The sequence below is a fragment of the Cololabis saira genome, chromosome 17, assembly GCF_033807715.1.
Source record: "Cololabis saira isolate AMF1-May2022 chromosome 17, fColSai1.1, whole genome shotgun sequence".
Taxonomy (NCBI): Eukaryota; Metazoa; Chordata; class Actinopteri; order Beloniformes; family Belonidae; genus Cololabis; species Cololabis saira.
The window spans coordinates 7,670,492-7,814,670 of record NC_084603.1 but is presented as its reverse complement, the minus strand read 5'-3'; the positions used below and the strand labels follow the sequence as shown (position 1 = coordinate 7,814,670).

General features: G+C 41.4%; 3 protein-coding genes across 8 annotated transcripts; 1 reads left to right on the top strand and 2 right to left on the bottom strand.

The window, feature by feature from the left end:
• Positions 1–1,269: 1,269 nt before the first annotated feature.
• On the top strand, positions 1,270–49,897 carry oit3 (oncoprotein induced transcript 3). 2 transcript variants are annotated; one of them, XM_061745455.1, is made up of 9 exons: positions 1,270–1,374; positions 5,224–5,598; positions 6,254–6,364; positions 8,496–8,618; positions 44,022–44,144; positions 45,550–45,710; positions 46,530–46,942; positions 48,419–48,518; positions 48,682–49,897. In XM_061745455.1, exons 1-9 carry the CDS (start codon positions 1,317–1,319, stop codon positions 48,832–48,834), a joined length of 1,617 nt encoding a protein of 538 aa, XP_061601439.1. In that variant the 5' UTR covers positions 1,270–1,316; the 3' UTR covers positions 48,835–49,897. The 2 variants fall into 2 exon arrangements, with proteins under 2 accessions (XP_061601439.1, XP_061601440.1); XM_061745456.1 differs by lacking the exon at positions 8,496–8,618.
• On the bottom strand, positions 48,911–51,737 carry pla2g12b (phospholipase A2, group XIIB). The gene is made up of 4 exons (XM_061745457.1): positions 51,098–51,737; positions 50,554–50,630; positions 50,298–50,463; positions 48,911–50,156 (listed from the first exon to the last, which is right to left on the bottom strand). Exons 1-4 carry the CDS (start codon positions 51,576–51,578, stop codon positions 50,038–50,040), a joined length of 843 nt encoding a protein of 280 aa, XP_061601441.1. The 5' UTR covers positions 51,579–51,737; the 3' UTR covers positions 48,911–50,037.
• An 11,532-nt stretch (positions 51,738–63,269) lies between these two features.
• pde10a (phosphodiesterase 10A) lies at positions 63,270–140,338 on the bottom strand. 5 transcript variants are annotated; one of them, XM_061746003.1, is made up of 22 exons: positions 139,597–140,329; positions 96,559–96,690; positions 84,862–84,890; positions 83,489–83,612; positions 82,450–82,499; positions 82,218–82,358; positions 80,866–81,021; positions 80,126–80,176; positions 79,541–79,599; positions 79,263–79,314; positions 78,572–78,714; positions 78,217–78,309; positions 77,459–77,645; positions 75,846–75,988; positions 75,616–75,699; positions 75,382–75,532; positions 75,146–75,301; positions 74,062–74,234; positions 73,855–73,966; positions 73,561–73,641; positions 71,718–71,806; positions 63,270–65,493 (listed from the first exon to the last, which is right to left on the bottom strand). In XM_061746003.1, the coding sequence occupies exons 1-22, from the start codon at positions 139,670–139,672 to the stop codon at positions 65,394–65,396; spliced, it is 2,382 nt and encodes a 793-aa protein (XP_061601987.1). In that variant the 5' UTR covers positions 139,673–140,329; the 3' UTR covers positions 63,270–65,393. The 5 variants fall into 5 exon arrangements, 4 of the variants coding, with proteins under 4 accessions (XP_061601987.1, XP_061601988.1, XP_061601989.1 ...); XM_061746004.1 differs by having other exon boundaries at positions 83,489–83,609; positions 139,597–140,327; XM_061746005.1 differs by lacking the exon at positions 139,597–140,329 and adding an exon at positions 115,542–115,949.
• Positions 140,339–144,179: the final 3,841 nt, after the last annotated feature.

Here is a 144,179-nt window from a genome sequence, read left to right as displayed (position 1 = left end):
TTTTAAATAAGGCTTTAATCTTTACTATAAAAGATCATCTTTGGTCCCTAAAATACTTGCCCCTGGGAGGAGGGAGGAGCGGCCAGGAGAAGCAAGGGAAAGGGATAAAAATGATGAAGAGAGAATTCGGGAGATTTAGATGTGGGAGGGCCACTGAGGGACGAACAGAGCAGCAACAAAGTGAGGAAGAAGAGGAGCAAGACAGCAGTGTGAGGGATGAAGACGAGAGGGTATCAGGTTCAGAAAAAGGGACAGATACTGACGAGGTAAGTGATGAAGATGAGGATGGCAGGGAGTCAGAGGAACAACCCTCAGTTTCAGCTGAACAAATTGATGTGTCTCTTATTCGAAATTCCAGTGTAGCAACATAAGATCACACTCAATAAAATAACGTGCTTTAAAAAGAATCCTCTGTTTTGAGATTAAAGTCCGAATTCTGACTTTTTTTCCCTCAGAATTGCATTTATTTTTCTTCAGTGGTCCTGATACTTTTCCATAGGGATGTCCCAGTACAACCTAATTTAAAGACGTTCCCCAAAACCCTCCAAGGAGCAACAAAAAGAGGTTATCATAGACATTGGAATTTCTTTATATTGCACTGATGTTGTCCCACGCCACCCTGTCTAGACCTCGTGCCACCCCTTTGCCCCCCCCCATGTAAAATAGTCTAGATCCGCCACTGCAGTCTAAAAAGAAGGTAGCAGAAAAGAGAAATTAGTTCAAGACAAGCAAAAACAAAAAATAAATGTATACCATTCATTCTGAATATGCTTCTGCAGGGGAGTAATGAAGTGCTGATCCAGCCTCTCTGCAGGGCCTTGCAGCTGAGACGGCTGCAAATGTCTCGTTTCCAGAAATAATCTCACCTGTTCTGACTCATTTCCTCCAACTACTTTTGTAAATGAACGTCCCAGTAGTCTTAAACACACAGCAAAATAAAAACAGCAGAGGTGATATTTATTTCTAAATCACCTAAATGAAAAAGAGCCGTGCCACACAGTCGTTTACTAAAGTAATGAAAGCTGAGAAAGATGGGGAAATGTTGACTGCTAGAACAGTACAGTCCTCAGCATGGGCCCCATCTCACTCCAGAGTGAACTGATAAAAGATACAAATGTGAGGGGTACTTCCCACGCGTGGGTGGGGCGGTGGGCTGGAGGAGCAGAGGGTCAGTGGTTCAAGGTGAGAAACAGACGTGACAATATGACACAGATAAGAAACGCCTAATAAAGACGAGCAGGAGGTTCAGCTTTCATACACGTAAGGCCGTGGGCTCGGATTATTCTCTTCTTTAGTCAAGAGTGAAACAATACAGCATGATTATTTTGGTAACTGTTACTCTGCTGCACGAGGTTTTAGCAGCTGCAGGTGTAGGTGAGTGTATAAATTGTTATATTTACACACCAAACAAAGTATACAGTTTTGTATTCATGTTGCTGATTTGCAGTCCTTCCTAGATGTGTTTGTGATCACTCTCCTCTGCAGATTTTATGTTCAGGATCTATTCCAACACTGTTTTCCTCAATCTCCCAATCTTTTACAATCAATGTGACATCGAGTTGCAGCTCTATTTTTTATTTTGTAGTGAAGTGAAGTTGTATATCTTCAATAATGAGTCACAAATATGTTTCCATTAAAGAAAAGTTTTGGTAATTTCCATCAATTCTTTATGTTGCACTGAGTTGACTCCAATAAAGGGTTAAAAGTGTTTCTTTGGACTATTTTCGGCGCTGAATTAGCATACAATTGGTTTAAGAGTCTGAGTATTTCTGCTCTGTGTGGGGGATTGACCAAAAATAGAATAATGTGCTTGTGTTGTGGTAAATGAATGAGTTCAAGTGTGTGGCTCATCTGTTTGTTTTTAACACTTTTTGTTTTTAGGGTTTAAGGCAAGAAGACAAATCATCCTTTTTTTCAGAGCAGCTGTTTGTAGGATCACATTACTGTTGGTTTTGAGAATAAAAACAGAAAAAAGAAAATAGCTCGGGCTTTATCATTTAACAAAAAGTAAAATCAACACCCAGATGGCGCCGCATGTGCCATCCAAATGGTATTGTTGTGTGGTTTTTGGCCTAATTTGCTCTTGATTGATGCCATGTTAGAATAATTTCCTAAATTTGACCACATATCCATCAAACATGGCCCAAATGTTACATTTTATTTGGGCTTTAGGGCCGTTTTTTGGCCCTCACAACCCTTGCCACAGTCAGCTAACAGCAAAGTGTGATTACTGGCTTACGGCATGGGTCACATCTGGCCCACACAACATATGCCAGCATCCAAGTTTGGCCCAGTGCATGATGTTTGAGGCAAGTTTGGTCTACATAAAACTTCCCTGCATCGTAGCTGACCCATAGGAGCCAAATCTAGCCCAGAAGAGGCTCAAATGTGTCCGCGGTCGGGATAATACGCACTCTGTGGCTCTTCATGTTCATCCGCACAGATACGTTTACCAAGGGTGGCTCCTCATTCTCCTCAACAGGCAAATAAAGTTATTCAGGCCCCATCTGAAAGATTTAAATCTCCTATTAGCACACGGCCACATGAGTCAGCTCCATCCTCTGCCCCATCTGTGCTGCTGGATGGGAGCACTGTGCGTGCTGTACGTCTTTCAAAGTGGTTGTTAATGTTGTCAGGGAGCCCAGGCTGTATGGATTCATCAGACTGATTTAATTGCGATGGCATCGTGACAGGATGGACCGTCCAGCAGTGGCTGAAGTTTAGAAACTGCTGTGTGTGTGCGTTTTATGGTCACAGAGCGCCGTCCGTCACACTTTAACATTTGAACAGAATACAACATGTATATTTCTATGTTTCTATGTTCTTCTTAGCAGAGGTGGGTAGTAATGAGTTACATTTACTCCGTTACATTTACTTGAGTAAGTTTTGGGAAATTTTGTACTTTTAGGAGTAGTTTTGAATCACTATACTTTTTACTTTTACTTGAGTAGATTTGTGAAGGAGTTCAACTGTACTCTTACTCCGCTACATTAGGCTATGTTGAGCTTGTTACTTTTCTTTTATCCCTTTTATCCGCGTACGGGTCTATCTCATGACATCACTGGGTGATTCTTTGGGAAAGATGTTTGTTTTTGCATGTTTTGTCACATTTACACAGACTCAAACACACACAGAGTTTCTATGAGTTCATGGGCTTGTTCTAGTTCTGCCTGGTTAAAAAAGAAAAGTACAAAGGCTTGACATTTTATGCTACTTGTGCTTAATTAATTTTTTTATTCTGTTATTATTTTATTAATTTTTTTATTCTGTTATTATTTTATTTATTTTATTATTTATTAAAGTACTTGAATTCACTTTAAGATTATTTTAATATAAGCTATTTTTTATTTTTTATTCATTTTAATTTATTTTATTGATTTAATTTGCCTGAAGATGATTATTTTGTACTTTTGTCTGTTTGAATGGTTGTGTTAAAAAATAAATCAGCCGTTACTCAACAGTTACTCAGTACTTGAGTAGTTTTTTCACAAAGTACTTTTTAACTTTTACTCAAGTAATTATTTGGATGACTACTTTTTACTTCTACTTGAGTCATATTATTCTGAAGTAACAGTACTTTTACTTGAGTACAATTTTTGGCTACTCTACCCAGCTCTGCTTCTTAGGATGGTGCATCATTGTTGTTACTGTAAACCTCTGGTCACCCGTGGCTAACCCCACCCCCCCCATTATGTACAATTTACTAAACAGTCTTGATGGGTGCTCCAGTAAAGTGTCAGGAGGTGGTTTTCTCCTCCTGGCTGATCACAGCGTGTTGGGAGAAGATCTGCCTCCTCCTGCTGTTTCTTCTAGACACATTAACGCTCTCATTCCTGCCCGGCTTTCATTTTGTTTTACGCCTGCTTCTTAATTACCCTGTTGAGAGGGGATGAAGAGCAGAGACACTATTGATTGTTCTATTGCACTTTGTTTACTCTTGTGTTCAGTTGTTTCCCTGATGCTGCACAGCCAGCTGTGGTGAAAGGAGTTGTCACTGACAGGGCTTATTGGATAAAGAGCCCTTTGTAGAAAGCTTGTTGGCGGATACTTCAGTAAACCCTTTGGTCTGACTACATTGCTCTGAGCAAACTCCATCTGCACAACTTTACTCATCTAACAGCATGGAAATATTTATTGTGAATTGGAATTGATTATATTCAGTCTTGTTAATAACTTTCCCTATCTATAGCTTGCAGGGCATCCTAGTTTGCAACCTGAAAGCTTGTTTTATGGCCTATTTCACCCGAAACAATCTCTCTGAGGCTTGAAACGTCAACGTCTGACTTGAATTGTATTTTTTTTTCTTCTTTGCAGAGTTGCCTCTAATGTATAATGTCCTTCAATGTAAATCGAATTTTCAGTTTCTGCTGGATGTTTTGGAGAAATCACAAATGACACCAGTTTTCAGAAATGAACATCCAGTACTACTTGAGTTGGCAGCATATTAATAGACTTAAAAAACAAACGCCTCCACACATCCAGATAAATAACGTTTCATAGTGTTTTGTTTTTGGTCTCAGGGGAATATTAAACTATGTTTAATTGTTCCCATCAACTGTAATGGAGTGCATGTTCAGTATTTCACACACAAGTTCTTAGAAAATCAAAGTAATTACAGATGATGGCGGTGGTTTAATGTTTAGAAGATCAATCGTTCAATCCTGTCCTCTTTTCAACTATCACATTAATCTTGGTCATAAACATCAAGTTGAGTTGTCACCTTCATGACAACTTTATCACTAACAAAATTAAAGATCAGGGATGGTTTGATGAACTGGAGTACAAGGTCTTTATGTGTGTTGTCTGCATTCTTAAAGGAGAATTAGTTTGAAAAAAAATATATTATAGATATTTTTGTGCTTGAAAGCATATATATATTTGTACATGTACTGTATATCTATACGTATATGTATATGTATATGTGTGTGTACAGTATATGTGTGTATATGTCTATGTGTGAGTGAACAGATCTAAATAGATGCGATTGAAAAGGTAGCTATTCTCCTGTAAATCTCTAAACCTCAGCTTTTTTAAAAGGTCTATTAATCTTAGAATTTGCTGTAACAAAGCTATGGGATAAATGAAGTGGAAAATCTAAATTGTACATTTTTTTTTAAAGTAATACCATATTTAGTTGGAGTCTTGTTACTTTTCACTGCTTGCATTCTTTTATGACCTCCCGGTCCACTTATTCCTAACTCGTGTGCTTCACCACCCCCTCAGCCCTGGACCCATGCTCGGCCTACATCAGCCTGAATGAACCCTGGAGGAACACGGACTACCACGTCAACCAGTCCTCTGGTGTGCCCCTGTGCGATAGCCACGTGTCTGGGGAATGGTACCGCTTCACGGGCATGGCTGGAGATGCCATGCCCACCTTCTGCATCCCCGAGAATCACTGCAGCACACACGCCCCCATTTGGCTGAACGGCAACCACCCGGCGCCCCACGAAGGCGTGGTCACCCTCCCCGCCTGCGCCAGCTTCAACGGCAACTGCTGCCACTGGAACACCAGTGTGGAGGTGAAGGCCTGTCCCAGAGGATACTTTGTGTATCGCCTGCCCAGGCCCTCCGTCTGCTTCCACGTGTACTGTGGTTGTGAGTGAGCAACGTCACATACATCAAAAACTATTCATTTCATTCTTGAGCAGTTTAGCACCCTATAATGTAATAATTTCCTGAAAATCTAATAACGCCTGAAAATGTAATAAAATGTGCACTTAACTCAATCGAAAATGTAATAAAACCCAATAATGTAATAACATATCCTGACGGATATTGTAATAACATTTTTACCAATAATGTAATACCTTATTACGTTATTAGGAATTTATTACATGGTACTCAAAGTCTGCAATTTAACCCAATAGTCATTCTGGTGTTTCAAATCCAGTGTCTATAACATTCTTAGATACTTAAAACACAAAATGTAGAACTTTGGACTGAAAATGAACATATATATTACATTATTTGTCAAGTTACATTACATTATCAGTTTTGGAAAAGAAAAAAAAGACCCACCTGAAAATGTAATAAATTCCCAATAATGTAATAAGGTATTACATTATCGGTAAAAATGTTATTACAATATCAGTCAGGATATTTTATTACATTATTGGTGATGTTATTACATTATTGGATTGTATTACATTTTTGATTGAGTTAAGTGCAAATTGTATTACATTTTCAGGAAATTATTACATTATAGGGTGCTACAAGCAGTTTTAACCTGTTTTGTGTATACGTTGCACAGACTTCTATGATATCTGCGACGAGGTGGAATGTGCAGGGCCCAGATGTCCGGAGACTAACTGTCGCTGCGCGCCTGGAACCGTCCTGGGTCCGGACGGACAAACCTGTCTGGGTGAGATGCCTGCGAGGGAGGAAGAGCAGGGACAGATAAGCTGTGCAAGAGACAAAGATATACAAGGGAACGTGGAAGACAGATAGGCTGGAAATGGGTTTTGGAAAAACAATAACATGAAAAATCAATCCAAATGAATTTGCAGTCGTTTCCTCCAACTGTTTTGACGACAAAACATTCATAACGATGAATTATCAGCTTGTATTTTATTCTTGCACAGATATCAATGCTAATTTGATTTCATCAAATGTGGAGCAGAAATATTAGTTGTTGTATATCTTTTTTCATGAGAAAAATGTTTACAACACTTAATATTTCTTCCAACTGTGGGTAGCCATAATTATAAAAAACATGATCTGCATCATAAAAGTTGAAGATGGCCCACCATTCTTCTGTACTCTTGGAGCTGCCTTGAATTTTCCTCTTCTCTGATTTCTATGCTCAGATTTTAGTTTATGTTTGCATAAAGTCCTATTTTAAATGCATCACCCCACTGTATTTCTTTCCATAAGTCATCAGATGTCTTTATTTCTTAAAGTACAAACATCTGATGCTAAGTTTTGTGGTGCAAATGCAGGAAAGGTTTCCTTCTCATAAATCTTCCTTGACGTTCAGATTTGTCGGAGTAGAATAGTGCACCACCACTTGAGTGTCTGATCAATCATCGTAAAAGTCTTTTTCTGTGAATCAGAGGTTCGAATTTGCCTTTTGAGCAGCCCTGCACTAAGAATACAGAACTCTCATATCCTCTCACATCCGTCTCCTGCTTCGCGGGTGTGTAAAGTTATATTTTTCAGCATTTTCTGCAGCTTTGAGGAGCCTCCAGCTGCCGATTGTGGTGACAGGATTTGATTTGCACGAAGACAGTGAAGAAGCTACAGCTCTGTCAAGCTAATGAAAGTCTGACACTATTCTCACTTGAAATTGAAGAATGTTTCAGATTAACTTTCAGCATTTTTGGAAATAATATTTTCATACATTTTATTTACAAAGAAATTCAATCAAATTTATAGGTAAAAGAAATCAGAGTAAAGGTGTCAAACCTATGCTTCTCACAATATATATGTGGAGGTTCTCTGTTTACTAAAATATGTCCTCACACTCTTTTAGTTGTTTATTCATCATGGCATAACCGTCCTGAGTATTTATTCTGTTGGCTAAATTGAGTTGTTCTGTTCATCAAATACAATAACCTATTTTAACTTCCCCTTAACTGATGTTGATTCTTATAACTAACCCAATATGTCATACTTTTTTAAAAATTAAATCCAATTAGCTCCGCAGTTTGATAACTTCTGACATTCTTCACAAGGTACCAGCACAATCATTTTGGATTACAAAACACCTCTTATCTTTCATCTCTTTTCATCTCTTTCATCAAGACTGTATTCTGGGTACCACAGACTTGGTCTGCGGTTCCAGTTTGAAAACACAACACATTATATCCAGTTTTATGTCCAACCATGACCCTTGAAGCAATGACAGAGATTGAAGAAGTCAGATTTTGCTCAGTGCTTGTTGTCTCCATGTCCACACGTATGTCCTGTTTGATGATGGAAATCAGTTTACAAAAACACTTCATTGAGACAATGTAAGTTTTCAAAATGTTAGTGGACATATCTCGTGATGAAAACGATTTTTTTCACGTTTGGTAAAGGTTAGATTGAGTCAGTAGGGAAAAACCTCTATGTCTTATCTGAAGGTGTGTGTGTGTGTGTGTGTGTGTGGCACACTGGCACATGATGATGGGTGACGGGTACGCAGGGGAGATCAGCCAGCCTGAAAACGACCATTATCTCCTCATTCACCTGTCACCCAAATCTGCCTCTCTCTGTCTCACAAACGATTTTCTTATTCCCCCATTCTCACCCACCATCTTCCCCCTCTTGGCTGCAGTTTTACTTTTGTCCCCACTTTCATTTCATCCATCATTATTTCTTTAGCAGCCCTTTCAGTATTCTAAACTCCATTTTAAAGTTGTTTAGAGTCGATCAATCATCCCCCACTGTGGAAAAAAACGAATAATCTGCCTGGAGGTGATAAACTCCACCCGTCTGGTACTCAGAGGATTAAAACAAGACTCGTATGATGAAAATGTCTGATAAGATGTTTTCGTGTGCCTTCTGATCAGACGTCAATGAATGTGAAAAGGGCAACGGTGGCTGTGCAGAGCTGTGTGTGAACACCAAAGGCTCCAGGCGCTGTGAGTGTGGGCGGGGTCGGGTGCTGGACGAGGATGGACACAACTGTAAAGGTACAGTGTATGAAACACTGCTCTGTGCTGTACAGATGGATTCAAACTATTTCATTTTTCATTTCATTTTATTCTTTATTTCATTCAAAAAACAAAACAAATTAAAGCTGCAAGCAGCGATGAACGGGCCCTCGTACTCACGGCCGCCGCCCCCCATAAGCATATCAGAAACGACACCACCCACGACTTCCTATGTCAAACCATTCAAAAGTTATAGCAGAAAAAAGGGACAACCAATCACAAGAAGGGGCGGGGCTAATTCAGGCCAATGAAGGTCAAGGACTCCATACAGAGTCTGATGACACCACCCACGACTCTCCATGTCAAACCATTCAAAAGTTATAGCAGGAAATAGGGACAACCAATCAAAAGAAGGGGCGGGGCTAATTTTCACCAATTATGGTCAAGGACTCAATACCGAGTCCCATGACACCACCCATGACTCTTTATGTCAAACCATTCAAAAGTTATGGCAGAGAAAAGTTTTCCGGGGGGTGCTGTTGAGCCATTTTGCCACGCCCATTAATGCAAACCATGAAATATCAAATTTATCACCAGGCCTGGCTTGCATGCAAAATTTGGTGACTTTTGGAGAACTATCAAATATGGACCAATCAGATTAAGGGGGCACGCTTTTTGGCGTCTAGCATCGCCACGGTAACACTTTTGAAAGAGAAAAGTAATGCGCGTAGTCGCAAGATGGAGACGCACATTTTGAGGTATAAGTCACCTGGATGCACGTTACGGTTCGGGCCGTATTAATTGCCGAAGGAATGGCATTAATTGCGCCAAAATTACACAATTAATTCAAAATGGCCGACTTCCTGTTCAATTTCGGCCATGGCGCCAAGAGACTTTTCTTTAAGTTGCGACATGATACAGGTGTGTACCGATTTTCGTTCATGTACGTCAAACCGTATTATGGGGCTTCAGGCTCAAAGTTTTTTCCCTCTGAACCAATCAGATGAAGGGTGGGCGCACTTTTTGGTGTCTAGCGTTGCCGCGGTAACGCTTTTAAATGAGAAAAGTAATGTGCGTCGTTGCAGGACAGGGACGCACATATTGATGTAGAAAAAAAAAATTGCTGACAAAAAAGTCTGGATACTGCGGGAATCGAACTCTGATCTCTGACTCCAAAGACGGGAACGCTCTGGCTGAGCTAAGACTCAGCTTCTCATTTCTATTTGACCTACTGAATTAGGAGAGACCAACATATCGATATTTAGTAATGTAAGTCTGGAGCTGTTTTTTCTAATTTTTTTAAATATTTGTAAGTTATAAATATTAGTAAAACCCTACTATTTTAATTATTACTTTTTCTGTAACCATTCTGCCAAGGTTGTAACCGGGCTGAGCTGGGAATATTTCTGACGTCACCACATTACAGGGAGCTGATTGGTCGGGGGGCGGGGCCGTCATCACCCTACTCGCCACTGATTGGTCGGGGGGCGGGGCCGTCATCACCCTACTCGCCACCGATTGGTCGGGGGGCGGGGCCGTCATCACCCTCCGCGCCACTGATTGGTCGGGAGGCGGGGCCGTCATCACCCTACTCGCCACCGATTGGTCGGGGGGCGGGGCCGGCAGACGTTTGAATCAGGAAGCGGGAGTCAGCGCGAGAGCGACTGGCGGCTCGTGGCGATTTTATTATAAAAAAGGGACAACCAATCAGAAGAAGGGGCGGGGCTAATTCAGGCCAAAGAAGCTCAAGGACTCATTGCAGAGTCCCTTGACACCACCTACGACTTCCTATGTCAAACCATTCAAAGTTTATAGCAGAAAAAAGGGACAACCAATCACAAGAAGGGGCGGGGCTAATTCAGGCCAATGAAGGTCAAGGACTCCATACAGAATCTGATGACACCACCCACGACTCTCTATGTCAAACCATTCAAAAGTTATGGCAGAGAAAAGTATTCAAGGTGGCGCTGTTGAGCCGTTAGGCCACGCCCATTAATGCAAACCATGAAATATAAAATTTATCACCAGGCCTGGCTTGCATGCAAAATTTGGTGACTTTTGGAGAACTATCAAATATGGACGAATCACATGAAGGGGGGGCGCGCCTTTTGGCGTCTAGCGTCGCCACGGTAACACTTTTGAAAGAGAAAAGTAATGCGTGTAGTCGCAGGATGTAGACGCACATTTTGATGTATAACACACCTGGGTGCACGTTACGGTTCGGGCTGAATTAACTGCCGAAGGAATGGCATAAATTTCGCCAAAATGACACAATTTATTCAAAATGGCCGACATCCTGTTCGGTTTCGGCCATGGCTCCAAGAGACTTTTCTTTAAGTTGTGCCATGATACAGGTGTGTAGCGATTTTCGTGCATGTACGTCAAACCGTATTGTGGGGCTTGAGGCACAAAGTTTTCCGGGGGGCGCTGTTGAGCCATTTTGCCACGCCCATTAAAGCAAACCATGAAATATCAAATTTATCGCCAGGCCTGGCTTGCACGCCAAATTTGGTGCCTTTTGGGGAACTATCAAATATGGACCAATCAGATGAAGGGGGGGTGCGCTTGTTGGCTTCTAGCGTCGCCACGGTAACACTTTTGAAAGAGAAAAGTAATGCGTGTAGTCGCAGGAGGGAGACGCACATTTTGATGTATAACACATCTGGGTTCACGATACGGTTCGGGCTGAATTAACTCTCGAAGGAATGGCATATATTGCTCCAAAATTACGCAATTAATTCAGAATGTTCAAAATGGCCGACTTCCTGTTCGGTTTCGGCCATGGCGCCAAGAGACTTTTCTTTTAGTTGCGACATGATACAGGTGTGTACCGATTTTCGTTCATGTACGTCAAACCGTATTATGGGGCTTGAGGCGCAAAGTTTTTTCTGTCTGAACCAACCAGATGAAGGGTGGGCGCGCTTTTTGGCGTCTAGCATCGCCACGGTAACGCTTTTGAGAGAGAAAAGTAATGCGTGTGGTCGCAGGATGGAGACGCACATTTTGATGTATAACACACCTGGGTGCACGTTACGGTTCGGGCTGAATTAACTGCCGAAGGAATGGCATAAATTGCGCCAAAGTGACACGATTAATTCAAAATGGCCAACTTCCTGTTCGGTTTCGGGCATGACGGCAAGAGACTTTTCTTTAAGTTGTCCCATGATACAGGTGTGTACCGATTTTCGTGCATGTACGTCAAACCGTATCGTGGGGCTTGAGGCACAAAGTTTTCTAGGGGGCGCTGTTGAGCCATTTTGCCACGCCCATTAATGCAAACCATTAAATATCAAATTTTTCGCCAGGCCTGACTTGCATGCAAAATTTGGTGACTTTTTGGGCATGTTAAGGGGGGCAAAAAGGCCATCACTTTGTCAGAAGAAAAATAATAATAATAATTAAAGCTGCAAGCAGCGATGAACGGGCCCTCGCACTCACGGCCACCGCCCCCCATAAGCATATCAGAAATGACACCACCCACGACTTCCTATGTCAAACCATTCAAAAGTTATAGCAGAAAAAAGGGACAACCAATCAGAAGAAGGGGCGGGGTTAATTTAGGCCAATGATTTTCAAGGACTCCATACAGAATCTGATGCCACCACCCACGACTCTCTATGTCAAACCATTCCAAAGTTATAGCAGAAAATCGGGACAACCAATCAGAAGAAGGGGCGGGGCTAATTAAGGCCAACGAAGCTTAAGGATTCATTACAGAGTCCCATGACACCACCCACGACTTCCTATGTCAAACCATTAAAAAGTTATAGCAGAAAAAAGGGACAACCAATCAGAAGAAGGGGCGGGGCTAATTAAGGCCAACGAAGCTCAAGGACTCCATAACGAATCTGAAGACACCATCCACGACTCTCTATGTCAAACCATTCAAAAGTTATGGCAGATAAAAGTATTCTAGGGGGCGCTGTTGAGCCGTTAGGCCACGCCCATTAATGCAAACCATGAAATATCAAATTTATCGCCAACTCTGGCTTCCATGCAAAATTTGGTGACTTTTGGAGAACTATCAAATATGGACCAATCACATGAAGGGGGGGCGTGCCTTTTGGCGTCTAGCGTCGCCACGGTAACACTTTTGAAAGAGAAAAGTAATGCGTGTAGTTGCAGGATGGAGACGCACATTTTGATGTATAACACACCTGGGTGCACGTTACGGTTCGGGCTGAATTAACTGCCGAAGGAATGGCATAAATTTCGCCAAAATGACACAATTTATTCAAAATGGCCGACTTCCTGTTCGGTTTCGGGCATGACGCCAAGAGACTTTTCTTTAAGTTGCCCCATGATACAGGTGTGCACCGATTTTCGTGCATGTACGTCAAACCGTATTGTGGGGCTTGAGGCACAAAGTTTTCAAGGGGGCGCTGTTGAGCCATTTTGCCACGCCCATTAATGCAAACCATGAAATATCAAATTTATCGCCAGGCCTGGCTTGCATGCCAAATTTGGTGCCTTTTGGGGAACTATCAAATATGGACCAATCAGATGAAGGGGGGGTGCGCTTGTTGGCGTCTAGCATCGCCACGGTAACACTTTTGAAAGAGAAAAGTAATGCGTGTAGTCGCAGGATGGAGACGCACATTTTGATGTATAACACACCTGGGTTCACGATACAGTTCGGGCTGAATTAACTCTCGAAGGAATGGCATAAATTGCGCCAAAGTGACACGATTAATTCAAAATGGCCGACTTCCTGTTCGTTTTCGGGCATGACGCCAAGAGACTTTTCTTTAAGTTGTCGCATGATACAGGTGTGTACCGATTTTCGTGCATGTACGTCAAACCGTATCGTGGGGCTTGAGGCACAAAGTTTTCAAGGGGGCGCTGTTGAGCCATTTTGCCACGCCCATTAATGCAAACCATTAAATATCAAATTTTTCGCCAGGCCTGACTTGGGTGCAAAATTTGGTGACTTTTTGGGCATGTTAAGGGGGGCAAAAAGGCCGTCACTTTGTCAGAAGAAAAATAATAATAATAAAAATTCCTGCAAATACAATAGGGCCTTCGCACTGCAAGTGCTCGGGCCCTAATTAAAGCTGCAAGCAGCGATGAACGGGCCCTCGCACTCACGGCCACCGCCCCCCATAAGCATATCAGACCTGACAGCACCCACGACTTCCTATGTCAAACCATTCAAAAGTTATAGCAGAAAAAAGGGACAACCAATCAGAAGTAGGGGCGGGGCTAATTTAAGCCAATGAAGGTCAAGGACTCCATACAGAGTCTGATGACACCACCCACGACTCTCTATGTCAAACCATTCAAAAGTTATAGCAGGAAATAGGGACAACCAATCAAAAGAAGGGGCGGGGCTAATTTTCACTAATTATGGTCAAGGACTCTATACCGAGTCCCATGACACCACCCACGACTCTTTATGTCAAACCATTCAAAAGTTATGGCACAGAGAAGTATTCTAGGGGGCGCTGTTGAGCCGTTAGGCCACGCCCATTAATGCAAACCATGAAATATCAAATTTATCACTAGGCCTGGCTTGCATGCAAAATTTGATGACTTTTGGAGAACTATCAAATATGGACCAATCAGATGAAGGGGGGGGGGCGCGCTTTTTGGCGTCTAGCGTCGCCACGGTAACACTTTTGAAAGAGAAAAGTAATGCGTGTAGTCGCAGGGTGAAGACGCACATTTTGATGTATAACACACCTGGGTGCACGTTACGGTTCGGGCTGAATTAACTGCCGAAGGAATGGCATAAATTTCGCCAAAATGACACGATTAATTCAAAATGGCCGACATCCTGTTCGGTTTCGGGCATGACACCAAGAGACTTTTCTTTAAGTTGTGACATGATACAGGTGTGTACCGATTTTCGTGCATGTACGTCAAACCGTATCGTGGGGCTTGAGGCACAAAGTTTTCAAGGGGGCGCTGTTGAGCCATTTTGCCACGCCCATTAATGCAAACCATTAAATATCAAATTTTTCGCCAGGCCTGGCTTGGGTGCAAAATTTGGTGACTTTTTGGGCACGTTTAGGGGGGCAAAAAGGCCTTCCTTTTGTCAGGAAAATAATAATAATAATTAAAGCTGCAAGCAGCAATGAACGGGCCCTCGCACTCACGTCAACCGCCCCCCATAAGCATATCAGAAATGACACCACCCACGACTTCCTATGTCAAACCCTTCAAAAGTTATAGCAGAAAAAAGGGACGACCAGTCAGAAGAAGGGGCGGGGCTAATTCAGGGCAAAGAAGATCAAGGACTCATTACAGAGTCCCATGACACCACCCACGACTCTCTATGTCAAAACATTCAAAAGTTATAGCAGGAAATAGGGACAACCAATCAGAAAAAGGGACTGGGCTAATTGTCACCAATTATGGTCAAGGACTCAATGCCGAGTCCCATGACACCACCCACGACTCTCTATGTCAAACCTTTCAAAAGTTATGGCAGAAAAAAGTATTCTAGGGGGCGCTGTTGAGCCGTGAGGACACGCCCATTAATGCAAACCATGAAAAAAAAAATCTGATCACTCAAATGAACGACGATCATACAGTACAGCTGTATCTCATGGTCCAGAATGTATGATATTATATTAATCTATTATACCATATTATATTACATGTTGTTATTTCATATTAGCGTACCCAGTAATATAGCATATTGTATTATTGCATTGTATGTTGCTTCATTTCATATATTTTTGACTGTATTATATTGTAAAATTATATATCATAGCGATTGCATTATTATATAATTTCAATTTATAACACTAATATACAATTCCTCACACACACACTCCTTCCAAATGTTTCTTTTTTTTCTCCATTATGACAATTGTATGCTGTCATCCGTTATGTTTTTTGTTTTTAAGCTTGTTATGTCTGTAATTCAAATATATTAATACATTCATTAATATGCTATACTGTATTTTGTATATTGTATGTGTGTGTGTGTGTGTGTGTGTGTGTGTGTGTGTGTGTGTGTGTATATATATATATATATATGTGTGTGTGTGTGTGTGTGTGTATACCTGAAGTGTGACTACCTGCAGAACGTATTTTAGCATGAAAGCTTGCATATTTAACGTACATCAAGCATCCTGTATCATAGCTACATGTCTGCCGTTTGTAACAAAGCGAACCGCGTGAAAATCGGTTGAAAATCAAGTGAGTTATAGTTATTTTACTTATGCAGACACCTCCTTCCACAATAGAAGTGAACGCTCTAGAGTTAAAGCGATACCGATCCAAGATGGCGGCCACGCCCGACGTTCTCAGGCAGTCAATGCGGCGCCTCGACCAAGATGGCGGCCGCGCTGAACATCAGCCCCTCCCCCCGCGGGAGCTGCGCGCGCAAACTCCACTCAAATTCAAAAGTTATGGCAGAAAATCGGGACAACCAATCAGAAGAAGGGGAAAGAGAAAAGAAATGTGCGTCGTCACAGGACAGAGACGAACATTTTGATGTAAAAAAAACACAAAAATTGCTGACAAAAATTTTGGCATATCAAGCCAGGCTTGAACTCTCGACGTCTGGCAGCAAAGACCGCAATAATCTGGCTGAGCTAAGTCTCAGCTATTCCTTTTATTTGACCTACTGGCTTAGGACAGACCAACATAGCGATAAAATGTCTGGAACTTTTTTTTTCCTAATTTTTTAAATATTTGTAAGTTATAAATATTAGTAAAACCCTACTATTTAAATTATTACTTTTTCTGTAACCATTCTGCCAAGGTTGTAACCGGGCTGAGCCGGGAATATTTCTGAAGTCACCACATTACAGGGAGCTGATTGGTCGGGGGGCGGGGCCGTCATCACCCTACTCGCCACTGATTGGTCGGGGGGCGGCGCCGTCATCACCCTACTCGCCACTGATTGGTCGGGGGGCGGGGCCGCCATCACCCTACTCGCCACTGATTGGTCAGGGGGCGGGGCCGGAAGACGTTTGAATCAGGAAGCGGGAGTCAGCGCGAGAGCGACTGGCGGCTCGCGGCAATTTTATTATAAAAAAAGGACAACCAATCAGAAGAAGGGGCGGGGCTAATTCAGGCTAATGAAGGTCAAGGACTCCATAAAGAATCTGATGACACCACCCACGACTCTCTATGTCAAACCATTCAAAAGTTATAGCAGAAAATCGGGACAACCAATCAGAAGAAGGGGCGGGGCTAATTAAGGCCAACGAAGCTTAAGGACTCATTACAGAGACCCACGACTCTCTATGTGAAACCATTCAAAAGTTATGGCAGAGAAAAGTATTCTAGGGGGCGCTGTTGAGCCGTTAGGCCACGCCCATTAATGGAAACCATGAAATATCACATTTATCGCCAGGCCTGGCTTGCATGCAAATTTTGGTGACTTTTGGAGAACTATCAAATATGGACCAATCAGATGAAGGGTGGGTGCGCTTTTTCGCGTCTAGCGTTGCCACGGTAACACTTTTGAAAGAGAAAAGTAATGCGTGGTGTCGCACGATGGAGACGCACATTTTGGTGTATAACACACCTGGGTGCACGTTACGGTTCGGGCTGAATTAACTGCCGAAGGAATGGCATAAATTGCGCCAAAATTACACAATTAATTCAAAATGGCTGACTTCCTGTTCGGTTTCGGCCATGGCTCCAAGAGACTTTTCTTTAAGTTGCGACATGATACAGGTGTGTATCGATTTTCGTGCATGTACGTCAAACCGTATTGTGGGGCTTGAGGCACAAAGTTTTTTCTGTTGAACCAATCAGATGAAGGGTGGGCGCGCTTTTTGGCGTCTAGCGCCGCCACGGTAACGCTTTTGAAAGAGAAAAGTAATGCGTGTTGTCGCAGGATGGAGACGCACATTTTGATGTATAACACACTTGGGGGCACGTTACGGTTCGGGCTGAATTAACTTTCGAAGGAATGGCATAAATTTCGCCAAAATGACACGACTAATTCAAAATGGCCGACATCCTGTTCGGTTTCGGGCATGACTCCAAGAGACTTTTGTTTAAGTTGTCCCATGATACAGGTGTGTACTGATTTTCGTGCATGTACGTCAAATCGTATCGTGGGGCTTGAGGCACAAAGTTTTCTGGGGGGCGCTGTTGAGCCATTTTGCCACGCCCATTAATGCAAACCTTTAAATATCAAATTTTTCGCCAGGCCTGACTAGGGTGCAAAATTTGGTGACTTTTTGGGCATGTTAAGGGGGGCAAAAAGGCCTTCACTTTGTCAGGAAAATAATAATAATAATTAAAGCTGCAAGCAGCAATGAACGGGCCCTCGCGACTCACGTCAACCGCCCCCCATAAGCATATCAGAAATGACACCACCCACGACTTCCTATGTCAAACCCTTCAAAAGTTATAGCAGAAAAAAGGGACGACCAGTCAGAAGAAGGGGCGGGGCTAATTCAGGGCAAAGAAGATCAAGGACTCATTACAGAGTCCCATGACACCACCCACGACTCTCTATGTCAAAACATTCAAAAGTTATAGCAGAAAATAGGGACAACCAATCAGAAAAAGGGACTGGGCTTATTGTCACCAATTATGGTCAAGGACTCAATGCCGAGTCCCATGACACCACCCACGACTCTCTATGTCAAACCTTTCAAAAGTTATGGCAGAAAAAAGTATTCTAGGGGGCGCTGTTGAGCCGTGAGGACACGCCCATTAATGCAAACCATGAAAAAAAAAATCAGATCACTCAAATGAACGACGATCATACAGTACAGCTGTATCTCATGGTCCAGAATGTATGATATTATATTAATCTATTATACCATATTATATTACATGTTGTTATTTCATATTAGCGTACCCAGTAATATAGCATATTGTATTATTGCATTGTATGTTGCTTCATTTCATATATTTTTGACTGTATTATATTGTAAAATTTTATATCATAGCGATTGCATTATTATATAATTTCAATTTATAACACTAATATACAATTCCTCACACACACACTCCTTCCAAATGTTTCTTTTTTTTCTCCATTATGACAATTGTATGCTGTCATCCGTTATGTTTTTTGTTTTTAAGCTTGTTATGTCTGTTATTCAAATATATTAATACATTCATTAATATGCTATACTGTATTTTGTATTGTGTGTGTGTGTGTGTGTGTATATATATATATATATATATATATATATATATATATATATATATATATATATATATATATATATATGTGTGTGTGTGTGTGTATACCTGAAGTGTGACTACCTGCAGAACGTATTTTAGCATGAAAGCTTGCATATTTAACGTACATCAAGCATCCTGTATCATAGCTACATGTCTGCCGTTTGTAACAAAGCAAACCGCGTGAAAATCGGTTGAAAATCAAGTGAGTTATAGTTATTTTACTTATGCAGACACCTCCTTCCACAATAGAAGTGAACGCTCTAGAGTTAAAGCGATACCGATCCAAGATGGCGGCCACGCCCGACGTTCTCAGGCAGTCAATGCGGCGCCTCGACCAAGATGGCGGCCGCGCTGAACATCAGCCCCTCCCCCCGCGGGAGCTGCGCGCGCAAACTCCACTCAAATTCAAAAGTTATGGCAGAAAATCGGGACAACCAATCAGAAGAAGGGGAAAGAGAAAAGTAATGTGCGTCGTCACAGGACAGAGACGAACATTTTGATGTAAAAAAAACACAAAAATTGCTGACAAAAATTTTGGCATATCAAGCCAGGCTTGAACTCTCGACCTCTGGCAGCAAAGACCGCAATAATCTGGCTGAGCTAAGTCTCAGCTATTCCTTTTATTTGACCTACTGGCTTAGGACAGACCAACATAGCGATAAAATGTCTGGAACTTTTTTTTCCTAATTTTTTAAATATTTGTAAGTTATAAATATTAGTAAAACCCTACTAATTAAATTATTACTTTTTCTGTAACCATTCTGCCAAGGTTGTAACCGGGCTGAGCCGGGAATATTTCTGAAGTCACCACATTACAGGGAGCTGATTGGTCGGGGGGCGGGGCCGTCATCACCCTACTCGCCACTGATTGGTCGGGGGGCGGGGCCGTCATCACCCTACTCGCCACTGATTGGTTGGGGGGCGGGGCCGTCATCACCCTACTCGCCACTGATTGGTCTGGGGGCGGGCCGCCATCACCCTACTCGCCACTGATTGGTCGGGGGGCGGGGCCAGCAGACGTTTGAATCAGGAAGCGGGACTCTCTATGTCAAACCATTCCAAAGTTATAGCAGAAAATCGGGACAACCAATCAGAAGAAGGGGCGGGGCTAATTAAGGCCAACTAAGCTTAAGGACTCATTACAGAATCCCATGACACCACCCACGACTTCCTATGTCAAACCATTCAAAAGTTATGGCAGATAAAAGTATTCTAGGGGGGGCTGTTGAGCCGTTAGGCCACGCCCATTAATGCAAACCAAGAAATATCAAATTTATCGCCAAGTCTGTCTTGCATGCAAAATTTGGTGACTTTTGGAGAACTATCAAATATGGACCAATCACATGAAGGGGGGGGCGCGCCTTTTGGCGTCTAGCGTCGCCACGGTAACACTTTTGAAAGAGAAAAGTAATGCGTGGTGTCGCAGGATGTAGACGCACATTTTGATGTATAACACACCTGGGTGCACGTTACGGTTCGGGCTGAATTAACTGCCGAAGGAATGGCATAAATTTCGCCAAAATTACACAATTTATTCAAAATGGCCGACATCCTGTTCGGTTTCGGCCATGGCTCCAAGAGACTTTTCTTTAAGTTGTGCCATGATACAGGTGTGTAGCGATTCTCGTGCATGTACGTCAAACCGTATTGTGGGGCTTGAGGCACAAAGTTTTCCGGGGGGCGCTGTTGAGCCATTTTGCCACGCCCATTAATGCAAACCATGAAATATCAAATTTATCTCCAGGCCTGGCTTGCGTGCCAAATTTGGTGCCTTTTGGGGAACTATCAAATATGGACCAATCAGGTGAAGGGGGGGTGCGCTTGTTGGTGTCTAGCGTCGCCACGGTAACACTTTTCAAAGAGAAAAGTAATGCGTGTAGTCGCAGGATGGAGACGCACATTTTGATGTATAACACATCTGGGTTCACGATAAGGTTCGGGCTGAATTAACCCTCGAAGGAATGGCATATATTGCTCCAAAATTACGCAATTAATTCAGAATGTTCAAAATGGCCGACTTCCTATTCGGTTTCGGCCATGGCGCCAAGAGACTTTTCTTTTAGTTGCGACATAATACAGGAGTGTACCGATTTTCGTTCATGTACGTCAAACCGTATTATGGGGCTTGAGGCACAAAGTTTTTTCTGTCGAACCAATCAAATGAAGTGTGGGCGCGCTTTTTGGCGTCTAGCGCCGCCACGGTAACGCTTTTGAAAGAGAAAAGTAATGCGTGTTGTCGCAGGATGGAGACGCACATTTTTATGTATAACACACTTGGGGGCACGTTACGGTTCGGGCTGAATTAACTTTCGAAGGAATGGCATAAATTTCGCCAAAATGACACGACTAATTCAAAATGGCCGACTTCCTGTTCGGTTTCGGGCATGACGCCAAGAGACTTTTCTTTCAGTTGCGCCATGATACAGGTGTGTACCGATTTTCGTGCATGTACGTCAAACCGTATCGTGGGGCTTGAGGCACAAAGTTTTCAAGGGGGCGCTGTTGAGCCATTTTGCCACGCCCATTAATGCAAACCAATAAATATCAAATTTTTCACCAGGCCTGACTAGGGTGCAAAATTTGGTGACTTTTTGGGCATGTTAAGGGGGGCAAAAAGGCCTTCACTTTGTCAGGAAAATAATAATAATAATTAAAGCTGCAAGCAGCAATGAACGGGCCCTCGCACTCACGGCCACCGCCCCCCATAAGTATCAGAAATGACACCACCTACGACTTCCTATGTCAAACCATTGAAAAGTTATAGCAGAAAAAAGGGACAACCAATCAGAAGAAGGGGCGGGGCTAATTCAGGCCAATGAAGGTCAAGGACTCCATACAGAATCTGATGACACCACCCACGACTCTCTATGTCAAACCATTCCAAAGTTATAGCAGAAAATCGGGACAACCAATCAGAAGAAGGGGCGGGGATAATTAAGGCCAACGAAGCTTAAGGAGTCATTACAGAGTCCAATGACACCACCCACGACTTCCTATGTCAAACCATTCAAAAGTTATAGCAGAAAAAAGGGACAACCAATCAGAAGAAGGGGCGGGGCTAATTTAAGCCAATGAAGGTCAAGGGCTCCATAAAGAATCTGATGACACCACCCACGACTCTCTATGTCAAACCATTCCAAAGTTATAGCAGAAAATCGGGACAACCAATCAGAAGAAGGGGCGGGGCTAATTAAGGCTAACGAAGCTTAAGGACTCATTACAGAGTCCCATGACACCACCCACGACTTCCTATGTCAAACCATTCAAAAGTTATAGCAGAAAAAAGGGACAACCAATCAGAAGAAGGGGCGGGGCTAATTAAGGCCAACGAAGCTTGAGGACTCATTACAGAGTCCCATGACACCACCCACGAGTTCCTATGTCAAACAATTAAAATGTTATAGCAGAAAAAAGGGACAACCAATGACAAGAAGGGGCGGGGCTAATTCAGGCCAATGAAGGTCAAGGACTCCATAAAGAATCTTATGACACCACCCAGGACTCTCTATGTCAAACCATTCCAAAGTTATAGCAGAAAATCGGGACAACAAATCAGAAGAAGGGGCGGGGCTAATTAAGGCCAACGAAGCTTAAGAACTCATTACAGAGTCCCATGATACCACCCATGACTTCCTAAGTCAAACCATTCAAAAGTTATAGCAGAAAAAAGGGACAAACTATCAGAAGAAGGGGCGGGGCTAATTAAGGCCAACGAAGCTTAAGGACTCATTACAGAGTCCCATGACACCACCCACGACTCTCTATGTGAAACCATTCAAAAGTTATGGCAGAGAAAAGTATTCTAGGGGGCGCTGTTGAGCCGTTAGGCCACGCCCATTAATGCAAACCATGAAATATCAAATGTATCTCCAGGCCTGGCTTGCATGCCAAATTTGGTGACTTTTGGAGAACTATCAAATATGGACCAATCAGATGAAGGGGGGGTGCGCTTTTTCGCGTCTAGCATCGCCACAGTAACACTTTTGAAAGAGAAAAGTAATGCGTGTAGTCGCACGATGGAGACGCACATTTTGGTGTATAACACACCTGGGTGCACGTTACGGTTCGGGCTGAATTAACTGCCGAAGGAATGGCATAAATTGCGCCAAAATTACACAATTAATTCAAAATGGCTGACTTCCTGTTCGGTTTCGGCCATGGCTCCAAGAGACTTTTCTTTAAGTTGCGACATGATACAGGTGTGTACCGATTTTCGTGCATGTACGTCAAACCGTATTGTGGGGCTTGAGGCACAAAGTTTTCCGGGGGGCGCTGTTGAACCATTTTGCCACGCCCATTAATGCAAACCATGAAATATCAAATTTATCGCCAGGCCTGGCTTGCATGCCAAATTTGGTGCCTTTTGGGGAACTATCAAATATGGACCAATCAGATGAAGGGGGGGTGCGCTTGTTGGTGTCTAGCGTCGCCACGGTAACACTTTTGAAAGAGAAAAGTAATGCGTGTAGTCGCAGGATGGAGACGCACATTTTGATGTATAACACATCTGGGTTCACGATACGGTTCGGGCTGAATTAACTCTCGAAAGAATGGCATATATTGCTCCAAAATTACGCAATTAATTCAGAATGTTCAAAATGGCCGACTTCCTGTTCGGTTTCGGCCATGGCGCCAAGAAACTTTTCTTTTAGTTGCGACATGATAAAGGTGTGTACCGATTTTCGTTCAAGTACGTCAAACCGTATTATGGGGCTTGAGGCACAAAGTTTTTTCTGTTGAACCAGTCAGATGAAGGGTGGGCGCGTTCTTTGGCGTCTAGCGCCGCCACGGTAACACTTTTGAAAGAGAAAAGTAATGCGTGTTGTCGCAGGATGGAGACGCACATTTTGATGTATAACACACTTGGGGGCACGTTACGGTTCGGGCTGAATTAACTTTCGAAGGAATGGCATAAATTTCGCCAAAATGACACGACTAATTCAAAATGGCCGACATCCTGTTCGGTTTCGGGCATGACCCCAAGAGACTTTTGTTTAAGTTGTCCCATGATACAGGTGTGTACCGATTTTCGTGCATGTACGTCAAACCGTATCGTGGGGCTTGAGGCACAAAGTTTTCAAGGGGGCGCTGTTGAGCCATTTTGCCACGCCCATTAATGCAAACCTTTAAATATCAAATTTTTCGCCAGGCCTGACTAGGGTGCAAAATTTGGTGACTTTTTGGGCATGTTAAGGGGGGCAAAAAGGCCTTCACTTTGTCAGGAAAATAATAATAATAATAATTAAAGCTGCAAGCAGCAATGAACGGGCCCTCGCACTCACGGCCACCGCCCCCCATAAGTATCAGAAATGACACCACCTACGACTTCCTATGTCAAACCATTGAAAAGTTATAGCAGAAAAAAGGGACAACCAATCAGAAGAAGGGGCGGGGCTAATTCAGGCCAATGAAGGTCAAGGACTCCATACAGAATCTGATGACACCACCCACGACTCTCTATGTCAAACCATTCCAAAGTTATAGCAGAAAATCGGGACAACCAATCAGAAGAAGGGGCGGGGATAATTAAGGCCAACGAAGCTTAAGGAGTCATTACAGAGTCCAATGACACCACCCACGACTTCCTATGTCAAACCATTCAAAAGTTATAGCAGAAAAAAGGGACAACCAATCAGAAGAAGGGGCGGGGCTAATTTAAGCCAATGAAGGTCAAGGGCTCCATAAAGAATCTGATGACACCACCCACGACTCTCTATGTCAAACCATTCCAAAGTTATAGCAGAAAATCGGGACAACCAATCAGAAGAAGGGGCGGGGCTAATTAAGGCTAACGAAGCTTAAGGACTCATTACAGAGTCCCATGACACCACCCACGACTTCCTATGTCAAACCATTCAAAAGTTATAGCAGAAAAAAGGGACAACCAATCAGAAGAAGGGGCGGGGCTAATTAAGGCCAACGAAGCTTGAGGACTCATTACAGAGTCCCATGACACCACCCACGAGTTCCTATGTCAAACAATTAAAATGTTATAGCAGAAAAAAGGGACAACCAATGACAAGAAGGGGCGGGGCTAATTCAGGCCAATGAAGGTCAAGGACTCCATAAAGAATCTTATGACACCACCCAGGACTCTCTATGTCAAACCATTCCAAAGTTATAGCAGAAAATCGGGACAACAAATCAGAAGAAGGGGCGGGGCTAATTAAGGCCAACGAAGCTTAAGAACTCATTACAGAGTCCCATGATACCACCCATGACTTCCTAAGTCAAACCATTCAAAAGTTATAGCAGAAAAAAGGGACAAACTATCAGAAGAAGGGGCGGGGCTAATTAAGGCCAACGAAGCTTAAGGACTCATTACAGAGTCCCATGACACCACCCACGACTCTCTATGTGAAACCATTCAAAAGTTATGGCAGAGAAAAGTATTCTAGGGGGCGCTGTTGAGCCGTTAGGCCACGCCCATTAATGCAAACCATGAAATATCAAATGTATCTCCAGGCCTGGCTTGCATGCCAAATTTGGTGACTTTTGGAGAACTATCAAATATGGACCAATCAGATGAAGGGGGGGTGCGCTTTTTCGCGTCTAGCATCGCCACAGTAACACTTTTGAAAGAGAAAAGTAATGCGTGTAGTCGCACGATGGAGACGCACATTTTGGTGTATAACACACCTGGGTGCACGTTACGGTTCGGGCTGAATTAACTGCCGAAGGAATGGCATAAATTGCGCCAAAATTACACAATTAATTCAAAATGGCTGACTTCCTGTTCGGTTTCGGCCATGGCTCCAAGAGACTTTTCTTTAAGTTGCGACATGATACAGGTGTGTACCGATTTTCGTGCATGTACGTCAAACCGTATTGTGGGGCTTGAGGCACAAAGTTTTCCGGGGGGCGCTGTTGAGCCATTTTACCACGCCCATTAATGCAAACCATTAAATATCAAATTTTTCGCCAGGCCTGACTTGGGTGCAAAATTTGGTGACTTTTTGGGCATGTTAAGGGGGGCAAAAAGGCCATCACTTTGTCAGAAGAAAAAAAAAAATAATAATAATAATAATAATAAAAATTCCTGCAAATACAATAGGGCCTTCGCACTGCAAGTGCTCGGGCCCTAATAATAATAATAATAAAAATTCCTGCAAATACAATAGGGCCTTCGCACTGCAAGTGCTCGGGCCCTAATAATAATAATAAAAATTCCTGCAAATACAATAGGGCCTTCGCACTGAAGGTGCTCGGGCCCTAATTAAAGCTGCAAGCAGCGATGAACGGGCCCTCGCACTCACGGCCGCCGCCCCCCATAAGCATATCAGAAATGACACCACCCACGACTTCCTATGTCAAACCATTCAAAAGTTATAGCAGAAAAAAGGGACAACCAATCACAAGAAGGGGCGGGGCTAATTCAGGCCAATGAAGGTCAAGGACTCCATACAGAGTCTGATGACACCACCCACGATTCTCCATGTCAAACCATTCAAAAGTTATAGCAGGAAACAGGGACAACCAATCAAAAGAAGGGGCGGGGCTAATTTTCACCAATTATGGTCAAGGACTCAATACCGAGTCCCATGACACCACCCATGACTCTTTATGTCAAACCATTCAAAAGTTATGGCAGAGAAAAGTTTTCCGGGGGGTGCTGTTGAGCCATTTTGCCACGCCCATTAATGCAAACCATGAAATATCTAATTTATCACCAGGCCTGGCTTGCATGCAAAATTTGGTGACTTTTGGAGAACTATCAAATATGGACCAATCAGATTAAGGGGGCACGCTTTTCTGCGTCTAGCATCGCCACGGTAACACTTTTGAAAGAGAAAAGTAATGCGCGTAGTCGCAAGATGGAGACGCACATTTTGAGGTATAAGTCACCTGGATGCACGTTACGGTTCGGGCCGTATTAATTGCCGAAGGAATGGCATTAATTGCGCCAAAATTACACAATTAATTCAAAATGGCCGACTTCCTGTTCAATTTCGGCCATGGCGCCATGAGACTTTTCTTTAAGTTGCGACATGATACAGGTGTGTACCGATTTTCGTTCATGTACGTCAAACCGTATTATGGGGCTTGAGGCTCAAAGTTTTTTCCCTCTGAACCAATCAGATGAAGGGTGGGCGCACTTTTTGGTGTCTAGCGTTGCCGCGGTAACGCTTTTAAATGAGAAAAGTAATGTGCGTCGTTGCAGGACAGGGACGCACATATTGATGTAGAAAAAAAAAATTGCTGACAAAAAAGTCTGGGTACTGCGGGAATCGAACTCTGATCTCTGACTCCAAAGACGGGAACGCTCTGGCTGAGCTAAGACTCAGCTTGTCATTTCTATTTGACCTACTGACTTAGCAGAGACCAACATATCGATATTTAGTAATGTAAGTCTGGAGCTGTTTTTTCTAATTTTTTTAAATATTTGTAAGTTATAAATATTAGTAAAACCCTACTATTTTAATTATTACTTTTTCTGTAACCATTCTGCCAAGGTTGTAACCGGGCTGAGCTGGGAATATTTCTGACGTCACCACATTACAGGGAGCTGATTGGTCGGGGGGCGGGGCCGTCATCACCCTACTCGCCACCGATTGGTCGGGGGGCGGGGCCGTCATCACCATCCGCGCCACTGATTGGTCGGGAGGCGGGGCCGTCATCACCCTACTCGCCACCGATTGGTCGGGGGGCGGGGCCGGCAGACGTTTGAATCAGGAAGCGGGAGTCAGCGCGAGAGCGACTGGCGGCTCGTGGCGATTTTATTATAAAAAAGGGACAACCAATCAGAAGAAGGGGCGGGGCTAATTCAGGCCAAAGAAGCTCAAGGACTCATTGCAGAGTCCCTTGACACCACCTACGACTTCCTATGTCAAACCATTCAAAGTTTATAGCAGAAAAAAGGGACAACCAATCAGAAGAAGGGGCGGGGCTAATTCAGGCCAATGAAGGTCAAGGACTCCATACAGAATCTGATGACACCACCCACGACTCTCTATGTCAAACCATTCAAAAGTTATGGCAGAGAAAAGTATTCAAGGTGGCGCTGTTGAGCCGTTAGGCCACGCCCATTAATGCAAACCATGAAATATAAAATTTATCACCAGGCCTGGCTTGCATGCAAAATTTGGTGACTTTTGGAGAACTATCAAATATGGACCAATCACACGAAGGGGGGGCGCGCCTTTTGGCGTCTAGCGTCGCCACGGTAACACTTTCGAAAGAGAAAAGTAATGCGTGTAGTCGCAGGATGGAGACACATATTTTGATGTATAACACATCTGTGTTCACGTTACGGTTCGGGCTGAATTAATTCTCGAAGGAATGGCATAAATTTCGCCAAAATGACACAATTTATTCAAAATGGCCGACATCCTGTTCGGTTTCGGCCATGGCTCCAAGAGACTTTTCTTTAAGTTGTGCCATGATACAGGTGTGTACCGATTTCCGTGCATGTACGTCAAACCGTATTGTGGGGCTTGAGGCACAAACTTTTCCGGGGGGCGCTGTTGAGCCATTTTGCCACGCCCATTAATGCAAACCATGAAATATCAAATTTATCGCCAGGCATGGCTTGCATGCCAAATTTGGTGCCTTTTGGGGAACTATCAAATATGGACCAATCAGATGAAGGGGGGATGCGCTTGTTGGCGTCTAGCGTCGCCACGGTAACACTTTCGAAAAAGAAAAGTAATGCGTGTAGTCGCAGGATGGAGACGCACATTTGGATGTATAACACATCTGGGTTCACGATACGGTTCGGGCTGAATTAACTCTCGAAGGAATGACATATATTGCTCCAAAATTACGCAATTAATTCAGAATGTTCAAAATGGCCGACTTCCTGTTCGGTTTCGGCCATGGCGCCAAGAGACTTTTCTTTTAGTTGCGACATGATACAGGTGTGTACCGATTTTCGTTCATGTACGTCAAACCGTATTATGGGGCTTGAGGCACAAAGTTTTTTCTGTCGAACCAATCAGATGAAGGGTGGGCGCGCTTTTTGGCGTCTAGCGCGGCCACGGTAACGCTTTTGAAAGAGAAAAGTGATGCGTGTTGTCGCAGGATGGAGACGCACATTTTGATGTATAACACACTTGGGGGCACGTTACGGTTCGGGCTGAATTAACTTTCGAAGGAATGGCATAAATTTCGCCAAAATGACACGACTAATTCAAAATGGCCGACATCCTGTTCGGTTTCGGGCATGACCCCAAGAGACTTTTGTTTAAGTTGTCCCATGATACAGGTGTGTACCGATTTTCGTGCATGTACGTCAAACCGTATCGCGGGGCTTGAGGCACAAAGTTTTCAAGGGGGCGCTGTTGAGCCATTTTGCCACGCCCATTAATGCAAACCTTTAAATATCAAATTTTTCGCCAGGCCTGACTAGGGTGCAAAATTTGGTGACTTTTTGGGCATGTTAAGGGGGGCAAAAAGGCCTTCACTTTGTCAGGAAAATAATAATAATAATTAAAGCTGCAAGCAGCAATGAACGGGCCCTCGCGACTCACGTCAACCGCCCCCCATAAGCATATCAGAAATGACACCACCCACGACTTCCTATGTCAAACCCTTCAAAAGTTATAGCAGAAAAAAGGGACGACCAGTCAGAAGAAGGGGCGGGGCTAATTCAGGGCAAAGAAGATCAAGGACTCATTACAGAGTCCCATGACACCACCCACGACTCTCTATGTCAAAACATTCAAAAGTTATAGCAGAAAATAGGGACAACCAATCAGAAAAAGGGACTGGGCTTATTGTCACCAATTATGGTCAAGGACTCAATGCCGAGTCCCATGACACCACCCACGACTCTCTATGTCAAACCTTTCAAAAGTTATGGCAGAAAAAAGTATTCTAGGGGGCGCTGTTGAGCCGTGAGGACACGCCCATTAATGCAAACCATGAAAAAAAAAATCAGATCACTCAAATGAACGACGATCATACAGTACAGCTGTATCTCATGGTCCAGAATGTATGATATTATATTAATCTATTATACCATATTATATTACATGTTGTTATTTCATATTAGCGTACCCAGTAATATAGCATATTGTATTATTGCATTGTATGTTGCTTCATTTCATATATTTTTGACTGTATTATATTGTAAAATTTTATATCATAGCGATTGCATTATTATATAATTTCAATTTATAACACTAATATACAATTCCTCACACACACACTCCTTCCAAATGTTTCTTTTTTTTCTCCATTATGACAATTGTATGCTGTCATCCGTTATGTTTTTTGTTTTTAAGCTTGTTATGTCTGTTATTCAAATATATTAATACATTCATTAATATGCTATACTGTATTTTGTATTGTGTGTGTGTGTGTGTGTGTATATATATATATATATATATATATATATATATATATATATATATATATATATATATATATATATATGTGTGTGTGTGTGTGTATACCTGAAGTGTGACTACCTGCAGAACGTATTTTAGCATGAAAGCTTGCATATTTAACGTACATCAAGCATCCTGTATCATAGCTACATGTCTGCCGTTTGTAACAAAGCAAACCGCGTGAAAATCGGTTGAAAATCAAGTGAGTTATAGTTATTTTACTTATGCAGACACCTCCTTCCACAATAGAAGTGAACGCTCTAGAGTTAAAGCGATACCGATCCAAGATGGCGGCCACGCCCGACGTTCTCAGGCAGTCAATGCGGCGCCTCGACCAAGATGGCGGCCGCGCTGAACATCAGCCCCTCCCCCCGCGGGAGCTGCGCGCGCAAACTCCACTCAAATTCAAAAGTTATGGCAGAAAATCGGGACAACCAATCAGAAGAAGGGGAAAGAGAAAAGTAATGTGCGTCGTCACAGGACAGAGACGAACATTTTGATGTAAAAAAAACACAAAAATTGCTGACAAAAATTTTGGCATATCAAGCCAGGCTTGAACTCTCGACCTCTGGCAGCAAAGACCGCAATAATCTGGCTGAGCTAAGTCTCAGCTATTCCTTTTATTTGACCTACTGGCTTAGGACAGACCAACATAGCGATAAAATGTCTGGAACTTTTTTTTCCTAATTTTTTAAATATTTGTAAGTTATAAATATTAGTAAAACCCTACTAATTAAATTATTACTTTTTCTGTAACCATTCTGCCAAGGTTGTAACCGGGCTGAGCCGGGAATATTTCTGAAGTCACCACATTACAGGGAGCTGATTGGTCGGGGGGCGGGGCCGTCATCACCCTACTCGCCACTGATTGGTCGGGGGGCGGGGCCGTCATCACCCTACTCGCCACTGATTGGTTGGGGGGCGGGGCCGTCATCACCCTACTCGCCACTGATTGGTCTGGGGGCGGGCCGCCATCACCCTACTCGCCACTGATTGGTCGGGGGGCGGGGCCAGCAGACGTTTGAATCAGGAAGCGGGACTCTCTATGTCAAACCATTCCAAAGTTATAGCAGAAAATCGGGACAACCAATCAGAAGAAGGGGCGGGGCTAATTAAGGCCAACTAAGCTTAAGGACTCATTACAGAATCCCATGACACCACCCACGACTTCCTATGTCAAACCATTCAAAAGTTATGGCAGATAAAAGTATTCTAGGGGGGGCTGTTGAGCCGTTAGGCCACGCCCATTAATGCAAACCAAGAAATATCAAATTTATCGCCAAGTCTGTCTTGCATGCAAAATTTGGTGACTTTTGGAGAACTATCAAATATGGACCAATCACATGAAGGGGGGGGCGCGCCTTTTGGCGTCTAGCGTCGCCACGGTAACACTTTTGAAAGAGAAAAGTAATGCGTGGTGTCGCAGGATGTAGACGCACATTTTGATGTATAACACACCTGGGTGCACGTTACGGTTCGGGCTGAATTAACTGCCGAAGGAATGGCATAAATTTCGCCAAAATTACACAATTTATTCAAAATGGCCGACATCCTGTTCGGTTTCGGCCATGGCTCCAAGAGACTTTTCTTTAAGTTGTGCCATGATACAGGTGTGTAGCGATTCTCGTGCATGTACGTCAAACCGTATTGTGGGGCTTGAGGCACAAAGTTTTCCGGGGGGCGCTGTTGAGCCATTTTGCCACGCCCATTAATGCAAACCATGAAATATCAAATTTATCTCCAGGCCTGGCTTGCGTGCCAAATTTGGTGCCTTTTGGGGAACTATCAAATATGGACCAATCAGGTGAAGGGGGGGTGCGCTTGTTGGTGTCTAGCGTCGCCACGGTAACACTTTTCAAAGAGAAAAGTAATGCGTGTAGTCGCAGGATGGAGACGCACATTTTGATGTATAACACATCTGGGTTCACGATAAGGTTCGGGCTGAATTAACCCTCGAAGGAATGGCATATATTGCTCCAAAATTACGCAATTAATTCAGAATGTTCAAAATGGCCGACTTCCTATTCGGTTTCGGCCATGGCGCCAAGAGACTTTTCTTTTAGTTGCGACATAATACAGGAGTGTACCGATTTTCGTTCATGTACGTCAAACCGTATTATGGGGCTTGAGGCACAAAGTTTTTTCTGTCGAACCAATCAAATGAAGTGTGGGCGCGCTTTTTGGCGTCTAGCGCCGCCACGGTAACGCTTTTGAAAGAGAAAAGTAATGCGTGTTGTCGCAGGATGGAGACGCACATTTTTATGTATAACACACTTGGGGGCACGTTACGGTTCGGGCTGAATTAACTTTCGAAGGAATGGCATAAATTTCGCCAAAATGACACGACTAATTCAAAATGGCCGACTTCCTGTTCGGTTTCGGGCATGACGCCAAGAGACTTTTCTTTCAGTTGCGCCATGATACAGGTGTGTACCGATTTTCGTGCATGTACGTCAAACCGTATCGTGGGGCTTGAGGCACAAAGTTTTCAAGGGGGCGCTGTTGAGCCATTTTGCCACGCCCATTAATGCAAACCAATAAATATCAAATTTTTCACCAGGCCTGACTAGGGTGCAAAATTTGGTGACTTTTTGGGCATGTTAAGGGGGGCAAAAAGGCCTTCACTTTGTCAGGAAAATAATAATAATAATTAAAGCTGCAAGCAGCAATGAACGGGCCCTCGCACTCACGGCCACCGCCCCCCATAAGTATCAGAAATGACACCACCTACGACTTCCTATGTCAAACCATTGAAAAGTTATAGCAGAAAAAAGGGACAACCAATCAGAAGAAGGGGCGGGGCTAATTCAGGCCAATGAAGGTCAAGGACTCCATACAGAATCTGATGACACCACCCACGACTCTCTATGTCAAACCATTCCAAAGTTATAGCAGAAAATCGGGACAACCAATCAGAAGAAGGGGCGGGGATAATTAAGGCCAACGAAGCTTAAGGAGTCATTACAGAGTCCAATGACACCACCCACGACTTCCTATGTCAAACCATTCAAAAGTTATAGCAGAAAAAAGGGACAACCAATCAGAAGAAGGGGCGGGGCTAATTTAAGCCAATGAAGGTCAAGGGCTCCATAAAGAATCTGATGACACCACCCACGACTCTCTATGTCAAACCATTCCAAAGTTATAGCAGAAAATCGGGACAACCAATCAGAAGAAGGGGCGGGGCTAATTAAGGCTAACGAAGCTTAAGGACTCATTACAGAGTCCCATGACACCACCCACGACTTCCTATGTCAAACCATTCAAAAGTTATAGCAGAAAAAAGGGACAACCAATCAGAAGAAGGGGCGGGGCTAATTAAGGCCAACGAAGCTTGAGGACTCATTACAGAGTCCCATGACACCACCCACGAGTTCCTATGTCAAACAATTAAAATGTTATAGCAGAAAAAAGGGACAACCAATGACAAGAAGGGGCGGGGCTAATTCAGGCCAATGAAGGTCAAGGACTCCATAAAGAATCTTATGACACCACCCAGGACTCTCTATGTCAAACCATTCCAAAGTTATAGCAGAAAATCGGGACAACAAATCAGAAGAAGGGGCGGGGCTAATTAAGGCCAACGAAGCTTAAGAACTCATTACAGAGTCCCATGATACCACCCATGACTTCCTAAGTCAAACCATTCAAAAGTTATAGCAGAAAAAAGGGACAAACTATCAGAAGAAGGGGCGGGGCTAATTAAGGCCAACGAAGCTTAAGGACTCATTACAGAGTCCCATGACACCACCCACGACTCTCTATGTGAAACCATTCAAAAGTTATGGCAGAGAAAAGTATTCTAGGGGGCGCTGTTGAGCCGTTAGGCCACGCCCATTAATGCAAACCATGAAATATCAAATGTATCTCCAGGCCTGGCTTGCATGCCAAATTTGGTGACTTTTGGAGAACTATCAAATATGGACCAATCAGATGAAGGGGGGGTGCGCTTTTTCGCGTCTAGCATCGCCACAGTAACACTTTTGAAAGAGAAAAGTAATGCGTGTAGTCGCACGATGGAGACGCACATTTTGGTGTATAACACACCTGGGTGCACGTTACGGTTCGGGCTGAATTAACTGCCGAAGGAATGGCATAAATTGCGCCAAAATTACACAATTAATTCAAAATGGCTGACTTCCTGTTCGGTTTCGGCCATGGCTCCAAGAGACTTTTCTTTAAGTTGCGACATGATACAGGTGTGTACCGATTTTCGTGCATGTACGTCAAACCGTATTGTGGGGCTTGAGGCACAAAGTTTTCCGGGGGGCGCTGTTGAACCATTTTGCCACGCCCATTAATGCAAACCATGAAATATCAAATTTATCGCCAGGCCTGGCTTGCATGCCAAATTTGGTGCCTTTTGGGGAACTATCAAATATGGACCAATCAGATGAAGGGGGGGTGCGCTTGTTGGTGTCTAGCGTCGCCACGGTAACACTTTTGAAAGAGAAAAGTAATGCGTGTAGTCGCAGGATGGAGACGCACATTTTGATGTATAACACATCTGGGTTCACGATACGGTTCGGGCTGAATTAACTCTCGAAAGAATGGCATATATTGCTCCAAAATTACGCAATTAATTCAGAATGTTCAAAATGGCCGACTTCCTGTTCGGTTTCGGCCATGGCGCCAAGAAACTTTTCTTTTAGTTGCGACATGATAAAGGTGTGTACCGATTTTCGTTCAAGTACGTCAAACCGTATTATGGGGCTTGAGGCACAAAGTTTTTTCTGTTGAACCAGTCAGATGAAGGGTGGGCGCGTTCTTTGGCGTCTAGCGCCGCCACGGTAACACTTTTGAAAGAGAAAAGTAATGCGTGTTGTCGCAGGATGGAGACGCACATTTTGATGTATAACACACTTGGGGGCACGTTACGGTTCGGGCTGAATTAACTTTCGAAGGAATGGCATAAATTTCGCCAAAATGACACGACTAATTCAAAATGGCCGACATCCTGTTCGGTTTCGGGCATGACCCCAAGAGACTTTTGTTTAAGTTGTCCCATGATACAGGTGTGTACCGATTTTCGTGCATGTACGTCAAACCGTATCGTGGGGCTTGAGGCACAAAGTTTTCAAGGGGGCGCTGTTGAGCCATTTTGCCACGCCCATTAATGCAAACCTTTAAATATCAAATTTTTCGCCAGGCCTGACTAGGGTGCAAAATTTGGTGACTTTTTGGGCATGTTAAGGGGGGCAAAAAGGCCTTCACTTTGTCAGGAAAATAATAATAATAATAATTAAAGCTGCAAGCAGCAATGAACGGGCCCTCGCACTCACGGCCACCGCCCCCCATAAGTATCAGAAATGACACCACCTACGACTTCCTATGTCAAACCATTGAAAAGTTATAGCAGAAAAAAGGGACAACCAATCAGAAGAAGGGGCGGGGCTAATTCAGGCCAATGAAGGTCAAGGACTCCATACAGAATCTGATGACACCACCCACGACTCTCTATGTCAAACCATTCCAAAGTTATAGCAGAAAATCGGGACAACCAATCAGAAGAAGGGGCGGGGATAATTAAGGCCAACGAAGCTTAAGGAGTCATTACAGAGTCCAATGACACCACCCACGACTTCCTATGTCAAACCATTCAAAAGTTATAGCAGAAAAAAGGGACAACCAATCAGAAGAAGGGGCGGGGCTAATTTAAGCCAATGAAGGTCAAGGGCTCCATAAAGAATCTGATGACACCACCCACGACTCTCTATGTCAAACCATTCCAAAGTTATAGCAGAAAATCGGGACAACCAATCAGAAGAAGGGGCGGGGCTAATTAAGGCTAACGAAGCTTAAGGACTCATTACAGAGTCCCATGACACCACCCACGACTTCCTATGTCAAACCATTCAAAAGTTATAGCAGAAAAAAGGGACAACCAATCAGAAGAAGGGGCGGGGCTAATTAAGGCCAACGAAGCTTGAGGACTCATTACAGAGTCCCATGACACCACCCACGAGTTCCTATGTCAAACAATTAAAATGTTATAGCAGAAAAAAGGGACAACCAATGACAAGAAGGGGCGGGGCTAATTCAGGCCAATGAAGGTCAAGGACTCCATAAAGAATCTTATGACACCACCCAGGACTCTCTATGTCAAACCATTCCAAAGTTATAGCAGAAAATCGGGACAACAAATCAGAAGAAGGGGCGGGGCTAATTAAGGCCAACGAAGCTTAAGAACTCATTACAGAGTCCCATGATACCACCCATGACTTCCTAAGTCAAACCATTCAAAAGTTATAGCAGAAAAAAGGGACAAACTATCAGAAGAAGGGGCGGGGCTAATTAAGGCCAACGAAGCTTAAGGACTCATTACAGAGTCCCATGACACCACCCACGACTCTCTATGTGAAACCATTCAAAAGTTATGGCAGAGAAAAGTATTCTAGGGGGCGCTGTTGAGCCGTTAGGCCACGCCCATTAATGCAAACCATGAAATATCAAATGTATCTCCAGGCCTGGCTTGCATGCCAAATTTGGTGACTTTTGGAGAACTATCAAATATGGACCAATCAGATGAAGGGGGGGTGCGCTTTTTCGCGTCTAGCATCGCCACAGTAACACTTTTGAAAGAGAAAAGTAATGCGTGTAGTCGCACGATGGAGACGCACATTTTGGTGTATAACACACCTGGGTGCACGTTACGGTTCGGGCTGAATTAACTGCCGAAGGAATGGCATAAATTGCGCCAAAATTACACAATTAATTCAAAATGGCTGACTTCCTGTTCGGTTTCGGCCATGGCTCCAAGAGACTTTTCTTTAAGTTGCGACATGATACAGGTGTGTACCGATTTTCGTGCATGTACGTCAAACCGTATTGTGGGGCTTGAGGCACAAAGTTTTCCGGGGGGCGCTGTTGAACCATTTTGCCACGCCCATTAATGCAAACCATGAAATATCAAATTTATCGCCAGGCCTGGCTTGCATGCCAAATTTGGTGCCTTTTGGGGAACTATCAAATATGGACCAATCAGATGAAGGGGGGGTGCGCTTGTTGGTGTCTAGCGTCGCCACGGTAACACTTTTGAAAGAGAAAAGTAATGCGTGTAGTCGCAGGATGGAGACGCACATTTTGATGTATAACACATCTGGGTTCACGATACGGTTCGGGCTGAATTAACTCTCGAAAGAATGGCATATATTGCTCCAAAATTACGCAATTAATTCAGAATGTTCAAAATGGCCGACTTCCTGTTCGGTTTCGGCCATGGCGCCAAGAAACTTTTCTTTTAGTTGCGACATGATAAAGGTGTGTACCGATTTTCGTTCAAGTACGTCAAACCGTATTATGGGGCTTGAGGCACAAAGTTTTTTCTGTTGAACCAGTCAGATGAAGGGTGGGCGCGTTCTTTGGCGTCTAGCGCCGCCACGGTAACACTTTTGAAAGAGAAAAGTAATGCGTGTTGTCGCAGGATGGAGACGCACATTTTGATGTATAACACACTTGGGGGCACGTTACGGTTCGGGCTGAATTAACTTTCGAAGGAATGGCATAAATTTCGCCAAAATGACACGACTAATTCAAAATGGCCGACATCCTGTTCGGTTTCGGGCATGACCCCAAGAGACTTTTGTTTAAGTTGTCCCATGATACAGGTGTGTACCGATTTTCGTGCATGTACGTCAAACCGTATCGTGGGGCTTGAGGCACAAAGTTTTCAAGGGGGCGCTGTTGAGCCATTTTGCCACGCCCATTAATGCAAACCTTTAAATATCAAATTTTTCGCCAGGCCTGACTAGGGTGCAAAATTTGGTGACTTTTTGGGCATGTTAAGGGGGGCAAAAAGGCCTTCACTTTGTCAGGAAAATAATAATAATAATAATAATAATAATTAAAGCTGCAAGCAGCAATGAACGGGCCCTCGCGACTCACGTCAACCGCCCCCCATAAGCATATCAGAAATGACACCACCCACGACTTCCTATGTCAAACCCTTCAAAAGTTATAGCAGAAAAAAGGGACGACCAGTCAGAAGAAGGGGCGGGGCTAATTCAGGGCAAAGAAGATCAAGGACTCATTACAGAGTCCCATGACACCACCCACGACTCTCTATGTCAAAACATTCAAAAGTTATAGCAGAAAATAGGGACAACCAATCAGAAAAAGGGACTGGGCTTATTGTCACCAATTATGGTCAAGGACTCAATGCCGAGTCCCATGACACCACCCACGACTCTCTATGTCAAACCTTTCAAAAGTTATGGCAGAAAAAAGTATTCTAGGGGGCGCTGTTGAGCCGTGAGGACACGCCCATTAATGCAAACCATGAAAAAAAAAATCAGATCACTCAAATGAACGACGATCATACAGTACAGCTGTATCTCATGGTCCAGAATGTATGATATTATATTAATCTATTATACCATATTATATTACATGTTGTTATTTCATATTAGCGTACCCAGTAATATAGCATATTGTATTATTGCATTGTATGTTGCTTCATTTCATATATTTTTGACTGTATTATATTGTAAAATTTTATATCATAGCGATTGCATTATTATATAATTTCAATTTATAACACTAATATACAATTCCTCACACACACACTCCTTCCAAATGTTTCTTTTTTTTCTCCATTATGACAATTGTATGCTGTCATCCGTTATGTTTTTTGTTTTTAAGCTTGTTATGTCTGTTATTCAAATATATTAATACATTCATTAATATGCTATACTGTATTTTGTATTGTGTGTGTGTGTGTGTGTGTATATATATATATATATATATATATATATATATATATATATATATATATATATATATATATATATATATATGTGTGTGTGTGTGTGTATACCTGAAGTGTGACTACCTGCAGAACGTATTTTAGCATGAAAGCTTGCATATTTAACGTACATCAAGCATCCTGTATCATAGCTACATGTCTGCCGTTTGTAACAAAGCAAACCGCGTGAAAATCGGTTGAAAATCAAGTGAGTTATAGTTATTTTACTTATGCAGACACCTCCTTCCACAATAGAAGTGAACGCTCTAGAGTTAAAGCGATACCGATCCAAGATGGCGGCCACGCCCGACGTTCTCAGGCAGTCAATGCGGCGCCTCGACCAAGATGGCGGCCGCGCTGAACATCAGCCCCTCCCCCCGCGGGAGCTGCGCGCGCAAACTCCACTCAAATTCAAAAGTTATGGCAGAAAATCGGGACAACCAATCAGAAGAAGGGGAAAGAGAAAAGTAATGTGCGTCGTCACAGGACAGAGACGAACATTTTGATGTAAAAAAAACACAAAAATTGCTGACAAAAATTTTGGCATATCAAGCCAGGCTTGAACTCTCGACCTCTGGCAGCAAAGACCGCAATAATCTGGCTGAGCTAAGTCTCAGCTATTCCTTTTATTTGACCTACTGGCTTAGGACAGACCAACATAGCGATAAAATGTCTGGAACTTTTTTTTCCTAATTTTTTAAATATTTGTAAGTTATAAATATTAGTAAAACCCTACTAATTAAATTATTACTTTTTCTGTAACCATTCTGCCAAGGTTGTAACCGGGCTGAGCCGGGAATATTTCTGAAGTCACCACATTACAGGGAGCTGATTGGTCGGGGGGCGGGGCCGTCATCACCCTACTCGCCACTGATTGGTCGGGGGGCGGGGCCGTCATCACCCTACTCGCCACTGATTGGTTGGGGGGCGGGGCCGTCATCACCCTACTCGCCACTGATTGGTCTGGGGGCGGGCCGCCATCACCCTACTCGCCACTGATTGGTCGGGGGGCGGGGCCAGCAGACGTTTGAATCAGGAAGCGGGACTCTCTATGTCAAACCATTCCAAAGTTATAGCAGAAAATCGGGACAACCAATCAGAAGAAGGGGCGGGGCTAATTAAGGCCAACTAAGCTTAAGGACTCATTACAGAATCCCATGACACCACCCACGACTTCCTATGTCAAACCATTCAAAAGTTATGGCAGATAAAAGTATTCTAGGGGGGGCTGTTGAGCCGTTAGGCCACGCCCATTAATGCAAACCAAGAAATATCAAATTTATCGCCAAGTCTGTCTTGCATGCAAAATTTGGTGACTTTTGGAGAACTATCAAATATGGACCAATCACATGAAGGGGGGGGCGCGCCTTTTGGCGTCTAGCGTCGCCACGGTAACACTTTTGAAAGAGAAAAGTAATGCGTGGTGTCGCAGGATGTAGACGCACATTTTGATGTATAACACACCTGGGTGCACGTTACGGTTCGGGCTGAATTAACTGCCGAAGGAATGGCATAAATTTCGCCAAAATTACACAATTTATTCAAAATGGCCGACATCCTGTTCGGTTTCGGCCATGGCTCCAAGAGACTTTTCTTTAAGTTGTGCCATGATACAGGTGTGTAGCGATTCTCGTGCATGTACGTCAAACCGTATTGTGGGGCTTGAGGCACAAAGTTTTCCGGGGGGCGCTGTTGAGCCATTTTGCCACGCCCATTAATGCAAACCATGAAATATCAAATTTATCTCCAGGCCTGGCTTGCGTGCCAAATTTGGTGCCTTTTGGGGAACTATCAAATATGGACCAATCAGGTGAAGGGGGGGTGCGCTTGTTGGTGTCTAGCGTCGCCACGGTAACACTTTTCAAAGAGAAAAGTAATGCGTGTAGTCGCAGGATGGAGACGCACATTTTGATGTATAACACATCTGGGTTCACGATAAGGTTCGGGCTGAATTAACCCTCGAAGGAATGGCATATATTGCTCCAAAATTACGCAATTAATTCAGAATGTTCAAAATGGCCGACTTCCTATTCGGTTTCGGCCATGGCGCCAAGAGACTTTTCTTTTAGTTGCGACATAATACAGGAGTGTACCGATTTTCGTTCATGTACGTCAAACCGTATTATGGGGCTTGAGGCACAAAGTTTTTTCTGTCGAACCAATCAAATGAAGTGTGGGCGCGCTTTTTGGCGTCTAGCGCCGCCACGGTAACGCTTTTGAAAGAGAAAAGTAATGCGTGTTGTCGCAGGATGGAGACGCACATTTTTATGTATAACACACTTGGGGGCACGTTACGGTTCGGGCTGAATTAACTTTCGAAGGAATGGCATAAATTTCGCCAAAATGACACGACTAATTCAAAATGGCCGACTTCCTGTTCGGTTTCGGGCATGACGCCAAGAGACTTTTCTTTCAGTTGCGCCATGATACAGGTGTGTACCGATTTTCGTGCATGTACGTCAAACCGTATCGTGGGGCTTGAGGCACAAAGTTTTCAAGGGGGCGCTGTTGAGCCATTTTGCCACGCCCATTAATGCAAACCAATAAATATCAAATTTTTCACCAGGCCTGACTAGGGTGCAAAATTTGGTGACTTTTTGGGCATGTTAAGGGGGGCAAAAAGGCCTTCACTTTGTCAGGAAAATAATAATAATAATTAAAGCTGCAAGCAGCAATGAACGGGCCCTCGCACTCACGGCCACCGCCCCCCATAAGTATCAGAAATGACACCACCTACGACTTCCTATGTCAAACCATTGAAAAGTTATAGCAGAAAAAAGGGACAACCAATCAGAAGAAGGGGCGGGGCTAATTCAGGCCAATGAAGGTCAAGGACTCCATACAGAATCTGATGACACCACCCACGACTCTCTATGTCAAACCATTCCAAAGTTATAGCAGAAAATCGGGACAACCAATCAGAAGAAGGGGCGGGGATAATTAAGGCCAACGAAGCTTAAGGAGTCATTACAGAGTCCAATGACACCACCCACGACTTCCTATGTCAAACCATTCAAAAGTTATAGCAGAAAAAAGGGACAACCAATCAGAAGAAGGGGCGGGGCTAATTTAAGCCAATGAAGGTCAAGGGCTCCATAAAGAATCTGATGACACCACCCACGACTCTCTATGTCAAACCATTCCAAAGTTATAGCAGAAAATCGGGACAACCAATCAGAAGAAGGGGCGGGGCTAATTAAGGCTAACGAAGCTTAAGGACTCATTACAGAGTCCCATGACACCACCCACGACTTCCTATGTCAAACCATTCAAAAGTTATAGCAGAAAAAAGGGACAACCAATCAGAAGAAGGGGCGGGGCTAATTAAGGCCAACGAAGCTTGAGGACTCATTACAGAGTCCCATGACACCACCCACGAGTTCCTATGTCAAACAATTAAAATGTTATAGCAGAAAAAAGGGACAACCAATGACAAGAAGGGGCGGGGCTAATTCAGGCCAATGAAGGTCAAGGACTCCATAAAGAATCTTATGACACCACCCAGGACTCTCTATGTCAAACCATTCCAAAGTTATAGCAGAAAATCGGGACAACAAATCAGAAGAAGGGGCGGGGCTAATTAAGGCCAACGAAGCTTAAGAACTCATTACAGAGTCCCATGATACCACCCATGACTTCCTAAGTCAAACCATTCAAAAGTTATAGCAGAAAAAAGGGACAAACTATCAGAAGAAGGGGCGGGGCTAATTAAGGCCAACGAAGCTTAAGGACTCATTACAGAGTCCCATGACACCACCCACGACTCTCTATGTGAAACCATTCAAAAGTTATGGCAGAGAAAAGTATTCTAGGGGGCGCTGTTGAGCCGTTAGGCCACGCCCATTAATGCAAACCATGAAATATCAAATGTATCTCCAGGCCTGGCTTGCATGCCAAATTTGGTGACTTTTGGAGAACTATCAAATATGGACCAATCAGATGAAGGGGGGGTGCGCTTTTTCGCGTCTAGCATCGCCACAGTAACACTTTTGAAAGAGAAAAGTAATGCGTGTAGTCGCACGATGGAGACGCACATTTTGGTGTATAACACACCTGGGTGCACGTTACGGTTCGGGCTGAATTAACTGCCGAAGGAATGGCATAAATTGCGCCAAAATTACACAATTAATTCAAAATGGCTGACTTCCTGTTCGGTTTCGGCCATGGCTCCAAGAGACTTTTCTTTAAGTTGCGACATGATACAGGTGTGTACCGATTTTCGTGCATGTACGTCAAACCGTATTGTGGGGCTTGAGGCACAAAGTTTTCCGGGGGGCGCTGTTGAGCCATTTTACCACGCCCATTAATGCAAACCATTAAATATCAAATTTTTCGCCAGGCCTGACTTGGGTGCAAAATTTGGTGACTTTTTGGGCATGTTAAGGGGGGCAAAAAGGCCATCACTTTGTCAGAAGAAAAAAAAAAATAATAATAATAATAATAATAAAAATTCCTGCAAATACAATAGGGCCTTCGCACTGCAAGTGCTCGGGCCCTAATAATAAAAATTCCTGCAAATACAATAGGGCCTTCGCACTGAAGGTGCTCGGGCCCTAATTAATACAAACACAAATAAAAATGTTCCTAACTTGTGAATGAAAAGGGAGCAGAAAGAAGAAGAATCTTATCTGATCTGCCCCTTTCACAAATAACATAAATTAATAATAATAAAAAAAAATAAAAAATTAAAAAAAAAAAAAAAAAAAAAAAAAACAACTAAGTGAATAAAAACAACTAAAATAAAATTAAAATAACATTAAATAAAATTACCACCGCCTACGGGTATGTCAATCAAACTCAACATTTTTCGTTATATTTCCTTAACATACAGGCTTTAATTGTTCTTTTGAATGTAATGTTTGATTTGGATTCTTTGTTTTCTTTGTTCAAATTGTTCCATAAATTGATTCCTTTCACAGAAACACAACATTCCATCAATTTTGTCCTGCATCTTGGTTTTATAAAAATCTCTGTTCCTTTTAAGTTATACTTGCTTTCTCTTTTTTCAAATCTTTTCTGAATGTTGATTGGTAAAGTTTTTTTTATGAGCTTTAAACATAATTTGCAGAATACTATGGTCTACTAGTTCATGAAATTTCAACAAATTTAACTGAAGGAATAATGGATTTGTTGGATCTCTATATCGTTTTCTACTAATTACCCTTATGGCTCTTTTTTGCAGAATGAAAATTGATTGAACTAAGGACCCTCTCTGTAGTCTTGATTGTCTGCTTTTCCCTGTGCCGTCTCTGGCAGAGATCGCAGGTTGTCACGTCAACGATGGAGGCTGCAGCCACGGCTGCTCCCAGATGCCGGACTCCTATCAGTGCCGCTGTCCCAGAGGACTGGAGCTGGCAGAGGACGGACGCACATGCCAGGGTCTGTATGTGTGAGGGAAGACGGTAGAGGGGGCAGATTTGGAAGAGAGAAACACATTCACATCCACAGATGTTCCACCTGAGATGCAACAAACAAGGTTTTCATTAGGCCTTCAAATCTAAATCAATCCTCTCACTTATTGTCAGGGAGGATCTTCAAGGGCTGGCCTTTTTTAACAAGAGCTATTGAGTGAGAAAATGTACTGCAGCCTCACTTACAGACTGGCCCAACGGGGATGGTGATTATTAGTATTGAGATGGTTTTATTTTCTAATTCACCTCTAACTGTAAAGACTATTTCCAAGAATGAAAAAAAATAAATAATAGAAAGTATCTTGTATGTCTAATTTATAGAGCTGAATTTAAGTTTGCTGTCACATAAAATTGAGAAAGCTATATTCGCACTGAAACCAAACCAAGGAATATTTGGTTGGGGAATAACTCAAGGTCTTAAGGATGGATAATTGATGACCTGATTAATGCTTCCAGCTTTCCTTGAATTTGATTCATATCAAAGAGAGAAAAGCAGCAAAGCATCACCTGTGAAGCTGGTGTTTGGGAATTTGGGGTTTTCTTTTGTATTACCGATGTTTGACATGATTCATCTGATATGTATGTACTGTATACGCAGAGGTGTCAAAGTATTCACATTCATTACTCAGGTAGAATTATAGATACTAGAGTTTAAAAATACTCCTGTAGAAGTTTAAGTATCAACTCAAGTTTTTAATTCAAGTAAAAGTATAAAAGTACTGGTTTCAAAACTACTTAAAGTATAAAAGTAAAAGTAATGTAAGGGGGAAAAAGGCATTAAGGACAAAAGCCATTGAAGATAAATGCATCTTAGTATAATGCAAATATATTAAAGAAGCATATATGTGTGCTATTGAGCATTAACATGTGTTTCAGAGAGCAGGAGATATGATGACTAGATGCCTAAAAGTATTGTAATGGTGCAAAAAGTCAAAGTTCAGAGGCATGTTATCATTTATCCTAACCTTTATTGGAATGTACATCCAAGTTTAGTTGCAGGAATCTGAGGGAACGGATGTAAGAACAAAACTGGACAAGAACATCTGAGACAACCACAACCAAATTCACTCTATCCGGATGGAGCAATTTAACTGGATAGTTTTTATTAAAGGCCGAAATGAAATAGAGTAACGAGGCTGTTTTTAAAATGTAAGGAGTAAAAAGTACAGATAATTGTGTGAAAATGTAAGGAGTAAAAGTAAAAACCAACCAACATTTCTACTTAAGTAAGGTAATGAAGTATTTGTACTTCGTTACTTGACACCTCTGTGTATACGTATATGCTTTCTGTCAGTAAGTGCAAGGAGCTCCTTGTTGTTGTTGTTAAAAAAGAAGCATAAGAAGAGTCATCCCTCTACTTTCTGTACTTTCAGTGCCAGTCCAGTGTGATTCCAGCTCTATTACAGTATCGGTTCCCAAGGACCTGGTTGGAGGACTGGAGCTGTTTCTGGCCAACTCTTCCTGTCGAGGTGTCTCCAACGGCACGCACATCAACCTCAGCTTCAGCCTCAAGACCTGCGGCACAGTGGTGGAGGTGAACGGTGCACTTCAGTGTGGGTTGTGGACAGTACTCGAGTTGTAAAAAAAAAAATCAGGGGGGATGGTGGATTTTATCATATGGGGACAGATAATTTGTGGTGATTACAAATAATATAATATATTACAAACAATAGCACTGACCAAAACAGCTGCAGAAATACTGCAGGAATGACATAGCAGCAGTTAAATGCAGCCTTCTGTAAGCTTTAAATATCCACTGGGCTTACATCAGATACATCAAAACACAACAATAAAAAACAGTTTTCTGAACTTATCAATATGACTCTGTCCTTCACAGGATAAGTAAAATGGATCACTGCAAAAACTCAAAATCTTAACAAGAATTTTTGTCTTATTTCTAGTTAAAATTTCTCATTTTAGTAAAAAAAAAAAATCTCATTACACTTAAAACAAGACTCATCACTGGAAAAAACAACAATTTTCACCTGTTTCAAGTAGATTTTCACTTGAAATAAGTAGAAAAATAGATAGATAAATCTTGTCCCACTGGCAGATTTTCCTACTTATTTCAAGTGAAAATTTACCTGAAACAGGTGAAAATTGTCACATTTTTCTGGTGTTATTTTTCTGGTGATGACTCTAAATGTTGAAATAGCAGTAAAACCACATTCATTGATGAAATGACATAAGAGATGGAAAGGGGGGATGGCAGTTTTACAGGGGGGATGATATGGACTGTTTTTATTTCAGGGGGGATGGCATCCCCCCTCATCCCCCCTCAACTCGAGTACTGGTTATGGAGGCTGCAACCCGCTGAAGACAAAACTAAAGTGTTGTGAATGTTCCCTCCCAGGTGACCGATGACAAAATCGTGGGCACCAACCTGGTGACGGGCCTGCCCCGGAGCAGCCCAGGCAGCAGCAGCGACCTGATCGTCCGGACCAGTAAGTTGGTCCTGCCCGTCACCTGCGAGTTCCCCAGGGAGTACCACGTGTCGGACGGGTACCAGGCCAGCCAGCGCAGCTCCTCCCTGGAGCTGGCGGGCCACAGCAAGGGAGTGTTCCGGTTCTACCTGGAGCTCTTCAAGAGCGCAGAGTTCTCCGAGCCCTACCGCACCCCGCCCCAGCTGCGCCTGCACGACTCCCTCTTCTTTGGGGTGGAGCCGAAGGAGAGGGTGGCGGGCCTCTTCGCTCTGGTGGAGAGCTGCTTCGCAACACCGGGGCCCAAAGCGGACCAGGCCGTCAAGTACTACCTCATCAGAGACGGGTGATTGGATTAAACACTGTTACTGCCACAATGCATGTTCATTACATGATGTACTTTAAAGGGGACCTATTATGGCATCTAATATTTAAAACAGGCCTTGAATGTCTTACAAACAAGCTTTTGATTGTTTTTCCTAAATAAATTAGAAATTCAGCCTCTGAGCCATGTCTTTAGCATCCCATTCTCTAACCTCATTATCTATGCAGGATTCTGAGTGGGTGAGGCTATGATAATGAGACACTGCTGATTGGCTGCCTGAATGATGCGATAAACCGCCAAGAAAAAATGGCGGAAGCTCCGGCCGGCGGAGTTAGTTGTGGGCGTGGTTTCACGCATCGTGGCCAACCGATGCAAATCGCATTTTCGTTACGTAACGAAAAGTGAGCAGAATCTGAACGGCTCATAGAAGCCACATCACACTGGACGGCTCATCCGGGCGGCTGTACAGACACTGCAGAATTTGGTTGCTTTCCTCCTTCTCTGAGTCGGCAGGCTGAGGGGAGACCACTTTATATATGTTAAAGCAAGAAAAAACATGTTTTTCATAATAGGTCCCCTTTAATAAGAAACACTGTTAATTATCAGCTGGGTCTAGCAAGAGAAGTTAATGTTCTCAAAAAAGATTATTTATGATAGTATATTAAATTGATATATATTTATATATATGATAGATATATTGAATAGGATTTCATCCTTTTTGGCTGAAGAAAAATATGCAATTCATAAAGAAGAAAAAAACAAAAAACCCAAAAAACAGGTAGCCTTCATTTCAACCAATGACAGATGAGATCAAATTAAAGAGGCAAAAAAAACAACAAATGTTGATACAGAAAACAAATGTGGGGAATACAAAATAAAAAAACCAAACAATTTACCGCGTGTCATGTTCCTCAGCTCCTCAGTTGTTTGGTGCTTGATACTGTATGTGGCGACTTTACATTTGGACGTCTGAAGCCACGACCAACCCTTGAGTGTGGCCGAGGTCGGAAAGGTTCTCGGCCAGTGAAGGCTTCACATTTGCTGATTTGACACTGTGACATCAGAGACCCAGACACACAGTACTTTCATCCACCCACCTTCACATCACACTGCGTTTGCTGTCCATGCGCAGCAACTTCAGCACAACCCGGACGTTGTTCACTATCCCCTCAGCACTGATCTCCTCTCTGCTTTAAAGAACTGACCTCGGACTAGATGTGAAGGGGAGACATGATTACTCCGGGTGGAAAAATCCAAACCATCTTATTATTGATGGTTTGTGGCTAAAAATCCATTCAGATCCACATTGAACCATTTTTCACTATTGAAACCAATGGGTCAACTGCATATTTAATTTGAATGAGTTTTCATCGCAGACACGGTGGGGTTTTGGGACCCTAGGGCTAATTCTTTCACTTGTCAGAGTCATGCTTTGATCAGTGCGTATCATGTTAAGACTTCAAATGCAAACTGTGTCTTTTTTGGCCTCTCCTGCAGTTGCATCTCTGATGAAACGGTGACACAGTATTCATCAAAAGATCAGCTTTCTAAGCACTTCCAGGTCCCAGTCTTCAAGTTCATTGGCAAGGACAATCAAGTAAGTGAAAGAAGCATGCTGGGTGCCAGCTGGCTCGTTTATGAAAATGTGTGCGCTTTCGTCTGCGTTGTACTATACTATAGAGCCAGACTGCACGAATCTGCACTTCTCTTTATACTTTGACGGCATTTTGTGAAAACGTGCTTGCCTCTCGTGTTTACAGGAAGTGTACCTGCACTGTCGAGTGCTGGTGTGCGGGGCGGGAGACGCCCGCTGCACCGAGCGCTGCCGGGGACGAGTTCGACGGGAGGTCCGGATGGATGAAACTCAGGAGCAGCGCACGCTGAGCACAGGCCCCATCTACATCCTGCCTTAGTCATCATGCAAAAATTGTTTTATCGACACAAACAAGCATAACCAGGAATAACAAACAAAGTATTGACAACCTGACCAGTTTTATCGTTTATTTTCTTTGTAACATTGGCATACATACACAGCAGCCCATTGCACTGTCCCTTTTTATCCCACATACACACAAGTAGACTTCTACACACTCAGTCCTTTTTTTCATAGTCCCCTTGTCGTTCATATTGCTGGTGATGATTTAACACATTTAAGCCTGTGTATCTTTACCACGTTGGCAGCAAAACTCACTGACATTAAAAGTGACTGACATTTCTATTAGAAGCCATTCAGAGGAGCCTCGGTTCACTTCAAGCTGCTACAGCATGACGGATGTTTTTCTAGGTCACACTTTGGGGCATTTCTCAGATTTGATTACAGCTTAGAGACTTAGAGGATTCATAAGACTGATTTATATTTTACACCATCGCTGACTTGGAAAATCCAAGCGGGACATCCGCAGATGCATTCTGACTCGTTTGCTGAGCGTAATCGATGGCTGGGGAGCATGTCACGCATCACAGTGTGGCAGGAAGGGGATATTAGTAAGATGCGCCAGTAACTTTAGCACATGCTTCATCACCCTGAGGATTAATCTAGAGGTAATCATGTCAGTTAAACTGCAATTACTCTCACACTTATTCCTAAAAAGTAACACATAACTACCATAAAACTTACATCAAACATTAACAAAGTAGTGTTAATGAGCAACGCAGTTACGTAACACTGAGTTGGCCTTTGAGCATGCAAGCTTTAGACATTAGCATGCAATGAGCCCTTACTCTGACAATTACTTTCTTCCTTTCAATCAAGAGACAATTAATAAGACTGCATAATAATCACCATCTTCCTATCAGCTGGTTTGTTTGGAGTCATCAAGTAATTTATGCTAATGGAGTCATGGAGGCCTAAATTTGGCCTATAAAGAGGAGTAAAGATGGTTAGATATGCATGAGCAATTCATTAGGCTGCTGAAAGTCATATCCAGACGTGTAATATCTGTCACCACTGCATATTAATAAATCCTACAAAACAGTCCACTGGAATCCCTCATTTCTTTTTTTTTTTAATTTCCGGTCTCCACGAGTCACAAGTGGGCTCTTGTGCAGCTCGAGTGAGACAAAGGGCCTGTAAATGCAGAGTCCGTGACTGTGTTACTAGTCCGTAGAGGTCTGTGTCACAGCTCGTCCCTCTCCTCGCCCGGGCAGACGCAGGCCGCCCTCTGGCTGTTCATGTAAGACCTACAACCCAGAGTCCACACCGTGCTGTACAGACCGTCTGCCATGGTTTCACAAGCTGAGGGCAGAGAGATGGAGAAACAGAAAAGGGAGAGAGGAAGACTTTTTAACAACTTTCAGGCGTGCAATATATTCCTGGAGGTCAATTTAAAAAAAAAAAAAATGCTGAAAATGGAAAGGAAGCTAGTGAACGTCTCACCTCGCACCTTGGACACAAAGCCGAGGCTCCTCCTGAGGTCGGAGCAGATGGCGTGCAGACACACGCGAAACTTGGCATCACAGTCGTACTTGTTCCTGCCACAAATGTCATAGCAGGCGTCAAGCTGGTTGCAGCACTTCGTCATGGCGGGGATTCCCACATCAAGCTGCCAAAAGAAGGAATTATATTTAATCAGTCCAGTTATTGACAGACCCGCCACACTTGTGATTGCATGCACAAAAAGAAGCACCCATACTTGAAATCCCACCAGAGCGGAGCTGCAGCCGTCGGGTTCTGGGAGCTGGTATCCAGGACGAGGCTGTGGACGTCCTCCTATTTGAAATGAAAGAAATTCAGTTTAATTCTTGAACTAAAGTTCAGAGACTACATCAATGCCATCATGTGCTCCCAATGAAGGCCCCGGCGTATATCTCTGCTGTCACTTGTGTTCAGTTTCACAGATAAGATGTAACTTCTGTTTGTGAACATCTGTGCCGATTGCACAACATAAGGGACATCTATCCCCCAGAGTGATAAACAAATGCATTAAAGTCTCTGCAGCAGCAGCCCAAAGCCAAAACATGTTATCTTGGATCACAAAGTAATTTCCTGTAAACTGAAAGCTTTTATCACACTTTAAACTGAACGAAGAAAACCTATATGTTGTAGCAGAAGAATCTAAAATGTTGGCCTTTTACACATTTTTACGCCAATAAAAACACTTTTTGTAGACCGGCAGTCGACCGTCCATGACGCTATAAAATGAATATAAAGTGAACGTTGGAAGGATTCCTTCTCACCGTGTCGGCAGCGGTACTGGCACACTCCGTTGTGCCCTCCAGCCAGCTCCACCAGGGAGTCAAAGTATCCGTGCACGGTCTGAACACCGTTTCTGAGTGAGTCCATGCTCCAGATGCTGGCATCTTCTTGTGGCGGGGGTTTGTTTGGGGAATTGTTTGTCTGGATGGGTCTGATCTCGTTGGTCTCCCCCCGAGAGGAAACGTGTTCCACATTCACAGCTTCCACACTGAGAGGATCCACTGCAGGAGCGTCTCCAGCAGGCTTTCCAATGTCCGTCTCTGTTGCATCATGGGCCACAAAGGTCTCCGTTTCAGGCTTTTCACCTCCCTGCTTGTTCACGGTGAATATTCCATCGCCATCAGCACCTGGCTCCACAGCAGGAGCCTCCACCTTTGCTGCCTCAGCCTGGAAGTAGACTAAAGTGGCGCAGCTACCCAGGGAGGTGAAGAGGAAGAGCAGGGCCCCAGTCCGGAGCAACATGATGTTCAACTGAATCCAAGCAGATGTCCCTCTCCACACAATCAGGAGTCAACAAGGAGGGAAGAGTATAGACAGTGAGGGGTAAAACCAAAAACATACTCTGCTCTAACTGTTGGTCAGAGCGCGGACTTTGATCTCTGATTAGATTCTGCCATACAGCAAGGCACTCAGTCATAGCGGGGGTAAAGGTCACAACATATCAACCCATAGAAGCGTCTCTATTATCCTGCTAATCCTCTCACTCCCTGTGATTCTTGAACACATCAAATGACTGCTTTCTGTGGTTATAATTGGATTGTTATGACTCGAGTCTCACAGAAATTGAGCCAAGAGGGAAAAAAAACCCTTTGTCATAATCCGTTTAATGGCCCCTCTGCCACCACTGCCACCGCTATGACCTCTTTTTTTTTCTTACTCCAAGACATTACAAACTTGAAACTGTCTCTGCCGCCTTTGATGAAGGTCACAGACGAACAGCTCAGTGCTAAATAAGAGCAGAGACAAGCTTCATGTTATCTTTTTCATTGGAGGAGGCAGGAGGGGAGCAGCATTAGCACTCCTGGGCTTGTCTCTTTTAATTGGGTAGAAGAGTAAAGTGGATAAAGGAATACAACAGTGAGGGACTAAAGCTGACTCAATAAATCAAGAACACTGGAATCCAGCTGGAGTGCAGACCAGACCTTTGTATTTACTCTGTAGTGTACTTTCCCCACGCCTCTGCTGCCCTCTTGTGTTTGCAGAGTAGTTTTACTCCAGCTCCGTAAAAAGAAGTGCCTTTTCAATGACTCTGCCAGAAAACACACCACTGTAAGTTACGAGTCTCAACTTATCTTGCTGAAAATCATCCTCTCTGTTCAGTAAACATTGGTAACAGCTTCCTCTAAGAATAAAACAATACATGAAATGTGAGATTCACTCTCAAATTCTTAATTGTCAGACAGCTGAGTCAGATTTAATGCACACTGGTGACCCCACCCACTCATGTGTGACCTTACCAGAGCTGGGTAGAGGAGCCAAAAATTGTACTCAAGTAAAAGTACTGTTACTTCAGAATAATATGACTCAAGTAGAAGTAAAAAGTAGTCATCCAAATAATTACTTGAGTAAAAGTAAAAAAGTACTTGGTGAAAAAACTACTCAAGTACTGAGTAACTGTTGAGTAACGTTTGGTTTATTTTTTTAACACAACCATTCAAACAGACAAAAGTACAAAATAATCATCTTCAGGCAAATTAAATCAATAAAATTAATTAAAATTAATAAAAAATAGCTTAAATTAAAATAATCTTAAAGTAAATTCAAGTATTTTAATAAATTATAAAATAAATAAAATAATAACAGAATAAAAAAATAAATTAAGCACAAGTAGCACAAAATTTCAAGCCTTTGTACTTTTCTTTTTTAACCAGGCAGAACTAGAACAAGCCCATGAACTCATAGAAACTCTGTGTGTGTTTGAGTCTGTGTATATGTGACAAAAGATGCAAAAACAAACATTTTTCCCAAAGAATCACCCAGTGATGTCATGAGATTGACGCGTACGTGGATAAAAGGGATAAAAGAAAAGTAACGAGCTCAACGTAGCCTAATGTAGCCGAGTAAGAGTAACAGTTTCTTCTTCACAAATCTACTCAAGTAAAAGTAAAAAGTATAGTGATTCAAAACTACTCCTAAAAGTACAAAATTTCCCAAAATGTACTCAAGTAAATGTAACGGAGTAAATGTAACTCGTTACTACCCAGCTCTGGACCTTACACTCATAGATCCACAGTAGTCGGGGGCCCCGGGGCAAAATAAGGACCGTTTGGTTCAGATTCTCGCAAATTCGCCAAATTTGGCACAGATGTTGTCCATACCATACTTAATCATTTTAAGATGGGTGCCAAGATTGGCGCCCCATGGTGCTGCCATATTTCGCAATCCAATATGGCTGCCACCCCCAAAAAACGGAAAGGCCTAGAATCATAAATTATACCACTTTTTATGGGTTTTCTGGATCGTAGAATCTGATTCTGGTGTTATTTCAATGATTTGAGGTCAAGATTACCCCTCAAGGTCAAGGTTACTCATCAAAGTTAGTATATAAAGGTAATATCGGGGTAAAATCCAGTATTTTTGGGTCGCCATGCCAGCTTCTACCCCCAAAAGTTTTTTTTTTCTTCTCATTATAAGCTATACTTAAAAGTCAAAACAATCAGATTATGTCATCTCAATGATATTAGGTCAAGTTTACCCCTCAAGTTAACATAAAGGTCATTTTGGGGTCATTAAAAAAATCTTATCATTATTTAAATAATATTTGCCATTTAACCTATTTTCAAACTTGTCAGAGACACCCTCAAGTACATGCTGAATTCATGAAGGGTAACTTTGTTGTTCAGAAATCAGCTAGAAAGTTCAGCCTCATGGCCTAGGACCAAGCGCATGAGCAGTCCAACAAAAGCCTCCAGGTGCATGGCGGAGCCGTTGGACTCTATGAGAACCCTGAAGCCCTTACACTGTTTATGCTGGCTGGACCTGATTGCACACGGATAGTTGAGGAGTTTGAGGCCATCAATGACCCACCAACGTCATCCACTGCTCATCATGAGGAAGGACATAACTTGCAAGTAAAGTTTCGCAAGGATGTACTCTCGTTCTTCGATGTGGTACAGCAGCTAGGCAACCCCTTCCTTGCTACAAGCCAGGAGCTTATTGCACTCGATACACAGCATGTCATGGAGCCTGCAGTTGTTGCTTCTTTATCTCTAATCCATGAAGCCGGCCAGACCCTTCACGCAGCATATGTCAAAGAAAGATTGGAAATGGCTTCAGTACCAGTATCTGATACCATCAAACGGAAAAACATGCTAACATTCGTCAACCGTAGTGGCCCCAAGAAGAAAGGTTCCAAGGACAGTGGCACACAGAAGCAGAACATGGTTTTAATCACACAACTGTTCCTTTCACTCCAGTCACGTCCCAATGCTGACATGACAGACTTCTTTCAGTTTGAAAATCAGAGAGAGCCACCGAGCCTGGCGGACAGAGGGTCTCTGCGATCTGGGACAAAATCCGACATTCTTCAATGCCTCAATGCTAGCACAGGTCGTGCAGCTTCTGCCGAACAAGCTACCGTTGTGGTGTTGGATATGGCAGCAGTCATCCACATGGTGCGCCCCACAACAGCAAAGACATTCAGCGAGTATGTCTTGCTCAACATTATGCCATTCCTGGAGGCCCAAATGACAACTAGTACCCAACGCATTGATGCTGTATGGGACAACTACCCAGAGGAAAATAACCTAAAATATCTGACACAGAAACGACGTGGGAATGGTTCACGGACAAAAGTAGGTGATGCTAGCACTCCAATCCCTAAGCATGAATGGAACAGTGGCTTCCTAAAAAACGAGGACAACAAAAAGGAGCTCTTCTCATTCATCAGCACACAGATCTCAAAGAATGACATGCGTGGAAAGCTCCTTCTGACTACCCGCTTTGAGACTGTGCTCTCCAACATGCCTTGTGATGTCACAAAACTTCAGAAGTGCTACCATTCTGAGGCAGACACCAGGATCCTCCTGCATCTGGCACATGCAGCAGAGCAGGGTCATACAACAGCCTATGTTCGCACCGTAGACAGCGATGTTGTCATTTTGGCAATCCGGTTTTTCGAGACCCTTGGCCTAACAGAGCTCTGGGTGGGTTTTGGTAGTGGTCGAAAATATCGTAACATACCAGTCCATACCATCTACTCTGATCTCGGTCCATCAAAGTCCTTGGCACTACCCCTCTTCCACAGCTTAACAGGATGTGACACAACTTCCCAGTTTCTTGGATGTGGCAAGAAGACAGCTTGGGCAGCCTGGAGAAGCATACCAGACCTCACCAACACACTAGTTGCTCTCACACACACCCCTGACCTCTTCAGTCTTGAGTCTGTGCATATGCAGAACATTGAGCGTTTCGTCGTCCTCATGTACAGCAAGGGGTGTGGTGTAGCTGGTGTCAATGAGGCCAGACATCGCCTCTTCACCACTGGAAGTACATCACTGGAAAACCTCCCACCTACCCAAGCTGCATTGTTCCAGCATGTCAAGTGAGCGCTACTGCAGGCAAGTTTCTACTGGAATCAGGCAACCTCGGTCCAGCAGGAAATTCCTGACTTCAGTGAGTGGGGCTGGCACAAAGATGGCACTGGCACATGGCAACCACTGTGGACCACTCTTAATGATGCATCAGCAGCATGTGACCTTCTTGTACGCTGTGGCTGCCTCAAGGGATGCATGGGAAGGTGCAAATGCAATCGTATCGATGCACAATCCTCTGCAAATGCGAAGGTGGGTGCCTTAATAACGAAGATGACAGCCATTAACTCCCCGCTTTGCAAGGAATGGAGACACAATAAAGAATGTTAATGACATTTTGAAGTTTTACGGAATAACTATTTTGATTACATTGTCCCCTACTGTCAGTTGTTTAGTTAAAGTTGAAGTTGTACTTGTGGACTTGTGGGAAAAAAAGAAGAAAAAAAAAGGCTGTGTCCCTAAACACATTTTGTTTGTCTTTTTCTGTTGGCACATATAAATTTTAATTGAAAATTGTTTGTTATTCATTTATTGTTTATAATAAACAATCTACTGTTTTGAGTTGTGAAACATTGATACATACATACAAGTATAGCTTATAATGAAAAAAAAAAAATGTTTTGGGCGTAGCATCTAGCATGGCACACCAGAAATACTGGATTTTACCCCTATATTGCCTTTATATACCAACTTTGATGAGTAAAATTGACCTTGAGCGGTAATCTTGACCTCAAATCATTGAAATAACACCAGAATCAGATTCTACGATCCAGAAAACACATAAAAAGTGGTATCATTTATGATTCTAGGCCTTTCCGTTTTTTGGGGGGTGGCAGCCATATTGGATTGCGCAATATGGCAGCACCATGGGGCGCCAATCTTGGCACCCATCTTAAAATGATTAAGTATGGTATGGACAACATCTGTGCCAAATTTGGCGAATTTGCGAGAATCTGAACCAAAATATCCCCGGGGCCCCAGACTACAGAGATCCTGAGCAATAACCTCCACGTTAATGTTTTGAACTCAGTAATGAATGAAAAACATCAAAAGTGTTGATGCCTCAGTAGCTCGGAAGCTTTATGTGATTTAATTCTCATGATGGGGCTGAAGATGATGGAGCTGAAGATGATGTCACGTTATAATTGCTGAAAACCTGGTCATTCAAACCTTACCTTTTCTTGCGCTGCATGTGCTGAAGTGTAAGGCGATATAAAAAGATGAGGTAATAAGTGATATAAGCTTATGATTATTTACTATAAATGTATTGAATTGCAATAATCTTGCACAACCTAGCTGACTTTGAAGCACCTAAACGATTCTTTGGGTTGCTTGCTGATGAATCTGTACACCCTTTGTTTGAGGATCCCTGACCCAAGACATCCTGTTTTAAAGTGAAAGAGAGCCGATGTTGGTAACAAGTGTCACAAATACCTTCTTACTGCAAGACTGACCTGATATTCAGGTGATGTAAACCTTCTATAAGCTTCAAGAATAGGGCTAAGAGGCATTTCATCTTCCAGCACCTTTAGGTCTTGGGTGCATCGTTGTGTTTCACGCTCACAATTGAACCTCCTTCCACGCATTCAGCACCTGAAGCCTCCTGAATTGCACTGTTAGTGTGGCTGATTGCAGTCCCACTATCCTGCAGCCCAGGCAGAGATATATCTGTCCACACACAGAGGAGGCAGCACGGATGAATACAAAGCAGTAAACAATGATGCATCTGTTCTAGTACACCAACCCCGGCCGGCAGGTAGTGAAAAAGCACAGCTGAGTCACGGATATTACAAAACTCTCTTTACGTGTGCTGCCGCAACTAAAGTGAATATTCATTCACTGTGTTTGCTCCAGAAACATTTGATATTTAAAATGTAGCATGTGCATCTGCCACTTTCCCTTTAGGATACACAGAACTTAAAATACTTGGCTGTGGTTTGCTGCTGATGTGAGACCTACCCTCCATGGTGCTGTCCTCGGGGCCCGCTGTGGCTGGAATGTTCCGTAACTTGTGTCTTAGGTTAAAAAAAGAACTAAAAAAAGAGAAATTAAACAACTGAGAATGGACAGCATGGATTGTTTTTAGTTGATAAAACCACTGCGGTGCCGTTTATTCTCCTCGAGAGAACTTGCGGCCTGCTTCTCCAGCGTGCAAACCTCTTTCTCAGCATCATCCGGCTACGCTTCCCTCACTGCCAGTATCTTTAACTAAAGCCTTCAGCAACTGGAACATAACGATGGCAGCAATGGCAGGAGAAATAAAAACAGGCAGACTTAAAATGTTCCTCTTGAATGCAAAAAGAGTCTTGAGAGAAACATCTATTCTATCCCATCCTTGTGCCTGGAAAGGACTAGTCTGTATTTCTGCATCTCACAGGCAGAAATATTATTACACTTTATAGATATTGTTACTCTTTAATGTAACACGACTTGATTTGACCGAAAGAAATGTGAGTTAGGAGGCCTTTCATTATTCAGCCAACATGTTGGATGTTCTTGTAGGGAATGGGAAACCATCAGGCGGTCAATGTGCAAATGCTCAGCTTGTGTGTATTAAACATCCAGCATTTTTACACAAGAACACACTTTCTCAAGTAGTTGTAACAATTTAGACATAGACAAACTATATAGGGAATGCTTTTGTCCATTTAAAGTGCATTTCACAGTATCGATTCCAGTTATGTGACACTATTAAATACTGTATTTTCTGGACTATAAGCCCCACCTGTATATAAGCCGCACCCGCTCTATTTTTACTTTTAACACGGCAGCAACTTTACTGATTAAAACTGGACTGAACCAAGAGAAAATAACCGTTATTTATTTATCTATTTATCTGTTTGAAATCTGCTTCTACCTACTTCTATCTGCTAAAGAAGAAGTAGCGTATTCTTCTTTGCATTTATTTTGTCTTAGTTTTTATTCTAATTCCGGTTAGCACTCCCCCTAGCGGTGGAAGAAAAATCCACAGAATAGCCGCACCTTTGTATAAGCCGCACGGTTCAAAACCTAGGAAAAAAGTAGCGGCTTATAGTCCAGAAAATACGGTAATAAAACAGATTTCAGCTGCATGCTAATGTAAACCTGTCAGTCTTATTACAACAAATGGATGTGTGAAACAATAATCATTTACATTTAAACTTTTAAATTCAGCTCTGCTGAAGTGGAAGATACATTCCAGACGAGACTTATACACAAGCATTTTACTGAAGACATGAGGAAGGCTATGGTGTGGATGAAGAGACTTGGAGGACTGGATACATTTCATGTGAATGAGCAGTGATGAAAGCGCTGCCCTCTGAAGTCCCTGCTCCCTGACGCACGACGACCAGGTTCCCGTGGCTGCTCTACTTGTGCTTAGCACACCAGGGACTCACTCTCGCTTGGCTCCGATACATCTGACGGTCCATGCTAAAAATGTGCAAGTGGGTACAGAGGAAATGGAAAAACCTTGATTTCCCCCAGGATGAGTCCAAATACAGGCAAGCCTCCGCATACATCATCAAAGACGTCACTGAACACCACAAGCTGGTCTCAGCTGGGCCGGCTCTGCGCTGACAACTGCTTCAGCTGCAGCTTCACACACACACACACACACACACACACACACACACACACACACACACACACACACACACACACACACACACACACACACACACACACACACACACACACACACACACACACACACGCACACACACAGTGTCAGAGTCGGTGTCTACCTTCATTCATGCTGTTACAGAACTAGTTTCTACTGTTGTGGCTTGCGTGACCCTTATCACCGACTTGCATGTCAAACGGTTTTATCTCGAGCTGGGTTTCATTACTCTGACCTTCCTGGTTGGAAGAAGTTGAGGAAAAGCGATGATTTCCCTTTGGCTCAGACGGAAACTAAGATTCCTTCTGAGAATAAGGTCTTAGCTTGTCAGACTATAACCTTCTCCTTTACCGTTTCAGTGTGATAAATGATATTTGGCCTGATCTTGTCTCGACTCTACATAAGCCGTGTCAGGTGTCTCCTCAGAAAGAGATTTTTTTTATTTATTTCTTTGGTCTTTTACACAGGCCAGCGTCTGTCTGTCTTATCTCGAGTGTCGGAGAACTTGGAGTGCCTTCACCGCTCCGAGAAATAATGCTTTGTCTCTTTGGGAGGCTGACTCCGGTTCAGGCTGCGGGGCCCAGAAAGCCCGAGGACTCGGTCAGGATACCAGCCCCCTTAGCGGCTCCAGCAGCCAGCAGCAGTCTGTGGATGTCTCCCCCGGAGCCATGCCGCTTTTCTTCTTACAAGAAGACACGTTTCACAACAGACACTTACTCATCTGCTTTAAAAAACCTAAAACATGGTTTCCTTTATCATAACGCACTCTTGTGTTATCATTAACTGTAGTATATTATATTATATGATATAGTGATATATTATACATACAGTATTTATGTATGGGTATATCTCTGTTAATATATATGGATATATAGTTATATGTACATATGTTGGTAAATGGATGTATATTCATGTTGATATATAGACTTATATTATGTTTTTTTGTGTTCTATAAGTAAGCTCATTGATTCTCTTGCTATTTTGGAAAAATGAATATAAGATTTAGGGGTAGGACTTGATAAGTATATACTTCAATCCTACTCCCTTTCGAATATGCTGGTGGATCTGCGAGGTCTGCCTTGTCTTTTGTTTACAGACACGTATGTATGTATGTGTGTGTGTGTGTGTGTGTGTGTATATGTATATATATATATGTATGTATGTATGTGTATATGTACGTATGTGTGTATGTGCATGTATATATATATTTGTATATATATATATTTGTATAAATATATATATATACTTTCTAATTTGCATATTCGAAATAAAGCTCAATAAAAAAAAAAAAAAAAAAAAAAAGTATGCAAAAGAATGGAGATCTAATTACATTTATATACTTTTATTTATATAAACATTGCATTACCTTTGATACTCTTGAGAAATTTCAAAAAATGGTTATACTTCCCTGGCTTCAGCTGTAAGTACTTCACTCGGTTGCCAAGGAGACAGACGTACGTAACCTGCAGGTTAACGCTTGCGTTGTGCTCATTGTCTTGGTAATAAACGTACCGGTGAGTTTTTAGGTTCTAGTAATTAGCTGGAGTGAGAAGCAGCTGATGCTTCGGTGGAAATGGCTCCGTACCATGAAAACATTTACATGTGACAGATTGGAGGCTGAGAAAGTTGTTACGAACCCAAAACCAAACACCAGAATGACAACTGGGAGTAAGCTTGATGAGCTTCCTGCGTTAAAGTCATAATGTTTTGCGTGTTAAATCCTACTTTTCCTTTTTTTTTTTTTTAAATATTATTTAACTTTTTCCAGATTAACAGAGTGTATAATTCCTGTCGAACCTAGATTATGTTTGTTACATATATACCCTGAAGACTTTGGTGCAAATGCAAAGAAAAGAAAGCTCATAGATTTTTGTTTATTACAAGTAAAAAGGGTAATAGCCTTGAAGTGGAAGGATGTTCACAGTCCTAATTCCACCCAGTGGTTAAAAGAGATGTCTTCACACCTAGTATTGGAAAAATTAACATACATTCTAAGAGGTAAAGCTGGAGAATTTAATGACATGTGGTCACCCTTTTTACGTTTTATGGACAATCTGCCCAATGATTCTCATGGACAAAGATTAGATGACGATTAATTATTATTTTTATTTATTCATTTATTTTTTTTTTATCTTATTCTTTACTTTTGATTATTATTACTAGTTATTATTATGTATTCACATATTTTCTGTTGAGTACTTTTGCTGAGGACCCTGGGGGGGAGGTTGGGGAGGGGTGGGTGTTTTTGGGCTTGTTATGTATGTTTTGTATGTTTGTTAGAGTGAAAGAGTGAAAATCAATAAACAGAATTTGAAAAAAAAAAAAAAAAAAAAAATATATATATATTATTATTTAACTTTTAAATTAAGCTACCAATTATTTCAGCTGCTGCTGATTTCAACAGTTTTACGGGAGAACCCACTCCCACAGGAAAACAAGCTGGTTGTGGTTTATCTGTTCCCCATCTGCAAAAGTAAATACGAGGAAAAGGGTAGCGTCAAATTAATGTGTTCCAAACTACTGCACATATCTAAAGTTGAGCTGCTTTTAGCCATCCTGTGAACTGTGTTGAACTTGAATTCACAATATTATATTCCAATCCTTTGTTTAAAGGTCCCCTGTGAGTTCTATTTACTTTCTGACAATACATAATACATTTGTTAGATGTGAAATTACATGGCTGCTGTTTATGGTTACTGTATGTTAACATTAGCGTGACAGCTTCTGACCGCTGAAATTCCAGCAAAACTCATTTAACTTTAGTGGGCAACAGATTTATAAACTTTGTCATAAGTCAGAGGCAACACCATTTGTTTTTTCTTTTTATTTGTAGCACGTTATGTAAACCCTGCTCATCGGGGAAAGTCTTGTTATTGTAAAACTCTCGCGAATGTCTTAACCAAACTGTCACCTACACCTGTTTATTACTAATAACTGGGTTGTTTGTGTAAAAGTGAGACACAGACTTGAGGGTTGACGAGAGTGGGAAGAGGGGGGGAGCAAAAAGGAGAAAGACGCCTCAGGGATAGAATGACCAGAATAGGAAAGCTAGCAGATGGCAAAGCTGAACAAGGAGAAGACTGAGTAGCGTGTCACCCTCCACGGAGACAAGTGAGCCGACACAACAGCGTTTACTACTTATTTGAATCCTTGCACATAATTATGTTATATTAAAAAGGCCCACAGGAGTTTCTTTCCAATTGTGGATGTGTTGCTGATGACGAAAAAAGATGAAGTTTTCCATCCACGCTCACACTCACACCTGTGGTCAGTTCAGAGTCACCGGTAAACTTAACACACCTGTTCTGGGACTGTGCTGTCCTGACGGTAAAATGCAATACGGCTTCACTGAGAGCTTAATAAAGAGGTGTTATTGGGGTAAAGTCTTTTTTTTTTTATCATTGCATTATGAGATAAAATGCAACCCTATCCCAGGAAACTCATCTTCAAATATAGGATGTTTTATTCATTGTTATTACTATCATCGCAAGAAAGTTCATGTGCCAACCCCTGGCATACGACAGAACAAAAAGCAGCTCTAGTAGGGATAAAATGGTATCACAAGATGTGCCGGACCGTCTCCACTCATTAGCACATCATTGTCAGGGGCTCTTTTTCAACGTAGCATGTGGGTGTGAAGTATAATTGCTACATAGAGTGGCTTTAACTAATTTCTTTAGAAAAAAACAAAAACAGTAAAGCGTCCACAGCATTTACAGTTAATGCAGTATTTGTTTAGGAAGATATCCGTAAAAGATGTGTAGCTTTGTCAGTCGTCTACCACCTGAAGAGTCTGTGGCAAAATGACTTTGAATAAGCTAGTATAAACAGTGTAAGTGCAAAAATAAGGAGTTATAGATCAGCAGAAAACACCATTTCTGAATTTGCATCTCAATCATTGTCCTCTCCTCTATAAACAATATGATGCACAGTGAGATACAGGTGACAAGAAAAGGAGATACAGGTGACAAGAAAAGGAGATACAGGTGACAAGAAAAGAGACAGAGATCCTGCTTTTTTTGGAGATGTATTTATTAAAAGTCATTTGGGCTACGGCTCTTATATGTACAGTTGAGACATTCCTCAGTTATTCTGGGTAACAGTAACATGTCTAGACTGTTTAATTTATCTTAATGTTTACTTTGTACAAAACAAAAAGGCCAACATTATTTTTCTTTGTATAAAAAATATAAGTTAATTTAAATTTAACTCTAATTAAGAAAATAACAATAGTAATAATAGCAATAATAATAATAATAATAATGATAAAGATCATAAGCTAAACATAGTGCAGACAACGGGATATAACTGGTGCTGAAAAGTAGAAGGGACAGTGCAGTGACTTTACCATGTTGTCATGTGGAGTTGAGGTGAGTAAAGGTGAAAATGCTTCCTTTCTCTCATGCTTGCACGGACACTCACACACTCACACTAACACACACACACTCACACTAACACACACACACACATGCACAGTACACACCCAGTCAAAAAAGTGCACAACTGCCATACCATTTAGCACCATCAGAGCATACATCTCAGTCTGTACAAGCTAATAACCTAGGTTGTACACACTACACACCGATTACCGTAAATGCAAAGTTATATATAAACTTAAGGTAAGGTGCATGCTAACTGTTGCTCTTGGTTGAAGCTTACTGGAAGCAAATTCTGTAAGAGAAGTAAGAGAGCTCATGGAGGAAATCGATGGGGCATGAACCCACGTGCCGCCGCCTAGAGGCTGCAGCCGACAAAACATTCATCATCATGTACATTCACTACACTTGGGGGACCACAGTACCAGCCACGCAACAGGAGACTTGAGCAGAAATGTCTCGGAGGGAGGTCGTCCACTGGAATGACAGATTCAGACAAATTCATTTGCCTTTGGAAGATCTTGGAAACTCACTTGAAAGAGTCCAAAGCTATTCCCTAGAACGGTTTGGGAAGATGACAGGATAAGTCGGACGGTTTATTTCCTACATCGGGACCTGGATATGGGGGGGGGGAACTTCAGTCCACACACTGGCAAAAAGTCAAACAACACTCTTGAGTTGTAATCCCAGAGATAGACATGTTTTACTTTATGTTAACAAGTTTGACAATATGGAGAGAAATGAGGAAGTCATGTGATTGTTGTTGACTTCAGCGTCTTCCAATCTTGACTGTCGACTTAGAGACGAAAAACTGCTATATATGGGCTCCCCCACCATTATAATTTGTGTAGTTGGTTGTACGATGTGACGGCGATGTGAGAAAATGAGAGGACAAATTAAGTGGTATGCAGCTGAGGCTTTGGCGAAATGAATGGGGATCTTGTTGATCAGAAGGATGTTGGTGCTGCAGGTTCCTAGATGCTCGGGAGTGAGGGGCTGCAGGGGCCACCTCACACTTCAAACATTGTGACTCTTTTGTGAGCGTTTTCACAAGTGCTGACATTATCTAACTCCTCTCATCACAGTTCGTTCATGTTTCTAGGGGATTTCTGCAATCTCCACAAAGAATAGGCTGTCTGTTTTTATTCAAGTACTGCAAAGGATTTTTGCTCAAAAAAAGTAGTTTGAAAACATTCTAAAGTCCACCTTTTCAAAAAGGTGTTGGATACACCACACGTCCGCCCTACACATTCCTTCTGTCTCTGGGAATACCTTGCTAGAGTAGTGCTCGTACAATAAACTTACCACAGAAGACAAAAAGTACCATTTCAAAAAAGCCTGAACTGTTTAGATTTCACATATTCTCACCTGTGAAAAGTCCAGAGTAAGGCCTCTGCAAATACAAGACCAAAATGCAATAAAAAATAAAAATAAAATAACACAAAACAGCCAAAATAAAAGAACAATAATGAATCAAGTTCATTCTACCAAATGAATTCCCAAGCTGAGAAGATGTAGGTGATGGGCTTACGTCCCTCCTGAACTGATGTTGGTCAGTCTCTGGGATCGGTGAAACCATCAGTGTTGACACCTCCGTCACCCAGTGAGGTAACTGTGTGTTTTTAAAGTCAAGTTGCTTTTAGCTAATCCATCTCCTGCTGATGCAAGATGTGGGCCCCCCTCCCCCCCCCTCCACCGTGTCAAAGTTTCAGGTCTGTGGTAGGATTTAGTTTGTATTCCTTTGGTGGGCCGGAAACCCCTTTGGTAGTCAGTTATCCACCTTGACCGGGCCTGAATCGCGAGACTTGCCGGGTACGACGTCCTCCGCCTCCCCCCGCGCTATCTTCTCCCAATGGTCCAGGTTCTCCCTGGAAACACACGTTTTATTCATTATGGCAAACATAAAGGTGATCATTTGAAATAAAAGGATTGCACTGCTCTCAATTTGAAGTGTGCTTATTTTTTAGGGGTATAACTGCAATCAGGGCCGCCGCAAGGAGTGTGCGAACCGTGCGACCGCACGGGGCCTCGCGCTATGGGCCGTTTTTTTTTTTTTTCCCGTTTTTTTTCCTTCTTTCCCTTATAAATATCAACAGTCATGTTCCATTACAGACCTAAATGTGTACTAGTCTGTGCATATCAATAAATATATGTGCAATGATGCGCGTGTCTGTTGTTCAATACAACTGCGTCAGACCAAGCGCAGACACAAGCTGCTCTGATCCAAACGGGTGGAGTTAGTATGTAACAAACTGTCACACAATGTGGAGAAAATGAGACAGAGTCAGGAAATTTCCATCAGGGAATGAAAAAAGAAAAAACTAAAGAAAATGGAAGAGTTTAATGCCTCTCTGAAAGGCTCGTTTGATAAATTTGTTACAAAAATCACCGATCCGACCGGGGCTCAAGCAGCCGCGGGGCCCCACCCTGAGTCAATCGAGGCACATATTTTTCGTTTTCATTAATTTAGCCTCTATAATTTGAGAAGATTACACCTTATATGCATAAGCATGTTGTTAATGTGTTAACTTATGGGGCGATTTTGTTTTGTGTAGAACTGGAATGAATCACACACTGTATAATGTCAGTTGAGTTAGGCCCCTATGTCACTAATATATAAGTCGCTCTCAGTAACAGGCTGATTTGATTCATGTAAGATTATTTGTGTGTGAACAATGTTGTAATAAACAGGCATTACTATAAAAAATATCTTGACTTGTCATGTCTTGTCAATGCAATGCTTCATAATGAAACGTGTGTGTGTTTGTATCCAGTATTTTGCTAATTGGAGAGTTAAAATTGCGCATATAGACACCCGATCCAACCCGAAAAACCCCAAAATTTTGCGCGCGCTCGTGCACGAGGGCCCCCCCCGGCCATTTCGCACAGGGCCTCGCAAATCTCCCAGACGGCTCTGACTGCAATAAACAGTGAAACCACCTACGTGGGTGCAAAGTCTAAAAACCAAAACATATCAGAAGAGTAGTGGGCTTGATGGTTTTGGTTGTCATGAGGGCATCTCTCTTGGGTTTTAATCCAGCCTGACATATGAGGGTGAAAAGCGTTGCCCTTTTGCTGCCACTCAGTTCAATTAGCCAGCCGGCTGCAGTTTACACATGTTTGGCAGATCCCAGAAACGAGCAGCAGGGCTCCGCGTGGTCTAGGCCGGCTGCCCACCCAGGGCCCGGTGCTGACGTACAGCACGGGCTTAAATATTACACTGCTCACTTTGTTTGCATTCCCCGTGGATCAAGGACACATTTTATGAAGCAGCAGAAGGGCAAGCGATGTGAAACACAATCCTCTTATAACAACCGTCCGCTCTCTTCACGCAAGCTGTACATGAAAGCAGAGGACACAAAGATGCGCCGCTTCGAGGGGAACAACAGGTTTCTGTCAGCGCTCAGAACTGCAGGTGGAGTTTTCAGAAAGTTACGGCGTCTGCGGGTTTGATCCGATATCAATAATGCAGCGAGTGTGTTTAGTTTGTATTTTTATTGGAGTGCTTGGAATGTGCACATCTCCTTATCACCTATAATCCAATTCGTTTGGCTAGTTACTGCCAGTCAGACAAAGCTAACACTTATCATTGATCTCATCGAATGTAAAGTCACCAGGACAATGTCATCTGTGTTTACGTGAAGAGAAATATTGTTAAATTAATACCTTAAGCCTCAAATGCATATATACACACACACACACACACACACACACACATACATATATGGGTCAAAGACGTATAAGGTTTTCAAAGTAGGAAAAAAATGAAACAGCAATTACAATTCCCTAAAATACTTTTTTATGTTCATTGGAGTGTCACCTATGTCCCTATATTAGTTATTTTCAAGTATAAATCAATAATTCATTTTTATTGTGATTCATATGAATGTACCCTGGTAAAATGTCATTCAGTATAACGCCAAGTGTTTTTTCAAACAATTTAATTTTATGCCCATTTTTTCATAATCACAAGGTTTTATATCCATGCTTAGACTGGCAGAAATATAATTACCCAGAAAAAATGACACTATTTCATTTTTAATAACAAATATTTGATGCATCATGGGTACAACTCAAAATTTGTTGAAGGTTTTCTACAAAAACGTCCTGCCTTGCACTGAAAATAATGTAAAAATCTATGAAAATATCTTTCACTTCATCCTTTGAGATTTGTTTTTGTCTTTCTGTGTCAACAAAACAAATTTATTGTATTTTAATATAAAATACTGGTGTGATACTGAATGACAATATTTTGTTACCCTGAATGACACATCTCACTCTGGCCCACAAATATTCATTAAATGTGATTTCTTCAGCAATAACAATAATTATCCTATGAACTATTATTAGTAGCATCATTATTATTTTTTCTTTTAGCTACTTTTTGTTTTATAACATTTTGTAAAACATAGGATGAGATGTTTAAAATGTGCAGGCAGAGAGAGAGAGAAAGAGAGAGAGAGAGAAATGACCCATACGCCACACACATAAAGGATATGGGTTTTACTATGCACTATATTTTAACAGACACATAAGGAACAATTTCATTCACAGGATTTCATAGGACAAAGCATTAATTAAAAAACATTCCATTAACATAGTGTAAAAACTGTTGTTTTCCTTAAAATCATTATCATTACTCAGATGGTTGCTCCAGCTCTGGAGCTGCAAGTTCATGTTGTACTTGTACAAGTTGTTCAGGGGGCTGCTCAAAAGAGTTTCCTTCAATGGATTCCGGAGTTAAGTTCATCACCACATTCACTTGTTTGATTTTTTTTCACGGCGCCGCCTCTGATTTAATCTCCATTTTTCCCTCTTTTTTTTCAGCATCTGATTGTGTCATTATATAGATGGGTGGATGATCAGGATTGCCATCCTTCCCCCTCTTTCTTCTCTGATAGCTAAAAAACAAAAATGTAATAGTTATGACTGGCAGAGAAAAGGATTAACATCCATTAAATGTTATTAGTAGTCTATTAATAGTAGGCTATAAAATGATAAAAAGTTTAAAAGTTAAATCGACTCCCTCTTCCATTCTCTATTAAACATTTTTTGTTACTATTTCATTGCTAATGTCAATAATAATCACTTTACTAGGATTTGGTCTATGGCAACACTTTATGTTGCATTAAGTTGCATTATTACACAATTATTGCACGATAGTTAACGTTGTAATTAACGTAAAATGGTACTGGTAAATTTCTATCCAATGCAAGTACACAAATGCAATCTATAGTTCATAATTAACCTAACCCAAAGCATTGTGTGTGTGTGTGTGTGTGTGTGCGTGTGCGTGTGTGTGTGTGTGTAATATTATAACTGATATAATCCATCAGTCATACCTTAACTGCAGTGCAATAAAATATTAACTACAGTGTAATAGTGCAACTTAATTTTAAGTGTTATCCACCCAGCTTTATAAACAATACCTTGCTCTTCTTCTGGCTAGTCTTTCCTCCCTAGCAACTCGATCTGCATTGATCTTTTGTCTGTGCCGTGCAGCCCTCTCCTTATTAGACAATGGCATCTACAGTATAAAGATAATGTCTTGAAATACCTTAAAATGCCATAAAAATAGTTTAAAACAATACTATTCAGTATCAATACAACAATAAAATATGAATTGCATGATAATATGTTGTGAAAACATGGGATAATAAAGCTACTGTCATCAGCATAACGGGTGACATTGTGGTATAACATGAAACTTTTGTTGTGCTGAAGGACAAAAGTGCGACACTGAAGGACAGATTTCATACATAAACATATTTAACAGGCAGTTCCTTGGCCACCTATATAATGTAATGCTCTTAACCTGTAAAGACTATCCTTACTTTTCATGTTTAATGTAGGTATTTATAAAACAATAGCATTAAAAGTATGTTTTCTGTGTTGTACTGAAGGACATACTTTTTTGTTCCAAAGGTTACAAGAGGGAGAAAAGGTGAGATCATCAAATATTTCAGAGAGATTTACTCACCTCATCACATTGATAGAGGGTCTTCAAGGGGTCTTCTTTGTGATGTCACACACTGCCACATGATTACCATCATCTGATATGCCTTAAAATGCCTTTTTACCATCGTTATACTGAATGACATTGATGAAAGGCAAAAGTCCGGACAAAAGTTATTCAAGTTTTTAAATATTTTTTAGATACAGTATGATGGCCATTATTCTATATATTGTTGCAAACACTAACACAATTATGCCATGAGTGTTCATTTATATTTTTAGGATGAATTTCTACATTTTAAAAACACTTTTGTCATTAGAATTTAAACCCGGACAGTTACACTGAAGGACATTTTGAGCCTTTAGAGCTCAATAACTTCCTTAATTTAATAGTTAGCAACACAAATATTTCTGGGTCAAAAGAAGGATAAGAGTTGAGTGATTTAATAATATATACATATATATTTATCTTTTTATGTTAAATGAATGGCCCTCGGACAACAAATTTACACGTCTCGTCTTTGACCCATATATATATATATATATATATATATATATATATATATATGTGTGTGTGTTTTTTTTATATATATATATATATATATATATATATATATATATATATATATATATATATATATATATATATATATATATATATATATATATATACATATATATATATATATATATATATATATATATATATATATATATATATATATTAGATAATTAAATTTGGGGTAAGCAGTTATCAAATAAAGCTATGTGGACTATGTCATTCTCTACACGTTATGTTTACATGTATAAACATTGATCACACTACTACATTCGACTACAGATGTCATAGTATCTGGCCACATGAACTGCTGATTTAAAGGAGACATTTATTTTGATGACGTGGGGTCATGTGAATCACTTTCCAGTACTTTGTGTCTTAGCTGTAATAGACGGCAGTCAAAGCACTCTCAGTTTGGAGAATCAGGGAGGATTTCTGACTCACAGCTATTGAGCAAGGGGGCAGTAGTGGAGGGAATGGTGTTTGTGCTCTCCATGTCACACTAAACATAATCTGTTAAGGTCACGTTTTGTTTGGATTTCAACTATCAGAGTGGTCGGTCACGGCTGATCAGTGGCAGACCCCTGATCAGTGATGCCGAGCAACACGGATGCTCTTCAGTTAGTAGAATGAAAAGGTAAATAATTATTGGATGAACAATTAAGCAGAGAAAATATATCTAAAACATTTTTTTAAATGTCTATTATAACTATTCATTAACACAGCCCGAGTTATAAAAATTTAAATTTGTCCTCTGTGAAACATCTGTGATATATTTCATCCCTCCTGCAGTCTGGTGTCATACCAGACTGTCACATCCGTCTGTAGCATCGTCGTAGCGAGTCGTGTGTCCAGCTGCCTCGGCTTGTTTAAACGCCGCAGACAGGAATCAACAGCAACGTAACAACTTTTGAACTTTTGAACTTTTCACAGGCTAACGAGAATTTGTGGTTGATAACAAAGTTAAAAAGGTTCGAGCAAAAGTATTGAATTCCAGCTTTGGATGGACAGTCATTGCAGGATAATTTTAAGTTCAAAGATGGAAAAACAAATGGATTATTTTAAGCAAAGTTGGGTCTTTGATTTAACTGCACCCTAAAAAATATGTGGCGCATTTTCTTAGATGTTGTTTTTTTTAAATACATTTTGGGTTGATGGACACTTCAGGTTTAACATATATGCTCCAAAGCAAAGAAATAAACTGTCTCTAACAGAGTGGTTCAGGGTAAATCAATCAATCAATCAATCAATGAAGCAAGCAAGCACTGGAGGCAAAGGTGAAACCTTAGTAATCCTCTGTATTTGGAGAAGTCCATCATTGTGAAGGAAATAGTCATTAATTGGATTATACCGTGAAACGTAAGCAAGAATATGAACTGAATATCATATGTGACACTGCTGTGAGTATCATTAGTGAAGTATTATCTTATTTAGAAGATTATCTGGTTTAATTTAGCTCCACATGACATTATCTCTCTGTGCGAACAAATCTACTTTTTTGAGTTTTATCTTACTGATTGATTTTATTTTTTTACATTTCTAAATCATAGTTGTGAGCTGTATCTGCTAATAACTTACCGGCAGGCTTTTAAAAGAGGACTGGATGGAGGAAACAGTTCTGCTAGCGTTGTGTAGCAAGGAATTGCAACAGAGTTGTAGAAACCCACCTTGGGAAAGAAAAAAAACAAGAAACACAGTATTTAGACATTAGATGTTATTGTAGCTTGTATGAACACATAATATCTCTGAATTTGCCTGTTTAATTAGAGGAGAAAAGTGTTGTTTCAGTCTGTTTCGTCCCCAACTGGTGACGTGGATGTGCGGTAAGCTGCCTCGAGTCATTGTTTATTCCACTTTCTGTAAATCACTTACTTGACCTTTATGTTCCTGGACAGCGTTTTGAATATTTCTGTCTGATTAAACCTCTGATGCACCAGAAGCAGGAGACTTGTAACCCTGCATGTTGGCTTTATCTTTGTGAACTTTCCCACCCGCCTGACACACTACTGGTGCACGCTGTGATTCTGCGAGCCAGCAGTTTTCAGCTTTTCATGGCCACATGTCAGCGCTGCAAACTGAGCCTGTGTGCACCTCCATCCTAAAGTTCCTTTAGAAAACACATTTGAATGTGAATGAAAGACTATAAAAAGGTTGCAGGCTGAACACCTGTGGTGCTGCCTGTCTGCCAACTGAGGAGGTGTGTACATCTTGAAAATGTCTTTTTCCCCTTCAGTTTACGTAGATGCTTTACTCTTCACACCCCGAAGAGCACCCAGTTCATACTCTACATCATTTTAAATAATTTTTACTCAAATCTGAAACTATCTTTCTAAAACAGGACACTCTTTTTTTTTTTTTTTTACTTTTTTTTTTATTATTATTATTTTTATTTATTTTATTGTATTTATTTATTTTTTTATTATTATCTTTGGAGGTATTGTCATGTATGTGTCATGTGTAAGGGTTATATAGGGGAGGGAGGTAACAGGGGGTTAGAAGGTATTTAAAGGCATGTTAGGCCTCTCTTTGCTTTGTTTGTGTTTGTTGTTTAGATATGTCCTTTTAATATTTTTTTTTGTTTTCGTGTATATGTTGAGATTGGTGTCTGTCTTATGTCTATATATGTATATTAGTTGTTGTTTTTTTTTGTTATTGTTATACTGAACGTCACTATGGTGTGGCACATAGAAAAATAAAGTATAAAAAAAAAAAACAGGACACTCTTGTTGTCTTTTGTTGTCATCTCTCACTTTTATGCTTTCCTGTTCCTACATCCATGTACTTCCCATCAGAATGTGTGTGTGTGAGATACATCGTACACATTTACAGTAGGCCTGTATTGAAAAAAATCGATTTTCCGATACTAAATCGATTCTCATATTAATTCCTAATAATCGATTCTTATGTCTAAAGATCGATTTTTTTTAAAATTTTTTATTTTTTTTATTTTTTTTCCCCCCATCATTTTCGCCAGGTGAACTTTAATCCCAGTAGTCGGACACACAGTTTGTCATGACACTTCTGAAAAATGCCAGGTGCTTCATGGCAATATGTGTGGGTGACAGAATAAATTAGATAAGCTAAAATGATTTGTTTACTGCATGAACTGTTGCAATTTCTTTCTTTTTTGCACTTTAAATGGATATTGAAAGGCCTGTTTGAGTTATTTATTTCTTAGTTATTTCACAATAATTATTGTGAAATTATTATTTCACTAGTTATTTTACAGTCATATAATTCAGGCAACAGCTCAAAAAACATTTTAAATAACACCAAGCCAAATCAATATCGAATCGGATCGGATCGAATCGAATCGAATCATGATAATCGATTCTGAATATTAAGAATCGGAATCGAATCGATTCTTGACATTTGAATCGATACCCAGCCCTAATTTACAGATGTGTGGGTAAAGTCTTACTTGGCCTTGGGGAACCTCATTCTTCTTGTCTCTGTCCATCATAGGGATCGGCTGAATTCCAATCTTCTTCATTTCATCTCCCTGCAGAGGAACAAAAAAGACAGAGGTACCTTTTATTTTTGCATACTGTGGCGAACCTCCTGACCACCAAACAGCTCTATTTTGGGCCATACAAATTGTAGGACACGCAAAGTTGCAGCCGCAGTTACGAGTAAGAATAGAGGCCCGACTGTTATACTGGAAGCATGATAGCGACACTAAAACTGTTTAAGCTCTAACAGTATCCCACTGTACCTCGGCCCAGAACTCGGCATAGATGTCGTTGGCTGTGAGTCGTGTGATTTGCCACTGCTTGGTAACAGAACACAGGTCACATGCTGTCATCATCAGACCAATCACACGGTCCCTGGAGGGGAGCAGAGCCTTGTCATATCCATGCACAGAAGCCCGGGTGCTGTTTACGTGCGCTACTTTTTACACTTCTCTGAGTCTTGTGCTGACCTGTGCGAGTGGTTGTTCAAGTCCAGCGCGCTCAAGGTCATAAGCTCGGACAGCTGGTGGTGGTTGTTGAAGTACAGGGCGAGGTCGGTGGCGATGATGGCCTTGCGGATGATCTCCAGCACCTGCTCGTACTCGCTGGAATTCAGGTTGGAGAAAATATTGTGCCCTTCCAGCTATGAGAAACAAAGAGATCAATAAAAAAGCAAAAGCTCCACTTATGAGCCGTTCGGTTAAGCTAGACTACAACAGGTTGTAATCACAAGGTTCATGTCCGCTTCAGCCAGCAGATCCTGAATGTTTAAAGAAGCAAATTAGAGCAGTTTTTTTAATAGCTTAAAATCTCTTATTTACTGTGTTTTAGTTTTTAAAACAACAATCTTTAAAAATGTATGTTTTGTAGTATAATTCAAACCGAGGGGCCAATTAAACTCTTCTTCAGGTTATTTTCATCCGCATTACTAGAGAGAAAAAAAATTGCAGCAGGCACTAGAGGTCTACGATGAATTTAACAAGAGTATCTCACTATAAACATTCATTTCGTAAACATTTCCCTTCACTTGGACCTGGTTAACTGACTTGAAGGGCTAAATCTCTAAATCTGAATCTTCTGACGCAGTTACTGGCAAAAAGGTCAACTTTCAAACTGTAAGCCACGAATATGAAGTGAAATTCAGCTTTGTTTCTAGAGTTTAACTTCTGGCTGTCGTCACCACATTCAACTTTGGGTGCAGCCTTGGGTTAAACTTGAAATGTATTGTGTTAAAGTGCAGTCGAGTTAGCCACAATGACAGTATAACTGAGCTAATGTGTTAAATGTTGATTACATCTGTACACATGTGGCATTATTTCTGACATATTCCTGTTGTTCTGTTAAATTACTTTTTCAATTCCTATGATTATTTACCCAAGTCCATTATTTTCCTCCTGTTTTCTTTTAAGCAGATTAAAAGTATGCTGTTTAAATAGCACAAAGGTCAAAATGTGTTTTGGTAATTTCATAGTTTCTGAATAAATGTTGCAATAAAGAGAATATGAAGTGGGTGAAATGTGAGTGTGGAGCCGGCTCGGTGCGTGGGAGCTCTACCTGCAGGATGGAGACGGTCTGGGAGAAGTGGTGCTGCTCCATGGTGGAGGTGGAGTACAGAGCAGCCAGCGGATGGTCAAACTTCTGCAGGTATGCGTTGCTGTAACCCCGATGATCCAGGTCGTGGCACAGGCAGGCTATCAACAAACCCTTCTTCTGTAAAAAGAGAGGCTATATTAGAAGACACTCTCTTGAAATCACGCAGTAACTTTAGCAAGACTCGGCAAGAGGCGAACCTCCAGCTCCGTGAAGATCCCAGTCGTCTTCTGTAAGATGGCGTACATACAGTGTGCCACCGTCACCGCATGCTTCCAGTTATGGTAGGGCACGCGGCGGTAGTTCTTCCGTACGGACATGGTGAACCTGCACAACTTCTCCAGCTCAAAGCTGCACACACACAGAGAGGGGGATGGATTGAACAGCTGCTTCGGTTTGGAACTGATACCTGCATCTTGGTCCTGTGACAATACCTGGTCTTTCCACAGGAGCTATGAACCATGTAGATAAAGACGGCGGGCCAGATCTCCTCGAAGGGATTGATGTCAAAGTGGAACCTGGAGGAAGAGACGGCGAGGAAACGCTGAAGTTAGCCTCTACAGTACAGAATATCTGGGTTTATTTATCGTTGGAGGCAGGGAAGAAAAGCTCTCAGGTTTGCAGAAAAGCGAGTGTCCTAAAGCAGCAGAGAGGGGGCACTCACGTTTCAATTTCCTTGTAAATGGGTGCAGGGAGGTTGAGCTGGGTTAGGGTCTTCCATTCCTCCGATGTGCAGATGCTGTGATAGGACAGTTTTTCCATCGTCACTCTGTAAATGCATTCAGAGTGCCGGATCCTGTGGTACATCTGCAGAAATACGGCAGGGAAATTACAAGTTTGGAATTAGTCTTTAAAATGTCAGGAGGAAGGCTGAACACTCCGAGGCTGTAAATGCCACAGAAATATTGCACATGATATCGTTGTTAAACTCGTCCTGCGTCACTGCTGGAATTTCCACAAGGTGTGTCTCCACATCTGTTTTGTATCGCTGTCCCCTCACTAGACCAGCGTGAGCGAGGCGCTCAGGTACAGTCGCCAGCCCCTCACACCTCCCCCCATAAATCACTACCAATCAGGAGCTGGCCGGAGTGAGTTTCCTCGAGACGTGAGGCATAAATTACAGCCAAACATAAATCCCGACCGCCGGACGGATGCAGACTGCTCGTTTCAAAATATTAACATCCCGCATCAGTTTTAAAACCAACTTTGTGACGCGGCTCCTGCGTAAGCCTGTCGCACGAGCTGACGGTGAGTCAGGCCCCACAGTGAGGGGAGGCTCTGACGGACAGACCACACAATGTAAGCCTTGGGTTTGGCATGATTCATGAAAAGGACAGGCATTGGTTTTTATTCACATTTTGCGGCGATGCACACTTATAGAAAGTGCACTCTTTGTTCCTGCAGATGCTGCAACAGCAAGTAGAGAAAGCTGCAGTTTAGCAGCTAAAACAAGCCTTCCAGAGATGAGCATGAATTCTCATATTAATTCCTAAAAATCGATTCATATGTCTAAAGATCGATTTTTTTTTTTTTTTAGTTTTTTTTTCTTTTCTTTTATTTATTTATGTATTTTTTTTTTTTCATCATTACATTACAACTTTTGGTTATTTTTTTGTTTATCCCCAAAAAAGGAATGTTTTGTTGGACACGAGAATAACTGGTGCCATGTTTTTGCCTTTGAATATGTTTAAAGGTATGAAAACATTAAAGTGTTGGGTTATAATTGCATAAATTGTCTATATTTCATTACTTTATATACTGTCTTGGGGTAACATTTGCAAAAAATGCTAAAAACCAAATGCTCAAAAATTAAAAACCAAAATAGACCGAAAATGGAACAAATAAAAACGGAATGTGGGAAAAAATTAAACCGATTTCATCCGACAGCATCATTATCTGCCAATACTTGCTGTTTAATCTCAATATAATACTAGTAGTAATATTTTGCATAACTAGTCATATAATTCATGCAACAGCTCAAAAAACTGTTTTAATAACACTACCCCAAATCAATATCAGAATGGAATCGAATCGGATCGAATCAAATCTTGATAATCGATTCTGAATCTTAAGAATCAGAATCGAATTGATTCTTGACATTTGAATCGATCCCCAGCCCTAATGAAGAGGCCACTGCATGAACATTTAACTAATAGCAACTCAGTAAGAACTCGCTACGCATCACTATAACGCAGAACAACCATAAAATCTTCACTTTTCCTGCAGGAGAGTATCGGTCAGTTTGTTAAACGCTACCACACCTCCTCGTGTACTCACATTTGCACAGTGTAAGGCCAGAGCACAAAAGACAGCAAACATCTTAAAGTTGTTCTCATCTGTTTTAGTGAAGGCACTTCCGCTTAACTTGTTCACCATCTGCACCACACCGATGACGGTCCCCCTGCTCACGATGGGCATGCACAGGATGTTCCGTGTGGTGTAGCCAGTTTTCAGGTCCACCTCTCTGTCAGAGTAGATAAGCACACACATTAGGATTAAATAATCATCATGCATGCCATGAGCTTAGCCGCCTGTGTATGCTACAGTGTTTTTAAACTAAGGAAAGTTTAGGATGACTTGAAGAATGACTCTAACCCACTGGCCATCAGATAAACTACAGGACTGTCTCAGAAAATTAGAATATTGTGATAAAGTCCTTTATTTTCTGTAATGCAAAAATGTCATACATTCTGGATTCATTACAAATCAACTGAAATATTACAAGCCTTTTATTATTTTAATATTGCTGATCATGGCTTACAGCTTAAGAAAACTCAAATATCCTATCTAAAAAAATTAGAATATTCTGGGAATCTTAATCTTAAACTGTAAACCATAATCAGCAATATTAAAATAATAAAAGGCTTGCAATATTTCAGTTGATTTGTAATTAATCTAGAATGTATGACATTTTTGTTTTTTTTAAATTGCATTACAGAAAATAAAGAACTTTATCACAATATTCTAATTTTCTGAGACAGTCCTGTACATATGATATAAAGGTAAGTACAAAGCTTGGAACAGAACACGTTTACCGGTTGAACCGCGGGTCTGCATAGGCATCTGGGATGTTTAAGACTTCCCCTGTCTGAGCCACCTGACCAGCTATTCCCTTGTCGATAGAAAACCTTCGGACAGAGACAGAAGAAGGGAGAGTGGAGTTATAAATAAATCAATATTAAATCAACAAAATGAAAATCCATGTTCTGCAGTAAAAGCAGGTATTTGACTGATAACTCCTACTTTTAAGTTTTTGCTTTGCTACTTTTACCACAAGAGGAGCTCTAGGTAAAGTAAACACATTTTGCAACTGAAATCTGTAAAAAATTAAACTTAAGCTGTCTAAATCAGTGCAGCAGACAGATGGAGGGGATAATGACTCCTACGCACCTAATTTCTTTGGTTTTCCTAAAGATAGGTTTGCCTTCCTTCTCTTCCCCGATGTCGAACAGGTCCGAGTACAGTTCTTTGTTGTTGTGATCTACCTGGAAGAGTGCACACCTGTCTGCATTCACCAGGTTTTTTGCATATATCTGGTAAAAAACACAAAACACAACCAGGAAACAGGTCAGAGCGAACACGGCTCCCGCGTCTTTGATCGCGTCACCTAATTTAATCCAGTCTGTCACTTCGGTTTGAATTGTCGTTGAGTAAAACTGTTAAAAGGAGGGAACCGTGAACACACGCAACTACAGTTACTGTTTGAGCCAGATGACTTGAGATGAAACCGCAGTCACAAGGCAACGGAAAACATACAAACAAAGAGGTGCAGAAAAACAAAACAAAACAGGAAACTCATGTCGTGCACCCATCCAGATCGCACTACACTCAGATATGTCTTTAAAAAACAGTTTAGACATGACCAGGTCTATGCACGTGTCTGTATTTATTACATACTTGTGGGGAATAACTGGCTCATTAATTAATAATGACTTTAAGAGGCCGTGTTCTCATATAATTAATGTCAGATGTAGGAGTAAAAAAAAGAACGAGATAAAGAAAAAGTTTTGCAGGGAGACGACTCTTCACACGCACGGTTGAACACAGTGCAAATGAACATACTTGCCGTAATCACACTCACCATAATATGTTCAAGTAGAGAATCTATTGCCACAATGTTGTCAAAGTATGTTCTGTGTGGAAAGAAGAAACGGAGCATTGAGATGTTTGATAAACGAGAAGCTCTGCTGAAGTTCACATTCAAGATGTCGAGGCTGAGTTGCCTGAAATGTTACTGCTGTGAGCACAACTCATTCACTTTCGAGCTCACGTTTTCATTTTTACAATACTCAGAACTAACAAAGAACATGCTGTTTTTATCACAATTGTTGCATAAACTGTCGTACGAGAAGCTCTTACTTTGACACATCTAGTAGGAAGTCGTTGAGCTCAGTCTGTTTGGCAAGGCCTCTGCACACCTATAAAGAAAAACACAAGGAATACATATTCTCGCCGTCTTGCATTGCATGCACGCAAACAAACGTGCAAAAAACAGGATGTGGGCAATCTTCCTGAGCTTCTGTCACAACATTGTGCATTAGCAGCGAGCAGCTAGCTCAGTGTGCAGCGGCGCTGCAGCCTTTGCTGCAGCCTTTGCTGCAGCCTTTGCTGAGGTTCAGAGGTCCACTGTGGCCTGAGCTGCTGTGGGACACTGATCCTCTGAGGTATTATGCTATCCTTTCGTGATGCATAATGACGTCCCTGGGAGGCTGTTTGTTGAATCTACGGCTCACTTGATTGGACTGGGCACAGTGACAACCCAGTTCCTGTACACAGCGGATTTCCCCAGTGCAGAACCAGAACAAACAAAGTCATCCAAGAGCAAAATAAGTGGGACTGGTAGGTTAATGCCAGACAAGTCTCCAGCGAAGCCCTACAGCTCACTGCGTCCATTAAAATGGGTCATTTTAAATTCAAATGGCACCTCTGCGGACATTTGCTCACCTGTACTTGATGAATGGCAATGGAGGCCCACGCTAAATTAGCTGTTGCAACCTGGAAGAGGAGAGACTTAGTTTCAAAGAGATGCAGAACAAAACCGTACACAGTTCCACACACATTCCCACATATTTTAACAGAGTTTCCTGAGGTAATCTCATTTTTACACCAGAACCATCTGAGTAAGCAGTTCAAAGCTGTATTAAAAGACGTTTTTGTTCATGATAAACTGGTTCAGTGGTGATAAGTAAAAGTGAAAGTGTCCACCATCTGCAACAAAGCCACAGAAACACGCTCTGTGTCTCTGTAGTTGAAAAGGTGAGATATTTCCCACAGGAACTAGCGTAAATCAGTTTGTACATGCACTGAGGTGGCCATGAATCTGTCTCTCACATCACTGATTCACAATAACTATTGCAAAAGTGCGAGCTTGTAGAAGTTGTTTCATTCCAAACAACACACGATGAAGTTTTAAATATGTTGTCTGGTAATGGCTTGTACTTGATTCATTTTTGGATAAAAAGTGAATGCACGTCAGTTTCCAGCTCACTGCACAAGTATGCATCTTACTAGCCTGCAGTAGAAAAATCCTTGGCGCTTAAACACACCGTTATTAAACATTTCCACAATAAACCAATCCTCACAATGCTAACTTGGCCTGTAAGGGATCCAGACTGAGGGTAATGCACGGCTAAGCGTGCTCCTGTCTCCCTCCCTAGGTGTGTTTTTGTCTGGGTCGCACCGACCTCCTGTTGGCTGAGGTTGAAGGGCTCCTTGCCCCAATGCCGATGCAGCTCCAGGATGGCGATGAGGTCCCCAATGGCAGTAAGGATGGGGAGGCACAGGACAGAGTGAACGTGGATCCCTGAGTCCTGCCCTGTGCCGTCGGGGAATCGCTCGTCCTGCAACACAGAGACCCGGCATTTACTCACCTGAACCCAACAGGGTTTTGAACAAAAAAACGCTGTAACTGCTGCTTTGGCTGATGACATCCTTAAGAAAATGCTCCATTAGTCACCTTGTAGCCACCAGAGGTGTCAAAAGTATTCACATTCATTACTCAGGTAGAAGTATAGATACTAGAGTTTAAAAATACTCCTGTAGAAGTTGAAGTATCAACTCAAGTTTTTTACTCAGGTAAAAGTATAAAAGTACTGGTTTCAAAACTACTTAAAGTATAAAAGTAAAAGTAATGTAAGGGGGAATAAAGCCTTTAAGGACAAAAGCCATTGAAAATGAATGCATCTTAGTATAATGCAAATATATTAAAGAACCATACATGTGTACTATTGAGCATTAACATGTGTTTCAGAGAGCAGGAGATATGATGATTAGTTGTCTATAAGTATTGTAATGGTGCAAAAAGTCAAACTTCAGAGGCATGTTATTATTTATCCTAACCTTTATTGGAATGTACATCCAAGTTTAGTTGCAGGAATCTGATGTAAGAACAAAACTGGACAAGAACATCTGAAACAACCACAACCAAATTCACTCTATCCGGATGGAGCAATTTAACTGGATAGTTTTTATTTAAAGGCCAAAATGAAATAGAGTAACGAGGCTGTTTTTAAAATGTAAGGAGTAAAAAGTACAGATAATTGTGTGAAAATGTAAGGAGTAAAAGTAAAAAGTCGTCTGAAAAGTAATTACTCCAGTGAAGTATAGATAACCAAAATTTCTACTTAAGTAAGGTAACGAAGTATTTGTACATCGTTACTTGACACCTCTGGTAGCCACACACAACATTTTTAAATATTTTGAACACTGTAACCTCTTTTTATTGTTTTTTTTTTTTTTCACTGACTTGTTTGTGAGACAGGAGTTTCCCTTCACAGAGGACCTTTGCTGATATTTCCTTCTTGACTCTTTATTTGCCTCTGTGAATGAGGAGACTGGCTTACTGCAATTAAACGGGCACATTCCCTTAAAATTCAACATGAAGCTAAAGTGCCTTTCTTTGAATAGCTTAATGGTGCTGAGGAGGTGCATATTATTCAATATAGAAACACCTGTAACTGAGCATCACAGCCGCACAGCCAAAGTTCAGACTATTGTCATGGGTGAATGTGTTCTGTTTGCAAGAAGGCGGCCTTACCCCCATGATGTCCTCTACCAGCAGAGTTTTGCGAGTCTTGGCAACGTAAGCGGCAATGGTTGTCCCAAATGCGATGGGACCAGAGGGGATGAGGCTCGGAGGCCCATCCTTGGCCCCCATTGGAGTGAACAAACATAAACTCTGTCGAGGAAGCACAGATAATAACAGGTAATGATGTCCCTCTGAGGCTTCGGCTCTGAAATGTATTGAGCTGAAACGATTCTCCACTCACATTGTTGCATTCTCCCAAGAAGTAAAGTGCAAAACCATCAGCTTTTGTTGCTGTTGAGGAGGAAAGAAAAAGCAGAAGTCACATGTCTGCAGCACCAATGACATCACTCTTTACTCTCACAATGAGACATAAAATAGAATAAAACATACGTCAAAAGTGTGGCGGGAGACGGTTCCAATCTAATAACAATCTATTAACAATGTCCTACATAACAACACGAGGACTCTGAGGCTTTGACTGCCTTCCAGTTTATCTCATTCCCAGTCCTCCTTTCCAGTCCCATTTCACACTCAGATATAGGTCATATTATCGTACAATGTGACAACAGAGGGGCTGATGGAGCAGTCGGCCCAAAAATGATCAAGAAGTTAATGAGTATTGTGCTTTGGGTGAAATGGCACTTTATTTCAGCGAGATTCAGTAGCTCAGAACGATTACATGTTTTTGCAGAGTACGAAATATAAAATGCTGTTGGTGATAGAAAAATCAGGTCCTGGATATATTTCCATCATTGAACAAGGTTTTTTTTTATCAATATGTAGTCATTTATTGGAAAATGAACTAGTGCACTTATTTAATAAGTGAATTGAAACAATTTGAAGATAAAATAGTTTCCAAGTAGTGTATGTAGAGTATTTAACTGTTTATATGAGTCAGGTTTCCTTTTTTTCCTGAACAGATTTTGATCTGCATCCGTCAGCCAAATGAGGAACTATGAGCTCATTTGCAAGCGATGTTTAATGTTTATTTATTTTTACTGGAATGGGCATGTTGGCTTTGTTTACCACAGCGGGCAGCTGAGTTTGACTTTAAACTGACATCTTCTGAGGTTTTTTTTCACCACTGAAAATCCCTACTCCTACTCTTTTAAGTTGCTGCAGCGGCATTCGGAGCATTTGACCCCAGAGCTCATTGAGAGACGTTTATCCAGGCATTTATCATAAACAGGCAGGAAAAGTCTGGCAGCACCGGAGGGATGTGAACCGGTGCAGGGAGGATTATGGACTTGGCCAATTTTCTATTTTTTTTTTTTTTTTACCTGTTTTAATGATGTTGGATAGCTCGTAGAGCAGGAGTTTGTTGTCTCCTCCAGTGTCCAGGCGCTGCTCCATGTAGCTGTTGAGCTCGTACACCACACCCTGCATATTTGTGTCCTGGTACTGCTGGACACAGGACGCACAGAAATTGCAACTCCAGGGTTTCACATAAACACAGAGATTGAGTTTCAAAATTCAGGAAGAGCGAGGACATATTTTTCAAAAATTAAATGTCATCTTATGTCATAAGAAAAAGCCATGTACCGTAACATTACTGTAACACTGCTCTCCACTGACATTCCCCCCTGACTGCCGTATTCTGGCTCGGGGATGCCCCCCGCATCCCCTGAGGAGTCTACGGCACTCGCCGCGTTCTGACTGAGGTGTGGTGACGTAAAAGAAAAAAGAAACACTCTACAAGGCCAGGGAGACGTCTATTTCTGCGTCTGCAGAGAGGATGAGGAGGGGACAGCGGGGAGAGTGGCGCGGGAAGCGCCCCCCCGTGGGACGCCGTCTACCCTCCCACATCCTGTTACACCGACGTATGGATGACACACTGAGGATTTGAGGGGACCTCGTTTATTTTCCTGAGTGTGCATGTCCACTCTGCTCTGCTACGCAGCTCTGCAGTAGGTGCTGACACTCGGCCTGCACCCCCCCCTGATGACACACGCAGAGGTCTCTACATGTTTATGGCAACATGTCCTTCCTGCCTTCTACACAAGTTTACAATTAAATCATTCTTTGTAACTATATTCTGAGCTTTTGACATCAATGCAAGAACGGTTCTGTTTCACAGAAGTTAAGGACATGTTGTTAATTTACAGCTTAAAGTGCACCGAGACTTTTCTGCAGTTGCTGAAGGACAAAGTTGAAATTAGTTCGACATAACTCGGTATCAACATACTGGACTGTCTCAGAAAATTAGAATATTGTAATAAAGTTCTTTATTTTCTGTAATGCAATTAAAAAAAAAAAAAAGTCATACATTCTGGATTCATTACAAATCAACTGAAATATTGCAAGCCTTTTATTATTTTAATATTGCTGATTATGGTTTACAGATTACGATTAAGATTCCCAGAATATTCTAATTTTTTGAGATAGGATATTTGAGTTTTCCTAAGCTGTAAGCCATGATCAGCAATATTAACATAATAAAAGGCTTGCAATATTTCAGTTGATTTGTAATGAATCCAGAATGTATGACATTTTTGTTTTTGTAATTGCATTACAGAAAATCACAATATTCTAATTTTCTGAGACAGTCCTGTAACTAGTGTGAGTGTGAAACTGTGAAATTGTGAAACGAGGCTTCATGTGCATCTGTAGCATCATTTAATAAGATATTTCATAAAATAAAGCAGACACCTACCCTGGTGACTTCTTTAGCTGATGTGTCATCTGTAACAAGAAAAAAAAACTGTGTTAATTATAACAAATTATAACAAAAAAAAACAAAAACTTTGACTCTTTGCTTTCCCATGTCCTTTTGGCACATTGACCGGTTCTGTAGGAATCTCTTCGTCTAGACGATGTAACTACTGTAATTAGTACTGTACTGTACTGTAATTAATTTCCCTTCGGGGATTAATTAAGTATTTTTGCATTGGATTGAATTGAACCATTTACAGACTATATAAAACACTTCTGCTCCTCGCGCTGATGCATCGTTGCATTAGTTTAACATGATTAACCAACATTACAGAGCGAGTTTACAGATTTTCGACGATGCAGCGGCTGAAGGAGAATAAGATTAAATATGAGCGTTGTTTGTTTTGCAAGCTGAGGGAGAAATTAAAGAAGAAAACTAAGCTGTCTTTTCTTTCCTGTCTTTTTAAAAATCTCTTCCAATGAGTCAATTAAAAAAGCTAACGACTTAATTCAATGGTTAAAAGGCAGATGCCGGGTCTGACTCCACAGATATGAAGCCTGTCACTGTGATCTGAATGGAAAAGCTAAGAATCTCCGGGCTGAGCAGAGCAGACATCTGCCCCGGCTGTTTGGACGCTGGGTGGATACTTTGCAGCGTATTTGCACATTGATGGATTATGAAGGGCCAACACCACAAGCTGCAAATAAGCAAAACCATATGTTGTCCTCACAACAGTAGTCTTGTAGAAAGCATTGAGAGAATACAAAAGAAAATCACGTCTTATTTAAGGCATTAATGAATGCAGTGAATAAATAAGGGATTTATATTTCATCCATGTAATGCAGGAAGACATTTGCTTGAATCACATTACCCTTAAAACGGAATCATGAGAAATATTCATTTAATTTGACAAGAACAAAACTTTGTGGCCTCAAGTGCACATTCCTGGTGTGATCTCAGGCTGTTGTGTTTGGATGTAGACACTGAAGTATGTGATAATAATAAAAGCCTCAGCCAGTCCCAACAGTTTCTGAACTCGGAGTCTTTGACTGCTACTCGGGGTGGAAATAAAACCATTCACACAGCTGAAGCGGCTCTTCCCCGGGCGTGGGTCAAACGCACGGGAGAACAATGACTCCTCAGATCTCTTTGATCATTTTTTCATGTGATCAAACCATGGATACAGCTCGGCGGATTTTTGGAAACGTCCTCTGAAGCGCTGACTCGAGCCGGTGCTCCTTTTGAAACTGACCCCTCTGAACATGTGAAGGAAGATATTACAGCCAGCTAGATTGTTTGTTGTTATAAACATTCCTCCAGTATGCTATGAGTTTCCTTACTTAGCCATGAGCCCTATTTTAGAGTGAACTCCTGGCCGGGCATGACGTCAATCAGAGGACAGAGGGGCCGTGCTTGAAAAAGACTTCAAACCCTTTTTAAGAAAAGTAAGAATGCAATGACTTTTCAGCAGAAAACGTTTCATCTTGGACTCGTTAAAGCCTCGACGATTCAAATCAAAGTGCCTTGGAAGGGTACATCTGATAGTATTAGTGGTTAACAACAGGACTGATTCATTCAAGCAGTTCAACACCAGCCATTCCAGTACAAACACATCAGGAGATATTAGTTGCTTATTGGAGAATTGTGCAAATCAAAAGAAAGAAATCTGCCTAATTGAACCTGTTCTGAAAGGAAGTGAGACCAAATGAAAATGAATTACAGACAGAACACACACATATATATATATATATATATAATATAATATATAATATATTATATACAATAATTCAACGTGACATAAATCTTGGTGAAAAACGGGATACCTTATTCGTGATTTTCCTGCTTTGTCACGTGCAGCTTTTACATCATTATTTATCAACTGTTTTTATACTTTTATAAAGAGCAACTTCAAAATATGCATAAAAAACACAGATACAAATGTGACTGATGGAACCTGCATCATAACATCATGCATCATAACAGACACACTTTGCATAACTTTACACATATATATATATATATATATATATATATATATATATATATATATATATATATATATATATATATATATATATATGATGAACAGGACATAAAATGTTAAATGAAACATGATCCTTGTGAAAGATGAACGAGGAGGGGGGGGGGCTGTGTCAATAAACCTAATTTGACCATAAAGATAAAACTTTACAAAAACATACCAGTAAACGTAATACCCACTGCTTATTTGGATTGTTACTTAGCCCAAATTATTTCATTTAAAATAAATGTACAGTGCCTCCGTGTCCGCGGTGTTTGGTAGCAAAAGCAACATGTGAGGAAGCCTGGTTAACCTCAAGCTCTGAGCAGCAAGACTTCTCTTCCTGCAGAACCTGAGCGCTTAACGCTCTCAGACCCCCCTCGTCTTGCTGGCATTTAGTAGGGAAAGGAAGCTCCGTCTCAGCCTTCTCCTCGAGAGAAGGAAGAGGCTTCACCGGTGGGCAGCGGGACAGGGTCCGGTCCAGACTGATGCTTTACAACCGAATGCAGGCTAAAAAATTAATCAGCATCGCGGAGGAAAGGAGATGCAGCTGCAGGAACTGCAAAGATCTAGCTCCATCTAACTGGTATTACCTGCAGTTAATAGTGTTAAAAGTTAAAATGTTGCACTTTACTTTACTTTATATAATAGAAGCCCATCCATGTTGGCCCTCACTGTCAAGAAAATTTGGTTTTTGCTTTCTTGTGGGGCTATTGCTTCTCAGGAACACATCACTGTAATGTGATGCACTTCCAAACACTCCAGAAATCTATAAAATATATTGTGATCATAAGAATGTACAAAGCTGTTTTGTTGAAAAAAGGTCTAACAATCGATGCCCTCCTGAGAAAAAGGTCACCCTTCTAATGTTTGCGTTGTTCCGAGTCGATTTACAGTCGGCCACTTCTCTGCCAGCATATTACATTCACATGCAGTGAAAGTGAACGCTCAGCACTCCATCCAAGGATAAAAAAAAAACATGTAAGGAGCTTTAAAATGACAAGAATAAGATAAACGTGTACAGTATAGGCAGTTAGGTGAACCGCAGAACATTCCAGAAGTTCAAAGCGGCTGCGATACAGTAGCACATGCCCTTTAAATCTAATGTGTTGTGCAGCACCAGGTGTCTGGTTGGACCAGTTCCAGCAGTTTCAGTAAAGTATGCATGCAGGGTCAGGCCAGGCTCTCCTATCTCTGCTTTTCCTAGAAACCGGCGCGTATCTTGAGTGTGCTCTCCTGTATGTCTGGCTATCTTTTTGTTTCGTGTGGATGAAAAGGCACAGACAGCTTTCCTTCTTTGTATGAGCAGCACTTGAAATAAAATGAAAGAAAGATAAAGGACGAAGCGAAAACCTGACAATTTGCCCGTCCCGTTCAGCAACAATAACATCTCTGTTTCATCAGATTCACGTCTTGGGATTAACCCAAACGAGACGGTCGTCCCCGGGGCCCGAGGAGAAGACATGCTTCAGGTGAACACGGGCGAGTCCGCGTGTTTTATCATCACTGGCTGTACTCTGTCATCAGACACCAACAGTCACTTAATACCAGCCCATATTTTCGGGGACCTGCTGTGCTTTTAGTAAACATAGGACGCAGAGCGCCGACATGTTCTTAGAAAATATATTGCCAGCAGCGAACACTTTAAACAACTATCTAGCAACTCCTGAGGCCAGTGGGGGCTGAACGCACTTCTCCTGGCAGATTTACTGCAGCAATCACGCTTGTCCTGGACTGGAAAAACTTTGCTCAGAGAAACTTTTGCTTGACTTGCATCAATTTTGGATGGATGTAACTTTATTCTGTTGCTTCATGGATTCACAATGCGGGCTAGTAATAACAACACAGTTCCTACGTGCAGAATGGTGCCTAATTATTAGTAATGTGATGTTTTGGGCTGATAAGTTTTTCAGTTATTATGACCTGGAGCTCACGATGGAGGACGTACAGCAGACTACACATCCTATACATCAGTGAAACAGTAAATGCCCATTAGCCTGACAGCTTGAGGTAAAGAAAGTAAGGGTAAAAAGCAACATATAAGCAGAGTAAAATGTAAAATGAATGGATCAGCAAGATGTTAGGGAGGAAAAACTCAATAGAGGGTCTCTGACAGGTTTCTTTCGCACGTAAGGGTAATGCATAGGTAGATTCCAGGTCTACCCTATTGCTCACTCGTTCACTAATACTTTAATCAAAGAATTTGTATTTACGACTATTTTGTATCTGCAAACCATGGAGACATAAACTCAGCATTTCTAAACCTCTAAGATGTACACAAAGGCTCCTTTAGTGACACTGCATTTAATGATGATGACAGATGTGAGAGGGTTATATTTTTCTCCTCATGCTCCTGATTATGATGGTTTTCCCCACAAAAGACTTTCAGACTTTCTGAACATCTTCATTCTTGAATAAAATAATATTGTATGTAGGGCTGGGCGATTTTGGACAAAAATAAAATCCCGATTTTTTTCTTTGAAAACCCGATTTTTGATTTCGATTTCAATTTTTTTTGGTAAAACTACAAAAGACAATGGAATAAATTGTTTCAAATATTTTATCTTTTTTTTTAAAGAAAAATAGTTAACAAATTTCCCTATTGGGAATGAAGTGCAATTGAAAGATACTGTAAATCCTCCTTGAGTTTAGTAAAGTGACAACATTTACAATTTTCTTGACCAAACAAAGATGACTAGACGGGCTCTGTCTGTAATGCAGCCAGCTGCAAAAAAGGAAAATCGATTTTCCGATTTTCCTTTTTTTAACATCGATTGTGATTAATAAATCCGATTTAGATTTAAAATCGATTAATCGCACAGCCCTAATTGTATGACATTGGATATGGAGAGGCCTGGTTCTCGGTGTGGCATGGATTGGTGGGTGGCAAAACCTAAAACCAACCGGTGAGCTACTGGAATGAAGCATGGCTAGCTTTAGATGTCACTCAATCTTGGCTGCTTCTTTTCAGAATGTAAGTAGTGAGGACAAGCAAAAAAAAGTACAAATATTCAATTGAATGGAAAACTAAACCTCGTGGCTTCAACTGCATCCACACCAACAAACGCACAGTTCACATTTCAAAGCAAACATATCTGACAAGTCTAGAGGACAGGATTAGCTCTGAGGGGCGTTGTCTTCTCAGTCAGCTCAGTTTAATGTGCACAATACTTGACGGGCGCTGTATTGATCTGCAACCACGGATACAGAGTTTCCTGCAGGACAGTCAGCAGGCAGTGACTCAGCAGTCAACATGTGTCGACCTCATGGCCGTCCTGCATCGACCTGCTGCATGCAGGATGTGCAGCTGCCAAAAACCTGCACTCTTGGATTTACTCTAACTTCCTCTTTATTTCCCCCCTTTTTTGATAATTTTATGCTTACTCCTCTAATCATCTACTTCATGTCAGAGCCCTTTCTTTCTTCTTTCCGTTAAATGAATACAAGGAAGCCCCCTTCAAGCAGCACTCAGAAGCCTTACTCTAAATAGTTTGTTTTTTTTTAAACTGTATTGAGCTAAGATTTAAAATGAAAGCTATAAAACCCTAAATTAATATATGCTGATGAATGTTTTACAATAGGAAAAGTAATTTATATAAATAATGCATCTCCACTATTTTCTACTTCTAATTTTAACTAATTTATATATATATATATATATATATATATATATATATATATATATATATATATATATATATATATATATGTATATATATATATATATATATATATATATATATATATATATATATATATTTATATATATATATATATATATATATATATATGTATATATATATATATATATATATATATATATATATATATATATATATATATATATATATATATATATATATATATATTTATATATATATATATATACACACAAATTTAATATTCATATTATTTAAAAAAAATCTATATACAAAACAGCTGCCATCTGTGATGATGTAACAATCACATTACTAATAATACCGTTACCAACCAACTTTTATAGTATTGTAGTATTGTTTAATGTGACACATGACCTTGCAATTAACTGAAACTAATCAGAAATATAAATTTTTGAACATTTAGGTTTCTTTTATTTTTGCAATTACTTATTTACACTTACTTATTATCTGATTTCTGTCAAACCAGCAGCCACATTTTTATTTGTAAATTGTCCTGAAGGTTTTATTGATGTTTTATGCAACGGCAGCTGAGCGACTGATAAAGTTTGTGATGAACTGCACAAATAATCAAATTCTTCCTCAGTGGACCAAACTTAAAGACTTCACCAGTGATTACTTATTTGGATAACTGCTTATTGTACTAGTCAAGAATAATCAAGATTATTTGGAGCTTCAGTACTCTGCAAGCTCTCGTGAACTTAGAAATTTTCACACAGAGTATCTTTTAAGAGAATCCCAGGCGTGTTCTTATTTTAGTTGGATACGAGAACTTAGTAAACAGATGAGCACATACTGGACTTTTAAATACTAGGGACAAAATTGTTCACTTCAGGATCCTTTGAGTTGTTTATCAAACTATCCAACCAAGTGTTTTCAACAGTTCAATCCTTAAATATGGGGGCTCCTTGTCCTTTCCCACAGGTAAACAAGCTCTCTCATCAACGCTACTCGAGCAGCCTCCAAACAAATCTGTGAGCAGCTCAGCTCGGCTCTGCCACTGGAGTCGGAGCAAGAAATCCCAGTGTCTCCGTCCTGGCCTCAGTTTCCCATTACGGATCAGGAAGTCAGTCTAACTTATTGGGATATATTGCTTTGTTAATGTGATTAAGTGATTGATTTTCCACAAATATTGAAGGATGGTTACAATAATCTATTAGCAAAAGAGAGATTAGATCTAAACGTTTCTTGTTAGCTGACTCTCAAGTTCAAGTCAGAAATATGCTACGGTCTATTTATATTGATGACTAAAAAAATATCCTAAGTGGTTATTCTTTTAAATGTTCTTATATTTTACCAGTTTAGAAGAACGAATTGATTAAAGAAGAAAAATCTGTCTTAATTTCTGCCTTTTCCATGTTCTTTAACATGGAGTATGAGGACATTTAAAAAAGTAAAAAAAACAGCTCATACGCAGAGCATAAAAATAACAAAACAGAAAGAATAACTGTCCATTTTTACTTTTTCTGGCTGTTACTGGCTGTTTTAGGCCTATTGGGTCTACGGTGTGTGTGCCAGTGTGTGTGTGCTTTGCAGAGGCCACAGGTCAGTATCAAGAGGCCAACAGATAGATGCTTCAGAAGGTTGGTATTTATTAATCACTCTGCGTGAGTGTGGTGTGACGCTGCAGCGGAGCTGCTGGACATAATTCACCATAGAAGAGGTGTCAGTGGGACGTGTGTTAACTCCTTCTATGGGAAGAGGAGGACGGAAGAGTGTTCCTATTAAATGAAAGGGAAAAGCGGATGCGAGGAGTGGCCGACCTAAAACAGGTTTTTGTATGTGTGCCAAAGAAAAAGAAAAATATTACAAGAAAGAATAAAAGTTTGCTGGTGGACGCACAGCCAGGACAGGAGCGATGCAGCAGTCGCTGACTTGGTTCATGTTCTTAAGACTACGTTGAAACACATGGCATTGAAACCTTGTTTTGTTTGTGTCAACCAGATGGTCAAGGTGGGTGTAAATGCCGCGGGTCGTTTGGCATGTTGGATCGGCAGCTAGACTCCACCTACTCGGTGAGCTCATGGTGCAGATCCACTGGTCAGAAAAAGAGCCATGCTAAAACAGCCGCAGGGAGATTCAGGGAAACTGCTCTCGCGCTGTCATGACTGATCTGCACCGTTGTTAAGACACAAAATAATACAGGACAATATCAAAATAACTCATAATAAGTGTAAAAATATGGAAAATGGATGGCTGGTCTCAAAATAATAAACAGTAACAGGGGGAAAAGGATACAAATGCTGCTTAGCATAATCTGGTTATTGTGCCAATAATACTTAAAGAAAAAAACTTCAGTTCAATAAAACTGTGCAAATGTGAGGCCTTTCTCTGGAATTACAGCCTGTAACACACACACACACACGCGCGCGCACACATGCACAGACAAAGTGATTTATGTAATCCAGTGTTGTCCATCACATGATAAGTGAGAACAAGACTGGCTGCAGGGATTGCTTCCAGGAAGCAGTGGCTATCTCATTGATGGTCACATGATGACAGGTCCTGGTGGTGCACACACACACACACACACACACACACACACACACACACACACACACACACACACACACACACACACACACACACACACACACACACACACACACACACACACACACACACACACACACACACACAAAATATATCAGATCAATCTGATTTCTAAAATTGTTACCACAAAATGGAATACAAATATGGGACGAGAGTCCGTCTATGCTTTTATCATGACCACTATGGACGGGAGCGGTGGGGCTACATTACAAACAAAGGGAAAGAATATTTACATGTATGATATACTGATTCATCCCAACACAATGACCATTCAGCCTGTTTGAGGAACCAGAAACTAGGCAGTAATTGTCTTCTGAATGGATACTGCCATTGAGAGGAGAGGTTTCACTGTGGTGCCAAACTGTCTGCTCATCACAACAGAGGAAGTGTACTTAGTGGTTTACTGATGTGATGTAAAGATCAACCCAGAGGAGGAGAGTAAACTATGGTCATAGGGCTGATTTCTGACATTTTCACTCAGAATTTGATCACCTCTGTCAGCTTCAAATCTCTGCTTAGCTAGTGGCAGAGTAAAACAAATTATTAGAAATATAAATAAATACATATATATATATATATATATATATATATATATATATATATATATATATATATATATATATATATATATATATATATATATATATATATATATATATATATATATATATATGTATATAAAGTTATGCAAAGTGTGTCTGTTATGTTTCCACAGCTAGCTCCAGGTTTTTTTATCACAGTCTGAACGCGAAGTGTTCAAGGACATTTGTAAGTTTTAGCGACAGAGGGTGATGCAGGTTCCATCAGTCACATTTGTATCTGTGTTTTTTATGCATATTTTGAAGTTGCTCTTTATAAAAGTATAAAAACAGTTGATAAATAATGATGTAAACACTGCACGTGACAAAGCAGGAAAATCACGAATAAGGTGTCCCGTTTTTCACCGAGATTTATGTCACGTTGAACGAGCATCTGTGCACCCCAGATACTGAACCCCAGACTGTTTCTATCCATGCTTTCTACTGAGCTGGAGTTGACCAGACTGGCTCATGACAGGACACCTGTCTCCATACTACACTGAACTTTTCAACAGTCTCAATACTCAATACTCTAACCTCTAACAATTTGAGTGGAAATGCCTAATCTGAGCAAACAGGTGACCACATGGCCGAGCAGATGTTTCCGCTTCCAGAGAGTAAATGCAGCTGGTACCCACTTATCCAGAAAAATAATCCCACCAAGTTTGAGTTGAAAAAGTATCCTCAAATCCTCTTTTAAGTTTCATCCAGTTGGGTATCAACACAATTAGAATAATTACAATCTTTACTATGGACTCATTCTGCATTCATTGAGAGAGATTTTGAGAGCAAACTTACAACAGACCAACATACAGTATGACTGATACTTGACTGATGCTGCTGCGTACCGTTCTCCCATCCCAATGCCTCTTTACCTGGACTTCTGCAGTAATCGTGTTTGGGTTATGTTTGGCTCCTCTCCAAAGTCTGTTATTGCGCGTTAAACAGTCTGCGGTTAACACGCATTTACGAAAAGCGTGATAATCAAATTTGACTTGAGTGAAACATCTTGCAGTCCATTACAATGACCATCATCTCTGCTTTGTCTTTTGTTCCTTTCTTCCCTCTTTTCTGAATTCTTTCTTATTAAATTCCGGTAATGGCTAAGTGGTAACGGATAGCAGGCCTTTCAGATCAGTCAGTTCTTAGTTTCTGTACAAATCATTTGTGACGGCGTTTGCACAGAGCTGTGACCTGTAGACTAGACAGGATACCTGACTAGCACGAGTTCCAAATCCAAAAACTGATTTTTCAAATCTGCCAACAGGGAAGGTCTCTATATCCAATTTTCAATCTTAAATTCTAAATCATGCTTTGAAACACAACCAGGAGGCGCGTTAATGTGTAATAAATTTGCAGGGATGGTAGAAACAAATTGCATTTGCTTTTTGTACTTTTATTTTGACTTCTTTAAGAACTGTAATATCCCCTTTACTGAGGTATTGTATGTTGATTTGAGATATTTTACCACTAAAGAGTTAAAAAAAAGAAAAAACACATTAAAAAAGTTAGGGATGTGAGAAAATGACCCGATATCCTCTGAAAAGACCCTTATTTTTTCAAAAACCAGCTGCCATCGGTGATGATGTAACAATCACGGCACTAAAAATACATTACTCTTTACTCGCTGGAGTTGGTTTCACATAAACAACGTCACTTTTACTCAAAACTATCTCACCATAGAAAGAGCACTTGAGGGAGTTATTTGAATAAATATTTTTTTTACTCTTTACAGCATCCTTTAAAAGCATGGAAATTAGGAGATGTTCATGAGGAGTTGTAAAAACGTGATCTTTGCCCTGAGGGAGCCTAAGAATCGGGACCGCCGTCATAACTAGAAACTTATTAAATATGAGCACAAAAAACACAGAATCTTTCTTTTGGGGAGTTTCTGCTGCATAATTAAGCTTTGTGAATCAATGCTCTGCTTTTGCATCGACTCCGACGTGAACTACTTGGGTGAAATGGATAATTCTCACTCAGCGCCAGAAAGAATTGTCAATGCGATGGCCTCTATTTGATATCTGTCGACCCACACACAAATACACGCACACAAAGACTCCTACGGCACATGCACAAACACAAAAAAGCAGCAGTCTCAGTCAGACTTGAGGAATTAGTGTCTCTGCGTGGTAGCAGCGAACGCTCCTGTCTGAATACCTCACGAAGAACGCAGCGCCAAAATGTGACAAATCTATCCTCTGCCAGTTTCCTGCTTCAACACACGCTCACCCCGAGCCAGAAACCCACACCCCACCCCACCGCCGCCCTCCCCGCTCCTCCCATGGGCCCCCTTCAGCTGGCTGAGTGTCTCTGGAGGTCGCCTCTGACGTCAGCAGCTCGCCTGGGCCGAGTGCCAGCCCTGTGGGCCCTTGATGGATGTGGTCGGCCTGAGAAATGCTCTGCTGTGTGCGGGGCGCACGGCGCAAACTCAGCCCGGCCCGCTCAAACACATCTAATGACCCGTAAAGACCCGACAGGCCCGTTCCCTCTGCCTGTCTTCTGTCTATCACAGGCCCCGATGATTAAAAGGAGACATATGTGAATATGAGTGATTTGTACTGCGAATGGCTGAGGCAATAAATAGAAGCCGCAGAGGCGCACTCCTCCTCGGCTCCGTTATACTGTGCTCTTAAAAAGGTATCAGCGTTTCATCGCAGACAGGGATAGCGTGCATGTGTGGCAGGCTGATCAGGATATCATGTGTGATTATGGTTTGTAAGTTAAAATGCATTTAAATGAGGCAAAGTTTTTAAAAACTACAATTAGGACTCTTCTTCTTTGCAGCCTCCTGAAACTTCCCGATGTGTTGCAGAGATACGGAGGGCTGCAGGGGTCTTGGTGCATGCGTTTCTGTGTGCACCCGTACCTGCAGGCCTGCTGCCGGTCTTCTTCTTCAGCCATCTGTCCAACGTCTCTGCACTCACGCTCTCCAACACAAATTCATCCAGCATCTGCGGGTGCAGCGAGAGGTAGGCCTTCACTTTCTCATCTGTCAAGCCTGAAGAGCGGAGAGAGAAAACATCAGTTGGTTCTTGAGTTGCACCACTTTACAAACTGTCAGGCGCAAAACCCCCCCCAACAAAACTGGAATTAAAAAAGCATAGTAGAAAAGCATAGAAGAAAAGATTAGAAAAGCATAGTATGGAAATCGCCCCTCGAACAAATGCTTGTAAAAGGCAGAAGTTTGTCTTCACCGTGAGGTGAGAATGGCAGTAACGGGCCCGAGGTCCAGATCGCTTGTTCTGTTTTATATCTTCTACACTTTTCATTTCCATGCTCGTGTCTCGTTCAAGTTCTGCTTCCATAAAGCACTTTGGACTGTATTCCTGCTTGAAAAGTACTATACAAATAAAGTTGAGTTGAGTTAAAGCTCTCAGATAGCCAGGCTAGCTCACTTATGTTTACTGTAAAGCTGTATCTCCGGGGATGGGAGCCCTCAGCACAGGCAGGAGGATAAAGGACGACTCGATTGTGCTTAATAGGCAATTAGGTTCTTGAGCGCTCGCTTAGTGCTGCTGTTTACTGTCTTTGTTGTCAGGGAAAAAAGCCATTTGCCGGGCCGCTGTTGAGGAAAAGTTGTTTTTAAAACACCCTCTGGCGTCTGAGAGGCAGTCGTGATGCGTTCAGAAACCATCGCGCTCGGGTCACTCATGTATGTCTAAAACAAAGGCTTGGAACCGCCGGCCACCAGTCGGCTCGGCATGGGTGAAGATACAATAGAAGAAGAAGAAGAAAAATTCCTGGAAAATATAAATAAATGCTGTTTCAGAACTGACTGATGATTTTATGGCACAGTACACAGTTATTATGTGTTATGAGAAATATAAAGAACTGTTGTTTTCAGACAGTCCTCATCATTGTTGTTACGCTTTCTCATGAAATTCCTGATTATCAGCAGCATAGGTGTAAAATTCCCTCAAGCGTGAATCACAGTGAGACGTGCAGATGTACTGTAAGGTATCAGTCACCACACACACACACACACACACACACACACACGCACACACACACACACGCACACACACACACACACACACACACACACACGCTAAATCCTATATGGATATCTGTGTAGTGGATGATGCAGGCACTTGTGAATAAGACAGCTGAACACGAGGGAAGCACACACTTGGCTGATGTGCCACGTGACAAAATAAAACCAGATGGAGGACAAAGAGGCAGCACATTTTTATTCACTTGCAGGTAACTTGCTCTAAAGCCCGCAGCAGAGCAACGACTGATTTCAGCTTCAGGATCACAACCTTCCTTGTTCTTGTCAACGCAGCAAGCAGCTACAACCTTTGATCTATTTTCCCTGAACGTCTCATTTGATCTTCCAACGTTTGGATTATCCTCAGATTGATTTTGTGGCACGTACGTAGGTTGAGCAGGGTCGCGGTTGAAGGGTAATAAGGCGACGAGGGGTGAGGGCGAGTTAGGAGGAGAGGAGAGGAGAGGAGAGGAGAGGAGAGGGAGGGGCGGGTTAAGGACGTAAAAGTCTGACGCTGTCCAGACACGAGACACTGCTCTTCAAGAGCGCAGCGCCTCACGAGACTCCTGGTCGGCTCTGACGCACATCGGCAGAATACAGCTTCATAAATCAGAAAAAAAAAGTAGTTCGGGGGGGAGGAGTAGGGGGGTGAGGTGAAAGTAGCTGCAGGGGACAGAAAGACACACGGAGAGAAGTGAAAAGGCAGCCCTGCAGAGAGACCCTTACAACTTTGTACTATTTGAAACACAAAGAGCGCTCTGTGATTAGCAACACCGCAGGAAAAAAAAAAGGGAAAAGAAAAACAAGGACAGTGTAAATTCATGAATACACAGTTTGTACCAAAGGATTCAGAAAATGACGTAGCAATCATATGTGTCCACATGCGTAAAAATAGTCAAATGTCCTACAGTATATCCATGGGCTAAAAGCATATATAGTCTTTCTGGATGTATCGCTGCGTTTGGACCACACGGGCAGAAAGAAACAAACAAGTAAACGCCTCACATCCCATGCAGGATCAGACAATGGCTTTCTCAAGGAGCCACTGTTCTTCCTGACACTAACGCAGTGATGAACTTTTGAAAAAGTAACAAGAACATGAAAGTAAACACCACGAAGAATAAAAAGGAGCAGTATCTGTCAGCTAATAAGTGTCAGGCCAGTACTGGTTTGAAAAAAACCTGACAACTAATCACATGAAAGGACCAATGCTATCTCTCTCTCTCTGTGCTTGTTGACTTCCCCAACCTGTCTGTGGCTGACAAATCCAAGGCCATTTGTTCTTCCTACTCGAGACATAAATAGCACAACAAGTCACAAATATATGTATGAGTTAATTAAAAAAAGTCTAAAAAAGGCACACAAAAGAGCTGTAGGTTTCATCAGTTCTTTGCAACAAGAGTAAATAGTTTTTTTGTTGAAAGCTACTTTCAGTAGTGCCAAATACTTTAATCTATTGTCGCTTAATATTAGATTTAATCAGATCAAAATCTTGAAACTCTGGTCAATATTCAAGCAAACAAGGTGCCAACTGCTCCAGGAACCCATGAAGCCACAGTATCCATATTCACGGAGCGCAGACCACTCAAGATGATTAAGTAATCTGATTACACCTATTTCCCCTCATGTATAAAAACTGCTGGGTGGAGCTGGTCGATGTCTGATATTTCTGTCTCTCATTGCACGCATTTGCTGGAGGTGTGGACTCAGACTTCATATGAAGCTGACGTTGCCACCGTGACATCAAACACTGTTTTATGAGATTCTGCTTAGAAAGAGTTCAGCATCTGGCTGGCAAAATCTTGTTTCTTTCTTCTTCTTTCTTTCCTCCAAAGAGCCAGATGTGACCATAATTGGACAATGTTGCTTCAGTTCATTGAGGTTTGCAGCTCCTGCCAAAGCATTGTAGCTGAACCGCTGGAACATCATCATATATTTCTTGTTCGGTTGTAGATTTGCAGGTGTGCCGACCCAATTACAGTCAACATTTAGCTGTGAAAAGATGCATAATTCCCAGATCCTGCCACGGCAAAACAAACCCATATCAACACCACTCCACCACCGTGCTTGACAGTCAGTACTAGGTGATATTCCTGAAATACTGTTGTTAGTTTTCTTTAAGAAACAAATCACAAATGTCTCCAATCTGGTCATGTCTATCCATTTAAAATTGTTCCAGAAGTGTTGCTTTTTTTTTTTTTTACATGAAACTGCATACCTAAGATATGCTACAATATTCTTTTCAGAGAGCAGAACTTTCCTTATAACCCTTCTAAACAAGTGAAACCCGTTTGTACTGCCAGCAAATGTAACATGTTGACATGTTAACCAAGGCCTGTAGAGTCTAAGATGTAGATCTTAAGATTCTTGAGTTTTCTGTGAGCGTTGCGTGGTCCAACCTTGGGCTAAACTTGCTAAATGTCTTCTCCTGGGTAGAAGAAATCTTCGCTAAGTTCGGTGCCGATTCCTTTGTTCCTCAACATTTTCATTTCACTTTTCACGTTTTATTTCTCGCCGGAGCCACAACAACTGTTTTGTTTTGTTTGTCTTAGGTTCAGATATAAAAAATATTAAATAACTGAATATGTGCAGGCTGAAGTCCCACAGAACTGGAAACAGGAGGAACTAGCACTCACTTTAGCTAGGTATAATAGAAGGTCATTACACAGATTCAAACATTTCACTGGTCACTAATAATGGTATAATGTTAATGTTAAGTAGATGTGTCTTCTTGAAGAAAATGCTACCTTGTTGGGTTTTGAATGGGGGTTTTGGGGAGTCACCTGCTCTCTCACAATATAACAAATCATGAGACAGTGAAATTATATTATTTTTCCTGATATGTAAAGCCTTAAAATTGAAAGAGTCTATTTTGTCTTTAAAATGACTATGAATGTGTGCAAACGTTCAGAGGAAGTTCACTGCGGCAGCTGCAGTATATACATCATATACCTGTATACATTTTATTTTCAGGTGAAAAGGAATCACGGGATAATAAGTGGAGAAAAAAGTAAAGATCGTCAATCCTTATTGAAGCACTCTATTAAAAAGTAGGATGATAAATGACTGCTTCGACCCAAAATCCCCCAGAGTTGCAGCTTGATGGTGATTGAAGTCACTTTTTCTGAGCATTGCTGCTACATTATAGACTTCCCCTTTGATCCTATCTGTCTTTAGAGCCATAGCTCAGCCTAATGTGACCGCAGTGACACTTCAAGCAGAGGGATATACGTCAGTGTCCTGGACCTGTGACTATCGTGGCTAATCAGAGGTGCAGCTAGATCTGTCCCACATGCTGCGGTCCAAAGTGGTTAACCCCATTAGAAACCACATGTGCTCGCTCAATCAGAGGAGAGGTTCCCGCGGTAAACGCAATTGCTTGGTCCCTGGTTTGACCAGGGAATATTTTTCTTCGATTCTGTCAGACACTCACTAAAATTTTCCTTCAGACTAGGGCAATGCTGCAGAGGAGAATGGCTTATGGGCGTCATCGTGATATGTTTCTGCTTTCATAAAAGGACAGTAAACATGTCTGAGATGGCGCTGAACATAAACAGCTCAGTTTGTACATCCCCAAAGCAGGAACACGTATCAAAACTTTCACCACCTTATTATGCTGCCATTGGATCTCACAAAACTTCAAAGATGTTCTGGCACTGAGGAGTCACGCGTTTCAAGGGTTATATACTTCCATCCTCACTGCAGTACACACTTCTTTTTAAGCCTTGATGCACTTTTGAAAAATACATGGATATACCTAGAAAATAATGATAATGTCATGAAGGCAGAATATTTTGGTCAAAAATCATCTAAGCCTTAGCCATTTATACAACCCTGTACTACCACAGGCCCTGGGTTTTGTAACAGTTGCTAGTTATAGTTAGGGCCCGAGCACTTACAGTGCGAAGGCCCTATTGTATCTGTAGGGAATTTTTATTTTTTTCCTCGTTTTTTTTTTTTTTCATTTTTATTTTTCTGACGAAATGAGGGCCTTTTTGCCCCACAGTACGGTTTGACGTACATGCACGGAAATCGGTACACACCTGTATCATGTCACGACTTAAAGAAAAGTCTCTTGGCACCATGGCCGAAACCGAACAGGAAGTCGGCCATTTTTAATTAATCGTGTAATTTTGGCGCAATTTATGCCATTTCTTCGGCCGTTTCTTCGCCCGAACCGTAACGTGCACCCAGGTGTGTTATACATCAAAATGTGCGTCTCGATCCTGCAACGATGCGCATTACTTTTCTCAGTCAAAAGCGTTACCGTGGCGACAATAGACGCCAAAAAGCGCGCCCCCCCTTCATCTGATTGGTCCATATTTGATAGTTCCTACTTTCTGCCATAACTTTTGAAAGGTTTGACAGAAAGACTCGTGGGTGGTGTCATCGGACTCGGTTTTGAGTCCTTGAACATAATTGGTGCAAATTAACCCCGCCCTTTCTTATGATTGGTGTATATTTGATAGTCCCTATTTTCTGCCATAACCTTTGAATGGTTTGACAGGGAGTCGTGGGTGGTGTCAGCCGCTAAATGTCCAGGCCTGAAGAATCTACATGCAAGTCATACAAGCGCTTCCCTGCAGGACGCATGAACGTGCACAAGGGTGCGAGGGCCCGTTCATCGCTGCTTGCAGCTTTAATTTGGATTGTTGTTGGAATATTTAATTTTTATTATAGTTTATTTAACCAGAGACAAAAAAACAACCTTGAGATTTAAAATCTCTTATTCAAGAGTGTCCTGGCCCTGTTTTGATGTGGCTCTGCGATAGGCTGAATATAAATAAGCTGATTGGTTGGATGGTTGAATGGATGGATGGATTATTGCTGGATTATTCTTGTTATTATTATAATAAGTAACCATGACAATGGGAACATTACTAGCAAGTGGACGCGGTTCATTGAGCTATCAACAAATACCCGGACTGAGCTCTCAGATCCCCAAAGAGTTCAAGAAATACATTATGGCACAGCGTTGTGGTTGTACAGTAGAAGTAAAGCAAGAAATAACCAGGATGTTTAATCCATTTTTGTTTTCCTGGAGAATGAGAGCATTTCCAGATAAAGTGGATACCCTTGAAGTAGAGTTCTGGGTTTCACAGAGATGTTGCTGCAGAAGCATTACCAACTGCAACATCTCTCCACCAAGTGTCAGACTGCAAACAGAGTGGCCAAAGTGAAGGCAGTGGGATTACACTGCCTGTTAATTACAAATGTTGGTATCCAGGACGACTATGAAGAGGTGTCTCTGTACTCCAGATGTTGAACTCTTAGCTGGGACTTTTCACCCATTTCATACACAGAGAGCATTATTGGTAAAGGTGTTTATCCCGCTATCAGCTCAGTTTTTGCCTGACTACAAACAGCGTGGAATTAATTCATGGCATTCCTTTGATATTTCACCCACACTTCCGTGTGGAGAACACCATCTTTGATAGGATAGTGAGGTGTTTCCCAATAGCGAGCCCTCGACCACCAGTGATGGAAAGAGAACAAGAAGGTTTACAGAAAAAAGCTGAAAAGCAAAAACATCCATGAAAACATCCATGGTCTCAAGCAGAAGGGGTTCAGATTGGACAAAGCCTGGACACATCCAATGAACTAAAACAGCTAAAACAAAGATAAATGATTGCAGGTGGACACCTCTACAATCACCTGGATTTCAGACTTTTTCCAACAATCCGACCACAGGTCCTTTGACGGGGATGACGGCTCAGACTTCCAGTTCATCGTTTAGTGCAGCTGGCGATGACGGAGTCCCGCCATCTCCAGCGATCACAAGATGACTATACTGTTGTGAAATGTGTGGACAAGAGGCTGAGTACAGAAAACTGGTGGTCTTCTTTTGTAGCAGGTTATGAACAAAATTCCGTCATCTTGAATGAACACGTCAGAGAAGACAACTGTGCTTGGTAGAAGACTACAGATACCTGGGTGTTCAGCTGCACAAATGCCCAAGCTGGAGGTGCAACACTGAGGTTTGCAGGAAGGGACAGGGCTAACTGTACTCCTTAAGGAAACAGATATCATATCTTCTATATACTGTACATCTGCCGAAAAAAAACCCTCAAAAAGAAGGATTAGAGTTAGAGTTCGCTGCACAAAAAAACAGTGTTGCAAAAGACGCTAAATATACTCTTTCGGGTTCATTGCAGTCAGACCGCCACAGAAGATAATTGTATCCGAATGCTAAAACTCTTTAAATTCATTCCTTGAAGTGCTTTTTATTACAGCATATTTCATGACCGACTGACTCATTACTACAATTTCCCTTTGAGGATCAATAAAGCATAATTGAAATTAATTGAACTAAATCCAAACATTTGATTGATTTCATCACGTGACTACTGACAAACTATTGATCCTCTGCCCATCCTTCCCCCTCAAAGATTCAGCCTTTCATCGATGGCATTCTCGACATCTCCAGCCAGTCGGTGAACTTTCTGTTAAAGCCATTAGGTCTTTTATGTTTATGCTGGCTTTAAATTTTCCGTATTATGTAGACTGTTCAAAGTACACAGCAGAAGATTATTGTCATTTCTTTCACATATTTATGATTAGAGTACTGGAAAAATGATTTAGATACTACCTTGCAGAAAAAACAAAATCTACAATCTCCTATTTCAATGTTACTGGAATGCAAGTTGAAACATTTTAACAACAGAATAAAATTCATATATTAAGTTCATAGATGTCTTATCCAGTTTAAGTGAGTGGCGGTGTATTTTTCATTGCTTCTTATTTTACTGTGCTTAACAGAATTTAGGGCTGTAATCTTTGGGTATAATGTGCGTGGGCACTAGCCGATGACAACTTGTGAGTGTTGGAGACAATAGTAACAGCAATCAGTTGAAATCGCATCTTCTGTCTCTGCTCTTTTCTGTTTGCCTGTCTGCCATATTCAGGTTCCCGCCAACAGAATGAGGACTTTAACAGGAAATCTGCCGATGCAGCACCATCAACTCATGTGGTCTTGCGGAGGCGTGTTTACTTCTGCTTTAGAACCCAACTGCTGTGAAGCAATCTGTATAACATTTTATCTTGTTTTATTTATTTAATCTTCTTCATTACGTCATTCTGCGACCCACTTCAGATACAGTTTGCCTTTTTCGACACTGCTGTTGCGGTGCAGCACTAAAAGATATTCCTAATGACTAATATATTTATCCAAGAGCTTACTACCTATGCATAACTGAATAAGTCAGGTTTTATGGTTGTAGCCGGTGAGATGGAACAAGTTCATCTCATGCTTTAAATAGATTTAAATATGTGGTCCCAAACGTAAGCGCCGGGCCAAAGACAAGCTCACAACATTTGGTAGCAAGTCAATTAATACAGTAGGAAATACTGCAAGTACTAGTCACATCACAATCAGTTCAATAAAATTGACTAGTTAGTTAGTGGCTGAACTCCTCGTTTATACCGTCTCAGTTCAGCAGTGATGATTGCAAGCTGCTAGAACAACTAGTTAAAATCGTGACAGCCGCCATCGCAACATAGTTGCTTGGCTGTTATTAAATCGCACTTGCATTAAATATACTTCACGTTGAGCGTGATATGTCTTTCTGCATCAAAAGTACTTTGTAGCTTCGGGTTGGTCACGCTTTGATTCGATCCGATTCGATTCGATCCGATATTGATTTAGGTTACTGTTAATAAAACTGTTTTTTTCAGCTGTTGCATGACTTATATGACTGTCTAGTTATGCAACATATTAATACTAGTATTATATTGAGATTCAACAGCAAGTATTGGCAGCTAATGATGCTGTAAGGACCAATCAGCTCCCAGAATGCTGATAGAACTGCTTTCAGAAACATCGTGTGGGTCAGAATTATCAAATAGATCCAGGGAGGAAACAGAGACGGATGAAATCAATTATTTTTTCCCCATTTATGAAAATTTGGTTTTTAACATTTATGCAAATGTAACCCCAAGACAGTATATAAAGCAAAGAAATATAGACAATTTATGCAATTACAACTGAAAACTCTAATGTTTTCATACCTTTAAACATATTTAAAGGCAAAAACATGGCACCAGTTATTCTCGTGTCCAACAAAATATTACTTTTTTGGGCATAAACAAAAAAGTACCAAAAGTTGTAATGTAATGATGAAAAAAAATAAATAAATAAAATAAAAAATTTAAATCAATCTTTAGACATATGAATCGATTTTTAGGAATTAATATGAGAATCGATTTAAAATCGGAGAATCGATCTTTTCAACACAGGCCTAATGGCGTTGGTGGTAGCGTATCCTGACATGCACCTCTCCAAATGTAATTAGGGGTCGCATTGAAGCAGGCTGCAAGAAACATGATTGGTAGATTCAATTTCGAATTCCCCGCCGCTATTTCTCCTTCATCGTTTTCAAGTTGGGTAACACAATAGTTTTTGGCGATGTCTGTAAAAACAACTGTTCAACTGTTATCAGCTCGGGCCAACAATGGACGAGCCATTAGTCATGTGACCCGTTGGTTTTGAAGCCTCTTTGTCGTGGTACTGCGCGCAGTGCCGGCTAACCCAACTGTGTGTTTATCAAAGCTAGCACCGCATTCAGTCAAAAACAGCTGTAGAACTGTTGGCAGGTTGTTTCAGTAAGCTTGGTAGCATGATGATTATGGATGAGGAAATGATCATGCCTTGCCATTGACTCAGACAACTATCAGTCAGCCATATTAGAAATAAATGCATTGCTTATGTATAAATTGCCCTAATCTGGTACAAAAAAATCCACCACCCTCAGAATTGTCACGCATGTGAAATCAAACGATTGAGACCAAAATGTTTTTTTGAAACCAGGCTGTAAATATGTTTTTTTCTGCTCTAAAGCTGAACATTTTAACACGGGAGTCAATGATTGCCAGTCGAGGAACTACAACCCCGAAGTTAGATCGTTGCTGCTCGGCTCCAACTTGTGTAAAATATATTTTATTTGTTCCGTTGCTATGTCTGAGTTACATAGAGGAAGTAAACAAAGGGAAACTTGGCACTAGAGAGAAATAACCTGCACTATCACCTAGTGGTTGGTGGAGTAATTACAGAGCCAAACGTAGAAATAAAAATGCCAGAGACTGCGTAGCTGCCACATAGAAGCATACATCCTGCTAGTGTTACAATAATGATTTATAATACTGAAACAACATCCCTTCCCCTGACTGAAGCTCAGAACATTTTCTGAAATCGTTTGATAAACCTACAGTCCATTAAAGTGCCTTAAAATCAGCTTAAGTGCAGCAGTCAAGTAAAAGTCATTAGTAACTCCTCGGTTCTGTTTTGAAGCGAGTTGGAAACAGAATTGGTTTGTTTCATATCATGCTTGTAACGGGCTAAAGCCCAGTTGAAAGTGATTTCTGAGGCTGACTCAGACTTGGGCTTCCTGTGTAAAAGTCTTGAGTTTATGCAGCTAAGTATCGTTGCATAACACTTATCTTTACACCACACCCTGGGACTGGGAAGGGAACGCCAAACCAGTAACAGTCTGTCTGGGTCTCTGCACTCTCACGTCCAAGTTTCACTATGAAACCACTCCTCTTTTAACAGAATATACTTGCACAAATAGCATGGCTGGGGTGTTTTACACAGTGTTAGCACCAGTTTGTGTCAGTATGGTGGAATTTCAGGTATCAAAAAAGCCCGAAAAACACTTCGGAACAATAAATTCTTGAGAGTTACAATTCCCGTTTACAAGCGTTTTTATTAGGGAAATCAATTTGGCTCACTCTGATTTTATATGGAAAAAGTTAATGGCTTATAGAGATCCTGTAAACTAAAATTCACTCCATTTTACAATAAAACGGGCTTTCAGTATCTTTGTCATGCTGTGTATTAGCACAGCAGTGTTAAAAAACGGAAACACACAATAGCGGTATAAAAATCTTACATGGAGAGATATTGTACGTGTAACCTAATTTATATAATAAAACTTTGAAGGTCTGTATTCAATTTATAAAAAACACACTAGGGCCATTCCAAGACTGTTTTCCATGATGCAGCTCGGAAGAAGAAGCTCCTTTGTAGGTCTGTCTTCAGTTTTTAAACGAATTCTGCAGAATCCCTCGTATATTGCCCAAAACAGCACCTTCAAAATAAAATAAAATTATGAATGGCAGAAAATGAGGAACACAATTTTCTCAACCTGTGAGCGTATCTGCTTACGATAACGAGGTGCTGGTGCACATCTGTCTTGTTGTTAGAGGTGCGACAGAGCCCACGCTCCATGTAGTAGCCAGATGTTGAAACATTTGCATAAACAAATGACAAAAATTCTGTGCAATGAAATTGTCGTCTTGTCAAATAATTTTCTGGGGAAAATTGCAACAAGACTGCTGCTGTTTGTTTGTTTATTATCCTTTCATCCATCCATCCATCTATCCATCCACCCTTCCATTTCCATTTCCTACACCCACTTCATCCTCTTTTGGGTTGTGGCCTTTGCCAGCTGTCACTGAATGAGAGGGGCTGTTTTTATTATTGCTGTGCTTATTATCATATATTCTTATTTCAGAAAATCCTTTTCATTTATGCCCCAGTGTGCAACCTTTTCTGTGTCGCTGCTTTTATGAAGTGAGCACGGTGTTTAAAATTTGCATTTTAATTGTAAGAGTATAACTAATTAAATGTTTTTTTTAAAATCATGAAACGGCATAGGAAGTTTGCAGAGCAGATAAAAACAACAACCCCGTCCAGCCTTCCTGAACCGCTTATCCATTTTTCCATCGTTAAAGCCGTTAGCTCTGGGACAGTTGGGTGCAGAGATGAAGAGCGTCTTCAGCGCGCCTGTCAGACGACACTGAGAAGAAAAGTCTACGTCAAACTCCGACGAGGCCGGTGTTTAGTGAGCAAGATGTTCCTTCTCTGCGACACGCAGATGAAAAATGCACATGAAAGGAAAGGGGGAAAAGACCACTTCTATTGAAGCGCCCTCCTTCTGGCAGAGAGTCAAGGGCAAGCTGCCAAGGTACTACTTTTCACTTTCCTGACATGAAGCTGAGGCAGGAAAGGGGAGAGGTGGGGGGGGCTGGGGCTGCTGTTGGCTGCGTGCGTCAGCAGGTCCGCCTGGGACTCCCTTGCCAGGAGGTGGGAAGAGCATGTGGTTCTTATCTTATCTACGGGATGGCTGAAGCCCAGTTAGACTAGACGGGATGTACCAAAAAGTGAATGTAAGGAGCATTTATGGGTACAAGTCGGGAACCGGCCTACTTTACATATTTCAAGGGTGCTGAATCCAAAAAAAACGGTACCCGAGCAAAATTTTGAGTTTTTGACCTTCTAATTTGCATATCAAAATGGCCGCCAAACTGCCTGTCTTGCTCAGTCGTTGGACCATTTTCCCCAAGTTTTTTTGTAAGTAGGCATTCAAAGATGATGAATTAAGTGTCTAGATCTATAGTCTAGGGTCAGAGCAAGGATATAGTGGAGGCTCAGTGCCTTTTTATGTATATATATATGCAAAATACCAACTTTTAAGGTGAAATTAAGCATTATTTGTGTCATTTTTAAGGCCGACATAAATATTCAGTCAATATCACTCTTAAATGTTACCAGTGTGTATATGATATGTGATGTATTCCATATTACATAATAATCAAGAAAAACACCATTGCAAGTTGTCTGAGAATTCATTTTTTTATGCAAACAAAGCATAATGCTCTTAATTCAAAAATCGAAAAATTTAAGTGAATAGGGAAAAAAAAAACATGAAACTTCCCTTGAACAGTTCTACAGATCAGATCTTGTTTCTGTATATTTTCTTTCATGTTTCTAGCTGAATTGCTTTGCTTTCATCTCTCTTCTTCTGTAAGTTCCATAGGTCATTTGTTTTGGTAAATTGTTTTTATACCTTTCTAGTTTGCTTGTGTGCCATTTGTCTTTGGAATTTCATTTTGATTAGTATTTCTTTCTGCAGTCCTTTTCCAAGTTCTTTGGTTACCCATTGCCTTGGTATGCTTGAGGACTACAACTCCACATTTAAACAAGGACATTGGTCATCACTATGACATGTACACATTGCAGTGCATAACAGCCCCGATTTTCGGCATTTGGCTATAGGTGGCTGTAGGTGGCTGCAGGTGGCTATAGGTTGTTGCAGGGGGCTATAGGTGGCTGCAGGTTGCTATAGGTGGCTGCAGGTGGCTATAAATGGCTGCAGGCGGCTATAGGTGGCTGCAGGTGGCTATAGGTGACTATAGGTGGCTATAGGTGACTGCAGGTGGCTATAGGTGGCTATAGATGACTGCAGGTGGCTATAGGTGGCTGCAGGTGGCTATAGGTGACTATAGGTGGCTGCAGGTGACTGTAGGTGGCTGCAGGTGACTATAGGTGGCTGCAGGTGGCTACAGGTGGCTGCAGGTGACTATAGGTGGCTGCAGGTGGCTGCAGGTGGCTGCAGGTGGCTGTAGGTGGCTGCAGGTGGCTGTGGGTGGCTGCAGGTGGCTATAGGTGGCTATAGGTGGCTGCAGGTGGCTGCAGGTGGCTATAGGTGACTATAGGTGGCTGCAGGTGGTTGCCGGTGGCTATAGGTGGCTGCAGGTGGCTATAGGTGGCTGCAGGGGGCTATAAGTGGCTGCAGGTTGCTGCAGGTGGCTATAGGTGGTTGCAGGGGGCTATAGGTGGATGCAGGTTGCTGCAGGTTGCTGTAGGTGGCTGTAGGTGGATGAAGGTGGCTATAGGTGGTTGCAGGGGGCTATAGGTGGCTGCAGGTTGCTATAGGTGGCTGCAGGTGGCTATAGGTGGCTATAAATGGCTGCAGGTGGCTATGGGTGGCTGCAGGTGGCTATAGGTGGCTGCAGGTGGTTGCCGGTGGCTATAGGTGGCTGCAGGTGGCTATAGGTGGCTGCAGGTGGCTATAAGTGGCTATAAATGGCTGCAGGCGGCTATAGGTGGCTGCAGGTGGCTATAGGTGGCTGCAGGTGGCTATAGGTGACTATAGGTGGCTGCAGGTGGCTATAAGTGGCTGCAGGTGGCTATAGGTGGCTGCAGGTGACTATAGGTGGCTGCAGGTGACTATAGGTGGCTGCAGGTGACTATAGGTGGCTATAGGTGGCTGTAGGTGGCTATAGGTGGCTGTAGGTGGCTCCAGGTGGCTATAAGTGGCTGCAGGTGGCTATATGTGGCTGCAGGTGACTATAGGTGGCTGCAGGTGGTTGTAGGTGGCTATAGGTGATTATAGGTGGCTGTAGGTGGCTATAGGTGGCTGTAGGTGGCTATAGGTGACTGCAGGTGGCTATAAGTGGCTGCAGGTGGCTATAGGCGGCTGCAGGTGGCTATAGGCGGCTGCAGGTGGCTATAGGCGACTGCAGGTGGCTATAGGTGGCTGCAGGTGGCTATAGGTGACTGCAGGTGGCTATAGGTGACTGCAGGGGGCTATAAGTGGCTGCAGGTTGCTGCAGGTGGCTATAGGTGGTTGCAGGGGGCTATAGGTGGATGCAGGTTGCTGCAGGTTGCTGTAGGTGGCTGTAGGTGGATGAAGGTGGCTATAGGTGGTTGCAGGGGGCTATAGGTGGCTGCAGGTTGCTATAGGTGGCTGCAGGTGGCTATAGGTGGCTGCAGGTGACTATAGGTGGCTGCAGGTGGCTATAAGTGGCTGCAGGTGGCTATAGGTGGCTGCAGGTGACTATAGGTGGCTGCAGGTGGCTATAGGTGGCTGCAGGTGGCTGCAGGTGGCTATAGGTGGCTGCAGGTGACTATAGGTGACTATAGGTGACTATAGGTGGCTGCAGGTGGCTATAGGTGGCTGCAGGTGACTATAGGTGGCTGCTGGTGGCTATAGGTGGCTGCAGGTGGCTATAGGTACCAAAGCGTGTGAAACTGTTACGATCCTCTTTGCTGTTAATTCACCTAAGGCAAAGGGTCCTCAGTGATGGGACTGACCATGCTATGTACTGATCTAAATATTCAACTTTGTACGCTTCATGGTGGTCTCTTTTTGATTATTTTTCCCTATTTACATGGGGTTTTAGAGAATTTAGAGAACAAATGCTTAATTTGAAAAAAAAAACAAAAAAACAAAAAAAAAACATGAAATCTCAGACAACTTGCAATGGATTTTTTTCTTTGTTATCATATAATATGGTGTACATCATATGTCATATCAACAGGGGAAATTTCAGAGTAACTTTTATTTAATATTTATGTCGGCCTTAAAAAATGACACAAATAATGCTTAATTTCACCTTAAAAGTTGGTATTTTGCATATATATATACATAAAAAAGGCACTGAGCCTCCACTATATCCTTGTTTGACCCTTGACTATCGATCTAGAAACTTAATTTCCTCATCTTGATTGCCTACTTACAAAAAAAATAGGAGGAAATGGTCCAATAACTGTGCAAGATGGGCAATTTGGCGGCCATTTTAATATGCAAATTAGAAGGTCAAAAACTCAAAATTTCACTCGGGTACCGGTTTTTTTGGACTCAGCACCCTTGAAATATGTAAGGTAGGCCGGTTCCCGGCTTGTACCCATAAATGCTCCTTACTTCTTATAAAAGGCCTTTTTTCTGAAATCCGTCTAGACTAAGTGTCCAGCTCTGACATTCAGCGAGCAGCAAAGAGCCAACACTAAAAATTAAAGTGCTTGAACTCACTCTACGAACCCCAACTCTCTCACCTAGCATGCACACACGACCCCGACCATGTGCATTTGCAGGCAAACCCATGAACGTACACTCGGTGCTCGCACACCTCAGAGCAGCTGAGGGTGAAGTCACCTGTGAAGCTAAATCAAGACGTCAGCCAGCGAAAAAGGTGTCAAATGGAGGAAAAAAATGCTGTTTCACATGTGGTGAGAGCAAATTCCACTGCACCAACTTGTAAGCTCACACTTCACACTTGTTACGCACACACACACACACAGAGGGAGATTTCCATGGAAAATATAATCTACATTATTTCCACCTGCACGGTTCAGGTCAAAAGGCACAAAGGGTCAAGGCTATAAACGGAAGAATGAGATGTAAATAAGGCATGTCCCTTGATCCAAATGCTAATAGTGAGGTCACAGTCAAGCTCTCCAGCGATAGTTACAGACACACAGCTCATACGAGTTTTCTTGGGCTTTTCCTTGACGATATGGGAGCTGAACAGCTACTGATGGCTTTCAATCATTCATAAAATGGCGCTGATAATGAGCATTAACAGCAAAGCTGCAGTTACCACTGCCTCGGATTGCCAAAACTAGCGGTTTGATGTATAAGTCCCCCCCCACCCCGCCTCCCCAGAACGACATCAGTAATCGTGGATCATGTTCTCCATTCCACATCTGGTCTGATGCTGAACTCTGCAGCCGCTCCTCAGAGAGGCCTGAGGGGACCCAATAATGAGAACCACAGATCCGTGCTTCTTCTCCAGAGCCGTGCTCTTTTATGAGCCTTGACACAAGGACAAGTTGTGAAGAAATCTCTGTGCATGTGGCCTTTTCTCCATCCTCTCAGATACCAACCCTTGACAAGCTGACAAGAGGTCACCGGACGGCTTGAGGAGAATGTCATTTGTTTCCCCTCTCACATTGGACAGTGTGTCCTGATACGGGTCCAAGAGAAGGGCTCAAATGCCAAAACAAGTTCACTTCAATTTTCTGACACATTAAATCAACACTGAATATAAGTCACAATATAAATCTATTCGCCCTGTATAATTCCCATCTTGGAATTATTTCGTTTTTCAAATCTCAATTTCAATTTTAAAACAAACACTCAATAATCCTTTGGTGTTTTTCTTTTCCGACACTACATGTATTAGCATTTCATGACAACGCTGGGAGAAGTGCTCACTGTGTCAGAGCATGTGGTGAGGCAGGAAATGTCTAATGTGAGCACTTCCTGCCTGACAATGCAGCTTTCTTCACCAAGTTTAGCAAATCGACAACAAGCAATCCTGTTTGAAAATGCCTGAGAGATCGGATTAGGGCTGACCCCGCATGACCTCTCAATCCCACCAGAGTCGTCCAAAAAAATAACAGGCATACACAGATACATAAATATTTTACTGATCGGCTAAAAACCAGCCACCACATCTTATTGTTTGGAAATATAATAACAAACGGAGAGTGAAGTGAGACAACCGTAATGACAAATTGGAGCGATTCTCTGAGATGGGCCGAGTCTGCTGGACACAGACGTGATCATGAAAGGGAGATAAAAAATCTCTGCCTGATAAATGAAAAATAAAAAATAAAAATGTCCCATGTATAAAGCTGTCCGTTGTTATATACTGACATATTTAAGATGATAGGTTACATTTGTAATATTTTCAGAAAACATTTAAGTTCTCTAAAACATATTGAGCTGAAGATGGTGTGTTTTTAGTGACTTTAAAAAAAATAATTTTATCCTCCGACATTGTATAATTAAATTATGGTCTCATCCAAAACCAATCAAAAAGGAAACAAGGAAGACGGAAAACAGCGCATTGAGTTAATCCTGCGTTTAACCCGGATTAACTGAACGCTGGACAGCAACTGAGCAGCATGTTAGTGGGCAATGATACGCACACAAACAGCTCCCGCAGATGCAGAACTGAACAACCGATGATGAACTTTGTCTCACTTGACTTTGTGAATGACTCATTCATTTAAAAAAAATAGCACACGATATTTAGTGTCATAACGTGGCTCTTCCCACAGTAGTTCTTACTTCATGGTACATGACTCCCAGGAGCCACAGCCACCCATATATACTGTTGTTTAGTAAATGAAAAGAAAAAAAGAAAAAAAAACAGGACGTAAGCTTTGTTAAATCTGATGTTCCTGCCCTTTTATGGTAAGTATGAGGGCTGGACACCTACATACTGTACCTCAATAACACATTCCATGACTGCACTTTTACTGCCATATGTGTACTTCGGCATAATTCAGTATCTCAGGGCCCAAACTGTTAACTTGTTATTACAGGGCTGCCACTAAAGGTCACTTGAAGTCTCACAAAAACAGATGCAGCCACTGACATTATTCATGTGCCACACAAACACTGCAAGTTACAATCACGATCAATAAATAAAAAATAAATCACATAACTCCTGCGCTGCACTTTTCCACCTATTCCCCAGCTACCAGCATAACATGCATCTTCACTGATAGATTTCACTGGCATGCACAGGCAAATATGCAAATCTAAGGTGAACAGCATGGGGAAAAAACATATAAATGTGTTCATTAAGTTTTTTTCATTTTTTTTCTGAATTCAACCAAATTATAATTTGTGATTTCCTTCTTCAGCTGTGACGGTAAATTAAATTATTGACACACATACTTAAACTCATATTGTTTCAAAAATATACAAACTAACCACAAGAACTGGTGTGGAAACGTTTATGAATTTTAAGACAGAAATGATCAATCAAATTTGAGGGATGGTGGGAAGTGAATTATGTCAGTATGATGTATGATGATGATAATTGATCAATATTGTCCCTGAACTCACATTTCTTAAAGAATATTTTTTCTTTTTTTTTTTCTTTGCTGCAACCTAAATAGTGCCGCTTTTACACTGTGTGTTTCCTCCCAGGTCTCGTGTGCAGCTCTGTGCCATGACTGTCCCCTCCGTGACACAGAGCAGCTCCAATCCGAGATGGGATCCCTGACCATGTTCCGTAAATTATTTAAAACCCCCGTGGAGACGCGGCCGTTATCTTCTGAAATTAAGTCCTGCCTAACCCTCCAACGGAGTCCCCACCCATGCACGTCTTCCATCAAATTGTCATTCATAAAGTTGGATAGACAAATGAGGGAAAATAACGCAGCGGCGCTTGCAACATCCCGGCTGAACCCGCGTTTTGCGCTCTATACTTTTTGGGGTAAATTCGTCTATGATTTATGTTTTTCTTTTTTTTTTGTGCTTGCAAGAAATACATACTTGCGCCCAAGAAACAGTCCGTTAACCTTCTGAAACAGCTTGTTGAAGACGGACCATCTTCCATGTCGGATTGTGAGCGCAGGAGGAGAGAAGAGCCTCGGAGAAAAGTGCGCTCTCTGCAGCTGCAACTTGGTGCGTCTGGGTGCGATGCGGGGGGAAAGAAAGGGAAAGAAAAAGGAAAAAAAAAATAGAAAAAATATGGCAAAAGAGGGGAAAAAAAACTATTCCGAGACGTGCTGGGGGTGATAGTGTCCTTAGGTTTTGGGGAGGGCACCCAGGAGAGCAGAGTGCCGCCGCCCCCCGTCCTCCTGCACCGCTGCCGAGGCTGGATGATCCGTCCGCCTCCTCGGCGTCCTGGCTCCGCTGTGGATGTGCAGCAGCAGACTGAGCGCAGCGCAGACGTCGGACTCGTACAGACGGAGAAAAGGGAGTAAACACACGCACACATACACGAGGAGGGGAGGCAGAGCGCCAACGCACATCCACGCACGGCGATCCGCTGTTATTTTCAAAATAAAAGCCCCCAACACCGCATGGCGCACGATCACGTCCAAATTCATTCAGGTGAAGGGTTGAAACTCAACTCCGTGCCACCACCGTGCCAAAAACACATTTATCATTTGAATATTTTTTATTGTAAAAATTACAATTCGTTCTGAGAACCACTTTTTTCCTTATAATTCAATAGTCTGAAAGACAAACTGTCCTCACTTCCCGTATTTTTGTGCATTTGACGCTCCAGCCTGCTCTTGACGTCTGAGCTCTTGCCGTTCCTGTTCCTGAATGTGGCTGGTGAAGCCTGATTTATGGTCTGCGTTAAATCGACGCAGCGCCATCGCCGTAGGGTTTCGGCGTACGATGCGCGTCGCCGCGTACCCTACGCCGTAGGCTCTGCGTTGCTGTAACGCAGAACCATAAATCAGCTTTTAGATCCCCGCAGCTCTCCAAACACGCGTCGCTCCTTCTTGGTCCAGCGGTGAAGAGGGAGACGCGCCAGGCTCCACACTCCAGCATGCCAGGACGCACACATGTGGCTCTTACAGGGGAGCGTTTTCTGACTAAAAAAGGTGCCACAGCGTTTGGAAAACTCGCTCTCGTGCAGGGCATCTCTTTCATTTCTGCTCTTGAAGTCATGCAGACTCTGACCTCTGGCCTCGAGGGGCAGTGGGAAGTAAAATCCAAGTTCGATCTGTTGAGTTACTTTGCAAAATGAAACTTTCTGCGCATTCAGAAAGCCTTTGACCCAAAGTCATTACGTTGATAAAGAAGAACAGATATTCTGATACTAATAACTGATATTAAAATATATATTTTGGGATTTTCTGATATTATTTTGTCTGAAGTTGAACATTATAATTGTAAATACTGACTGTAATTGGGTCATTTTTTATTTGCCATTGTTTCTTAAAATTTGCTCGGGTCAGTGATAAGCGCTTAGAAACAATTTGCATTTTAACAGCCGCTATATAAATAAAACTGAAATAAAACAAATCAATGTAATGCAAAGGCTAAACTCTCCAAATCTCTGCAAAGACTTTATGTCTGCATTGGCAGTGAAATACTGAGACATGCTCTCTACAGTCCTGGGGCAGATCCTGTGCAGATGATATAGACCAATACCATTGTGACAGTAATAAAACAATCAAATTATGTTCAAATTTAGGTCAACCAGAAGAACATTTGGCATTCTGAAATTACCGGAGAAGACTGGATGAAAAAAAAAGCACACTCATTTAGCTTCTACTGTACCATGTTAAAATTAGTAAATGGCACAATTAAGGTGTGAAACCCCTGAAGACACAGTGCAATGCCGGATCTTTTTGACTTCTTTGCAATTATTTTCATTTTAAAAGCTAGCACAAGGAACACATTGTCTCTATTTCTACTATCAATACAAAAGGGGCACTTAAACAAACAAAAAAAAGCTATCAATGCCACAAGTGTAATCTGCCTTTGATTGTTGAAGCAGGGAAACAACTTCAGACCCCCAAATGAAGTGAGCTTCATATCTCTGCAACCTTTGCAGATGTGTGTTGGTGCCATCAGCTCCCAGAGCAGCTGAACGGTTTTGACTCTGCAACATGATACAGCATAAAGTGTGCCAGACTCGCTCAGGGCTGCACCATCACATACAGATCATATCGAGACAGAGGGAGGTGACAGCCTACGTCAGCAAGTGTATCTGACTATCAATTACTGGCATGCCTACACTTGTGAGCAGCTGGCCCATTCACAGGTCACCAACAACATGATGGATTCTCTCTGATGCATGCAGCAGCTTTTACTTTCATGTCGGCCCCATTAGAAAATCTATTAAATGTAGAAACAACACATTGCTTAAAGTGTCGTCTCTGGTGCTGACTCTTGATAGCTTCTGAAATGAAACATGTATCTGCTGACACAAAATGCTCATATAGTGTTATTTTCTAACGGCTAGGAATAAAGGAAATCAAATGGAGTTGGTGGTAAAAGGGGAACTAAGTACTATCAGCCATTTTACTTAAAATAAAGCAAAAAAAACCCCACATTGCAACAGCATCATTTTATTATACTCAATAACATTGTATTGATCCCAAATCCGAATAAAGATTGTGCACTATAAATTCATCTTTCATTCATTTTTAATTCCCCTATGAACCAATTACAGCTCAACTTTTGTCTCGTTAACTTGATATGACTTGTTGAAATACACTTTTCTGTATTACAGGCTTGCAAAGAAAAGTCCCCCAAAAGTTGGGGCTAATAAATAGGTAAATGAAACAAACAACCATGATGCTGATGTCATTTCACACATATCGTGTGAACGGGTCATTGTAACGAGGATTATGTGCCAAACAAAAATGCAGAACCTTTTAGGATCAGAGATGGATGGAGAATCTCTGAAAAGAATCATTAAAAAGTTGTTATTTTTTAACAGTCTTCCTCAATGAAAGATGGGAAGGGAATTATATGTATCTACATTGTGATTAAATGATTCCAGGAATCTGAGGAATTCCTGGAGGGATTTCAACCTGCGAAGGACAGGAGCGCAAGCCTAAGCTTGACACCCGTGATCGTAAATCCCTCAGGCGTCACAGCATCAAGGCCTGTCATTCATCAATAGCTGAGATAAGCACATGAACAAAGGATGACTTTGGAAAACCTTTGTCGAGCACTGGAATAGTGACATTCACACATGCCACTTAAAACTTTCCTGCCCATTAGAGAGGCCTTATGTTAACCTTGTCTAGTGGAAGCGTTGACATCTCTGGGCTCGGAGGCTGCTGGGATGGAGGCATCCACTGTGACCACACAAATCAATACTCCAGCTCTTTTTTTCAGAACAAGAATGGGAGCTGTGTGGTCCAGATGAAGATGAAAAGGCTCATCCAGACTTATATCAGAAGATCTCTTAAAGTTCTGGGAAGAAAAGTAAAACAAGATTTTAAAAGCTGCCTTTAAAATGATTATTATTACCAGACTTTCTTTGGTTTCACTTAACTCGACAATGGTACACTATCTGCACATCTTATACCGACAAAGCTGAGGAAGAAGGATGAGGATTCTTTTGAATTATTTTAACAAACTAAAAAGATGATCTATACGTATGCATCTCTTATTTAAAGGAAGAACGGGCCAAAATCACCCCCGACATGCTTCACAGCTTGGTATCCTCAATGTCAAATACCTTTAAACTGTTGTGAGAAGGAATGACAAAATGGTTAAAGCATCACTGTTCAACTTTTTTTGTTGCAGTTCTAAAATGAAACAAATGAATGAAGTTGAGAGAAGAAACATCTAATATCTCCGGTTTGAAACTTCGGTTTGTAAAAAAGAATAATAAGCTAAATGTTAGGAAGACCATTCTTTCATTCATAATTTGAACACTTGAACATAATTGTGATGTTATATTAAACTAGACAGTCAAGGCAATTTAATTTGTTAAAACATTTTCTCAATGTGAAAAGAGAATTTATTGTGATTTTTATTGAAAGAAACATTTTGACAGTTAAAACAATTTATTACTAATAACAATATGCCAACAAGACTTATCTTATCTTATCTTATCGCAATCCTATTTGAGAGGGCGTTTCTTGTTTTACGCTCAGATGTTGTTCATTCAAAACTTCCTGCCTGTACGCTCTACTGCGCCTCAAAACTGTGCCTGTGCTCTCCTATACTCGGGTTCTTGTGTAAACATCCTCACCTGTTCAAGCCCTTCTCCTTACAGTCAGACATCTTAGCGGTGCTTTTCACTCCCAGATTGCTGTGAAACAACCCTGACAAACCTCCTCCGGCTAATGGAGCTGACGTTACTGTGGTAATACGGCTCACCCGGACCAGTAAAGTCATAGATCATCACAGTGGTGCTATTTGGAAATGAATCCACAGTTTAAGTCTGTGTCAGTTGGTTATTCTTGCTTAGCAACGAATACAAAGAGGATCTAAACACATCCTGTAAGACTATGAAAAAATATATGTATTAATATTTGGTTCATTTCTTGTGCTACAATCTATGTTAAAAAACTTTCTTCAAATAATGCACAATGAATGAGTTTGAATCCAGCTGATTCATAATGAATCCAACTATGCCTTCCTTCATTCTACTTGGACTGATCTTTTTTTCTGCAAAGCAACCTGAGATAATTTTTTTGTGAATTGGCACCATATAAATAAACTTCAACTCAATGAAGGGAACGATCCGCCAAACCCAGTGAATCATCTGCTCTGAAGTAAAATAAGCACACCCACATGGAGGCAGAAACATCCGATACTCGTTTGTCTGGGGGGTTTTGGATGGGGTTGTCTACATCTGTCCAAGGTTGAAAGTGACAATGCAAGAGTTTAAGGAAAGAGACGAGAGAGGACGACATTTGCAGAGGCTGCAATGTGTCTGAAGGAAGGAACCTATGACAACTTTCTCAGTGTGACTGTAGAGTTTTGATTAAGAGTGGTTCAGTATTTGAATGTGGATTGTGTTCTCAAGTTATAATAATAATAATAATAATAATAATAATAATAATAATAATAATAATAATAATAATAATAATATGGATAAAAAGGTAGTCACATAGCCATATAACGTAGTAAATGCAGCAGATCACAAGGGATGCCACAACCGTGTGCATGACCCTCCAGTGAACCCTTCTGCACCGCAGCTCTCCAGAGTGGCAGAGCAACCTCTTCTACGCTTGATGAATCAATGCATAACAGGAAACTGACTAAGCTGACCTGCCAGAGCAGACTTATATCTCAGCTGTATTTAGATAGCTCCACATGGTGTAAAATATACAGAAACTACCGTCTGAAAGAAGCCACTCAAAGAAACAGTTTATTGGAGAAAGCCAAATGGGAACAGTTGCGAGTTGCAAGCTGCGCTTTCACATGCTTGAAATAATTGTATGTGGTTTGCTTTGATGCGTATACGACACTGACTTGTGTAGAAAGACATAAAAACAACTAACAAAAGGATTCTGGTTAATCTTGATTTTTCAGATGTTTGCTGTATTATTGCAGGAGACTGGAGGCGACTGTAAAAGGGTAGAAGTAGTAAAACGCTCCGTTCCCCCAATTAGAGGCAAAATGGAAATACTCACGCTGGACATGCACAGTAAACATTACACCACCGTGGAAATGTTCAACTAAAAAAGTATTTTTCAAAGTAGTGTTTTTCTTTTGCCTTTTCGTTGCTCTGTTGCATCAAAATAAACTCTTTTCTTTTATCACAAAGAAGAAATATATCATTATTTTTCCAAAAGATGGTTATGTTACTTCATAACAACTGTAAAGGTCTATGTAAAAAAGTGTCGCATTTGGCCCTGGTTGCATTCGTGTCAGGATCGTGTTGGTCGCCAGGGAGATGCCTCTCTGCTGCTTATGGTGTATATTTCATTTACTTACATTAGGACATTTGCAAACATTATTTCCATGTACCACAATGTAAACATTCTTTTACAGGTCTTAAACAAAAGTATTATTACAAATTTGGCGTCATGCAGCTGTTCTGAGATGCTAATTTTGTATATCACGTTGTATTAGCAACAAATTCTGCAATTAAATTAGATTTTCTTGTTTAGGAAATACAATTGTAGTTTAGTCCAATCCCAAAAGTATTCCTTTTAGAAAAGGAAAATCTGATTAATCCATCGAATTTGATTAGTTAAAGTGCACCTTCTGTTGCAGATTCACACGTTTTATGTGTGAAATTTTTTATTTCCCAAATAACTTGTCACTGAGTAAAAAGGCCCAAAAGTTGAGTAAATTTTTCTCTATAATGCATTTGAATATGGAAAAATACTTCTAAAAAGGAACATAACCTTTTACGCAGAAAAGCCAAAAGCTTGATTTTGTAACATAATTTGTCTCACAGCGTGTTTATTAAGTTAGAAAGAATTAAATTAACACCACAACTAAACTGGACACTGTTTTCTAAAACTGTCACTAACGCCCAAATCCATCAGCAGATGGATGGCAAATGTGTTACAGGAAAGGTAATGATGACATCATCTGCAATCTCATCTGTCTTTAAAAGATGGGATGAGCTGCGTTACTATCGTCTGCTGGAGATCAACAGCTGGCTGACGGGTGAGAGGTCCGCAGCCGAGCTTAACTGCTCTCTTCTCCCGCCGGCTTCAGAAAAACATCTTCTGACAATTACGATCTTCCAATATAAGAGGAGCACACCTTCAGACATGTGTGTGCATGCTCTCACAGGCTAAACCCCCCCGTCTACACCCCACATGACAGACCTCATCCACTTAAGCACATTTCAGATGGCACTGTACGAGCCTTTTGCGCACTGCCCACAAGCATACACAGATGCAAGTGAAACATTTACAGATCACATGCAAACATGAACATGCACACACAAACACACGCGGGAGGATACTTACATCTACACAGGCACACACATACACACACACAGACACACCAACACACACATATGCACAAACATCACATGCAGCAGACACACACTACAGAGACTTCCAGTCCCCTCCCCCCACTGAATAGTCTGTTCTGACAATCCACAGGACAGCCGGAGCATTGACGTCAGAGGCAGGCCCATGAAAATACAGGGTCCCTGGGGGGCTGAGGGAGCTATGCACATCTTCACAGCTTGCCTTGCAACTAGTTCAACAACCAAAGAGCATATAACTGCCTCTGTTTACTCTTATATGTTAGAAAATGCTACAATTAAGAAAGAAAACAAAAAAAAGAAAGGTCCACATTTACACAAAGCCTGCCACGCACAAATTTGCATGCGACTGCAATGCGGCTCATTTGAAACGTGACGTCAATGGACGTCACTGCACTGTGATCCATTAGGACAAATGTGAGATCGCTGCATAATTTAGGTTAATGGAAATCACAAATCACAGTACGCCATTACCTGCCCTCTGTCGTCTTAATCATTGCCATTCTGAATAAATGCTGTCAGAGCTAAGTATATTAGACGTACCCAGAGGAAAAAGGTTGGTCTCCCCCCCAGACATCCTCAGACCCGCGAGGGAAGATGACAACTTTGTTTATCGCTTAATGTTATGAAACTTTTTTTTTCTATCAGGACATGAGGACCATTAATCTTATTGTGGGTTTTTTTTTTCCATTCTCCTTCTCTCAGTTTTTCTAAGATAGTTTAACAGGTTTAAATGCTGTCAGCAAAGAAACACTGTTGCTGAGTTAGTGAAAAATACGTCTATATTATGTTTGGCAATGCTAGTGATTGTAACTGAGTCTAAAAGAATCTGAATAAAACAGAACATTGAGAGTCTTGCTCTCCTTTTTTTCTATACACCTCATCAGCCATTTCGTTTCTAAATACTTAATACTTTTATTCCAAGACTCATTTTTAAAGGAGCTAAAATCAAACGAATTTAGTGTTTGTTTCTGCTACAACAAAGATTAAACTAAGTAGTCCCCCTAATTTTTTTGGGACCTTGGCAACAAGAAAGTAAATGTCCTCTCTGTTCTGTCAAACTTGTGTCTTAGTCGGAGTCAAAGAAACCCTGGCAAAAGCCCGCCTGTGCTGTGATGTGGATGTTTTTATTTTTACTTGAGAAGGCCACCAGCATGAGATGATCATAAAGTAATGTTTTATTTCTGCAAGTAACAGCTTTGTTGTCACATTATTGCTCCCTCTCATCATCTGTTTTGTGTTGTGAAAGCGAGGCTTTTCTTTTGTACTCTGTTTGGTGCTTGGACCGTACATTTGGACCGTACATTTGGACACGTCACGAACACACTTCCTTTTTAGACGACTTGAACATTTTTGTCGTCCTCAGCTTTTGTCATCGTGACCATCACAGAAGTTCTGGCTGAGCTGATGGATCTAGAGTATTAGTAAAATAAAATTAATACAAGAGCAGTCCTATCTTCCTCCTTTTGTAATTTTATATTACACACTTGTTTCTTTTATCAAATAAAAGATAGACGTAGTCACTCACTGTGCAAGTGTAAAGGGCTGCTGCTCCAGATGCCCTGAGCCCTCGGGCCACTAGGAACTAGGAGGCAGTGTGGGTCCAGTGTCCTGCCAAAAGACACCTCCACATATGAGCAGGGAATTCATGGGAATATTTGGGAGCTAATGGGAAAGAACTTTCAATTAAAAAAAAATTGCAGGTGATCCTATCAAAGGGAATAATGGGATAATCAGTTAGATCTCTACCCTCTTTTTCCTCCATCATATGTGAAGGTTATTTCTTGAAATCTAAAGACTACACCAGGACTTTTGAAAAAAGTTTTATTTTACACTGTTTACACACAACAAACTGTGAAAATACAGTAGCTAGCAAGCCAGTAAATAAAACGAAGCCAGCCGTATCACCATTTTAATAAGACTGGCTCAACAATAGTGCTGGTTAACTCTGTCAGTCTGTTTCTTGTGCCTTTTGCTGTTTTATTTTAAAATCATACAGTGCTTGGTTAACTGTATAGGTAAGTGCACAGGATTCATGTTTTTTTAGACGCTTTTTTCCTGTCTTATCCTGCACGTACATCATCTGGTGTGCGGACAGACCTCGGGCCAGCCAACGCAGAAGGGAAGGCTGTGAAGTGGATATAATTTCACATGAATCTTTATAAGTTTCCAAGCTGGAATATATCCAAATTCCCCAGCATAGCTGGAAAGCTTCCAGAAATGTTTCTGCCACTTTCCACCTCAAGTCCCAAGTGCCTGCACTTGTTTGTCCAAAAACCCAAGGAGGTAACCACTGAACTTGAAGCCTCAAAAACAACAGTCCATGAATTAATCAGTGATTTCACAGCAGCTTCATCTGTCTTTTATCTGCAGCCTCACAGGCGGATTATCCTCTATTACAGATGCACACGCGGAGAAAGTTCGTTAGCCACAGAAACGTACGCGTTAACTACTATAGTTACAAATGGAGGACCACGTTCCAGTTGGCTGGTGTCTACAAAATGAGCTAAATACTGCATGCACACAACAATTAATAACAGTCAGACACGTCCCGGTCAAAACGGACGAGTACACTGCATGCTGTGCATGCTGTGACATCGTGACGTCGCGAGCACCCAACAGGAGTCTCACACACTCATTGACTTAAGTTATGACAGGCCCCTGAGAGTCGGTCAACATTTCCTGAAACTGTCACAAACTGTCACAACAACATTGTTTACCAGTATCAACAGACGTCTTCCCCTTATGCAACAGAAACGTGGTGCAGTCACACAAGAATGTCAAATGGTGAAATATTAGTCTGAAAGCTGCTTCTCAAGTTAAAAGAAGGAACAATTTATGCCAGAAAACCTGAAGTGATTTTCATTTATATTTTACCATTGAACCAGAGCGTTATAGGCAGTACTCGAGTTATAAAAAATAATCAGGGAGGATGGTGGATTTTATCATATGGGGACAGATAATTTGTGCTGATTACAAATAATATAATATATTACAAATAATAGCAGTGACCAAAACACCTGCAGAAATACTGCAGGAATGACATAGCAGCAGTTAAATGCAGCCTTCTGTAAGCTTTAAATATCCACTGGGCTTACATCAAATACATCAAACATCTTAACAAGAATATTTGTCTTATTTCTAGTTAAAATGTCTCGTTTTAGTAAAGAAAATCTCATTACACTTAAAACAAGACTCATCACTGGAAAAAACAACAATTTTCACCTGTTTCAAGTAGATTTTCACTTAAAATAAGTACAAAAATCTGCCAGTGGAACAATATTTTTTTGCTTGTAATGAGAAGATAAATCTTTTCCCACTGGCAGATTTTTCTACTTATTTCAAGCGAAAATTTACTTTAAAACAGGTGAAAATTGTCAAATAAGTTATTTTTCTGGTATTATTTTTCTGGTGATGACTCTAAATGTTGAAATAGCAGTAAAACCACATTCATTGATGAAATGACATAAGGGATGGAAAGGGGGGATGGTAGTTTTACAAGGCGGATGATTTTGACCGTTTTTATTTCAGGGGGGATGCCATCACCCCTCAACTCGAGTACTGGTTATAGGAAGTTTCAACATACAAGAAATGACTTAATCATCATTAGATTATACTTCTAATAACCAAACAATTGATTTTTAATTAAAAAAGGAAACTGTTATTATTATTATTATTATTATTATTATTATTATTATTATTATTATTATTATAAACTAGCTGAATTGTTCAGAATCAGAAGAACTGTATTTCTAGGCAAAATAAATGTTTAACTTGGTGCCAGTTTGTTTTAAACATATTATTACTTCCAGTATATCTTGCAGGAAAGAAGTCACACCCCACCCTAACCATGTATGTGGCGATCAGAAGTCAGCATCCATGGAAACCGATGGGTGTTGCTGTGCATCACTATAATCTGAAGGCAGGATAATGTACAGACCAAAGAGAGAGAAAAACAACACGTTAGATATCGGTTTTAAGGCAGCTCTCCAGAGTGGACTCTGCTGAGCAAAGCAGCCTTTACTCCGGAGCATCCAGAGCAAATAATCTGCCACTTCTTTACGTTTCTGTTGCTGTTTTTTATAACTTAATCATCTGAGCCATGAGTTCACGAGTATTTCTATTTTTATTTTATATTTATTTATATATAGTCAACCTGTAGCATAATTTGTATGTATTTCTTTATGCATCTTAATTTATTTATGTAGTTTTTAGCTAAATGTGGAAAAATATGTGTCAGTTTTTTTCCAATGTTTGGTCTGTTTAAAGCTTGTTCACAACATGGTCGCACTGTGCAGTTTTTAAAGAAAATGTAATAGCACAAACCAGCAGTGCAAACATCGTTGCTTAAAACAGGGGGAAAAAATCCTCAGTGGGCCACATGCTGACAAATTTAATCTGACCGTAAAACATCTCAGTCGCTGGAAGTGACGCACACCTCACGCTGCACCACTTCATCCAAAGGCAAAGAGGGTGAGTATATAGTGAGAAATAAACAAAAGAAATGTTAATCAGGCTCTATCAATGCAAAAGAGAAAGTGCATGGTAACAAGAGACAGGTGGTGCAGATATGTGATGTGGAGCTGTGTGGAGCGCTGCAGTGGAGAGAACCGCAGAAGGCACATGAATAAAAAAAAAAAAAAATTAAATGGGTGAAAAAAAAACGTGATGAAAGAAGTGTGCAGGGGTGGTTGCAGTGGAGACGGAGGGTGTGTGTGTGTTGGGGGGGGTTATTTGCGTCAGAGCCGGAGCCAATGAAGTCAGAGATGGGGCAGGCTCGAGCAGAGATGCTGCAACTGCCATTCACAGCACCCGCTCGGGCCTCATGTCCTCCACATCACAGAGCCGGCGCAAATTATGCCTCCGTGAACGTCTGTCACACTCGCATACACAGTAAAATGTAATTTATGTCCATTACACACACATCCTGCACCTTTTACAAACAACTGAAACCAGCTCACCAGCAGCTGTATTTCATGGCCTTCAAAATAAAACATTTATAGAAAAAGACTAATTTAATTTGAATTTTCCTTTATGAATAAAATATACTCACAAAAATATCAATTTTTTACATTTTTTCTTAGAAACCAGATGTTTTCCCTACATTGTTCTTTACAGTTTATACAAGCTGGCTGTCTTGTGTCTGTTTTAAATGATGTTAATGCAGAAAGGGACCTTATAGTGTATTCATGCTTTATTACCATAGCATTGCCTAGCCTTTCTGAAGACTATCTTTAACTTTAAGTGTTCGTATTAGCCTGTTTAAAAATGTACATGTGCTAAAATCTAAAAAAAAGAAGACAGCAGTGTGTATAAAAACCCTATACTGAAATATATGCATGCATACACACTTACACCAACACATGCACCCAAACACACCTCTCACACACGTAAATCCCACTTGTTTAGATTAGCAGTTATTGTTTCTGCTGGCATCACTTCTGACCCAGATTATCACGTCTGTAATTCTAGAGGATGACTATGATGATGAGCATGTGGTCAGACCGCTGTGGGGGAGGGGAAGGGGAAAAAAAACAAACAAAACAAATGGTGCCTCGTTGGCTTTGCTGACGTCATGCAGCCGTGTAAAATGCTTCACTGTGCAATCTTGTAAAACTGCAGGCAAAGCAGGAGGTCAAATGAACCCCTTCAGATGTGGTCAGGACTCACAGATTGGTGAGAATGATTTCCACCAGAGGTCTGCTGATGATTTTCATCAATATGTGAGCTGGAACATGCTTTTGACTTTGGCTTCGGTTTTTTTTTTTTTTTTTTGCACTGAAACAACAGCCACAGTAGCAGCTGCACTTCTGCTGGCTGGAGTCACATCCTATAGTATAGGTGACGTCGCCAGGAGGAGACATGATCCATGACCTCATCGGCTCCCCATCAAACTATCATTCTGCTCTCCTTCTCTCTCTCACACACACACACACACACACACACACACACACACACACACACACACACACACACACACACACACACACACACACACACACACACACACACACACACACACACACACACACACACACACACACACACACACACACACACACATGACTTACAGCTGGCTTTAAAAGGGGCAACCACCCTTTAGTGCAATTCAGTTCACACACACACCTACATTCACACACACACACACACACACACACACACACACACACACACACACACACATGACTTACAGCTGGCTTTAAAAGAGGCAACCACCCTTTAGTGCAATTCAGTTCACACACACACCTACATTCACACACACACACACACACACACACACACACACACACACACACACACACACACACACACACACACACACACACACACACACACACACACACACACACACACACACTAACACACACATATATACACACTGATCTGTTAGAATTGTCCTGGCCAAGAGGAGACCTTTAAACAAACACACAGTTGGATTGTTACGTATACACAGACTGATAGTGTGTACTCTTGTGAAAATGTAAAATGAGTGTGAGTGTGTGTGTGTGTGTGTGTGTGTGTGTGTGTGTGTGTGTGTGTGTGTGTGTGTGTGTGTGTGTGTGTGTGTACAGTGAGCCACATATATATGACAGTTTGACTTTACTCCATGTGTAAGCATGATTTTAAATTAAATAATGCTGTTTGCGTTGCTCCCAAAAATTGTATTTATATTGTAATTTACGTCTTATTTTTCCATGCTGCTCAACCATGACTTTTAAATCCTTTAAAGACAGAGGAGTTGTTCTGCCCCTTCTTTTGATGTTCATGAAAATAAATTAAAAAATTGAAAAAAAAACGAATAATTAGTTTCAACAATAGGTTTCACTATAATAAAAAAAATAAAACCTTGTTTACTCATTTGAAAACTAAACATTTTTAATAAAATCATTTTAGGTATTTTTAGCTGTCATTTTGTTCAGTTCCGTTCAGTGTTTATACATTTAGATGGTTAATAAAATACACAAAATAGTCCCTTAAAAAACACGTGTTCTGTCTGAGTCATTATCAGTCCGTTTCTACTGCGGAAGCTAGAAATGACTTTTTTTTTAAAGAGAAAAATAGGGTATTGGCTGTAGGAGCGAGCTGTAACTGGCTGCCTGCAGCTCTCGTCAGAAACCAAACAAAGTCAGAATTAATCACAGATGAGAAATATTTGTGCTGACGTGCAGGACCACCAATGCCTCTGCACGGCAGACGGGGCAAGGGGGCCGAGCAGCCGGATGTCAGGTCTGACTCTTTCACTGGACGTAACGTCCTCACATGCAGGCACACACATGCACAATCACACTTTTACCCTTCCTTCCATCTAAAACTATTTATTTTAATTCACAGTTAATTCAAAATGTGTAATAGTTTTAAGTTTGTTTACCACTGCATACAAAAAAACTCAAAAAACCTCAAGACTCATTATGTATTATGTGGCAACAAGGTTGTTGTTTTCTTCTGTGTTCAGCTACACTAAAATCTCCTTTGAAGATCATTAAAATAATCATTTTACAGCAGTGATTACCGAGTCTGTAAATACTAAAAATGACAAAAGAACTTCAGTATTCCCAAGTTGCTGAGTGTCTGCAGCGTGTTGGACTCATCTGGCGCTGCTGTCTGCAGTTGATCTTTATACTTTAGCCCCACCTAATGTCTGCCTACAATTCAACAAGGACGAAAATGTTTGCAGACTGTTAACAAATAAAAGAAAGGTCAAAGGTCAGCACAGCAAAATCATAATTCATTTTCCATTACCTGGAACAATGCAAATATTATTAGATGAATAAGTAGCCTATTGGTTTCTTTTCATGAGTAAATCATCCGCTCCGCGTGAGGGTGACCTGCGATACGCATCTAGACCACTACGTGGTGTGATTGTACAAGTTGAGCTCGCTCCAAACCGTCTGCAGACTCATCCCTGTAAAACAGAAGCTGCGGGCTGCCTTTCTCTCTGATGGGAGAAGCATTAAATGTGTGCATGTGTGTGAAAGCGGGTGACGTCAAACACAGTCTCTCCACTAAATGCTCTTTGGCGTCACTGCTGTGATCCACTTCCCCGCACCAGTAGCAAAGCAGGCAGTGTATGACGCTGATGATCAGCCTCTCGCTGAATCCACGAGGACAAACTGGTCAACGTCATCCCAGCAGCGTGAATCCGTGACACTGCTCGGCCGTGTCTGTCCCTGCCTAACAACACCTTTTTCCTCCTGTGGGCAGAGGCTATTTTGTAAAATAACTCTTGTAAATATAATGCCAACGTCTTTGCTCACCTCGTCTCAAAATTTGTTGAAGCAGACATTTGCTTGGTGAGATGACACATAGATGATTAATCCAGTCAAGTTCTAATTATTTTCCTTTTCCAGACTTTTTCTGTGAAACACGTCACAGTCTGGTTTTTTGTTACAAACATCCTGTGTTAGGTTGCACGCTGCTTTGCTGAGCCCAGGAATGTTGTATTGTTATCTCCAACATTTCTTTTTATTTCTAGGACGACATATTTTTATTTCTCCAACATATTTTCATTTATTTGATATTTTGAATTATTTACACTAATCTTTATTAGTAAATCAAGAATAATATTGACGCTGTAATTTCTATCACCCTGTTTTCTAAATGTTGTTAATGTGAGTTTAGGTTTTGAAAGGGTAAGCCTCTGCATGTGTGCTTGATCACATATGTTTTTGGAAGCTTGGATACGAATTTGTGTTTCATATTTACTATGACGCCATCCTGTCATCTTACTGCAGCTGAAAGTTAACTGGCAGCTAATTCTGGTATGATGTATCCCATCCAAGTCATTAAATAACAAACCAACATATAAAGTTATAAATGAAGGTACTTTTTAAATTCCTCATATTAATTCATGCTGATTTCTTTTTTAGGGGGAAAGAAGCAAATGAAAGAAGCAATGAATGCACTCATCAGAGCTAGGTACTGGTATCAAAGTGTAAATGAAGGAGCAGGTCATTTGCACAGCTGAGGGCTGTTAACCGTGTCGTGGTGATGGTAGTTGTTTGGGGGGGCCGGGGTGGGCACCCAGTAGTGGGCTTGTAATTCAAGGGTCTGGACTCTTCACATCCTCTCCTGGACTCCCCGTAGATTTCTAAATAAACAAAAATAATCTCCATAATAAAATGCAAGCCCAAGAGCTCATAAAAAAAGTTGTTTTTTTTAAGTGAATGTAGCAGTAGGAACACCATCATGTTCAGGTTCTGTTCTATATGCACAGATACAGAATATCAATTATTGTCTCATGTTTTTATTTAGTGTGACCAAAATTCCAAATTATTTTAGCCAGGGTTTATCTAGGGATTTAGGAGACGGGATACAGTTAAAAGCCAGATCTAATTTGTGGCACTGCATTCTCTGGTTGCAACCCAGCATTTACAAAAACAAAAAACCCTGACATTTGCATTCAGCTTAAATTCCCAAATTGCTTTAACAGTGTGCTTGTATCAGTGTACCACAGCGTACCGAGCCCACATGAAAGCATTCAGGATGGTAAAATATTGAGTGGGAGGGGTTTAGTGGGTGTGTACCCCCTAAGTAGTCACAGATGCCCGGCACAGTTGGACAAGGAAGCTCCCGGCTCTCTTCCGTGTTAGTCAGGGGAAACTCTCATTTGGGCACGGCCCCAATAAGATACAGAGCCAAACGTCTGCACTGTACACAGGTTGAGTCACGACGAGACGATGGTTCTCAGTCAGAAAAGGTTGCAATGCCCTCTTCATGTCCGAAGTGAGGTACTGCCTTATGTAGAGAAGTTTAAGTATCTCGGGAGCTTATTCATTAGTGAAGGAGGTCAACAGGTGGATCGTGTGGCATGTGTAGTACCAAGAACTATAACAAAAATTGAGCCAAATGCAGGTTTAGCAATTCCTTTAAAGAAAGAAAAACTGATAATGGTCACTGAACTAACTAATCTGACAAAGGTAATAATAATTAAAGCTGCAAGCAGCGATGAACGGGCCCTCGCACCCTTTTGCACGTTCAGGCTGCAGTGGAAGCGCTTGTATGACTTGCATGTAGATTCTTCAGGCCTGGACATTTAGCGGATGACACCAGCCACGACTCTCTAGAAAGAAAGTAGGAACTATCAGATATCGACCAATCAGATGAAGAGGTGGGGCTAATTTGCAACAATTATGTTCAAGGACTCAAAACTGAGTCCGATGACACCACCCACGAGTCTTTCTGTCAAACCATTCAAAAGTTATCGCAGAAATTCCGAACTATCACATATCGACCAATCAGAAGAAGGGGCGGGGCTAATTTGCACCGATTAAGGTGAAGGAGTCAAAACCGAGTCAGCTGACACCACCTACAACTCTCTATGTCAAACCATTCAAAAGTTATAGCAGACAATAGGGACTATGAAATTTTGACCAATCAGATGAAGAGGCGGGGCTAATTCAGTCCAATGAAGGTCAAGTACTCAATAACGAGTCCGATGACACCACCCACATCTCTTTATCACAACCCGTTCAAAAGTTATGGCAGAGAATAGGGACTATCAAATATCGACCAATCAGATGAAGGGGGAGGGGGGGGGGGGGGGGGGGGGGGGCTTTTTGGCGTCTATCATCGCCACGGTAACGCTTTTGACTGAGAAAAGTATTGCTCATCGTCGCAGGATGGAGACGCACATTTTGATGTATAACACACCTGGATGCACGTTGCGGTTCGGGCGAAGAAACGGCCGAAGAAATAGCATAAATTGCACCAAAATTACTCGATTAATTCAAAATGGCCGACTTCCTGTTCGGTTTCGGCCATGGAGCCAAGAGACTTTTCTTTAAGTTGCGACATGATACAGGTGTGTACCGATTTTCGTGCATGTACGTCAAACCGTATTGTGGGGCTTGAGGCACAAAGTTTTCCAGGGGGCGCTGCCAACGTTGCATGAAGTTTAACCATGTTTGGCTGCATAATTTGAAAAAAAATTAACTATTGAAACTGGCTTGGAGAAAAAAGATGTGGCACTCAACTAAATATTGGTCCAAAACCCTTAGAGGCAATAACTGCAATCAAGTGATAAATGTAACTCCGACTTCTGCACCTGTAGACAGTTATTTTGGCCCAGTCTTCACAAGCAAACTGTTCCAGCTGTCTCAGGTTTGAAGGGTTTCAGCTCTTTCCCCACATGTTCAACAGGATTCAGCGCTCATAAGGACACTTCAGAATAGTAATAATTTAGTAATAGTAATAGTAATAATAAAGTAATAATTTTTCTTCTTAGCTACAGTATTCTTGGTTTTTTAGCTTTTTAGGTCTTTAACGACACATGACCTGAGACCAACCTTTTTCACAATGGGCACCATATTTAGCTCCAGAATGTCTTGATGATATTTCCATTTCCGTGTCCCCTGCAGATATTCAACACAGCCGGTTCCAAACACATCATAGCAGCTCCAGAACATAACCGAGCCTCCTCCATGTTTCACAGTAGCTGCAGTAGACCAATACCCCTAGATTTGCCCAAAACCAAATATTGAGAAATTATATAATGGAAACAGCACTACAGTAATTCGAAAAAACTCCCAAATATCGAAAATAAACCTTTTTCCCCTTCCAGAGGCTGTTTTATGTTACAATTCGATAATCCGCTTATTTACAAGAGTGTAATTTCCACGATCTGGCAGCGCTGGATGTGACACTAAAGTAATTAAAATTTAGTTTCCAGCTGTTTTGGCCTCATTAATATGATGTAGTTATGCTATAATACTGTTTAATCATCACATAAGGGCTTTGCCTCGGAATAAACGATTGAATGATCATCCGCTGCCTTCATTATCTGACTATTTTCTTAACAGCGGTAGCGGCAATCGCAATAATTTGTCAAAGACTAAAGACATTTTTGTCTATTTTCTTTACCGTTGAGGTTTTTTTTCGTTGTTTTGCAGAGAAGTCTCGCAGGATGAGATACGGAGAGTTACGACTTATTCCAAAAGCCCTGTTCAATGGAAACACCGACCCCCTGCAGCGCCATCTTTACCGAACTTTCCGAGATTCGATTTTCTTTTGCAGAAAAGTCTACTGGAAACGCGACTAGTGTTCTCTCTAGTGTTTTTTTTTAAATAATGAATCTTTGCATTTAAACATAGAGTCACTGTGACTTGCCAAAAGGCTCCAGTTTTGTTTCATCTTCCTAAAGGTAATTCTCAGGTGCTGTTTTTGACAAATTCTTGTCGTCTTCCATTAAGTCCACTTTGGCTAAAACAGGGACAGATGGTTTGATCTGACACTGCTGTACCTTGACCTTGGAGTTCACCTTGAATCTCTTTAGTTACCATTTGTATTATCCTTCGCTTCAGATTGTCATTAACTTTTCTCTTGCAGCCACATCCAGGGAGGTTAGCTATAGTCCCGTGGACAAATTTCGAAGGAAAATTTGCAACTGTTGTCACGGAAAGTCGATTGGAGATGGTCGTATAGCCTTTTTACATTTTGTTTCTGATCTCCTCAGACAGCTTTCTCTTTTTCTTTCTCCGTGATCAGTGTGGTGAGCACCGTGATACCGAACAGCAGGTACGACCTTTCACCCTTTCAGAAATGACTGACTGCAGGATTGAAGAAACCTACCCACATTTGACATTTGACTATGGTCAAATTCTTTTCAGGGACTTCCAAGGGTACAAACTAATTTGTCCAGGCTATTTTAATTAGCTTGATTATTTTTTAATGATTCTGTCAAACCACAATTCAAAAGCAAGTTTCTATTGGTTAATGTTCAGGAAATTGTTATCTATTTTGTTTTTCAATTTCAAGTTACTTCAGTGACCATTGTGTTCTTTTTCTTTTTAGATTTCTTTAATGGAAGGATACCAACAAATCTGTCCTCTAGTTCATGGTCATAAACTGTTTGGAGTGACAGAAAGACAGAACCATTAAAAAAAAAAAAGTTCTGCCATTCTCTACTTGGAGTAAAGCTGGTTGCTTCTCCACGTGAAGAGGGGTCACCCTGGACGTGTCTTTATGAAGGTGTTTAAGGCATGTCCAACTGTGCGGAGGCCCCTGGTAGGATCCAGGACCTGCTGGTGAAACTACATTTTCTGGGCTTTGTCGGGAATGCCTCCCGAGCTAGAGGAGGTGTCCGGGCAGAAGGACATCCGGGCCTCTCTGCTCAAGCTGCTGCCACGAGACCCAAATTTGGATAAGTGGAAGCTGATAGACGGATAGACTTTTAACAAATAAAAACATTGATTGAATTATATGATAATGAATAACTACAGATATCCGTTTTCCACATCAAAGCATGATGTGAAATATTAATAGGAAGTGATGTGTGCAGGCTGTTAGGCGCTTCTTGCCCTGGGAAAATTGGAAGAGCCACAAACCACCTTCTTCTGACCCTGAACAAAACGGAGGGGGTATAGAAAATTAATCAATGAATGATGAGAAATTTTAAAACTAAACAATATCAGATAAAATAATAAGTCTTTTCCTCACAAAGTTATTTCCACTGCACTATTCCTGCCAGCAGGCTCAACTCTCGGCTTGAAGGTGATGCTGTTCTTGGCCTTGAACGTACAACTCATGCTACGCTTATGCCAGCTTAATAGCAGCCACGCTGCAGATGGAGATAACTCAAAAGCTTCCACTTGAAAAGGAGGAATCCTTAAACTTTGAACAAGGGGATGAGAAGAAACAATATTTGCAGCTACACAAACCAGGGAAAGCATATCCAAGTAATACTCTGGCCATGTAAATGGTTCAGAAGCAAGCCTTGGCTGTACATCAGTGCAAGTGGTGTGAGACAAGTGAAATGGGATCAAAGGCAATTTCAGCAAAATAAACTACAGTATTTCTCAACACAGGATATTAAGACTGGCTTTTATGATCATGCAACGGATTCCTATTCTCATGCTACGTCTCCGTCATCATCCACATGTCTGGATAAAGACTTTCACATGCTACATGGTGATTGATCTCAGAGACCTCACCTGCAACAGCCACGTTCGCTGCCACGTGTTTTTACAGCGGGCTTGCTTTGAGTGTGTTGTTGGGTTTGTCTGTTACAATGATATGACCCTTGAGGACTTTGCATGAGTTTAGCGTGTCAGGTAATCCTGCGATTGTCTGACAGCTTGCACTTTTCCAGTCTTTGACCAAAGGTCTTTGACCAAAAGTAACGGAAACAGCAGTTCAGTGTAAGCAAGTCAGAAAGACTGCTAAACTTCACCCTTTGGGTGTGGAGGTGAAGTTCTGACACTGTCGAGATTTACTCTTGTCTCTTAATCAGCTATGCACATTTTTTCCTCCGTCATTACTTTCTTGAGTTTAGTCTCCTCTGCCCAGGGTCATAGAAGTGGGACGGGATACTAGGGACACGTCCCTAACAAATATCTAGCAACTACTTAATTGTTCATGCCAATAATTTTGGTCAGGGAATAATAAATCCTCTGTCAGACATTATATGTCAATGTTGAGGCACTCAAGGGATTGATATTAGGTTTACTTGAGTCCCACCTCCAAAACAGATAACCCTAATGGCTCTATCTTTGCCTGCTGTCAGACTGACTCTGGTTGTAAATGAACACAGAAGACCATCGATTAACTACTGGCTGCCGAAGGGAAGTGCACTGCTCAGTTGTGTCTGTGTCTGTGGAGATGGCAAGTCAGAAAAGGAATATGGACACAAGGAGCTATCTTAATATGGAAAAATGTGAGTCATTTGGAGAAAAAGTGTTCTCGATTGCGAATGAGTCCACAGTAAAAGCAACAGGCCTTTCAATTGTTTTTCCTTACTTTTCATGTGGATCATGTTTGGATCATCTCTGGTTCTGACATGCAGGACCATTTCTAGCCTTTTGGGGGCCCTAGACAAGAAGCCAAGTTGCCTTGATTCAAGCCTTTGAGAGTTTGAAATTCCGACGACATGGATGATGGAGAGTGTACACCCACGCCCGCCGATAGGGGGGGACAAACGGGTCTGTTGTTCCGGGCCCAAGGTAGGGGGGGGCCCAGAACTGGGCCCTCATTCATTTTTTTTTATTTTTTTATTCCCATTAAATTCTGCAATCATTTTTCAAAATGTTTCAAAATATGCCTATTTGTGGAAAAAATATGTAGTATTTGAGTTACATAAAAGCTTATTTGTTTTCTTCCTAATTGTCCTTGAAATAGTGGTCAAGAACCCCCCCCACCCCCAACAAAACAACAAAATGGTTTGGCCGCTGATCAAAATTTGATGTTATCATTTAATTCAACCATTAGAATGGTCAAAATGTCTGATCAGCACAAGTCCGGTGCTCAGAAAAGAAGAGAAAAGAGAAGAAGAGAAGAAGAAAATAGAGGCCTCATAGATTCTCTACACAAATATTTAAAAAAGGGGGTGACGGTGAAGCTGGAATTAATAAAGTCAGCGTAGAGCAATGTAAGAAACAACGCAGCCAACGTTTACCAACCTTGTAACTTAACCTAACTGGCTAGCTCTAATTTTAACGTCCATTAGCTTGTATATAAACCAAATGGCAGTAATCTTTTTCCTGCTTCACATCTACCACACAGTGAATGAAGATGGCCTGGTTCTGAGCTTTAACTTTATACTAGTAAAGAATAAAGTGAGTGCAATGTAAGCTGATATTCAGGTACGGTGGGGAAGACATATCAATAGCAGGTGCAAATAAAATCGTATAGACGTTCATGCAACCTCAGTTGTCTGTGGAGCCGCCACACCTACATCATCTCTCATTTCTATGTTTAAGCATCTATGTGAAAAGCAAGGAGTTGTATTCAGGTATGTCGTGTTGCTTTTTGTTGAGAAATAACCTTTGGCACACTCTTCCACTGAATATTGGAGCTGAACTCTAAGCCACTTCGTACAAATAAAGATCTTCTTGCATATAATTTTAATTCAGTGAGTTAAACTGAGTATAACTGAGGGGAAATATTCAATCCAAGGGACCACATTTATGCGTGTAGCCCAGTTTCTGAATCGACAGGTGCTTCTGTGCCAACGATGACAACTGTGGTCACAGGTCCGGTTCATCCGGCCGCTTTGACTCTGATGACACACTTTGGATTTATGATTCATCCCGTTGCTGGAAATATAAGTCCATCCTGCCACTACTGCTACTTTCTCGCATATGTGACTCCACTGGGGGAATAAAGGGAGATTAAAAAATGTAATCCTCTGCTACGCAAATTGTTTTCTAAGAATTAAAACCCGATAATACTTTATAGTAAATGACATATTTGTACAGCTACCCCAAACCCGTGATTAATAATATGATGTTGCTTCACAAGGGCTTCAGTAATGACTCCAAATCCTACTAATACATTAATAAATCATTAATTCATGATTTCATCATCACCACTACACTGACAAAACATTCACTATTTTAAGTTGTATTTTTCTTTCAAATCACACTTACATATTTACTCTCAGGTTCATTCCAGTTAAGGATATGAGTGTATGAGACATTTACACAAGGTTGGACCTATCATTAACTAGTGGAGCACCAGCAAGCCTGCTGTAACTCATAACCATTATTTACAATGCAGATTCAGATTGGGAGTTATTAAATAAGTAAAATGTCAACATTTAAATTTCACCAAAATACTTGCCATGCTGGAAAAGACTGGTATAATAGGGCCATGCTACTGTACGCATTTGTACTGTATTTGTGGAGTTAATGCTTGTTACAACCAAAAATGTAATAACGGCCAATAACGTAATAACTGCCAATAATGTAATAATTTTGGCCATTTCAAATGTAATAAAGCCAATAGTGTAATAATGTGCCAATAATGTAATAAAACTTTTGAGTCAATAACGTAATAACCTTTTGCCGATAATGTAATAAGGCATTACATTATGAAAGGTTTTTTTTTAATACCAGGCCAATAACGTAATAACCAGCCAATAATGTAATGCCTTATTACATCATCGGCAAAAGGTTATTACGTTATTGGCTCAAAAGTTTTATTACATTATTGGCACATTATTACACTATTGGCTTTATTACATTTGAAATGGCCAAAATTATTACATTATTGGCAGTTATTACGTTTTTGCTTGTAACAATGCTGCAGCAGCTGAGAGTACTGTATGAGCAAGTCTATGACTTTGCAGTGAAACTACGCAGAAATACCCCAGAAACACCTGGACACATGTATCAGACCCTGACTGACATATATGCCCTCTGGTAGCGTTTCTGGGCCAACTCCTACCTGGTTCACAGCTTCGTGCAGCAGGCGGAGAGTCTTCTAAGTCCCGGTCGTGAGGAGTTTTCCGTTTCTTCGACATTTGCTGCTCCCTATTTGGGCGATTGATCTATCCACCGCTCAATCGATATCTGCTGATAACGCGAGACACCGTCAACCGGCGGGATATAAAACACATTCAACAGTCTGGGGGAGGCGAAGAGAGAAATGCGAGTGAATGTCAGCCCAACTCATTCAGATCCCGTCTCTCTACTGCGTGCCTTTTCCAGGGTTCTGCGTGCGCAAAGTTACCATGTGGCGGCCAAGCGAGCATGTGGAGGCGCAGCGACGCATGGAGCCGAGCAGCTCTGGATCCGCAGTCCGACAACAGGAGTCTCCACGATGCTCCGGGACTTAATTCTTGACAAATGAGAAATATTTGCAGCTGAAGTGATTTGTCGGTCACGTGTGGCGCGGATTACGCTCGAACTCCTCTCGGATGGAAATTACGCACTGGAGGCAACTTGTTGATCCACACAAAAATGTGATTTCCGTCACTCCGGTTGTTTGAAGTAGGGGGGAAAAAATCATTTTAGATTGTCATAATTCTGTCAGGTGTTCTGCTTGAGTGGTGCTCGGCGACGTCAGCATTTCAAGCCTAATCAGGAATGGATGACGCACGGTCGACACGACGGGAACTCTTGGGTATCTTCGAGAGAGTAGACGTAGATCCTCAGGATGTAGTCCATGTTAACCCAAACCATGGCTCCATTTGGCAGCATTTCAAACCCACTCTGAGTTTGCGGGTACAAAACAGTCCTCGGCAGCATTTGTTAAGAGTGGGAAGCTTGTTCCCTTGAGGGAAATTGGGATATTATAACGAAATAGTAAAGAGCGTGTGCGCAGCACTTCTCTTTTACAGCAACATCAGTCCAACGATGAGATGAAAAAAACACATCCTGCACAAAACCATCCTAATCCAACTGTCAGGGGGTCATAAACAGGGCAAATACACATTGTTTATGAGGACCAGTGTTGCTTTCACACGAATGTGCGAGAAGGCAACTCCAGCAGGAGTGAATAAATGGGGCAGGAGAGTGCGGGCATTGCGCGCGGCACAAAGGAGGCAATGACGCCACTACTGCCTCTTATAAACTGCTGTTGGGTATAGTTTCTCCCCTCGGAGGTTTCTCCAACTACACAGCAACAAGGGGCCGTGCACGTCGGGGATATCTGTTGCCAGTTCTTGAGTTGTAAAAAAAATCAGGGGGGATGGTGGATTTTATCATATGGGGACAGATAATTTGTGCTCATTACAAATAATATAATATATTACAAATACTAGCACTGACCAAAACACCTGCAGGAATGACATAGCAGCAGTTAAATGCAGCCTTCTGTAAGCTTTAAATATCCACTGGGCTTACATCAAATACATCAAAACACAACAATTAAAAACAGGTTTTCTGAACTTATCAATATGACTCTGTCCTTCACAGGATAAGTACAATGGTTCACTGCAAAAACTCAAAATAAGGATATTTGTCCTATTTCTAGGTAAAATTTCTCATTTTAGTAAAAAATCTTATTACACTTAAAACAGGACTCATCACTGGAAAAAAACAACAATTTTCACCTGTTTCAAGTAGATTTTCACTTGAAATAAGTAGAAAAATCTGCCAGGGGAACAATATTTTTTTGCTTGTAATGAGAAGATAAATCTTGTCCCACTGGCAGATTTTTCTACTTATTTCAAGTGAAAATTTACTTGAAACAGGTGAAAATGGTCAAATAAGTTATTTTTCTGGTGTTGTTTTTCTGGTGATGACTCTAAATGTTGAAATAGCAGTAAAACCACATTCATGATGAAATGACATAAGGGATGGAAAGGGGGGGTGGTTTGATTTTTACTGTTTTTATTTCAGGGGGGATGCCATCCCCCCTCATCCCCCTTCAACTCGAGTACTGTCTGTTGCTGAAAAGCACCTGCACGTATAGGTTCCCAGATTGCCTGGGACTTTTCTCTGTTGTCCCTTTAACGGCCTGTCTGTGGAGGGAGAGCCCAGCTGAGCGGAACGCTCTCCCCGCCGCCCGCACTCCTCCTTCTCCCGTATGCTGATTTATTTATGAACAGCCCAGGGTCAGGGGATCATGTTCCATTTACTACATCTGGTTTAGATTTTCAGTGCAGCACCTACACACCGTTTCGCCAAAATGTGCATAAGCGGATTTCACTGCAGGCGAAAAAAACAAGGGCGCGCACGGAGCAGCTCGCTCCGGCGCGGCCGCTGTTGCGTTTCATGCGTTCAGGACGCTGGGATTTCGTGGTATTTTCTGTAGGTAAACACGCCTTTCTGTGCCCCCCCCTTCCCCAACCCCCCTCCCTCACTCCCCTCCCCTCCATCCCTCATTCACTGCAGCTACTGACGTCAAGACATGCTTGCGTCAATGCTCCCCGCTTTGACAGAGAGCTTTTTTTTCCTTTTTTCATCGGGATCATAATGGGATTATTAGGCTTAGAGAAATACCCTGCCTTCTGGCTTTTATGGATTTTGTGTGTGTGTGTGTGTGTGTGTGTGTGTGTGTGTGTGTGTGTGTGTGTGTGTGTGTGTGTGTGTGTGTGTGTGTGTGTGTGTGTGTGTGTGTGTGTGTGTGTGTGTGTGTGTGTGTGTGTGTGTGTGTGTGTGTGTGTGTGATAAATGCTCTGTTTTCTTTTCTTGCTTTGAATATTATTTCTTATTACAATAACAAAAGGCAGGACATAAAGTGTCTCCTACAGCAAGGACTGTACTGTCCGTGTGTTATGTTTCCCTTGACTTTTCGACTACGAGGATAGGCCTACTCATATAACTCTTGTTATTTAAGAACTTATACCAAGCCAATACGTTAAAATGTTTAAAAATCAAGAAAGTTTCAGGTAGTCTGATAGGAGACTGAACAGACTGGGGTCATTTCAGTTGATATAGGCTGACAGTGAGTCTCAGACACGAGTGAATCATTGAATTGTTTATTTAATTTGCAGATTAGATGTCTGCTCTGTCCTTTAGTTGGTGGTTATTGCTTGCATGAGGAGGAGGAAGATGTCATGATGTCCTTATGCGCTGACCTTGATCCCCTAGGCTGAATGGGCTCTTGTGCCTCTTGGCTGCCCTAGCTTGACTTCTGTCATAATGCCCCTTTTCATTTTCTTTTTCCGGCTCTCTAAATTGCTCTGCATATTTTTTTTTTCTTTTTTGTCTCTGCGGACATTAGTGTCGTCTTATTTTCTCAAAGTAACAGTCTGAAAAATGCTGACAAAAACAAACATTAACATTTGAAAACACAAATTTCACTTTGCATCAGTAATCTTAAGAAAGATTAAATTAGTTTGGGATAAAAGAATGAATATTTGACACTTATCTGACATCAAAATTGTTGTGGGAAAAAAAATGTTTAGTGGGAAAGCTTCATCAAAGCTGTCAATTTGACACACTAAAATAAAACAAACTTTGTATATATAATGTCAAAAAAAAATTAGCTGGTTTGTCACTATAAGCAGGTTTCCCTTACAACACATCTGCCATCAGCACGTTTCTCCATTACTGGGAACGTCCTTACAATGAAACGAGCAGCAGAGCTGAGTGGGTTGGACCCATGAAGAATTTGCCAAATGATCTCTGCCGATGCCAAACAGCATTTTGCTATTGATTCTTGTTTGGTGTTTGGTGGATTGGATGATTGAAGCTTGAAGAAACAACACATATTGGCAATTTAACAATTTATCCATTAACAAACAGGAGCCTCGGCAGCGTGTGAAAGAATCAAACAGACCACAACAGCCTGGCTCCTCCTCCTCATGCCGGTCACCAGCCGGGTCTCACACTGCTGTGGGATGGAATCCCATTCTTCAACCAGCATTTCTCAAAAGTCAGCCAAAGTGGTTGTGTTGGTCACTCTTGCACGAACAGCTCGCTCAAGCTGATTCCACAAGTGTTCAGTGGGGTTGAGGTCAGGACTGCCGGCAAGCAATTTCATCCTCTCTCCCAATTCTGCAGGAAGTCCTGATAAACCCAGCTCTCTGGGACGAGTGTTGTCATCTTGGATGATAGAGCTAAGAGTTCGGTCCCAGACTGTGCAGATATGGGATCACCACTGGTTGCAGAATCTAAACTTGATATCTCTCTGTACTGAGATTGCTTCCAATGATGACAAGCCTTGTTTTTCCAGTGAGGGAGATGCTGCTCCACACCATCACATGGCAAACTTGGTTTGCAGGACACCGGATGAGGGTCCTACCCAGATCAGTCAAACGTGGCGTGCTGATGCTTGGAGCAGACCCCTACTGACCACTGTAGCAGGTTCAAGCTCACAGGTCCTGCCAATCAGGTGCCAACTGGGGGCACCAGAAGCTCAAACATACAGGACTGTCTCAGAAAATTAGAATATTGTGATTTTCTGTAATGCAATTACAAAAACAAAAATGTCATACATTCTGGATTCATTACAAATCAACTGAAATATTGCAAGCCTTTTATTATTTTAATATTGCTGATCATGGTTTACAGCTTAAGAAAACTCAAATATCCTATCTCAAAAAATTAGAATATTCTGGGAATCTTAATCTTAAACTG

What these genes read in the sequence shown, in the direction of transcription:
- pla2g12b (XM_061745457.1), bottom strand. Translation starts at nt 51,578, where the DNA reads ATGTTGCTCCGGACTGGGGCCCTGCTCTTCCTCTTCACCTCCCTGGGT. An exon ending in CCAGTACCGCTGCCGACACG is followed by an intron (nt 50,631 to 51,097) that starts GTGAGAAGGAAT and finishes CATTTCAAATAG; the next exon opens with GAGGACGTCCACAGCCTCGT. An exon ending in CTTTGTGTCCAAGGTGCGAG is followed by an intron (nt 50,157 to 50,297) that starts GTGAGACGTTCA and finishes CTCTGCCCTCAG; the next exon opens with CTTGTGAAACCATGGCAGAC.
- pde10a (XM_061746003.1), bottom strand. Translation starts at nt 139,672, where the DNA reads ATGTCGAAGAAACGGAAAACTCCTCACGACCGGGACTTAGAAGACTCT. An exon ending in GACCGGCAGCAGGCCTGCAG is followed by an intron (nt 84,891 to 96,558) that starts GTACGGGTGCAC and finishes TTCTTGTTACAG; the next exon opens with ATGACACATCAGCTAAAGAA. An exon ending in TCTTGGGAGAATGCAACAAT is followed by an intron (nt 82,359 to 82,449) that starts GTGAGTGGAGAA and finishes CTTCCTCGACAG; the next exon opens with AGTTTATGTTTGTTCACTCC.
- oit3 (XM_061745455.1), top strand. Translation starts at nt 1,317, where the DNA reads ATGATTATTTTGGTAACTGTTACTCTGCTGCACGAGGTTTTAGCAGCT. An exon ending in GGATGGACACAACTGTAAAG is followed by an intron (nt 8,619 to 44,021) that starts GTACAGTGTATG and finishes CGTCTCTGGCAG; the next exon opens with AGATCGCAGGTTGTCACGTC. An exon ending in GGACGGACGCACATGCCAGG is followed by an intron (nt 44,145 to 45,549) that starts GTCTGTATGTGT and finishes CTGTACTTTCAG; the next exon opens with TGCCAGTCCAGTGTGATTCC.